This window comes from Trachurus trachurus (genome assembly GCF_905171665.1).
Source record: "Trachurus trachurus genome assembly, chromosome: 15".
Classification (NCBI taxonomy): domain Eukaryota; kingdom Metazoa; phylum Chordata; class Actinopteri; order Carangiformes; family Carangidae; genus Trachurus; species Trachurus trachurus.
This window is the reverse complement of record NC_139906.1, coordinates 9,785,882-9,928,961: the sequence shown is the minus strand read 5'-3', so window position 1 is coordinate 9,928,961 and position 143,080 is coordinate 9,785,882. Positions and strand designations below refer to the sequence as shown.

The window sequence follows — 143,080 nt, the reverse complement described above, 5'->3', positions numbered from 1 at the left end:
CTTTATTCAGCTATGTCATTTCCTTTATTCAACTGTTCCAGTTCCATATATGGCAATAGTATAGCAAGCAAAGTTCACTCTATTCAAATAAGTCAAGCAGTCATTTTCCACATAGTGCATCATAGCGCATTGTATAGTAACACAAATATGTGCTTGCCTCGGTTTTTCACTACGTTCTCAATTCAGTGTAGTGAATAGTGCGTTGAATAACACAGCCTACAGATTAAATCATTTATTTTGATAGACAAACCACTTTGCAAAACCTTACTGATAACACTCACTAAAACGATGAATCAAACAATTCAAATGTGCGTAGTTTCCTTTATTTAGATGAAATCAAGCGCAGTATCATAGTTCCACCTTCGCTGGATGCATGCGTGCTCCCGCGGCCAGGGGGAACACTTCCTACCGGGGATGAGCACCTTGGCACGACACCGACCCCTATACATTTATTACGCATGTGGAGCTTGGAGCATGTGAATCACCTGTTGCAATGAACCCGTAATTAGGACTCTTGGTTTTTCTTTTAGAACAGCTTTCTTCTTGCTGGCAGTCGTCGGGTCTTCTGTCGTCTCATTATTGAGTTTTTCCCGGCAATTTTCACTCTTTTGTGGACCTGCCTGTCTTGCGCAGCGCTGGGAAGATCCACAAACGGAAGTGGCAAAATTTCCAAAGTAGAACGACTGGAAGTGTAAATTAGACAAAACAAACAATTTTTATATTTATATCATTCTCTTTCTGCGGGCCGGTACCAAATGATGCACGGCCCTGTACTGGTCCGCGGACCGGGGGTTGGGAACCACTGCCATAGAAGAACATGACAGCGGCAGCCTAGTTTGGAAATATTGGGAGCTAAATGAACCACGTGACAAGGCTGACGTAACTTGTATATCTCTATGGCTCTGACAAAAACTAAAGATGCAATCTAACAACGTTATGTAACCTCCCCGTGACCCCATGTCTCTTGGCCCGGCCTCCCACTTCAGTGTATTAAAGGTCTCCTGTTGCTGTTCCAGCCCACTTCCTCATATCATTCGCAGTCGGTTTGTGTCCAACTCTCTCCCTCGGAAATCTCGACATGTTCTTTACTTTGTTGTCACCCACTACATGGACTTTGCTGGCTCTGTTTGTCACCCTGTTGTTACTGTGAGTAGACTCTACATATTTTGCTTTGTACTACGCATAGACTGTAAAAGGTAGGCTACGTAGCAGGATTTTGTTGTTAATCGCAGTAACTTCCGGTGTTGTGGCCCAACTGGTTTCAAGTTAACTGGTTGCAGATGCAGATGTTTTGCGCTCCCTGAGCAGATTCGTCACAAATTCACAAACATAAACAACATATTACCAGCGAGTTTCAAGCCACAATTCACATCTACCGCGGCGAATATGCTGCTGTGAGTGAGCACTAACAGTTACGTACCAGCCACATGGGAAAAAAAATAAAGTGGAGAAAAAATAATCTTCACATATTTGCGTGGGTCGGGACTCGATCTCGCTTCAGCAAAACCAATTACACCACTAACCACCTGTCTACCTCTGTGAGCCACTCAAGCTCACAGGTGCCAGCCGCTTCACTGCATATCAGTCAATTACGTCACTACAGGTAACGTTTTGACTCGAGCTGATCTGAGACAACTGGTTACCATCGGTTTGCCTTTGAAATACACGGCCAATGCCTCGGTGTTTATTGTTCTTTTTCCTCCAGTCTAATCAACATATTCAGCGCTACACTTCTCTCCGCACAACGCTACACACCACAACAAAGCCTGTCGTGTTGAGAAAGTGATGAACTAGCTCGGAGATACTGTCAAAATACGCTCAACAATATGTAAACAAAAGCGAAACACTTGAGCCACTGCATGTGTACATGGGTGAAAAACGTACGACTTGCATTTAATCACATTACTGTATTGCAAATGTTTTGTGTAGGCTACTTACATTTCTTTACACTTCTCTACAGATCGCATTAAACGCAAAACGTATTTATTGGCGTGCATTAAAAGAAATGTTCATTTAAAGTCGCGGTGGTTCGAGGAAGAGGTGAGGTTACCTCTACCTGTTTCTGGCTCGTGAATAAGATGCGTTCAAGGGAACAGGGCAGCGTCGGACGTGAGTCGATTGTTTGAAATGTGTTTATAGAATGGTCCGATGCTTTAGATTTCGTGTGTCAACATATTTTATCATTGCCCTTTGTAAAAACTGACTAACTAAACAGTTTTGGGTCCATGGCGATCTAAATGGCAAGAAAATTATCAATCTCTATTTGAACATTAGTCCAGAATGCTTTTCTGTCATAGATGTCAGTTTTTTCTGTGAATGTCAAACTAGTTTTAATTAAAATGTATACCTTTACAAAGGGCAATGATAAAATATGTCGGCACACGAAATCTAAAGCATCAGACCATTCTATAAATCATTTCCAAACAAGCGACTCACGTCCGACGCTGCCCTGGTCCCTTGAACGCATCATATTCACCGCAGCCAGAAACAGCTAGACTAGCTAACTTCACCCCTCTTCCTCGAACCACGGCGACTTTAAATGGACATTTCTTTTAATGCACGCCAATAAATACGCTTTGCGTTTAATAAGATCTGTAGAGAAGTGTAAAGAAATGTAAGTACACAAAACATTCGCAATACAGTAATGTGATTAAATGCAAGTCGTACGTTTTTCACCCATGTACACATGCAGTGGCTCAAGTGTTTCGCTTTTGTTTACATATTGTTGAGCGTATTTTGACAGTATCTCCGAGCTAGTTCATCACTTTCTCAACACGACAGGCTTTGTTGTGGTGTGTAGCGTTGTGCGGAGAGAAGTGTAGCGCTGAATATGTTGATTAGACTGGAGGAAAAAGAACAATAAACACCGAGGCATTGTCTGTGTATTTTCAATGGTAACCAGTTGTCTCAGATCAGCTCGAGTCAAAACGTTACATGTAGTGACGTAATTGACTGATATGCAGTGAAGCGGCTGTCACCTGTGAGCTTGAGTGGCTCACAGAGGTAGACAGGTGGTTAGTGGTGTAATTGGTTTTGCTGAAGCGAGATCGAGTCCCGACCCACGCAAATATGTGAAGATTATTTTTTCTCCACTTTATTTTTTTCCCCATGTGGCTGGTACGTAACTGTTAGTGCTCACTCACAGCAGCATATTCGCCGCGGTAGATGTGAATTGTGGCTTGAAACTCGCTGGTAATATGTTGTTTATGTTTGTGAATTTGTGACGAATCTGCTCAGGGAGCGCAAAACATCTGCATCTGCAACCAGTTAACTTGAAACCAGTTGGGCCACAACACCGGTTAACTCTCTGGGGGGTCGTCGCTATGTCAAATTCACCATCGTCCAACTGACCAAAGTGCGTTCACACCAAAAACTTCCAAAGAGGCAAAGTCGCCCGAGGATGCGCTTCAGACAAGAGTCGAGACAGCTTCGTTTTGCCCCTTTGGTCGCTCTTCACGTCAAAACTTGGATCGCGCTCGTCATTTAGGAACAACAGGAGGACGGAAGGCAGCTAGGACAGCTCCCATGGGACAGCTCTATTCTGACTGGTTGCCGCCGAACCGCGTCATAGCTAATTACCATAAAGTAAACTGCAGCAGAAACAGTCTGACGTGAACTTTTCACAGCCGTCCTTTGTGAAACCAAACAAACAAACAAACAAACAAAAAGAAAAACGCACTGAAAAGTCATGCTGTTAATAATTTACAATATGTCACAAGTCTGAAAAGAAAATAAATCCATCCAGATGATTTATCCTGGTTATGTTGAACCTGCTCTGGCCCTTTCTGCCTTCATTAAGTATGACAACTTCTTATTAAGATGTTGTAGCCTACTATTGATCCCTGTCCCTTCTCTTTTATCATCTAGCTATGGCATTTGGCCCTATCGTGTTTTAAGTAAGCTGGGAATACCTGGACCAAGACCACTGCCATTTATTGGAACACTGCATTACATGAGCAAGGTATGAACACAAATCTGAAGGATTGTTTTGTAAGGAGTTGAGATACATACATTTTAAGTTTATTGTCATTGCAGTCATATATAACAAAATTTTGTTTGGCAGTCTCTCTCCTGTAGCAGAAGTTTCAACGACCTGCCTGGCGCTGACTTATCTCTTCATATTTTTTTTATGAGTGTACCTGTTGGAGGCTGTGCCCCTTTGACCTTTTAACACTTGACACATTTATCTGAAATCCCTTGTAGGAGGTTTTTGCTTTTGAACGAGAGTGCCAAGCCAAGTATGGAGATGTGTGGGGGTGAGTTGCTTTTTGGTCTTTCAAGGTTTACTCCTACAGGTATTTATGGTGGAGGAAGTGTGTCCTCTCCAAAGGACCAATATCAACCTTAGTTTGATTGATGGGACAGGAGAGCAGATAAAACAAAGTTATGCAACAAGATTTTGAAAATGTTTTCTATTTGCTTGAATGAATTTTGCATATCAAATAAATGTTGTGCAGTAAAAAGCTTATTATTATTATTATTGGGATATTGTACAAGAACTAGAGCAAGCTTGTGCATCTCAGTATATGAATGAAAGAATAAAAATTATAACCAGTGTTTATTTTCCACAGCATGCTACAGATGTTTCCACTCTAATTTCTTCTCTCCTAGCTTTATTAGATATTCATTTAATTGACGAAATATTCATCATTTGGACATCTCAGCACATCTTTTTGCTATACTGTTGTTGTTTATGCACAGGCTGTATGAAGGAAGACGTCCAGCTGTAATGGTGTTAGACCCTGAGATCCTCAAACATGTGTTGGTGAAGGACTGCTACACTGCGTTCACTAACCGCAGGGTAAGAGACTCATTTCATTTAGTGTAATTATGCAGTTCTGAGAGTTGTAAACATGTTAACTAGGACTAGGTAAAAAAAAAAATCAGTTTTCGATTCATATCGATCTTCGTTTGAAAGGTTCGATATCAGTTCATAAAATCCTTATTGATCTTTTATCGTATGCCATTTCCTGTTTCCTTTGTTAGTCTTGTGCGATCGACTGTTAAAGCAGTTGCACTATTAAACTTATGGAGTGGGTCATGTTAAATAATAACTGCTTTGTGGTCAATTTTTAATGTAAACATTATTATTTTTAATAATGCACCAGGTTAGAGAGTTCCATCTTTTTACAATTTTCAGCATTAGTTCTGTGAAAATCTTTTAAAACCAAGCAAAACTGGTATTAAAACTGAAATATCTCCGAATGAATCAATATCGAATCGAATCGGGACATTGTGAATCAGATTAAAATTGATTCAGTAAATCAGTAGCAGTACCCAGCCCTAATGTTGAAACATCTGCAGGTGTTTACCCACTCTATTAGAGCAGGTAGTATTTTATACATTTAAAGATATTTTAAACGTATTTTGAAGATGCATGAGTAAAGAAAAGGTGGTTAAGCATGTTCATTCCAGTCAGGCGGCCTGGATATGAAATGTCCTTTTTTATCACAGGATGGTTTTAGTGCTGGACCTATGGCAGATGCCATCACAACAGTTAAAGATGAAAGGTGGAAAAGAATTCGGAGCACTTTGTCTCCGTGTTTCACCAGTGGACGGCTGAAGCAGGTTGGTGTCACATCTGAGCTCACAAAGCTCATCTGCTTTCTGCTCCCAGTGTCCTAGTGCAGTCATACAGATGCATTAACCTCTGTCTGCCCACATATACTGTATGTAGTGTGTGTGTGTGTGTGTACAGGTTATCTATGTGTCAGTATTTAGATGCGGTGAGAGAAACTGCTCTGATTGGAATAAAAATTCATAACATTAATAGTAGGGGAAAGTAACCTTTAATACAGTACTCAGATCCAGTGCTGACTGCTACCTAAAACCTCTACATTTATGACAGCTGGTTATAAAGCAGGTGGAGATTTTACCTACACCTAACCTGTTTTACAATTTAAAATAAAAACAGTGTCATATAACCCCAGTCTGTCTATAAGAGACATTTCATTTCTAAACCTCACAAATAGTTTTTTTTTTTTCAAATAATAATTTGATGCCCAAAATGTGGCATAAGTGTCATCAACTAACTCTTGTTTTGTGAAGGTGTTTCCCCTTGTTGCTCGCTACGCAGACCGACTTGTTGAGAAACTCGGACAACAGAATTTGGATGAGCCCATCGATGTCAAACAGTATGTTGTTAATTTGTTATATGTTAGCACATCATCACATTGTTGGTCATAAATAAATAAATGTACAAAGAAAAAAACTCTCTCTTTTTTTTGCCATAGATTTATGAGTCCTTACAGTTTAGATGTTGTGACCAGCGCATCGTTCAGTGTTGAGGCCGACTCCATTAACAATCCAGATGACCCCTTTGTTGTTCACCTCAAGAAGATTATTAACTTCAGATTCTGGCCGTTATTTCTACAGTGTATGTTTTTCTTTCAAGGATTATTTGATCATATAAGCACTTTCATTTGACTTATATGTCAATTCTGGCTAACAAACTTTTGGTCTCCTTGCAGTCATATTTCCCTTTAGTGCCCGTCTGCTAGACTTCCTGAACATTGGCGTCTTCGATAGTGCCAGTTTGGATTACTTCTACAAACTGATCAAGAAATTTAAAGACCAGCATCGTGCAGAGACCTCTGTAAGCATCTCATCTGAAGTGAAAAAGACAGAGTGAGAGGAAAAGTCAGAGATTGTTTGGGGAAATAACTTGTTATTATTATTGCAAATTAGATGAGAAGACTGACACCTTGTCAAGTCAGGAGGCTTAACACTGAGGATAGCAAGCCTATCCTTTATGTATTGCCCCTGTGTAGGCTACATGGAGACATAAAATACTGAATATCAGTGTAACGGATGTGCACTCACTCCACCCATAAAACACGTGCTAACCAACCCACCAAGTGTTTGTCAACCTCTTGGCGAAGCAGTTAGCATCGTCGCCTCCGGTGTGGGAGGTTGTGGGATCGCACCCCACCTAGGGCAGGCCGTGAGAAACTCAACGCAGGGGCCAGATATGACATTGGCTACATCAGCACGGTTATTTCTGCAGACGCTGAGTCTTGTTTGTGTTGTTGCAGAGTCAGGCGGACTTCCTGAGCGTGTTTGTTGAGAACGAGATACCAGAAAGTGCCATAAAGAGTGAACATGAACAGCCGTCTAAAGGTGTGTCTTCTTCAGCACAGCCATAAATCAAAGTTACTCTTCCTATTGATTAACTGATGTTTGGTTCATTAAGTTATTACAATTCCTCTATATTGTCATGCACATGACCTTTTGCTTTATTCTGTTGTAGGTTTGACTGATCATGAGATCCTCTCCCAAGCCATCGCCTTCGTATTAGGGGGCTATGAGACCACCAGTGCCACTCTCAGTTACTTCTTTTACAATATGGCCCTCTACCCTGAGGCAATGCACAAATTACAGAAGGAAATCGATGCCAACCTACCGAAAGATGTACAGTAACATATTCCTCATTCATCATAGCTTTGTAATAAATTATCTGTGCATTGCACCTACATTGTGTGGTCAATATTTCCCTAACCTCCTTTACCATCTTTTCTAGGCTCCAGTTACGTACAAGGATCTCCTCGAGCTTCAGTACCTGGACCAGGTTATTTCCGAGTCAATGCGAATCATCCCCATTGGACCGCGGCTTGAGAGGATTTGCAAAAAAACTGTCCAGGTCCAGGGCATCACCATTCCTGAGGGAACAAAGGTTCAGATCCCCGTGCTCACACTACACAAGGACCCGCGCTTTTGGCGCTCACCGGAGCTTTTCAGACCAGAGAGGTAAATAAATACACTCTGTGTTAAGCTTTTGGAGAGGAGAGAGATCTGCAATATTCATTATCTTCCTTTTTTCCAAATCCCACCTTGAAATACACCTTCAAATGTATCTATTCTGACATACTGTACTTCACCACCAGTGTTTAATCATATTTATGGTTATGCAATTATATTTACTCTAAGTTATGTTTTATTTTACTTGCATTTAGAGATGTTCCGATACCACTTTTTCCCTCCCAAAACTGATTCCAATACTTGTGCTGTGGGTATCAGCTGATACCGCGTATTATGAAAAAAAGAAACCCATTTATATATAGTGTATGTATACAAAAAATGAAACTCTGAGAAGTAACACTACACTAAACTTTAACAACTCTACTTGTATTTCATCAGATTTTTCAGGATGGTTAAAATGGTGAGTTTATCTCTTGTCTGTGTGTGTGTGTGTATGTGTAGGTTCAGTAAAGAGAGCGAGGAGGAGGTGAACCCATACGTGTACATGCCGTTTGGACTCGGCCCTCGTAACTGCGTTGGGATGCGTTACGCTCTCCTCACCATGAAAATGGTTATCGTCCGTATCCTGCAGAATTACACCGTGGAAACATGCAAAGACACTGTGGTAAGAGAACAACGAAACCTATCAACATGCATTCAGACCGTCACACCCGGCCCTCTGCTGTCATGTCCCTGACTTTATATTTGTATTTTTCTTCCCGTAGATTCCTTTTCAGTTTAGCTGGAAGTTCAAGCCACAGCACCCAATAAAACTCAAGTTTGTTCCCAGAGAGCAGTAGCTGTCTGAGAGGGAAGATCTCTGCTTCTGAAATCCTCTCAAACTCAAACGGTTAAAGGGATAGTTCAACATTTTTGGAAAATTGGCCCATTGCCATAATCCCTATACTTTTAGGAGTAGGTTTGTTACCTTTATTTGTCGGTGCAAGCTATTTTTAGAAAGGCGGAGCCGAGCTGCTAAGACCTACGCTACGGAGGCTAATGGGATTTCTAGGTTTTCCCTCATCAAACTCAAAACGCTCTCATGGACAAGTTGTGACCTGCACGTTCACCACGCTATGAGATAATAACAGAACGTTACGAGACAGAGTTGCCAAAATGTTGAACTATCCCTTTAACTAACTTCAGCGTTTGTACTGCTGAAAATTTGTAGCACAATCAACACACAATTAACAATTAATTTAATGAGTTAAATGCACTTTGTTCACTTTTATATGAATCCATGTGTTTTATGAAATGTTTAGTTTGATGTTTTATGATTTTATCTTATCTTTGCACAGTATGTCAATTTCTACGCTGGTGACTCACCTCCACTCTGTTTTGTTGTCTTGCATCCTCCTGACAAACAGCACTGAAGTCCCCTGTCAGTGTCATGCAGACGTTAACTTTGTGTTACTGTATGAAACTTCATGTTGTGAGTCTCGGCTTCAGAAAGATCACAGCTCACAAAATCTGAACAATGTGCCTTTTTAAGACCTGGAAGTTGATTTAAGTCGTATCACTGATGGTGTTTGTCTCCACCCTGTGGCTGACAACCAGACTTGCACTTTTTAAAAGAAGTTTTAGTTCATCTTTTTTACAACTATCTTCCTTTGACTAAGAAAATGGAAGATCACTTTAATTGAGCTATAATATTCTTAATCATTCGTACTCAAATAGATTTTTATATAATCTGGACCCCAGGAAGAGTAGTCATTGCTATTATAATGAAGTAATGGCTAATGGGGATCCTAATAAATAAACAAATAAACAAGAATATTATATTGTGTCTCGGCTCCAGTTAAGCTGCATGTTTTTGTAATAATGGACAGAAACCAGACCAGTAGGATGTGGAAGATATAAAATGTCTGAATAACATCATATTAAATAAAGAAATAAAGTAAAAACAATGAACATTTGCTCTTCTGGTCAGTTTGTGAGGAACACCAACACGCTGTAATGAAAAATGCTCAATAACGTTAATTATCTACAGTAGGTGCACTGGTTACTGTACACAAAGTCAAAAGGGTAACAAAAAACTTATGCAAGTGCGAAAATCATGTGACTACATGTAGGAGGCTGAAGTTGTTAGTAATGATGAACTCAGATATTTACAGATATTATCACTCAACTCTGCAGTTCCCCTTGGTTCCATAGGGCTTTATTGTCCAGCTACACATTGGAACAGAACAAATTACATACAGTCATACAGTACACAGAATAAATGACTTGATGGTCAGAAACCTGTAACTTTGAATGGAAAAGAGGAAACAAATCATGTTGTTCCAATTGAGGCCAGCAAATAATTACAGCGATCTTGATTTTGAAAAGGGGAGTTTATTTTATTCAACAAATAGTTGTTGAAGTCTGACTAGACTTCCCCGCGGTTGGTTGATGCAGAGGAAAGAATCACATTTTACGAGAGAAGTTGAGTTTAAAGTATAAAATATTTATTTTGCAAAGATCTTTGGAGAACACACAATACAGAAAATCTGCTCTCGAGCCAAGCGCCCTGTGTTCTCAGGAAGTCTGCGTTTGCAGCGAGCTATATACTCTTCTGGTCCCCCCCCCCCTAGATAATTGGTGCGCCCTTTCGCCTGATTGGTTCAAATGTACATTCCCTTACATAGAGTTGATTTGTCCTGTCTGCACCGGTCTTAAGATGTGGTCATTGTGCCCTTTAGACACTTCCCTTATCTACCATAGATACCCCTGTGTGCAGACTTCCCAGAAAACAACATTTCCTTTATTCAGCAATGTCATTTCCTTTATTCAACTGTTCCAGTTCCATATATGGCAATAGTATAGCAAGCAAAGTTCACTCTATTCAAATAAGTCAAGCAGTCATTTTCCACATAGTGCATCATAGCGCATTGTATAGTAACACAAATATGTGCTTGCCTCGGTTTTTCACTACGTTCTCAATTCAGTGTAGTGAATAGTGCGTTGAATAACACAGCCTACAGATTAAATCATTTATTTTGATAGACAAACCACTTTGCAAAACCTTACTGATAAAACTCACTAAAACGATGAATCAAACAATTCAAATGTGCGTAGTTTCCTTTATTTAGATGAAATCAAGCGCAGTATCATAGTTCCACCTTCGCTGGATGCATGCATGCTCCCGCGGCCAGGGGGAACACTTCCTACCGGGGATGAGCACCTTGGCACGACACCGACCCCTATACATTTATTACGCATGTGGAGCTTGGAGCATGTGAATCACCTGTTGCAATGAACCCGTAATTAGGACTCTTGGTTTTTCTTTTAGAACAGCTTTCTTCTTGCTGGCAGTCGTCGGGTCTTCTGTTGTCTCATTATTGAGTTTTTCCCGGCAATTTTCACTCTTTTGTGGACCTGCCTGTCTTGCGCAGCGCTGGGAAGATCCACAAACGAAAGTGGCAAAATTTCCAAAGTAGAACGACTGGAAGTGTAAATTAGACAAAACAAACAATTTTTATATTTATATCATTCTCTTTCTGCGGGCCGGTACCAAATGATGCACGGCCCTGTACTGGTCCGCGGACCGGGGGTTGGGAACCACTGCCATAGAAGAACATGACAGAGGCAGCCTAGTTTGGAAATATTGGGAGCTAAATGAACCACGTGACAAGGCTGTCGTAACTTTCCTATCTCTATGGCTCTGACAAAAACTAAAGATGCAATCTAACAACGTTATGTAACCTCCCCGTGACCCCATGTCTCTTGGCCCGGCCTCCCACTTCAGTGTATTAAAGGTCTCCTGTTGCTGTTCCAGCCCACTTCCTCATATCATTCGCAGTCGGTTTGTGTCCAACTCTCTCCCTCGGAAATCTCGACATGTTCTTTACTTTGTTGTCACCCACTACATGGACTTTGCTGGCTCTGTTTGTCACCCTGTTGTTACTGTGAGTAGACTCTACATATTTTGTTTTGTACTACGCATAGACTGTAAAAGGTAAGCTACGTAGCAGGATTTTGTTGTTGTTAATCGCAGTAACTTCCGGTCAACTCTCTGGGGGGTCGTCGCTATGTCAAATTCACCATCTGACCAACTGACCAAAGTGCGTTCACACCAAAAACTTCCAAAGAGGCAAAGTCGCCCGAGGATGCGCTTCAGACAAGAGTCGAGACAGCTTCATTTTGCCCCTTTGGTCGCTCTTCACGTCTAAACTTGGATCGCGCTGGTCATTTAGGAGCAACAGGAGGACGGAAGGCAGCTAGGACAGCTCCCATGGGACAGCTCTATTCTGACTGGTTGCCGCCGAACCGCGTCATAGCCAATTACCATAAAGTAAACTGCAGCAGAAACAGTCTGACGTGAACTTTTCACAGCAGTCCTTTGTGAAACCAAACAAACAAACAAATAAAAAGAAAAACGCACTGAAAAGTCATGCTGTTATTAATTACTGCAGTGAAGTTAGTTTGAAGTTGGATATTTGACAGACATTCGCTCACTCACTCGCTTCTCAATATATTAAAAATCCATATAAAATATAAGATGTGTTCAAATGCAATAAAAACAGGTGTGTCTCATAGAGGAGGCTTAGCTCTACCATCCTGTGTTGATTTTGAGCCAACAGGTCACATGACCTGAGAGTTATTGAGCTATAATGCTCATATCTACTGTATAAAATACATAAAGAATTCATATAAAATATTACATTCGTTTAAATGCAATAAAAAACAGGTGTGTCTCATAGAGGAGGCTTAGCTCTACCATCCTGTGTTGATTTTGAGCCAACAGGTCACGTGACCTAGGAGTTATTGAGCTATAATGCTCATATTTACAGTATAAAATACATTAAAAATTCATATAAAATATTAAATGTGTTTAAATACAATAAAAATAGGTATGTCTCATAGAGGAGGCTTAGCTCTACCATCCTGTGTTGATTCTGAGTCAACAGGTCACATGACCTGGGAGTTATTGAGCTATAATGCTCATATTTACTGTATAAAATAAATCAAAAATCCATATAAAATATTACATTTGTTTAAATGCAATAAAAACAGGTGTGTGTCATAGAGGAGGCTTAGCCCTACCATCCTGTGTTGATTTTGAGCCAACAGGTCACATGACCTGAGAGTTATTGAGCTATAATGCTCATATTTACTGTATAAAATACATAAAGAATTCATATAAAATATTACATTCGTTTAAATGCAATAAAAACAGGTGTGTCTCATAGAGGAGGCTTAGCTCTACCATCCTGTGTTGATTTTGAGCCAACAGGTCACATGACCTGGGAGTTATTGAGCTATAATGCTCATATTTACTGTATAAAATAGGCCTGTATTAAAAATTGATATAAAATAGTAAATGTGTTTAAATGCAATAAAAACAGGTGTGTGTCATAGAGGAGGCTTAGCTCTACCATCCTGTGTTGATTTTAAGCCAACAGGTCACATTCATTTTTTATATATTTTATACAGTAGCCTAAATATGGGTGTTAGAGCTCAATAACTCCCAGGTCATGTGACCTTTTGGCTCAAAATCAACAAAGGACAGAAGATCTAAGTCTCCTCTATGACACGCACCTGTTTTAATAGCATTTAAACATAAATAATATTTTATATGAATTTTGTATGTATTTTATACAGTAAATATGAGCATTAGAGCTCAATAACTCTCAGGTCATGTGACCTGTTGGCTCAAAATCAACACAGGATGGTAGGGCTAAGCCTCCTCTATGAGACACACCTGTTTTTATTGTATTTGAACACATCTTATATTTTCTATGAATTTTTAATGTATTTTATACTGTAAATATGAGCATTATAGCTCAATAACTCTCAGGTCATGTGACCTGTTGACTCAGAATCAACACAGGATGGTAGAGCTAAGCCTCCTCTATGACACACACCTGTTTTTATTGCATTTAAACAAATGTAATATTTTATATGGATTTTTAATGTATTGAGAAGGAGCGAATGTCTGTCAAATATCCAACTTAAAACTAACTTCACTGCAGTTTATTAATTTACAATATGTCACAAGTCTGAAAAGAAAAGAAATCCATCCAGATGATTTATCCTGGTTATGTTGAACCTGCTCTGGCCCTTTCTGCCTTCATTGAGTATGACAACTTCTTATTAAGATGTTGTACTATTGATCCCTGTCCCTTCTCTTTTATCATCTAGCTATGGCATTTGGCCCTATCGTGTTTTAAGTAAGCTGGGAATACCTGGACCAAGACCACTGCCATTTATTGGAACACTGCATTACATGAGCAAGGTATGAACACAAATCTGAAGGATTGTTTTGTAAGGAGTTGAGATACATAACTTTTAAGTTTATTGTCATTGCAGTCATATATAACAAAATTTTGTTTGGCAGTCTCTCTCCTGTAGCAGAAGTTTCAACGACCTGCCTGGCGCTGACTTATCTCTTCATATTTTTTTTATGAGTGTACCTGTTGGAGGCTGTGCCCCTTTGACCTTTTAACACTTGACACATTTATCTGAAATCCCTTGTAGGAGGTTTTTGCTTTTGAACGAGAGTGCCAAGCCAAGTATGGAGATGTGTGGGGGTGAGTTGCTTTTTGGTCTTTCAAGGTTTACTCCTACAGGTATTTATGGTGGAGGAAGTGTGTCCTCTCCAAAGGACCAATATCAACCTTAGTTTGATTGATGGGACAGGAGAGCAGATAAAACAAAGTTATGCAACAAGATTTTGAAAATGTTTTCTATTTGCTTGAATGAATTTTGCATATCAAATAAATGTTGTGCAGTAAAAAGCTTATTATTATTATTATTATTATTATTATTATTATTATTATTATTGGGATATTGTACAAGAACTAGAGCAAGCTTGTGCATCTCAGTATATGAATGAAAGAATAAAAATTATAACCAGTGTTTATTTTCCACAGCATGCTACAGATGTTTCCACTCTAATTTCTTCTCTCCTAGCTTTATTAGATATTCATTTAATTGACGAAATATTCATCATTTGGACATCTCAGCACATCTTTTTGCTTTTTGCTATACTGTTGTTGTTTATGCACAGGCTGTATGAAGGAAGACGTCCAGCTGTAATGGTGTTAGACCCTGAGATCCTCAAACATGTGTTGGTGAAGGACTGCTACACTGCGTTCACTAACCGCAGGGTAAGAGACTCATTTCATTTAGTGTAATTATGCAGTTCTGAGAGTTGTAAACATGTTAACTAGGACTAGGTTAAAAAAAAAAATCAGTTTTCGATTCATATCGATCTTCGTTTGAAAGGTTCGATATCAGTTCATAAAATCCTTATCGATCTTTTATCGTATGCCATTTCCTGTTTCCTTTGTTAGTCTTGTGCGATCGACTGTTAAAGCAGTTGCACTATTAAACTTATGGAGTGGGTCATGTTAAATAATAACTGCTTTGTGGTCAATTTTTAATGTAAACATTATTATTTTTAATAACTCACCAGGTTAGAGAGTTCCATCTTTTTACAATTTGCAGCATTAGTTCTGTGAAAATCTTTTAAAACCAAGCAAAACTGGTATTAAAACCGAAATATCTCTGAATGAATCAATATCGAATCGAATCGGGACATCGTGAATCAGATTCAAATTGATTCAGTAAATCAGTAGCAGTACCCAGCCCTAATGGTGAAACATCTGCAGGTGTTTGCCCACTCTATTAGATCAGGTAGTATTTTATACGTTTAAAGATATTTTAAACGTATTTTGAAGATGCATGAGTAAAGAAAAGGTGGTTATGTTCATTCCAGTCAGGCAGCCTGGATATGAAATGTCCTTTTTTTTTATCACAGGATGGTTTTAGTGCTGGACCTATGGCAGATGCCATCACAACAGTTAAAGATGAAAGGTGGAAAAGAATTCGGAGCACTTTGTCTCCGTGTTTCACCAGTGGACGGCTGAAGCAGGTTGGTGTCACATCTGAGCTCACAAAGCTCATCTGCTTTCTGCTCCCAGTGTCCTAGTGCAGTCATACAGATGCATTTACCTCTGTCTGCCCACATATACTGTATGTAGTGTGTGTGTGTGTGTGTGTACAGGTTATCTATGTGTCAGTATTTAGATGCGGTGAGAGAAACTGCTCTGATTGGAATAAAAATTCATAACATTAATAGTAGGGGAAAGTAACCTTTAATACAGTACTCAGATCCAGTGCTGACTGCTACCTAAAACCTCTACATTTATGACAGCTGGTTATAAAGCAGGTGGAGATTTTACCTACACCTAACCTGTTTACAATTTCTTTTAAAAAACAGTGTCTATAAGAGACATTTCATTTCTAAACCTCACAAATAGTTTTATTCAAATAATAATTTGATGCCCAAAATGTGGCATAAGTGTCATCAACTAACTCTTGTTTTGTGAAGGTGTTTCCCCTTGTTGCTCGCTACGCAGACCGACTTGTTGAGAAACTCGGACAACAGAATTTGGATGAGCCCATCGATGTCAAACAGTATGTTGTTAATTTGTTATATGTTAGCACATCATCATGTTGTTGGTCATAAATAAATAAATGTACAAAGAAAGAAACTCTCTCTTTTTTTTGCCATAGATTTATGAGTCCTTACAGTTTAGATGTTGTGACCAGCGCATCGTTCAGTGTTGAGGCCGACTCCATTAACAATCCAGATGACCCCTTTGTTGTTCACCTCAAGAAGATTATTAACTTCAGATTCTGGCCGTTATTTCTACAGTGTATGTTTTTCTTTCAAGGATTATTTGATCATATAAGCACTTTCATTTGACTTATATGTCAATTCTGGCTAACAAACTTTTGATCTCCTTGCAGTCATATTTCCCTTTAGTGCCCGTCTGCTAGACTTCCTGAACATTGGCGTCTTCGATAGTGCCAGTTTGGATTACTTCTACAAACTGATCAAGAAATTTAAAGACCAGCATCGTGCAGAGACCTCTGTAAGCATCTCATCTGAAGTGAAAAAGACAGAGTGAGAGGAAAAGTCAGAGATTGTTTTCAATTTGGGAAATACCTTGTTAAATTAGATGAGAAGACTGACACCTTGTCAAGTCAGGAGGCAGTTAGCTTAACACTGAAGATAGCAAGCCTATCCTTTATGTATAGCCCCTGTGTAGGCTACATGGAGACATAAAATACTGAGTATCAGCACGGTTAGTCTGAGTCTTGTTTGTGTTGTTGCAGAGTCAGACGGACTTCCTGAGCGTGTTTGTTGAGAACGAGATACCAGAAAGTGCCATAAAGAGTGAACATGAACAGCCGACTAAAGGTGTGTCTTCTTCACCACAGCCATAAATCAAAGTTACTCTTCCTATTGATTGACTGATGTTTGGTTCATTAAAGCGTTGTGTTCATATAGCCTATATCTGGCTCCTCTAATGTGCCATTTTACAATTCCTCTATATTAGGGTTTCTCAACGGGGGCGGTACCGCCCCCTGGGGGGCGTTCTGAACTTTGTGGGGGGCGCTGGGAGCGTTAGGGCTGAGAGGGGGGCGCTCAGGCAAAAATGGGGGGCGCCATAACTTGGCTCCTACAAAGTTCATTTGAGCTCTACTTTTTCAACTTTAATGGTTTCCCAACCTTTTAAGTGCAAATAACCGACATAAATAATCTACTTTTCAACTGATTTAACCTGCAAATATAACACTCATAATGCGGGAAATTCCTGCACACGTTTCAAACCAACCATAGTGCGCACTACAGGAGCGCTGTGTCAGACGGTCTGACTTAAATGACACACACACACGTCTTTGTATAGTTTACCCATAGGCTAGCCTACTGAATGAAGTTGGATGGATTTTTATACCAAGTACAGCCAAACAGGCTGAAGAAAGAGGAATAGCAGAGCTCCTCTGACTGCTCGTCCCTGCGAGGAGCAGGTGACCCGAGCCGTCTTTTTTTTTTTTTTTTTTTGCGGCGCCGTCTTTACAGGTGAAGCACACGCACATGTCCACCCTACTTTACCCGACAGGGTTTTCCTGCCGATCTAAGGTGATTTTTGACCGCCACCTTAATAGTTACAGCGTGCATGTTGGGTCTTTAGATATAGCGTCTTGCACAAACACCCCGTTTGAAGAGGGAAGCCCGTAAATTACCAGCGGCGTCATGTCAATACAAACCGAGGGGGCACGCGCCCCCTCAGATTTGAGGGATGATTTTTTTTTTTTTTTTTTTTAAGTTACTTTACCTTACTTGTTATTTTACCATCTAGCTATGATCAGTGGTCATACTGAGTGAAATGTATTACAAATAATGTCATAGCCCATCTCAAAAATACATAATTGCCTTTTTCCAAAAATCACAACCCCCCTCCTTTCTGATGGATGTGGTCTCTTCCGCCCTGACGCACACACACGCACCTTGCCTGCATCAGTCCGTGCTTGGGGTAAAAAAAAAAAAAAAGTCTGTGCTTGGGGAGGGGAGCTACCTTAAATGGAAATGTGAGAGCAGTGTAACATTAAATTAGGGATTTCAAATGTTTAATCAAAAAGGAACTATGGAAGTCAGCTGCTTTTCCGCTGTTTTGCTAGCAGTCCCTGGCCATGTGCATCTGTTTACGATGAAGCTGAAAAATCAATACATGGCCATGTGCATTTGTTTACAATGAAGCCACGAAAAATCTATATATGGAGTGGTGAAATACGTTTTTTGAAATACATCCACCTTATTGTTCCACATTGTTAGCCAAGATAATGTTTCTGAAATTCAGTTTACCAACTTTTCGGTCCCCAGTTAGTGCCCAAAATAAGTGATTTGAGGGCATCCTCAAAAATTTTGCCCGCACAATAGGACATCCTAGCACCAAATCAACAATCTTTTTATTTTTTTTATTTTTTTTAACCGCAACATAGGGTTCACGTCATGATATTGTTTGTATTTTGAGTATTAAAACTTCCATAGTCCACAGTTTTCTTTGTTTGATATGTCAAGAGACTTTTGGTTAAGTAACCATGGACAGCTCTGTCATCATTACCATCATTACAGGCCGTTTTGTTCTAGAGAACTGTAAAAAATAAATAATTTAGGTCAAATGCTGGAAATTTGAAGTCCGCTTTTTGAAAATTTTCAAATCCCTTGTGAAAACACACCTTCGTCATGAGGACAAACTGTTTTGGTGCTTGAAATATGTTTACCAGAGTCTTAGCTTCACGAGAGCAGTGAAATATGAATAAAGTAACAGATAAGTGTAGAAAACAAGTTTAAAGCGAAATTTTGTAACATTGTTTCTTTTTTTTGGGGGGGGGGGGGGCGGGGGGGGCGGTCAGAGGATCATGGTGTGGTCAGGGGGGCGTTGGTACAAAAAAGGTTGAGAACCACTGCTCTATATTGTCATGCACATGACCTTTTGCTTTATTCTGTTGTAGGTTTGACTGATCATGAGATCCTCTCCCAGGCCTTCGTCTTTGTCCTTGGGGGCTATGACACCACCAGTCTCACTCTCAGTTACTTCTTTTACAATATGGCCCTCTACCCTGAGGCAATGCACACATTACAGAAGGAAATCGATGCCAACCTACCGAAAGATGTATAGTAATATATTCATCATTCATCATATGGCTTTGTAAGAAATTATCTGAACACCTACATTGTGTGGTCAGTATTTCCCTAACCTCCTTTACCATCTTTTCTAGGCTCCAGTTACGTACAAGGATCTCCTCGAGCTTCAGTACCTGGACCAGGTTATTTCTGAGTCAATGCGAATCTTGCCTACTGCACCGCGGCTTGAGAGGATGTGCAAAAAAACTGTCCAGGTCCAGGGCATCACCATTCCTGAGGGAGCAATGGTTCAGATCCCCGTGCTCGCACTACACATGGACCCGCGCTTCTGGCGCTCACCGGAGCTCTTCAGACCAGAGAGGTAAATAAATACACTCTGTGTTAAGCTTTTGGAGAGGAGAGAGATCTGCAATATTCATTCTCTTCCTTTTTTCCAAATCCCACCTTGAAATACACCTTCACATTTATCTATTCAGACAAACTTCATCACCAGCATAGTCATACTTGTGGTTATGTAATTATATTTACTTACATATATATACATATATTACTTTACTTATTTTTTTATATTAGGCTACTTGCATTTAGAGATGTTCTGATACCAGTGTGTTATAGATGTGTGTTATATACTGTGTGTATTGTACAGTATATGTATACATGTAGTATACTGTATACTACTATGCCTGTATAGATGTGATATGATTATTAATGTTGTAAGGCCAGGTTCAGTTTAAACCCTTTGTAAAACATGAATTAATCTAGTCTAGTTTGACAGTCTGACAAAAAAATCTAATAAAATCTAGGAATAAATAACACTTCCTTTAAAAACTGCGTAAGTGTAGCCACTTTTTTTAGTTTTCACACAGGTACTGGCAGTGATGTGTTGTTTCATTTTTCAGCTCGTATTTATAGTTTATCTGTTGTCTATGTGTGTTTGTGTGTGTGTGTGTGTGTGTGTGTGTAGGTTCAGTAAAGAGAGTGAGGAGGAGGTGAACCCATACGTGTACATGCCGTTTGGACTCGGGCCTCGTAACTGCGTTGGGATGCGTTACGCTCTCCTCACCCTGAAAATGGTTATCGTCCGTATCCTGCAGGATTACACTGTGGAAACATGCAAAGACACTGTGGTAAGAGAACAACGAAACCTATCAACATGCATTTAGACCGTCACACCCCGCCCTCTGCTGTCATGTCCCTGACTTTGTTTCTGCTCATTTCCCCCCCCCCCGTAGATTCCTTTGCAGTTTAGCTGGAAGCTCCAGCCACAGCAGCCAATACAACTCAAGTTTGTTCCCAGAGAGCAGTAGCTGTCTGAGAGGGAAGATCAGTACTGCTGAAAATTCGTAGCACAATCAACACACGATTACCAATTAATTTGATGACTTAAATGCATTTTATTCACTTGTTCACTTTAATATGAATCCATGTGTTTTATTTTTTTTGTTCCTGACAAACGGCACTTAAGTCTTCTGTCAGTGTCACGCAGTCGTTAACTTTGTGCTACTGTGTAAAACTTTATGATGTGAGTCTCGGCTTCAGAGAGATCACCGCTCACAAAATCTTTACAATGTGCCTGGAAGTTGATTTAAGAAGCTGACAGTTCATGCAGGTCTGTCGTTGTATCACTGACGGTGTTTGTCTCCACCCTGTGGCTGACAACCAGAGTTGCACTTTTTAAAATAAGTTTTAGTTGTTCTTTTTACAGCTATCTTCCTTTGACTAAGAAAATTGATGATCGCTTGAATTGAGCTATAATATTCTTAATCACTCATACTCAATTAACTATTATATCGCGTCATGGCTCCAGTTAAGCTGCATGTTTTTGTAATAATGGACAGAAATCAGACCAGAAGGACGTGGAAGATTTAAAAATATCTGACTAACATCATATTAAATAAAGAAATAAAGTGAAAACAATACACATGTGCTCTTTTGGTCAGTTTGTGAGAACACCTACACACTGTAATGCAAAAAGCTGTGAAGATTTTACATAAATTAAATTAAATTAGTCGTTTAAGTAGTAGATCAGGTAGGAAAAAAAAAATGCAGATGTGACAAAATTTCCAGCTTCTCTCAAATATGATTTTCTGTTCTTTTTTTATTTTTTACAAATTTACAATAAAATATTTTAGTTCATCATATCAAATAGTGTTGGATTATGATATTACAGGTAGGTCTATTTATAGTGTATTTATATTATGGCCTTTATATACTTAAATGAAGGATCTACATACCTCATACACTAATATCATATCATTATTGAAAATAAATAGAAATAAAAGACAGACTGTTGATTTAACATCGAACACTCTGGGATCGCAGTTTAAAGTAGACCAAACAAAATAACTTGCAAACTTGTAAACGAACTTAACGAAAAACAGCGATGACACAGAATCAGAGTCACAGATTGTTTTTACGCCTCTTTAATAACTTTCCAACAGGGTACAAATCTGGTCGGCTCAACTAAGAGTCTCTGTGAAAATTTCAACAGCTGAAGTCAGTTTTATTTACTGGGGTTTGAAGGTTGAGGATGAGGTTTCCCCCAGTTCACATTCACAGCTCACAGGTGTGGTGATAATATCCCACAAAGACAGGACATTTATACAGCTACAGTTACTCAGAGAATGAGGATTTCAATCCAAAATGAGACATTCATAGAAATAAAATATACACGGTGTGATAACTAAATGACTGTTAAGGGGGAAAAAAAGTTGTGTTGAAGTGATCTTTGGCCTCAGTGATGATGATTAAATGTTATGATCTGAACTTTTTAACAGTTGGTTAATCCAGTATCATCTGTTGGGTAGCTAGTGTTTGATGGGCAGATGGTGAATAAACTATCGGAGGCTATGAAGGTTTAAGGGGAAACCTCAGCGTCTGTGTGTTGAAGCACAGACTTGTAACAGTACAGACAACAGCCGGCAGAAGGCTGACAGCAGTAAAAGTGTGTGTGTGTGTGTGTCAATCTGTGTCAGTGCATTAAAAATAAAGTTCGACATTTTCTTATTTAACTTTACAAAAAAAAGAACATGTAAATTAAGCAGACACACACTTGACTCGACTCCTTTCGCTCCAAAGTTTGATAAATTTGCTGGTTTTGTGAGAAACGTTGTTGTTGTTGTTTTCACGGTCAGTGGATCCTGCTGCTTTAACACTGCTTCTGTTTGGTTTATTGATCAGAAAACAAAGTCCTGGAAAAAAAAATAAAAAATTCTGCAAAAAAATGTCACTGGAAAAATAGATGCAGCAAACATCTTTGAAAAAATATGTTGAAAACGTTCACTACATTGGTGTAGATGGATCCCTTTTGCAGATTATCTTGTGTGTGACATGTGGCCCAGTTGGCAGCTTGTCGATACTAACTATATATATTTATATATATATATATAATAATAATAATAATACAAGTGTGCACACACACTCACACATTCATGCACAGACAGGAAAACAAAGAGCAGCACAGGCACACGTACAAACACCCAGGTTGTAAACAAAAGCTCTTTTTTTTTCTTTATCAAAGAGAGAAGTATAAAAACTGCACCGCCGCAGTGCCATCTTCAAAAGCTCTCTGGAGTGACTACTGCATTAGAAAAAAGCGACGACAACGCAAACATAAAATGTGGAATAAAAAAAGTCTCAAGGATTATATTACAAAGCCTTTTGGAGTCCTGAGTTTATCAAACATAAACGAAACAGACAAAAAGGCCAAGAGTCCGTATGTCATATAGAAATACAATAGAGAATTTAAAAAAAAAACAAAAAAAAAACACAAACATGTTTTCCTGCTTGTGGTCCAGTCCTCAAGACGGCGTCAGTCCAGGCTAAACACGTCAAATCAAATCAGAGAAAGGTGTTTTCAAACACATCCATGGCTGTTGTTTGGGACAACGCACATTACGCAGCACACGTGGTGTCGCTTACAGCATGTGTAGAGTTTCTTCATCTGGAGAAGCAGCATCTTCTTGTAAAATCTTACGAATATTTTTAAGCTGATTAAAATAATTGTGATTTCAATCGAAACCTTTTGAGATTAAAAACTCCAAATGTGCTCATGACGTTAACACCATTGTATGTGACACCGTGTCATCGTCCCCTGACCGCCGTGTGTCTGATCACAGGTCAGTTAACGTTTCAGACGCAAAAACCTCCCTCGTTTTTTTTCCTTCCGTCACTTGTTCTTCAGACATTTTTTGTTTCGTAAAGACTAAAAACAAAAAGATGCAAACACGCTGAGAACTGGGAGCAGTCCAGTCCAGCCACCACAGTCGTAACTGGTGGCAGAACCGGGACACTTGTAGGTGAAGTACCTTGCTCAAAGGCACCTTGGCAGTTGCTACTAAGAAAGATTTTCGCTATATTTTGAACCTTCCTGGTAACAAAAAAAGTCTCCTCTGACCTGTAAGTCACTGCCTGCCCTGCAACCCAATTCTTTAATATTTAGAAAAACCAGCACGATTACATTATTGATGAGGAAACAGCCGCTGCTATTTCATAATTATTACTTTTACAGGCTGATACACGTTTAAAATCTGCTTGAGTTTTATCAAATCAGGTTCTTCCACAATTGGACAGGAAGGGTTTTCAAGAGCTGCTACAGATACGAAGAAGAAGAGGAGGAAGAAGAAAGAAGAAGGAGAAGAAGAGGAGAGGAGGACTACCTGGAACTGAACTCATCTGAGGTGTGCTGGGGATTTTCTCCCCTTTAGACACTGGTTCTGGATCAGTTCATTTGTGTCTGTGTGGCGTTAGGGTGATTGTAGTCTATCCAGCTTGCTGTGTTACTAAAAAAAAAACGAAACATCAAGAAAAGAAGAAAAAAAAAAAAGGCTGAGGTCCTGATGCACACAGCATTTTGAGGCAAAGTGTTTATAGAGTCCTAAAATCCACCTGCTGCTTTCACAAGTTTACCAGCCAAACGATTCAACGATACTGGAGCTACAGCTGCTGGTGGCAGTGGAGACATTTACCAGCCACAGTCAAAAACTACACCAGGTCCATTTTTAGTCATTTCCACCATTACAGGCCGCTAATTACGTGATAATGTCAAGAAATTGCCTAGAAATAACGGTCAATTTCAGAGTAATGTCATGTTTTTCATAAAGGCAAAAGATTACACATGCTTTTCATGCTTTGAAATTTTGGGGAAAGGCCAGAATTTTTCTCCATCAAGTCTTTGCAATTGACCGATATTTCTCCAAGTTATTTCTCCGCAATCAATCGTTATTTCTTGGCTATATTTCTCAACATTACTATGAAATTGACCGTTATTTCTAGACTATTCCTTTATAATCATCTGGTGAATCCTAAAAGTGCCAGTTAACTCTGTGTGAGGTGCTCAGATAAACACATGATTTCCTCTAATGCGACTACTGACTGCGACTGAGAGTTATTGTTCCATACAGATGATACTCAGCATCCATGGTTAACGGTTGATTTGTTTGACAGGTGTCAGCTGAAGGTGCGGGCCTGTGACTCCCTTAGCTCCATTTTTCTGATGAAAACTAAGACCATTCAGCTCCAAACAGGAAGGTGAGGAAACTAAGGAGTAGAGTCGTCCACATTATAGCGATTTCTAACGGTGATGTCACTGAGCATCGACTCTAAAACCAGGTTTTCGTGGTTGAAAACAAAACAAGGACGTGGCTGGTAAATAACGCCTCCGCTTCCATTCTGCATTGTGATTGGCTGGTAAAGTCATGAAAGAGACTCAAGGGGAGAGTTTAGTTTGGATTTGTTTGTTGTAGTCTGTCAGGCGTGTTGGCCTCTGTCAGTGGCGAGATGCGCTCCCCGCCCGCCCCCCACCTTGCGAGGGAAAACCATCCCATTGTTGCTCTGGATCACCGGGTGACGCTCTCACCCAGAGCAGGTAGCGGTCCGGTCGGTGCCTTTTGCTCGAGGACAGCAAACGTCTTTTTCCTCCTCACGCCTTCTACCGCCGCGGCTGGTGGTGGTGGCGGGAATGCCGAGGCAGGGAGGAGGGGCTGGAGGAGGACGAGGGCGAGCAGGGAGACATGGAGGCCAGCGAGGCGGTGGCGGCGGCGTCCTCGGCCTCCTCCAGCTCTCCTCCTGCGTGCAGCTCCTGGCTGACGCTGGACTGCAAGGCGGCCGGGGTCAGCCACTCTTTGGGCAGGCAGCTCTGGAGGAACGGCACGCAGGAGCTGAAGTAGGCCAGCCGGTTGACCCAGCGAGGGATCTCCCTGCCACACAGGATCTGAAGGGGAGAAAAGAGAGTAAACATCAATGTGTCTATTAAAGGAGAAATCCGGTCATTTTTGACCCCTAAAAACACAAAGTTTATACTGTTTATACTGTACACTATATGAGTTCAGTGGTGTGTCATAAGGATTCGAGTCATGTACCATAGATATTTGATTGTTTTTTGAGTGTTTGTTGTGGTTGAAAAAATTGCCCCCATAGTTTAGCGTTGTTGCTATCGCTAGCGCCGTCTAGCCATGGTGTAACTCCGGTTTGCCTGCATCAATTTTAGTCGCGTTTTTTACTCCCCCCAACACTGGGTGACCATCAGGACAGTGATTTAGGGGTCAAAAATGACCGGAATTCTCCTTTAAATCAATAATATAGATGCAACCATTGTATTTGAACTGTGCTTATCATTTGTTTTGTTTTTGTCTTACTGTAATTTTATTTGTTGACCATGGGACTACAGATGGTAATGAGCTCTGGAGCTAAATCTGGCATCTTTACAACTAATTATTTTTTGTATGTTCATGAATATGCAGAGTCCCGTTACAAATAAACAAATAAATGAAATGAAATGAAATGAGATAATTAACCTGCAATCATTGTGATGGTTTCAGTTATTTTAGTTTTTTATTTCCAGCTCAATATTTCCTGTCTGTAATTCTCAAAATTCAAAAATTCACGCTTTTATACTAGATCAAACAATTAATCAATAAGACTTGAAGGGTTGTACAGATATTTTTCATTTTAAAAGAGAAACAAGTTAGAAAACATGCATTGGAAATTTGACTGGACGTTTAATCCAGTCAAATGTTGTTCTAGTCTTGTAGATTAATTTATATGGGTTGTTTTGTTTTTTGTTGATGTAATCGAGGGTGTAGGTAACTGGAAGTATGATTCTTTGAGGGGGAGACATAAATAAGAATTATATTCTTACCATTTCTCCTTTCCAATCATGAAATGTGCTCGAATCCAAATGTAATTATGGATTTGTGTATCATCATATTGTATTGTACTGTACACTTTCATGAAAGTAACAAATACAGAATGAATGGATGAAAGAAAATAATCAGATTGATTGAAAACACAAAATAAAAACACCAACAATCTAATAGCATTTCATTCTTCTGTTAATCAAGTCCAGAAATGAAGCCACATTGAATGTTAAAGGTGTACAGAAATGGCCGTTTGTCCTGTTTGTCGCGCTGAGTTGTCACGAGCTGCAACACGAGTTTACCCGAGTGAGGAAAACGAATTTGATTGGTCGTTATCGAGCGGGCGGGATATTCAAAGCTTGGGGCGAGCCCGAGCTCCGTGTGTGTGTGCGTGTCTCAGACGTTTGAATGACGGATCCAATATCAGTGGCTGGTGAATCGTGTACAGGCTGACGTATAATCCGTGCGCCTGCATTATCCAATGCGAAAAAAAAAATACACACTTTCATCCCGGATTTACTCAAAAATAGAATTTTGCACAAAGTTTGGCCTACATCGTCTGATAGATGAGTTATCACATTAATTTTATGACCCAAAGTGGGCTCAAATTCAATTTTCTTTTCTGTACACCTTTAAAATCAACTTGAAAGGATCTGTGTTGATTTCTGTTCAATTTCATGTAAATTTCTGTGTAATTTCCTCACGAAACCAAAATGCTTTAATGATCAACAAATACTTTGTACTTCCTCTTGGTTTGTTAATGTTTCCAATCAAAGTCTGGCTATGTTGTGGGAGAAAAAAAAAAAAAAAAAAAAAACCTGAAACAATGGAGGCATAATTTGGAAATACATCCTGTGATTCTCCTCTCTCTGAAAAACATCTGACGCTTCCAGGAAGTTATATTAGATTTCCCGACTTTCTCCGTCTTAAAATACAAAAACAACATCCAGCAGGAAGCCATGACGCATTTTTATTGTTACGATTCATCCACTAACACAGTTAATGTGAGTGTTTTATTATCGAGATTGTGACACTTCCAGATGAGACACCCAGGCGTTTTCCAGTCAAAGAGCTCAACTGTACTTTGATCAAAACACGAGCAGAGGTGCTGATAGGCTGTTGTTCTGAGACGGGTGTGACAGTGAATTTGCTTTAAACCACAAAAATGTCTCGCCAAGCTGTATATTTTGCATGTCGTGTCACGTCGACGGATAACACTAGATTGAGTAAGAGACTTATAAACACTGCAGTGACTGTTTGCCAGATAAAAATAATGAATATCCTTCACCTCCTTCAGAAAAGGAACTGTGTTGTGACAAGAAGAAGCGGGTGTGAATCTGTGGTTTGCTCTGTATCCTGTCTCCACGGATGATCTCTACCATTCATCTATAAAACAATCGCCTCTGTTTGGTGCTTGGCTGAAATAAAAATAAGCTTTGGCTGCAGGACTCACACTGCAGTGATGCGTTTTTGGAAATACCCCCGTTACAGACCCACAAAACAAGCTTTCAGATCACCAGCGCGGAGCTGTCTGTGGCAGATCAGTCGGCTTTTTATAGCACAGACACTCGAGTTTGACTCTGGATAAAAATAACTACAAGGGGAGATAAAGAGAGGAGGCGTGAAGAGGAAACTCAAAGCAGAAAAAGAGGCATAAAGATCCTCTACACTCCTTTTTCCTCTTTCAACCTGCCTTCATTCATTTTATTGGCCACATGGGGGCAGTGCTACGAGCTGTACACACACATTGATGTTGATTTTCTTGAATTTTAATTAAAATCTGAAAAGCCTTTGGGTGGATTTTCTAACTTATTCAATGTTTAATAAAGAAAGAAAAAATCTTCAATATAAACAAACCAGAAAAGTAAAAACTAAATCATACTAAACACTACATGACACTAAATCATTAAACAACGTTTCTTGTCTTTGTGTTCAGCACATGAGCGTCCTTAATTCCTGGGTTTGGCTGTGTCTTTAAACGCCTCTTTGTCTCAACAACAACAAATAATCCACTGAATAACGAGACACAGGACCAGAGGTGTCACCAGCAGGTCACAGGTGTGTTGTTGATTGATGACCGACATGGAAACACTGATGTGTGTCACACTAACACATTCACATTCACATTCACATTCACACGTTCTCTCTGCAGACGTCTTGCTTTAACTCTCAAAGCTGCAGCAACTGTTTCCTACACATCCAGTCACGTTCACTCACTGCTTCTCTTTAAGTTAACCCCCCGTGTTAATGAGGTCACAGTAAACAGGAGAATCACCTCCTGGGGGCAAAGCTGCCTCCCTCTGCTCCGCTCCACTCTGCTCCTCTGTGTGTGTGTGTATGAATATCACAATTTTTAACTGTGCTTTTTCCCTTTGAGAGTATCCGCACATGTGGTATATACTGTACATCTGTGTGTGTGTGTGTGTGTGTGTGTGTGTGTTTTCCAGCTGGCTCTGCATGTCTAGGCTTGTATCAGTGTCCTAATCCCCATCTCAGTGCTAGATGCTAACTGTAAGACTCCCTGCTCATTAGTCACACCAGGATAAGCCGATTGAAGGCACACTCACACACACTCACACACTCACAGAGCTAGTTCAAGCAGTCACACTCACACTCACACTAAATCAAGATGTAGGGAGTGTTACACTTCCATGGTGTTTAACTCAGCGGGTGTTTCTTTTCTTTCTTTCTGTCCGGGCCTCCACCTACCTCTGACAGAGCGGAGGAGAAGTGGTTGCAGTTCTTGTGCATGAGGTGGTAGGCGTTGCCTTTGTACTCCTTCCCCATTTCCTCCACGATCCGCTCCACATCCTCCTCTGTGAAGTCCGTGCTGCCCAGGACTATGGCTTCTCTGCAGAGACGAGTGAGCGACAGATAGGTATTATTTACTCGCAGATAAATATCTTTAAAAAAAAAAGACATTGGGACAGTTTGTTTCAACCTCTTTCGCACAATCACACTGAGCGCAGTGAATGGAAAGAGTAGGAACGCTGGGATGAAAGCTATAAAAGTTGAAAGGGTTGCTGAAAATGTTTATAAATGATTACAAACATTTCCGTTTTTTACTCCGTTCCCTGGCTGGACTGTGGGTCTCCAGTCCTTTATCCCTCCGTGACCGAGCCTCACATAACATCTAACATCTGAAATCAAAATGCCATAACTCGCTCATGTGCACACATCCTGATTCCTGAATGAAAATGTGAACAAACACAAAGTTAAAATGGATTTTTTTTTTTTTTTACCAAATCTCTGTAGTCTCTTTAAAAAGGAAAGATTGTTTTTTTTATCGAGCGTTTTAATACGATGGATTTAAGCCTGAGAGAGAGAAGTGGATTCACACTGCACTGAGTGATATGTCAGCATTTGTCCCAGATGATCCATACTTATGGTCTAGTGGCCTGCATGGAGACAGAAACTGTGCCTTTCTCTCAGTGTGTGTGTGTGTCAGGCAGAGTGTGTCGAAAGCCACAGGGCAGATCAACTAGAGCAGAAGTAATACAGCAGCACAGGAGCTCTGGGTAGACACACACAGACTCACACACACACACACACTCACAGACTCACACACAAACAGAACCTCGGCTGATTCTGGGAATCCAAAAACGCATTGAGCTGACTGGGAACCTCCTGTCTGTCTCTCCACGGCAACAGCCTTGAATTCAGCTGCAGCAGAAAAACCACACAGACACCGAGGCCCCAGCGCCGAGTCTCACATCCACCAGCTCCTTCATTTCTGCAAGTTCAGCTTCACACGCTCCTGCAATACGTGCTTTTCTGCCTCATTTACTTCTTCACATGAGAAATAATATTAGAAAAATCATATAATCTGTTAGAGCTGCAACGATCAGTCATTAATTGACTTGCATAAAATTAATTGGAAACTTGATCAGATCGCTTTTGTCATTTTCTAAGCTAAGATATTTGTCGTTTGCAGCTTCTCAGATGTGAGAATGTGGTGAAGATGATGAATTTTCTTCATACGCAAAACAGATAATCTGTGAAATCGAGAAAATAATCACCAGATAATTCGACAGGGGAAATAATCGTTAGTTGCAGCTGAATAATGTGGCCTTTAAGCTTCTAAAATTACCAGAGTGAATTTAATTTATAATTTGCTTCTTTTTCTGTTTCAAACTAAGTCACAAGATAAATTCCACTTTTTTTTTTCTTCTGTTTTCTCTTGTTTCGCTCTGTCTCGGTCCGACACAAATCAGCGGCCACAAAACCATCAGCAAATCAAGTGTAAAGCCAGAAACGTCTGTCACATGCTGCTCTCTGTTCCCCATGTATTTGTTTCTCTCTCTCCTTCTGACTTACAGCTCATTATGAGAGGAAACCAGCTCACCGACAGAGATTATTTGACTTATTGGTCCCATTTAGTCAAAAGTGTCCGGCAGTGACCTACAGTACTGCAGATAATCAGAGAACCACAAATCTCTTATGTTAAGTAGATTAGAGATAAAGAGATAAGAGATATACTGTTAGATGTTTTGTTTCTGGATGTGTGTGTTTGTAACAGAGACAGATGTTCACTCATGTGGCTCAGGAGTAATTTATTGCAGTGTAATCAATAAACGGTCGACTGCAACACCACAATCACAGGAGCTGCATGTCCCAACATTGTTGTGCATCATTAGCTCCATATGTCTTGTGTAGCCACGGAGACGCCCTGGCCTACAGCCCATATTCTCAGGCTCTAAAGGGACATCCCATTCCCTGGTCAGGAGTTGGACTAATTCAAAGGTCGGCGACTCGGCGGTTCGATCCCCAGCTCCTCCAGCCTGCATGTTGACGTGTTTCTTGACCGAGCTACTGAGCGTTACACAGACTCCGTGTGGTTGTCGTGTATAAATGGGTGAATGTGGCGTTGTGAAGTGCTGTAAGACGAGAGAAGAGTACGTCTGTTCAACATTTACTCTCTCACATGTAGGAACAATCCATTAGAAACAGGCTCATGCATCACGAGCCAAGAAATCAGTGTTCAATGGCAGAAATCATCTGATCGCTGCTGCTGACGACTGGAAAACAGGGTTTGGTGTTTTCCCTCACTGGTGTAAGCAGAACAGTCGTTAATGAAGTGCACGTCAGGACACTGAATGATGAGCTTAGTGGAGGCTCGATGTCCGCTGAGCTCAGTAACTAGTGAACTGTGACTTATACTGCATCTGCTTAAACACCATGAAAAAACACCATCATCACGTTCTTCTCCAGGTAGTTTTTGTCCACACTTCTTCTTTAACATTCGCTCACATCAGAGAACAAACATATGCAGGTGCAACTTAATAAATTAGAATATCATCATCATGGAAAAGTTGTATTTATATCAGTAAATCAATTCAGAAAGTGACACTAATACATTATATAGATCCATTACACACAAAATGAAACATTTCATGTCTTTATTTATTTAATTTCCTTTAATTCTAATGATTTGGGCTTACATTTAACAAAGACATCAAATTCAGTATCTCAAAAGATTTGAATATTACAAAACACCAATTAAAAGAAGCCCTTTTTTATATGGAAATGCTGGCCTTCTGAAAAACTGGAAATGTACTTTTTCCATGATATTCCAATTTATTGAGATGCACCTGTAATAACAAAATATCCTGTACTTACTTAAACTTAAACGTTTCTCCAAGTTCGGTTGCATCGCCCGGTGTGATCTCAAAGATCCCTGAGAATGGGTACGGGTGTCCGCCATAGGCAAATTCTAAACACACACACACAAAATAAAAACACAGTTGTTTTACAAAAAAAGTGACGTATGAGGTGTTTTTAATATTCTGTGTCTCATGTGATGTGAACCCCCATCCTCAGGAGGACGCTGACTTGGTATGTGTGGTGTCATATATCAGGGTAATCTTACCTCTTCCATAGATCTCAATCCCTGAGTGAAACACCCCGATGCCCAGAGTGCTGGTGAACTCATTGATCCAGTACTGAAAACACAAAGAGACAGAAACACAATAAGAAATAGACAAAGAATAAAAAAATACACAAATTCACCATTTTTGCTTGGAAAGAGACCCATTGTTTCTATGCAAATTGATTAAGAGACTAATTGTTTCAGCTTTATTATTGGCTGATATATCAATATATCTACAATAAGCTTTTTGTCCAGCTCATGTGTGTAATTCTTTATAGAATAAACAGAAAAAATACATGATTTCAGATGCAGCTCAAGTGTTTTTTTTTTTGTTTTTTTTAATGCACAACGAAGACAGAGAGAAGCCACGGTACAAATGGCACTGAAATGATTTTGTGTGATGTAACCTTTACTTGGAAACAACCAGATCAGTGCAGTTACACCACAGATGGTCGCTCAAGAGGCAACATCCATGTTTGGATCACACTTGAAATCCCACGATGCCTCGCTGTGCCAAAAACTGGCTGAGAGCGATCCAAGGCAAACTTTTACCGCTGAATGTGCCGCTTGTCTGTTTTGTACATTGATGTGTTCCTTCCTTCCTTGTCATTTATCACACAGACAAACAGCCACGTAATTGAGCAGCGGAGCAGAGACTCAAAATGAAAACTAATCCACTCGTGATACATCAGAGTTGGAGGAAGCGTGCAAAACAGATCTAATATAAAAGGATGTATTCACAAACTGAATTAACCTCAACTCAGTGACGGGCGGCCATTGTCTTCCTGACACTTGACCATCACATGATCTCAGCCGACTGAAATGAGATCTGAGAGGCTCTGATGTTTACACACACACACACACACACACACACACACACACACACACACACACACACACACACACACACACACAAAGACAAGCCGCCAAACAAACACAAGAAAGGGCACACGCACACACACACACACACACTGAATCAATACCCGCAGCAGCACTGATCTCTGACATGTCCGTCCATCTCTTAAGCAGAGCATCCTGTGGCTACGAGGTGATTGGACGGGCTGTTGCTAGGCAGAGTTCGTTTGCGTGAAAAAGATTTGATTTTATCCCAGGGGATGGATGGAGGAGAGGAATACATACATTATACAAGCAGGAACGACAAACATTACGAAGTTTCAACTTCTCGTTGTTGCTGTTTTTCTCTTATTTATGTGTCGGTTAAGTTTCAGACTGTTCATTGATAAAACAAGACGTTTGATAAAAAAAAATTTTAATCAGGGGCACAAATTCTACTATGGCTTGAAATGTTGATAAAAAAAAAAGTTGATTAAAAAGCCAAAAATATTTGCATTTAATCTTCTACCTATGGACTCATCAGTTAATTGACTAATCGTTTCAGCACCAGTGAAGTATTTGTAGTGACAGGTCAATCACATTTTTATGCCACTCAGCCAGAACATAATCTTGATAAAGTCATTTAAATACAAAACTGATCATGTGGAGTGAGTGGTGGTTATCATGGTGCTGTGCACATTCAGCATCTCCTGTTGTTTTATGTTCAAACCCCATTTACATTTACAATGCAAAACATATTTAGCAGCTTGAAAGCCACAGAAAAGTATTCAAAAAACTATTCTCATACTTCCTCCCTACTGTTATGTAAATACAGTTTGTACTGTAGCACAGAGCAGGCTGTCTTCATGTATCTATCTACACTGGAAAACAGTAACAACCAGCAGCGGTGATACTGTTCAGGCCTCTGGCTGTTTGCATAATGCTTCTCACACACACACACACACACACACACACACACACACACACACACACACACACACACACACACACACACACACACACACACACACACACACACACACACACACACACACACACACACACACACACACACACACACACACACACACACACACAGCAGGAATGATGATGATGAGTCAAGGAAGGAAACGTTTTTTTATAACTTCTAAAACTCTTGTCTGCTTGTTGGTGATAATACAAACATGTTTATAATACGTATATCTAGGGTTGGGTATTGTTGCCTACAACCTCATGATATGATACCATCACAATACTCATTGATTTTGAATAATGACCATGTCCTGCACAGTATTAACAACAACTGTTTTATTATTATTCTGCATAACAGTAAAGGCAACAACTCCAAACAACTGCACAACTTAAAACACTGAAAAACACAAAATTCAGGCCCACAGATAATATGTAAATCAAATAAATCTGTTTCTCATCCCAGAGTTAGGCTATACAGTATATCAATAATAAACTGACAGCTTTTCAAGTTAGTGTCACCTTTCTGACCTCTGCAGAAAGAAACACGAGATGTGGTGAAGTGTGATGCAAACCAGAACCAGTGAATGAATTAACTAGTTTGACCTACAATTTACAACAAAATGGATATTGATTATCAATTTAAATCAATCAATCATTGAAAATATAAAGCAGAAGATTGCACATTCAGCAGTGGCTTAATGCTGCACTTGTGGATGCAACTAAAAAGTCCAACACACCAATAAAGTAATCACTTTTTTAATCCAACTTTCTTGTCACCATTGTTGTCTCATTAAATTGAAAGATTGTTATTTACACTCTTTGATTTACACATGGGACATAACTCTACTCTGAATATTTCTCAGGTTTGCAGACCTAAATTTAAATGAGTTTACAAAGCTGAATCCTGTTAATTGTCAGTTGTCTGGCGGCTGCATGTGACCTTAATAAGAAAATAAATTAGATATAGTTTGGAATTAAAGTAGGTAAATGTTAAGTCTGCTGAAGTGACAGCTCGTCCCTCTGATCCTCTACAGCGGAGAGGAACAAGGACCTTATTTCTTCTGAAAGTGCAATTTCTGCTTGTGTTCATTTGAAATACACAGAGAGTAAATTATAGCTACAGGCCGATGATTAATTCAGATTCGGGTGTAATTTGGATAAATAAATGCGGCGGATTCTGAGACAAAATAAGACTATACTGCTGAGCTGAACGTGTTTTTTTTTTTTTTTTTTTTCCTGTCTAGTGTCTCGTTCTGCAGAGCGTCTGTTTCCTGACCTACATTGGGTTGATACGTTGCTCATAAAATGTTCCTGCAAGAGTCAGCGAGTAGCTTTTTCTAAAAAACAAAACAAAAACAGGAAAACACACCCCTCAGATCCACTTAATTGGACTTTAAAAAATCTCCTCCACAGTATTAAAATGATTGTGTTGCAAAATGATTCTAATTCTGTGTGCAAGAATATCAGCTGCACATGTTTTATAATATATGCATTTTTAGTTTATAATCGTTAAATGACTGCAGGAAAAATCTGATCACCTCCCAGTTTATTCCAGCGATGCCCCCCCTACCTCCACCCCCCACCTCCATCCTCCCCGTGGTGAAATAAGACTCTTATCTTAGCCGTCATTACTACAAAGCTCGTTAAAACCTGCCTCCTCCACAGCACAGAGAATGAGCTGAGTGTGTGTGTGTTTATGAATGAATTAAAGACAAACAGATAGAGAAAGGGGAGGCGCTTGCAGATTAACTGGGTGCTGCTGCAGTTAAATGTCTTCATATTTAATCATCTCTCTCTCCGTGTTGTGTTTCTGTGCCGTCATTTTTTCTCCGTGAAGGATTACCACCACCGCCGACCGTGTTAAGCAGAATGATTATCGGGGAGATGATATGAAATGTCTTTAGCGAAGTGTGTGCATCACTGCTGTAGCGGAAATGTGTGTAGACTGAAAGCAAACAACACACAAACTGAAAGAAAAACTCAAATCGAGGGAAGGAAACTGTTGCCAGCCACAAGCCCAGAAAACATAGTCAATGCTGAGCAGCCTGCAGTCGATAGTCTGTTGACCTCGCGCTCACAGCTTGTAAACCAAAGAGTTAATTTTAGACACTGCACAACACAAGTTTGATTCATGTTCTCATGAAGTTAAAATGTCCTCACAGCTGATTTACCCCGGTCTAAACCTGAAAAAAGAAGAAAAAAACATGGAAACAACGCTGAAGTTGTTGAACTGATGGAAGTAGTGAAGTGTGGTGTGTCGTCTGCACACCGGCTCTACTGGGCAGCCATCGGTCCGGAAACTAAAATTCCTGTTTGTTTTTTGGCAAAGACAGTGTTAAGGTGGTTGTATGAGATGCACTGGTAAATATCATACATACCTATTAGGAGATATTGATATGCTACCAAATGGTTGCATCTAACAACAGTTTAGTCAATAAAATGTCAAAAAGTACCTGTTGCAGTCATTTGGTATAAAAAAAAATGTCCTGGAATCAGCATTTTCTATCATTAACCTATTGATTAGTCGGCCATTGGAGCTCTCGTGGCATGTAAACATCTCATGTTGGTACAGTCCAGTGTGGATGAGATGGTGAGAAATCACAACGCAACTGCACATGTATGATCTGAGCCTTGGACAGTGTTGTGTGTACACAGGGATATAAATAACCAAACCAAGTGTCTCATGTTCCATGTAAACATGACACCTCGAACAGAATCAAAACAAGTGTACAACTACTACGACTTGTCCATCGACAGAAGTATATCAAATCATTGACATTTATCTCATATTTGTTGATATTTCTCAGCTGTACAAAACCAATTCTAAGCAACGTTAATGTCACCCTCACCCCCAAAACAACTGGCAGTGAATCTGTGTCTAGATCCGCCAATTTAATAGAATTATTATTAGTTTATTAGACAGACAGAAGAGTCATAATATTCTTGAAATATCACATATTTTTCTCAGCAAATTTCAGGTCTTTCATAATGTTTTGTAAAAGGATGGTTCACTAATGTTAAACATCTTAGTACTAAAATGAACTAAAAAGAGTTTGAGACTCCTCCTGATCTTCATTAATGAAGAAATGATCATCTTCGACCTCTTTCGCTGACATTTCAAACTGTCTTCTTATAACTCTTTTATAGGAACTGAAATCTGCTTTAACCGACGTTTTAAGACCTGCAGATGCCCTGTTAGTATTGTGGTAAACCCAAACCTACAGTATAAGAAGTAAGTACTGTCTGTTTCAGTTTCTTGTGTTGTGCAAGATTTTTAACACAGGCATTGGCTTCGACCACCACTTTACACTACGCTGCCAACACTGCTGTACTGTTCAACAGGCTTTTGTCTTTGGCTTGAATTACCTTCCAAAAAAAAAGAACTAGACTCATGATGACCGATGTTACGTCCGTGACTGACCCAAGCCTCCACATCCAAACTATCTATTATTTACTTATTATTACGGATCCCCATTAGTTGATTCTAGCATTTAACTAATCTTCCTTGAGTCCCCACGAAATGCACAAAAGCATACATTATTAGCATATCAGCATTCAAACCTACTTGTCATAATTTACAGGTCCATCTCAATAAATTATAACATCATGGAAAAGTTAATTTCCAGTAGTTCAAATCACACAGCCCCAACCAAGTATTGAGTGCATAGATGGACATACTTTTCAGAAGGTCAACATTTCCATATTAAAAAATGCTTTTTTTAATTGGTCTTTTCTGTCTTTTTAGGTCTTCATTAAATGTAAGCAATCAATGAGATGCACCTGTAATCCATCAACCACAATACAACAAAACAAACAGACAAAAAGCTACAAAAACATTCCCCTTCCAATGCCGTATCTATCGATCGACCACCTCAGAGTAACACAACCTGCTCTGCTGCTGCTGATATCCGGCTACATGACGCTGTCAAACCTAAAGCTTTAACACGGATACAGTGGCGCGTGGCGCTGGTCTGCTGACCGGCCGGCCGGCTGGCAGACGGACAGGTGGTGTGTAGATAATGCTGTCTCATTAGAGCAGCGTACTAAAGCACTCAGAGCTGGCCAGGAAATCCACTTAACAGGGATGGGAGCGGGATGGTGGGGAGGACCTGACTGAATGGGCATGGTATAGAAGAAGGAGAGAGTGAGGGGTGAGGGGTTGATGGGGTTGGATGGAGGGTGTCTGTGTTTGTGCTCACGTCTGCACAGATATTCCTGAAAGTCATGTGATGTGAGGTTATCGATTCTCAAATGGAAAGAGGAAACAAGTCGTTTCATCAGTGTTTCTGAGTAAAATGGCCGAGGTCTTGCTCAAAGACAGATTTTAACACCCTGACAAAAAAATAAAAAAAACTGTCACGGTCCTGCTATTTACTCTATTTTTCCAGTGCACTACCATACTTACAGTAGAGGTGCGTTTTATCAATCCACTGCCATTCAGTGTTTTTAATTTTCCAATACTTCAATGTTATCATTTCATTCATTCATTTTATTCATCCTTATTTGTCTTGTGTATGTGGAGCCAGTGGCAACGAAATTTGGTTCCACTTTATACCTGTGTTATTGTGAAATGACAACAAAGTAATATTGAGTCTTGGATCTTGAACTGACACCGTGCCGCTCCACCGCTGTGCGTTGAGCTGGTGAGAACATCCGAGTCGGCGGCGGTGGGCATCCTGCTGTGTGTCGCCACTGTTCTGACCTCAGCAATTATTATCTGATCTTCAGTTTCCTGACTTCCTGTTTTGTACAGACAGACAGTCACCAAACCAGTCACCCAACTGGCCAACACACCATTAAACAGGGTCCTGATCAGACCCTTAAAGCAGGATTTAAACCTGTTCCTACCGGGTTTTGCAGGCCACTTGGGGCAACTGTGCAAAACCACAACAATGACATAAATGGTCAATATTGACAAAAGGCAATAAGACAAACTTGTGAGCAAACTGTGGCTTATTTACGCACCCAGACAGTTACAGAGGAACACAAACTTTCATTTGGTGACAAATTTCTGGCCACCTTAATGAGTCACTGCTCACCTGTAGAGCTATTTTGGTGTCTACCAACTCTCCAGACTGAAAAATTACTTACTGCTTCACTAATAATGCTTCACTATGTTGTGTATTGAGATACAGAGCTTTTTCTCCACATGGAAAACAGCAGGACACTATGTTTTAAGTTACTTTCATTCTGCATTTACCTGATAAGCTGCGAAAGTTTTCACTTTGATTTTATTATACCTGCTTTAACACATTCACACACTATGGATTTAACTGATGCAGCAAGAAATTATTACCTTGAATGGGAGTAGAAATGTGTGTAAGATACTGTAATAACACTACAGAGTTGTAGACAGCAGAGCAGCCTCCTCAGTTAATAAGTTAACAGTTAATACTGTAATGTGAAGACAAATAAGGCCACAGTTCAAAAAGCTAGAAAAGTGAATGGTTAGTCTATTGCTGAAAATAAAAAAATATAAAAGATTGTCAATTAATCTTTACAATCAATTGATCTCTAGCTTTAAGTTTAACATTTTGGAAAATTTTAGCTTAGCTTTTTCCATGGGAAGCTCAATACCAAGAAGCATAATGAGCAGAAGTAGTAGGAGACCTGGCTTTAAAACTTAGGCTAATATCTTGTTATTTCAATCTGTATAAAAACAGAGATATTCAGTCACATATTGTTTAGGGTTAGGGCTAATCAAACTGCTCTCTGTCCTTGATTGATTCTTGCCAATCAGGAGTTAGAAAGGACCAATCAGCCTGTTAACAGTGAGTCGGTCTATAAACTGTCAGTCACTCAGCCACAAAGTGACTCATCTACGGTACTCACTGAGAGGATTAGTCATCCATCACTCACTGGAAATGATCTGTATGTGAAATAACTGATCAAATAAAAAAATAAAAAACATTCTGCTTCATCACCCAGTTATATTTCCTTTTCTCTGAGTCAGGAAACCACCTGGCAAACAGAAAGTAAGTCCACTAGTCAGTCAGTATGAAGCATGACGTCTGACTGTGGGTCACACTTCCTACAGTATTTATGACTGAACAGCCTAATCAATACGCAACGGAAGCATTTAAAGCAGAGGAATGAATGAACGAATGAATGAACGAATGAATGGAGGGCAGCAATCATCTGTTTGTTTTCAATGAGTGCAGGAACAGTTTACAGGACAACATCTAACACAAACACACACACACCAGATGCACAGGTGTGAGTCGACCTGCATGCACAAGCACTAAACCACTGAACTCCCCTATATAAGTAAAAATGTGGCACGCTAAACATGTTGATCTCAGTAGAGATAACAATGGCATGCATCAGTAAGATAAAAAAAAACCAATGAACTGAAAGCACAAGAGTGCAAAAGCAACATTACACATGTGCATGTGGGTGTGAGCCTGTGTTAGACATGTATGAGTGACAAAGCTCTGCGTGTTGAAGTGTTCAGAGAGGAACCCTGCAGCCGTTCACATGAATAGCAGTGAGATAGAAAGATAAAAAAGAAAAGCTTTCTAGTGGTCTCTTAACCGAGAAGAAGCTTAATGTGGATGGCAAGTCGAGTGAGAAACAGGAGGAAGTAGGGGAGGAAAAGGGAGGGGGGATGACAGGAGATAGAAGAAAGGAGGATAAGATGGACAAATGCAGTAATTGTACTTGTCACACAGCCAGGTCCTGATTTCACACTGTGTGTTTTTTTTTTGCGACTACAGACTCTCAAAGGTCTGTTAAAAAGGACCCTGAGGCTCTCCAGGCTCTCACCTCAGGCCTCTGATGATGTATTGACCATCGGGCTAAAAGGGAGCAGAGTGGCGATAAATCAGATTAAAAATAGAGAGAAAAAGAAGGAAGAGAAGGATAACGAATCACATCTAGAAGAGTGAAGAGAGGGGAATCTTCATATTGATCCAGGATTAAAAATATATCTACTATAGTATCATAATAACAACATCTGATGTGAACAAAAAGCCATCTGTGCACGACATGATCCCAAAACGACTGTGTCTCCTTGTTTTATGACTCCCAACAAGACAATTCCCATTTTAGGTGAAATCTGTCAGTCTGCCACAGGAAATCCATATCAATCAATGATTCATCAGCCGATCAGTCAATGCGCACACACACGCACACACACACACACACACACACACACACACACACACACACACACTGACTCACCCCCCTGCATGGTGACAACATAAGTGACTGAAATTCAACCTCTGCTGGAACAAAGACACATACATTTATGCATTTACTCTCTCCTGACTGGGTGAGATTGTCATTTTTATTAATGTCACCTCATCATCATCATCATCATCATCATCCACCTGTGGTTGGGTTCAGATCAGCAGCAGCAGCAGCCCATGTTTTCCTGTTTTTGACCTGATAAGTGAACTGAGATCCTGACTCAGGCTGACTCACACACATGAAAGTGTGCAACAGGAAACAGCTAAAGAAATAATAAACTCTATGGTTGGTCACCATGTTCAACTGTGGATGTTTCACTTGTCAAACTTTTACTGTTTTGGCAACAGCAGCTTATAAAACCCATTTGGGTTTTTTGCTCCACTCCTGATATGGAGACACAATGTTTACAGAATAGGACTAAATTAAGCTTTGTTGTTATTCCGTGGAGCTCTGGATAACATCAGCCAAATAGCCAATGGGAAAAAAACAACTATCTACAATCATTTCTTATGAAAACTTTTTTCCCCCATCAACATATCGCTGACTTGTTCCTTTGTGTATTTTTTGCAGGGAAATAAGCCAGTGTTTAAAGGGCAAATTGAATTAAAACGACCTGGTTTTGATGTTATCAATGAATGCCGAATTAAAGAACAGTCCTTGGTTATTACAAAATGTGTTTCAGGCTTTTAGTTTCATCAATGTAACACTACAAATGTTGAACCTAGTGTTAAATCTGCGATTTTTATTATGATGTTTGGCTTTGTGTCCGGGAGTTGTTGATATGGTTACGTGAAAAAAAGAAAGAAAAGAACCGTACACCGTGGGTAAAGCGGACAAAATAAGTGATAATGTATCGATCTTTGCTTCTCTACTTACCATATCATAGACATTCAGGATGATCGGCTCGTTTGCCATCACTGGCATCAGGGGAGTCTCGGCCTGTAGGTCCCTGCTTCTCCGTCTTCTCTCTGCGGGTCTTGCTCCTCCGCTCACCCCGCGAAGCCTCCTCCTCCTCCTCCGTCGGCTCCAAAACTATCGCCCTCTTAATAATAAAAATAATAAAAAAAAAATAGACCTTTTACTCCTCTTGTATCCTCTTGTTTCCACGACGAACGATGATCAATTTAGTTTCACAACAACCCAGGTGTTAAAAAAAAAAAACCTTTGAGCCTCCACCACCGTCCAACATCTGACTGGCTTTGTCCAGACCACCCCCTCCCCGCCTCGGAGAGCACCAGCGGCGGCGGCGGACAGCGGAGCCTCTCGCTCGGTCAAGACGAACCAACCAACCGACAGACTTGGCTAAAGCCGTCGAGCAGCTACTACCACCGATAAGGTCGAAGTGAAAAAGCTGACTTTACACAGCGAGTTTTCTCTTATAGGAGCCGTGTTGGCGCGGGGAAAGTGTAATTTCATTTTCTCCGGGAAGAACCAGTCAGCAAAACGGCATATTGTCGGTAAGTTAAATAAAAAAAGATGACTCGCTCGCTAACGTTACTCCCTTATTTGCTCGCTAACGGTTGCTGCTCTCGCTCAGGAGCTGCCAGCCAGGCAGGATGCGACTGTTGGGGGAAAACTGGTCGCTGAGTGAGTGAGAGTGGGCGAGCGTGAGCGGAGCGATGAGTCCACGTTCGATTATTCAGCCATGGAACGCGCCGCTGAGCATTATGGGTGATGGAGTTCTTGAGTTGAATGCGCTCATTTCATGGATCATGGTTCAATTCAATCTGAGAAGAGGCTGTTGCTGAATAAATTTAGCCCCCACAGGGATGAAATAAGTAGTACAGTAGTGTGCTTGACTTTTATGTTGTGTCATAGGCCCCTTAAATTAAGTAAAAGTAACACAATAGAAAGTGTACAAAGCTATTATTATTTGTGCCTATATTTTTAAGATTTGTTCAAAATAATTCATAATGCAGGAGTAGACTGATTCGTGCCAATTTTACTGTATATTATTGGATTATTAATTATATTTTTTTTTACCATATCTATCTATATTTATATCATTCTGGACGGCTTGGATCATCCACTTCATGGCACCTTGTCTTGATGAACCAGGAAAGCAGTGGCGGTGGACGACAACTCTCTCTTTGCTGCAGGATGGAGAAATATAGAGGATCCTTTGTACCTTTAGCCATCAGGCTTTTTGATTCTTCTGCAAATGGTAGCTGACAAATTAATTTCCCTTTGGAGATCAATAAAGTAATTCATATTCATATCTATCTATCTATCTATCTATCTATCTATCTATGCAAAATTTTCATGTTGCAGTGAAGGTGAGCCAATTTTAAGTGTCATCACTAGAGCAACACCAATACAATTTGCATAGCTTATATACTGATATTAGCTTCTCCACCTAGACTAGACTAAATAAAACATTGCATCAGAAAAAACACAGTGATGACTCCATTACGTAGTATGAATTTGTTTTTTACACTTTAAATGACCTTACACATGTACATAAATACAGTACATTCACAGTTATTTCTCTCAATGCTGCTCATGTTGAAATTTAAAAAAAAGACTGCACAGTCACTACTCCATCATTCGTTTTATTGGCCATTTTGTTCATGATTATGCTGACATTACTACTTCAATCCTGGATGTGCGAATGTGTTTTTGTTAATGAATATCCATATATTTGTAACTCTTGGTGGACAGAAGCTTGTCCGCCATCATGGTCCTTTTCCTTACAGTATGCAGAACAGCAGTGAGCGATACTCCAGTGTTCAGTGCTCTGCTGAAATACTGTAAAGGGTTAGATAGATTCCTCCCACAAAAGGCTTCTTCCTCTGAGACAAACTCATGAACCCTCAAGGTCATTTTCTTCCAGCAGTTCCAAGAGCGTCTCCTGGTTGGAGAACTCCTGCAGCGAGGCGTTCATCTCGTCCAGCAGATCCTCTCCCAGCAGGAAGCTCTTGACGTCGTGCACGGTCATGCCGATCCGGTGGTCCGTTATCCGGTCCTGGGAGAAGTTGTACGTCCGGATCTTCTCCGATCTGCCTCTGGTGCCAATCTGGAAGAGGAGAGAGAACAGCAAACAACGCCTAAAATGACTTGAACATTCAAACAAGTTCTTTTTTAAGTATTATCTACTGTAGTGTCTCACCTGTACTTTACGCTGGTTGTAGCGTTTGCTGGTTTCCTCCTCCAGCTTCATGCTGTACAGTTTTGCTCTCAGAGACGTCATGGCTGTCTCCTTGTTTTTCAGCTGGGACCGTTCCTGCTGACACTCTGCAACCACACCTAACAAACACAGAAAAGTACAATTCAGATTTTTTTGATTGCGTTGAATTGCACCTTTTCACACTCAGCTCAAGGTGTTTGCAGATTTTTACCTGTAGGCAGGTGAACTATTCTGACTGCGCTGTCTGTGGTGTTGACATGTTGGCCTCCAGCTCCACTTGCTCTCTTTGTTTCTATCCTCAGATCCTTAGAGTTTATTGTGAAAGAGATCTGACAGGAAGACACAAACACGTAGTATATGTGAAAAAAACAGCGTGAAGCAACAAATGGAAACTGAAGAAACATCTAAAGGTGGGACTAAATTAGAACAGATGGGGTTACACTTGATTTACTTCTGAGACTACTCCTTCATAGTTTTTTTTTTTTCTGTGATTTCTATAATAAAACAGATTAAGCAATAACAGTAATCACATTAGTCAGTAATTCAATTTCCATCCCACATCCAATTCCAAAATTAAATGCATTAGCTTTCCTAAATGTTATTTATTCGGTCTACAATGATTACGTTAGAGAAACTGAGTTGTTCTCTATGTGTTTGTGTCATCTATCCATCCATCCACCCATCATGTGAAACTGTACCTCAGTGGGTTGGGGCAGTACAGCCACGGTCATGGTGCTGGTGTGCATGCGGCCCTGTTTTTCAGTCTTAGGGACCCGCTGCACTCGATGGACTCCTGACTCAAACTTCATCCTCTTGTAGCTCTGAGGGCCGCTGATACTGGCCGAGGCGTGACGCAATCCACCTGGTGGTAGGTGATCAACACGCACCAATGCTATAATGTTAGTCACTAGTTCATATTACAGGTGATTCTTTACAGTCTCACTGCAAATAAGATGTAGTTTCAAATTCTTATGTCAAGAGGGGAGCATGTTCACATTCATTTATAGAATGTTTTTTTTTGTTTGTTTTAAAACATTTTTTTTTTTTAGGAAAAACATTGAAATCTTCCACTTCAGCGATCACTCTTCACATCTGTTGCATAGCAATTACGCCCCCTTGTGTTTACGGTCAGTTATTGCAATTAGTAAAAAAAAAAAAAAGAAAGAAAGAAAGAAAAAGAAAAGTCTACCAGCAGCGTTTTACATTTTTTGTTCCTACTTTCAGTCCTGAGCTGCTAAACCTAACACTAACCCCAAATGAAATTAACATTATTGTAAACTGAATATCTTTCACTTATGGACTATCGGTTGGATAAAATAAACCATGTGATGACAGTGGACACTATTTCCTGTTTAATACCAAATTTGGCAGATTAACCAGCGCTACTTCAGTCACTAGCAGACATAACTAGAGTACGTGTCCACTGACCTATCTCACTGGTCATGTGCTCCAGGACACCGAAGGTCCAACCGTGATGTTGAGCAAAGCCATGGTACATGTCGAACACCTTCAGAGGAGAAGAGACATTACATAAACACAGAGAAAATGTTGTGGGTTTTCAATCTTAATTATGAGCCCTGACTCCTTCTTTGTTCATTCTAAGGTTTCTATTGTTGTCCTGATGTAAAATTAAATAAATAAATTATACAATAAAAAAATTGTGTAAATCTTATGACAAAATGTATTTGTTCTTTCCAAATAAATAAATCTACTGCTACTTCCTCAGTTGTTACCTTAAAAATATCTTATCATTGCAACAAGAACAGTTTAGGATAGTAAATAATGGATAAAGTAATTCTAGACCTCAGCAGTGAACAGCATGGCCTCCTGACCCCCAACTCCGGCTGTGACCTCCAGAACGAGGTCGCTCATATCAGCTTCCTCCTCGGGGATCAGCAGATCCAGGATCTGATCGGTGAAGCAGATCGATTGCACAGAAACAAACAAAAACAAAACATGAAATGGAAAGGAAACATCTTCTTCAGTTAGGTTGTGTTTTAACTTTAGCTCTCATGTTTATTTATAAGTATTTATAAGTCCTGCCTTTAGTCTGAGATCTTGAACATCCTGTAAACAGCCCTCTCTCTCCAGCTCGGCCAGCTCTCGCAGGGCTGGGTCTTCATCTTGGGAGGGAAGCAAAAATATACAGTGAGCAAGGATTGTGTAATGTTTAGAGCTAAAATTATGAGTTATTTTTTAAGCAGAAATGCTGTGACAATGCCAGGCATTTGCAGATCGAACAAGTCGATTTTCTGCATCTGTAAGTTTTATTTAAGTCATATATCACTCAGAATAATTACTAGTGATGAGTGACAATTTACACCTCAAAACAACATATTTCTGTCTGCTGTCATAAGTTGTTACAAAATATTTATATCATGGCAATGAAATACTTGTTTTGCTTCATACCTAAAGTGATTACATTGAAATGGTTTCTACCCTACAATTATTTATGCACAGTTTATCAACATATTTATTCCAAAATATCCACTGTAAGTCACTATAAATGACTGTATATGTTGCATATAGGATTGCACATACACTGATAGAGGATTTACCGATACTTTACCAGGCTTTTATTTCACCACATGGGTGTTAATCTGTTTCAAAACTGAACTGCGGCTTAAGTAATTAGATATTCCACCAAAGATCTAAATTCAATCCACTAATTGTTCCTGTGTTGTAGCAGCAGAGCAGTCTCTCTCACCTTTCAGGAGCACCTCAGTCTCAGCGATCTCTTTGTGCTTGGTGTCCAGCTCTCTGATGCTCTGGATGAGAGGAGACAGCAGAGACACCCGGCTCCTCTTGGCCTTCAGCTCCTCCTCGCTGTACTGCTGCTCCTCCGTCGCACCGCTGTTGACTAACCTCAAAGCCTCACTGTACTCTGTCTCCATCTTCTTCAGGTAGTCCTGCAGAGAGCGCCTGGCGAAAAGCTCATCCACCGACAACAACTTGGTCACCAGCAACTGTGCACTGGTGTGAAAGGTCCTTGTATTTCTGCCATAATGATTGTGAAATCTAACAATTTGGCTGATGGGATGTGGTGATTTTTGTATAAGAGGTAAGAACTTACTGAAGATACCTTCCCTTCCTGTAGGAAGAAGGTTTATAGCTCTTCTATAAGCCATTGTAAGAGCAGATAGGACTATTGACTCTCCTCATGTAACTTGGTTCGGCACATGCTGGTCCCCTTTAGAGAAACTTCACCAAACTTAATATACAAATGCGATAATTTCAATGATCAATTATTATCTTTTACAAAGGTATATGGAACCCTAATCTGCAGCTAATGCATACAGACATAATTCAGCAGATTTAAAATACACCAAACACTAATCTAGCACAAGTAGAGGTGCACAGGAAACCACATTTAACCTGCAAATGTGAAGAGTAAAAAGCGAGTGAAATAAGTTGGTTTCAACTAAAAGCTTGTCTCCAACCTATTTTACATTTCTAAGGATTTTCTGCGAAAAGTAAACAACTAATTGACAGTTAGTTTCTAGCCACCTAATCTCTGATCTTCCAGTTAAATAACAAAACGCATGAGCGCCTTTCTTTGCTCTATTGTCTCCTCGCAAATATCGATTAACTACACAGAACCAGTTTCCACTCATGAGTTGTCTAAAGACCGTCTAATAAATGATCGTAAATGTTTGTTGCAAGGAATATTGTTGCTTTACCACCTTGCTAAAGGGCGCTGACATGTTGGCTGCTTCACGCATGCGCAGTGGATGAGACGCATTCTTCTTCTTCTGTGGACACATTTGGTGCAGACTTTGAGTGACTTCACCGTGATTACTCCACCCTGCGACAAAAAGTAAAAGTCCTCCAAGACTCAAATTGTGAAATTACACAATATACACACTGTATTTATGTTGAATGAAAGTATCAATATATATGTTGACTTTGTATTATTACTTTTATGATATGAGAGGATTGACTGAGAGAATACTTGACATAGTTTCACAATTTTTGTGTGGAAAAATAACCAGTGAAATGAGTAGAGTTGTGCCTATTATCTGTAATTCCAGTTTGTTGTGAGTTTCTTCTAAGTAACAATGGGTTTAATTTAAATATCTGCACCATGTACCAACAAAAATAAAGTTCTTACAATGAGACATTTATTTATATTTAGAAGACAGGAGCCCATTACTAAATGACCTTTGACCTGATATTTTTTATTTCCCCTCTCTTCCCTCCTGTGATGGTAATTAAAAATGACTGTGTTTAATTCAATTGGATATTGAATTAAAGAAAAGGTCAACATTGGGATCATCGTTAGATTAGTATTATGCACTTTACTACATACAGCTTCATCCTTTCTCTGACTGCCAAATTGAGTTTCCTCATTTCCTCTTTAACTCCTGCTTAACTGTCTCCCTATTTCAGTGCGTGAACATGGGGTATCAACATAGTAAAAGCACCCTAATAAATACTGATTCTGATAGGTGAGTATTTCTGTCCCCCAAGTAATTGGCCTTCATGCTAAATAAGTAAAGCGAGGCACAAATGTAAACTACCACAACCCCCAATGTCTCCTGTCTGGTTTCAATGAAAGAGCCTCTTCACACATTCCAGGCAGGGGTGTGAACTGAACTGCTCTGTGAAATGCCAGTCTTTTAACATTTTCTCTCTTTTTTCTCCCCAAACAGTGGGAATCCTGGTAGTAAAAGGAGAACTAAGCTCTCTTCTTCTGTTTGTATTTGCCTTGCAAAATAACTCCTGTTGCTGATCACCCAATAGGGCAAATTACCTAGCCCAGTTTCTGCATCACACTGTGATGTAACGTGAAACAAAAACTATGTCTAAAACTATGTGTAAAGCCTATTGTGCTGTTTAAGTTGCTGTACCATTATCACCAAGATAACAATGTTACATGTAGTCTTTTCAAAGACCACAAAGACAGTGGAGTATAAACTCTGAAATGTATAAACTCCCTTTGTAACAATGTAAACCAACATAAAGCTGTGTAACCATGAATAATGTGTTTTATTGAAACTATATCATAAACATACAGTATAGCTGCTAGCAGATGAAGGGTCGTGGACTATTTTTCTCATGTGTATATTCATCATGAACTCCCTTACGAATAATAAATATTATTACATTTTTGGAGTATTTCCTGTGCATCACCTTTATAATATTACGGATTTTTCAATAGTATTGTCCAATGTCTAATTCGGCTAATGTTTGGTAGCTTCAGATATTCCAATACTGTAGATATAACATAGTTTACATACGGTAGGTTACCACTGCTGTCATCCTCATCTTTTTTGGTGGGAAACATACAAACTCACCAAGAGGCGGAAAGAAATAGAACGGAACGTCATTTGCGCGTTGACGTCATTTCACGTTTCTAAAAAAGAAGCTCGTCTCCCATTGGTCAATCGTTTAAATGGACACGCACCCGCTTCGCTGTGATAGGTTTGCGCCTTTTGCGCACGGATTTCAAATGCAGCAACCACTGGCGCCGGGAAACTCCTTCAGTCCGCGGAGGAGCATTTAATTCAGGAGAAACGAGCTGCCAGTCGGAGGGAAACGCGAGTCTGCTTCGGATTAATGTTATCTACAAGCGCAAGGTAAGAAAGCTGCTTCACCTCAACAAGGAAGCTTTAGTATTAAAGATGCTCGATGTGTAGCGGTAGTCAGCGGTGTTAGCTAAGCCGTAGCAACGTAACTTGCTAAAATGTTTAGTCACGTCCGAGGAAAAGCAAGATAAGTTAAATGTTTGCCAGCAATACGAGCAGATACGGTGCTTAATCACTCATTAAGTGCAGTCGGTGCTCATAGTTTGAGTTATATTACTGCACACTAGCTGGTAAAATAAGTTTGATACTATTTTCCACACACCCACTGCAAGTAAGCGCGAAAATGGAAGTAACTACGTGATGATACTGTATATTACACTGAGCATCATGTATCCATTAATATGCATTTAGTTGTATCGTAAGAGGTTGATTTTTGTTTCGAAAGCATTAACATGCATTAATTTGCTTTAGTTTCCTGTCACAGTACACACACATACACACACACGTCACAGTTGCTGCCTTTCCGCCAAATTTGTGCCGCGCAAAAATCAACCATTTGTTTCGTAAAATGTTTTAGCGGTAGATGTTTTAACTGTACACAATGGTTATCGTAACTGTCTGTGAGCAATATACAGGTTTTTTATTGCTGTATTAGTGTTTCGTAACGAAATAAATAACTTTGATGTCGGGGTAGGTTAGGTAGCTAATGTAGCTTGCATGGGAGAAGCCATCTTGACAGTCACATTCAGCATGAGACTCTTTTTTTTTTAACAGTTTCTTCATCTGTCTCCTGTTTTATCCAGGAATCTACATATTATACAGTTTGTATGTTTCACTGCAAGAAAGCCACGATGAAATACCCAAGCTACGAGGCTGCCAGGGTCAACAAGATGGAGAGGAGCTCTGCTAACATGGCTGCTGCTACTGCTGCACAGTCCAAGGTGGTTCACCTCAACAAAGCTTCACCCGTGAAAGATCCCACTCCCATCAAACCCCCGTGTCCACCTGCCAGTGTGATCACAACGTTGTTTTCTCTGAACAACAACACCAGAGAGGTCCACAACAAGGAAAACAGCAGCACCAACAGAGAACATGATAGGACTCATCTGGACGAAGGGTTTGAGGACAGCGGGTACCTGTCTCTGCACAACAGTCAGATTTTTGATCATCATGAGAGTGAAGAGGATGAACACATCCAGGGAAAACCTGCAGCATCCTTGCCACCTGCTGCTGACAAGACGATATCGCCAAATAACTCTCCCTCCAAATGTCAGACGAGGACGAACTCTAGCTGTCCGATATCTGCTGTGGTGGCAGCTTCCACCCCTCGTCCTAAAAGGAGAACAGTGACGTCCACCCCGTCCACCCCCTCCACCCATCACAATGACCACTACCTGCCTATACTGAAGTTTCAGCGAGCTGTGTGTGAAGAGCTTACCAAGAGCTATCAGAAGAATAAAAGGTAGGCTTACACTCTCATATTATAAAGCTTGCTTTCTCTTAATATGAAAACTTTAGGTGTTAGACTAAACTAATTTGTTAAGTAAATGAGTAAATTACAGCTGTTTTTTTCCCCCACATCTTGCCTCAGGTACGACTGGAGCATCATTTCAAAGGTGGCCGAGGACCATTGTTTGCACCAGGTGATCGGAGGCCAGATGGGTCTGGAGTACGTCGACGTGTTTGCATCTCTGCTGTCCAGGAACATGAGAAGCATCCTGACGAGCATCCTGGCTCTGCTCGGAGACATGGACCTCATTAGGTAAACTATACAGCGAGGAGAGAGGATTCGTATTCACATCAGATCAGGACTGACTTGTAATTTTGATTGTGCTTTGAGTGTATGGCACGTGTGAGCTTGGATAAACTGTCAAGAATTCAGTTCTCTATATTCATCACATGTTCAACTTTTCTCACCTCAACAGCTGTAAGAAAGTGAGCAAGACGTGGCGGAGGATCATCTGTGAGGATACTGCGGCTCTGCACAGGTGTCGGGCAGCTGAGGAAGCACTCAGGGTGAGGAAACGCGCACGAACCCACAACTTTAACCCGCATTTAAGGAAGGAAGACAAGTTGAAAAGAACTTGCATTTTGGTGCCGCTGTTCATTGTTAGATTATTACACACAAAGAAGAAGAATATGTCCTTATCAGTACAGGATACTGGGAACAACACCACATAATCGGCTTCAAAAACTGTTAAACCCAATTCAACCACATGTGTATAAGACTGGTTACCCTTTTTTTGATTGTGGACAATGCCAGACGTCATGGTTTTGAATCACTTGACACTTAAACTTCCCCCATTTTTGCTTAATATTGCCAAAGGGTGATAGTGACAGTGGCTAAAACTTATTGCAGGTTTTTCAATGCTCTAATCCATTTTCTTTCTTTCTTTTTTTTATTTAGGAGTCAAGTAGCTCTGTGAGACAAAGAGGTTGTGGACTGACAAGAGATGTGACGGTGTCCAGAGTGGTGCTGTCCTGTATGCAGACCCTGGCCTCATCAACCACGCCATCTTCATCTTCCTCCTCATCATCCTCCTCTCGGAGCTGCAGGGTCGTTAAACAGAGTACTCCCTCTCAATACGGCAGCACACCCACTTCTCAATGTACACGCTTCAATGAATTTGTGCAGGTGAGTGTTTGGACTACTACATGTTGACTATAGTTTTCATTATCAGCAGTGTGTGTGTGAATTTGTCATTTGGTCCATCAGCATTTCCTAAAACAACCTTGTTTTTCCAAAAAATGTATGGGGTCTTACATCAGTCAACCTGGAGCCAATAAACCTTTGATTTTTGGTTGGGAATATATGCTTATTAGTTTTTATATTGATTCATTGACAGATTAAATTTGTGCTCAGGCTCTCCCACTGAAAACGGTGCTCTTGCATCCATTCCGGCACGGTGGCACAGTGGTTAGCACTGTTGCCTCACAGCAAGAAGGTCCTGGGTTCGAATCCCGGGCCGCCTAGGTCCTTTCTGTGTGGAGTTTGCATGTTCTCCCCGTGTCTGCGTGGGTTTCCTCCGGGTGCTCCGGTTTCCCCCACCACAAAAACATGCCAGCTAGGTTGATCCTCCAGTCAGTGCCCCTGACCAAGGAACTGGCTCATAATCTGGAGTTGGTCCCCGGGCGCTGCACCGTGGCTGCCCACTGCTCCTCAGGGATGGGTTAAATGCAGAGAAAGAATTTCACTGTACTAGCTGTATATGTGACAAATAAAGTACCTTTACCTTTACCTTTCCATTTAAAGCGATGGAAAATACAATAAAGGGGACCTATTATGCTTTTCAGGCTTATAAATATGTTTTAAATGTTGTCACCGAGTCCGAGCATTTCAGAGGGAAGCAGGAAAGAGCCAAAAAGAGATTTTTATTGATCGAAACTTTCAATAGTGCCCCACTGCGCTCCAATATGATATTAAAAGCCCCTGAAATGAGCTTAATCTTTCATCTTTAACAAACATTTTTATGTTTTTGTTCTTCCGTCCAGGCTGCCAACAGTCTGAAGCAGCACGAGTCTCTCCGTTCCTGCAAGCGCTGCGGTTCGCCAGCGACGCACTCGCCTGAGACGCAGAGGGCCACATGCACACGCATCAACTGTCTCTTCGACTTCTGCACCCACTGCCAAGAGTCCTACCACGGCTCGACCCCCTGCCGAACGGTGACGCCCAGACCTCGCTCCGCCTCCAAGACGACGCAGATCATCCCCGGGAGCGCTCGCAGCAAGAGGAACGTCAGGCGGCTGTGAAGGTTTTTAATCACCCGCTGTTTTAACAGAGTACGTCATATTTCACTCACTGTGCGCTGCCAGTGTTTCCAGCAGCTCGGACAATACGGGAAAGTTTCTACACATGCACAGTCTCCAAGTGGCTTTCCCATCCAAATCAACTGACTGAAGCACTTGTTTGAAAAAAACACGACTGGGACAATCAACCTGAGCGTGTCACGTGGCCTAATCTGTTGTCTGTCAGCAACAATTTGATGCCAAAGAAGAAGTTGGACTGCTAAGCTATCGAATTGTACATTTTTTATTATGTTTTAAAATGAAATTAATGTAAATATATATTGTCACTTTTAAGTGGTTTTGTATACGTTTTTTTTTTTTTTAATAAATGTTGATCTTCAAGAGGTCTTTAAATGTGAACATTCACTGTATTTGTGTTGACTGTAAATAGATGTTTCATAAAATTTAACCTGACTTTTGTGGTTCTTCATTTATCCCAGAGCTGTGCACTGACACAACTTTAGTTTAGACAGTGAAGTGGTCACTATAAGATCGTGGGCTCCATTTTACCATAAATGATTATCTGTACTAATGTTAATAAGTAATTGGCTGATTAATTGACAGAACACCGATCTAATGATCAGCTATTTTCACCTAAAATAATCTTATAAGCTTTATTTCTCCTTTTTTATATAAAATGTTACCATTAGGCTGTTGGTTTGAACAAAACATTATCGCGGCCTTACTGTTTTCATGTCGTGAAATTAAGCAAATCTTGAAGATATTGTGATATACAACAAATTTTAAAATGCTAATCACTGACTCACTGCAGTTCAAAATGCAAATTTAATGAGGAATTATGATGCTGGATTCACACACTTGGCAAAATAAGGTGTGATTAGGAAATCCACCTGGTTTATTTGAGGTGCTCGTATTTAATTTTATGACAGTTGCACTGTATTGTACATTTTACTGAATTACATTCACCTAGCAGCTATGTTTACGTCTAACTTTACAACATAGAGATGTAAAATATGTTTGTGTTGTCTAAGCATTTCAACCTAACTTGAGTTATAGTAAATGTTTATTATTTCGATAATACAGTTAGTGGTAAAGACAGTTTTTTCTGTCTTTTCAGCTGCGGCCACTTCCTAATTTATTTCACTAGAGGGCAGCATAGTTTCCTCCACGTGGAGCTCCTCAATTCAATTAAAACATTTATGAAATTAAATAAGGAGTAGAGGTGAATAATTGGAGTATATAGGTTTTGATGTATTTTACCTCTTTTTTGCATTTGATGTTGAGTGTCATTTCAGAAGAATAATCCTAGAAGTACGTCAGAAGGAAGGAGAAAAGTGAAGATCTGGTCCAGACAGAAGCAAAATGCAGGAGAGAGAGACGTCCACCACAGGACGGACATGTAGCACAGATCTGCCGTGCTACTGTCATGAAAAGGTACAGTAAAGGTTAGTCTGAGGTACAGAAAAAAGCTGCAGCAGTTTCACAAGATTATTAGGGACGAAGAGAAACTTTTCTTACGGTATTTGATAAATCTGAAGTTATATATTTTTTATTAAAGTATCTGTTGTGCTTTTCTGTTACTTGTAATGCTTTTCACACTCCGTGAGTTGTTAACAAAACTGAGCAGTTGAGTTTCTCATCAACTTGGTTTGAGAGAAGAAAGACACCATCTTTGATGAGAATCTGACTTTATAAACAAACACACCTCAGTGTTTTTCTTCTTTTTTTTCCTTTTCTTTCTTTCTTTTAAAAAAATAATTCCTCCAAAGCTAAAAATGGCCTGTGTCAGTTTTCCCTGTAAAAAGAAGTTTGCCTGAGTCAGTCATCACTTACGGAGCTGAGAATAGCATCACTGACATTAGATGGTTACCTCTGACATTTTGCAGGATGACCCATTTGTCTCCCTCTCTTTTAGAGCTCAGTCTCTCCTACTCTCTCTGAGTTTTGTTGTGATGACACATGTAAACATCAGTCAGCTTTCATTCTTGTGTCAGCTCCCTGCATGGCAATTATTTCTGTTCAGCCGGACGTCCTGTGACGTGGAAAAATCCCTCATAATTTCCCATATATGTAGCTGCAGCACAGTGTCACATGATGCTTGTCAGATATCTCCATGTTGCCAAATATTTCAATTCTTAAGAGACTTTTAGTGGCTGTAGTGCAGTGACCAGATTGTTTTTGGTAACCTTAAATATTAATAGGTGTCAGCCTCAGTCGCTGGTCTCTTCCCTCGGCAGCAGCAGCCTGTGTGTGCACCTATCAAGTAAGAAAATTTCATGATGATGGAGCTAAATGGACTATTTTGTGACGCGTCAGTGCTGCTGATGTCTCTGTAGTGGTGGTGGCGGCGGCCTATTAATCTGTGCTGTGGCCTTTCGCTCCCTCGGCGACTCAGGGTCATTTATCTGGCAGATTTATTGATCGGCTGCTGCATCGAGACACAGCCCCAACACCGCCGGACCTGCAGCTAATTGTAAAAGTCATTAGAGCCTGTGTAAGTGTGTCAGTTTGTGTGTGTGTGTGTGTGTATGTGTGTGTGTTGATAATCTGGTGCTCCATGTAACATTGTAGCTGAAGCTTCCTATATATGTTATTAGAGCAACTTGCTGCAGGTCAACATTTTGCAGATAATCTTTGAATTCAGTGTCTTTACTGAGCTTCTTAAGATGAAACAACAGGCCAGGCAGCCCATAAAATAAATGTTAAACCAAACATGGGAGACTTATTATAGATCATATGTCACATTGATACAGTGACAGTCACAGCTCTGTTTATTCCCATATTCAGCACAGTATCACAAAAAACTTCAATACAAAAGCACATGAACCAACACAAACAAGCACAAACAACCAATCAACGAAGCCTTTCTCAAATATAGTGATACCATATGAACTGAATGAAGAACAGATGTGAAGATAAATAATCTCTGTGTTCTGTTCATTTCTATAGGTTTGCTTCACACAGCACTGTAGGACTGAGAGGGGCTTTTGCCTGTTTTGTAGTTATATCTATCTATTTATTTACATTTTTCATATGTTTACTGCAGCGTTGCACTGAGGCAATTTTGAATAATAAAAGTTATTTATCCTTAAAAATTAAATTGTTGAGTCTCCAATATATAGTTATCACAACTTGTCTTTGACCCATATCTGAGGGATCATTACAAAAAAAGTGTGTTTTTGTCACTATACATGAGGAATATTGGATCATTTATACATTTTCCATTAGTTAATACCAGTGTCAGGCCTAAAAATCAAATTATTTAACCAATACTGTATAGCTTGTGTGACTTCTTATCAGATTGATTATACATTACAGTAATACACGCTGTGATTTCTCATTATTGTATTGGTTATTGTCAGAGGTTTGCAGTCGGTCAATTTATCCATAAAATGTGTTTTAATTTCATTATCTGTTTTTTTCAAAAGCAAGGGAAATCTCTGTGTGTGTGTACTTTTTCTCCTCTCTGTCACTATTCTTAGCATTTTAATCTGTTCATCCTTTGAAGTTCACTCTTTTTCTGCTTTTTTCGCATAAATAGCTCCTTTCAGCCCAAGGACAGACGAGGAGGAGGAAGCGTTATGTGTGACAGCAGGGAAACATCCAGACCATGTGAGTTATGTGTGTGTGTGTGTGTTTAGTTCAGGTTGATGATCTTGATGCACACTGACTTCTACATGTCAATCGAGCTGAACTGTAAAAGCCCTAAAATGAAGCTGTCACTCAATCGCCCCCAGGGAAACTATAGGAACAAACAGGAAGTGAAGAATGAGGAGAGAAAAATAAATCTGGCTGGTAACTTAATTCTTTTAATAAAATAAAATAAAACACAAACAGCATATGTCAAGAGATGTCAGAACACATCACAGCTTTGTTTACTATTTTGTCCTGTGAGTGATTGGTGATGCATAGAAGATAAAGTTGCAAGTTGTGAGCGCTGTCTGAGTCATATCTGTAGATGTATGCGTGTCTTCAACATGGTCAGCCTTCACACACACACACACACACACACACACACACACACACACACACACACACACACACACACACACACACACACACACACACACACAGACGGACACAGTGCTTGGTGTTAAAAGGCTGCAGCCCTCTGACTCTCTCTCTCTCTCTCTCTGTCTATTTTTACTCCGTTTGGTCCATTAAGATCAGCAGTGATGAGAGTTAATGAACGAAGCCTCTCCACAAAACAGGCAGTAATCACAAATGGAGACACGCACACACATACACAACCACAATGCTTCGACAAAAAAAAACACACATATTGACCAGAGGGTTTTTTTTTTATATGACGACAAATCTGCCTCACTCTGAGACAATCAATTAAATGTGCACACATGAAAACACAAACATGAAACATGAATAAAAACACAAGTACAACAAGGGCAAACACTTACTGTGTAGTTACAAAATATACACACTGCAAGGCTGACAGAAAAAACCCATGGTGTTATATTGATGAAGCAATGTGTTTAGTTCAGGATCTTTGGGCTGCTTTTACATTGTGATATTAGGGCACTTACTCAGGTAAAGGATCTGAATACATTTTAGCATTTAGCATCTGGTGTGTCTGTCTTACATGAAATTGATACGAGCTGATGCTGAATCAGCAGAGTCCCTTCAGTCCATCGTCCACACAGAGTGACACCGTTGCCTCTGATTATGAGATTAGCTGATCTGGGGGTGCAGCCCTGCAGAACATTGCTTATGACATTTATGAATCAAATATCTGCTGCTATTTTGACGCTTGTAAACAAACTGAGTCACAACAGAGAGAGAGAGAGAGAGAGAGAGAGAGAGAGAGAGAGTGAGCAGCTATGTGTTGACTCAACAACACCAGGGTCTATTAGACAGTATGGGAATGCTATTTTCTGTTTGTTTACCTTTGAGACAAAAGTGTCAAAATGCAAAAAATTATCGTTACTCAACCAGGAATCATTACAAGGAATTAAATCGATATATATCTATAGTATCAAATGTGAAAAATGAAATATTTTCAATATTGGCTTCAAGGTCTTTGATACTGCACATTTGGACTGCAACTAGAGAGTTAAGTCCTTTATCCAATTTTCCTATTTACCAAAAATCAATAAATCTTCACACTCGCCGCTGTGAGAAATTAAAGGACAATTCCAGGCAAATTCAACCTTTCCTAATATTTTAGGTCTAAAAGGGTGGCGATGCGGAGACAGACAGAACCACTGCATAACAGGAGCAATTAAAAAGAAAATCTTCAGATGCATTATTTCAGACCTCAACTATTAGGAAATAATAGCCCCAGGTTAAATTTCCTGGATTTGTCCTTTAAATGCTGCCGCAGTAACACTCATTGCCTGTAGGTGGTGCTAATGTTGAAATGTTAAATGCCATTACTTTCTTTGCCAGCAGGTGGAGATCAACGCGTCTACAGATGGAGGTGACTGTGGCAATGGAGGTTTTTATGTAACACTGCGAAATGTGTGTGTGTTTGTATGACTGTGTGACTGAATATAACTGAAAGGTCTTTGAGTGGTCAACAAGAAGAAGCACTGTATACAGTATGTGTTGTCTATTTACATCTATAAGATGAATCACTACTGTGTCACTGCGGTGAGTCTCCTGGGACAGGAAGCAGCAAAAAAGGACATTTACAGAAACGTCACCTAAACTTTGCATTATTGTGGTGAAGTTAAGTTATCCTGTGACGATTCCCATGATGCTCTCTGGGTTTACAGAGCAGCCACAAAGCTGGTAAAGAGAGAAAATGGGTTACTCTCCTTTTTTTTAATGCTTCAAAACTGTGATGAACGGAGCAGAGACAAACAGTCCATTTTCACCTGAACTTCTCTCTTTCTATATCACCTGTCACCTCTTAGGGTGGGAACCATTACAGAGTTTGCCTGAGTGGTCCGCTAATGGTGTGAAGCACGACAGCATGAATGAAAACCCCGGGCATGGCATGGGCTCAGGGTGTTAACACTGAAGCCCAATGGATTTCTTTCTATGAGCAATTTGCCATTATGTAACCGAAGGTCAGTAAAAGTGCTGTAATATTGTATCTTCAAAAAACAGAGGTAAGACCAAGAGGAAACACCAGACTCACCCTTCACCTCAGATAGCTCAGACTAGTGTCCAACTCGAAGGAATTTATTCATATTTCGGCTCAAACATTTATTTGGATTTGAAGATGGACTGATTTTGGTGTCAATCTTGCAGTGACCTAACGAAACAACGTTTTAGCTTTGTGAACAGTATCGCACAAGCTTTTCAAATTAGTCCCTTCAAATGTCTCATGTGGACTCAAGGAGGAACTGACCAGATTTTGGTGGCCAAAGGTCAGGGTCCGTGTGACCCTGCAGAGTTCATTACATGATAATCGTGGCATAATTCAACACAAATATTGAAGAGAAGAAACTGATGAAGTGACTGATGAATTTTATATCCATATGATTAAAGGTCAGCTTCATCATGACATTATAATGTTCTGCAAAAACACTCCTGGCCAATAATTCAACATTGTCACTCATTAAGCGTTGATTGAGACCAGATTTCCTTCAACTTGTCGGATGGATACAACCACAAAGCTGTAATTACAATTTCGAGTTTCCTTCAATCCTTTCTCCAGCATCTGAAAAAAATAACAACAACAACACGCTTTTTCTAGACTTCATCAGTGGAAATAACAACCTTAAAAAATATGAGACGCCTCATGTTAATCTTCACGCTTTGTTGTTTGTTTGTTTGAGCTGCAAATGGAAATGTGTTCATGCACGACAGATTGGATGAATCATACTGTGTCACTGCACTGACACTCTCAGGACAAGGAGCAGTAAAAAAAACAAAAAAAAAACACAGAAATTTACAGAAATATCACAGATTATGACCCAAACTTTGAGGCAAGCGGGGTTAAGTCACACAGCTCTGGGTTTGCAGGACACAAACAAACAAGCAAGCTGCTCTATTTGTCACAACACTGTACAGGACGGAGCAGAAACAAGCTTGAACCTTCTTCATCACCTGTCACCTCTCAGGGTGGAAGAAGCCATTATAGGGCAGAGCTGTGGAAACACAGCTGGTCGACTGAGACGTCTGCTAATGGTGTGAATAACGAACTGAGTGAGAGGCTTCTTACTCTCAGGCCTTTAACAACCTCACAACCAACTAAAACTGTGAAAGCTGAATGAATGGGAATCAAAGGTGTAATAAGTACATTGATTCTGGTGGCCTTGATGTTGTTACATACAAACTCTAGCCCAACGATTGGTTTTGCGGTGCCACTGCCATTTAAAACTTATAATTTTATATGTAGTTGTATATGTATCTTTTTTAAAACATAAAACTTACTTACTACATCCGTTCATCTTTTCTTGGGAAGCCTAGATGATTTTAAAAGATTTTATAAAGACTTACATTTTTGTAACTTACCTTCATAATAAATAAAAACACTATGAAACACCAGGTTCTCTCCTGACCTTGGATAATAACCTATTTCATCTCTAACTTCCTACAACTTGATCATCCTAATCTTTACTGAACCAGATTTCCACAATAGCAAATGTATTTCTTGTATGGAGAGGAAAAAAATTGATCCTTTCTCTAGAATTCGTCATCCATATACTTCCTACAGAAGTATGAGACACAGGCACCTTTCCCTCTGTCCACCAGCTGATTACACAGTTTCCTTTAAAAGGCCAGTAATCTCCACACTGCCTGAGGTGAGTGAGAAGACAGATGAATGAAACACTGTCATCCATGTCTTTTTCACTATGAACATCTATTATTACTTAGAGAGAGACTTATAAACACATTTAAAGCAGAACATGATCATAGAACAAAGACGAACCTAATACCCAACTAATGAAACTTGTGTCGCTGTCCGTGGTGCTGAAGTTTCTGTTCCTGTTCACCCAGTGTCACACATCACATTTTTCGAACTTAGCCTCTACACATGGGGCGCCTGCTTAACCTCCTGTGCCACTTGGCGCCCCACATTTACTTTTTTTTTTGTCTCCAAAAGGATATTATGCTAAAGAATGTTAAAAAATGCATGTTTGACTCTCCATGGATGTGGTATTATGACGCTCCTGGATACAATATTCAGGAAAAGCTTCCCAGGCAGCTAAAAACTCCGCACACCAAATCAAATTCTGGCTCAACAAGGAAATAAGGAGGTAATATAGGGCGAAAGAAGAATTGTTCAGCGTGCATCCAGTGTGTTTATTCAGTGTCACTGAACTTCATGTTAATCAGCTGGCCCCCATGGGGAAGAGGAGACAGTTGCTTGTTGCTTTGTACTCAAATGTGACAGCACTGATTTTGGATTGGGAGGCCTGGGGTTCAAATCCAGTGATCTACCATTGGAAGAACAAGGAGCTAGTTCTCTGATAATTTATATAGTATGTGAATAGTAATCACAATTAATTGTGTCATTATTAGTAAGCGTTATCGGGAAGTATAAGGTCATTATTTCTCAGGTAATCTCTGTATTGGAGTCAAAGGGCAGCTGGAGGGGATCTGGCTCCACTCAGAGGCTCATTGTTTAAACTATGTAAGTCTCTCAGCTTTGTTGAGCACATTGTGAGAGAGATGTTATGTTTGGCTACAACTGTGGAAAATTACAGTGTAACTTGGGACCAAAAACAGCATAAAGGGAAAGATTTCAGACAATTTCAGACAACATCTCCCACTCTGGCCGATGATGTCACCCATTGAAGATTCCGTGCAATACACCATCCCAAAAAATTATCATGCTTATCTAACAGTGATTGACAAGAAACTCTAAAACCTTTTGAAATGTGGAATACCACACCAATAGACAATACTTTTAAAGTTTTAAATGGAGTCTCTTGGTGAAAGTATGCAAGAGCAGTTGGCGTTTGAAAAAGTCAAATTTGGTTGTTTCACCTCTTCCCATTCATTCTCTATGGGGAAACATTTTTGCAGAGTCTGCAAAAAACAACACACAAAAAAAACTGAATAACAAAATGAGTAAAACCTAAACTGTCAAACAATCAGCCAGACAAAACAACTCAGTTTTGAAAAATAAACCAACATCTTTTATTTGTGAGTGGTATACATCACTATATGCGCTAAAGGCAGGTCTATGCACAGTTATAACTGCTTTGCTCTACATATTGAATAGTATAAAGTGAGTATATGCATCTGTGTCCGTTCAAAATGTGTTCCCCTCTCATTTTTCTCATTTAACTCTGTTTTATCATCAAATGACCATATTCTTTAATACAACTCTTGCAATGTGCACCATTGAGAATTTATAGGATAATTATTCACTTATCACTTATATTCAATGCAACAGATTATTTCTTGCCTGTGTAATAGTACAATAAATCAATAATTTGATTGTTATTACACGTATTGTTGATCTTCTGAAAGTGAGTTCTGCAATGGAAGTTAATTCACTCAGTGTGAAAATTAATACAAATCCAATCACAAATGTTCAATTTAAAATGACACATGATTCAATAGATTTGATGAAAAGAAACGTTGCTGTTCCATTGACGTTCAACGGGTCAAATGTGAAACTGAAAGTTAATGGGATAAACTTCAGGGGAAATATTTCCATTAAAACCACAGAACTACAGTTACATAAGTGGAAATAGTTGACAAGCACTGAATGCTGTAGAGAGTGGTGACTCAATTGAAAGGTACTGGAGATTAACATCAATTGCTCAAGTAAGTGAGAGGGAACTAAATTTATTTGTTGGTGTAAATAATTCAGAACTTAATCACCATTGACAATAGATCCATGAATCTATTGAAATCTTGTTCTACTACTGTTCAATCTGTAAAATGTTTGGATGTAGATTAACGGGACTATATTTTTCCCTTTGATGTTATTCCTGCTTACATTCATGTAGAATTAACTGGAAAACTTTTCCATGAGTAGAAATACATTACTTTAAAGTGACACTCTAGCTACAGAAAATGAATGGGACATCTTTTCTACTTTGAGTAAACGCAATGGCTCTTCCTCTGAAGTTCAATGGATCACATTTTCAACACAAAATACAATTTTGAAAGATTCAATTTGCTCCTGTGGGAAATATTTGAATTGCTCATTAAAAGCAAAAGAAGTCAATCATGGATTTTGTTTCTACAATGCTAATGGTGCTTCTGATCCACTGATAAGTTCAATTTGACCCATTTTCCATGTTTTACAATAAAAGTTAATGGAACTTTTGTTAGTGAGAATGAATCTGGCGACTTGTCAGTGAATAATGTGCTAAAGAAGCACTGAAAATCAATGAGAAATGATTGATAATTGAAAATAAATGCTGCTATTGACATCAAATTTTGGGACAGATTTAATTGATTCCTTAGAAAAGTTTTCACGGGAGAAACATTTTCATTGAAAGTTAATGGAACAACATTTTAGATTTTAGAAGAAAGTAAAATTGCTATTTCTGTTGCCAGGTGCGATCTCCAAAAGCACATTGACCAAACCACATGTGGACACGCATGTTGCTCAGTGTGGCCCGAAAAGAGTCTTTGGGGCCAGAATTTTTAGCGATTAGTATTGTGTGTATATATATATTATATACAGTGTAAACATGTACGGGTGTGGATGGATAGATAGGTAACCACATTGGAGAACACATCGTCGTTGGTTCATCTGACTTTGATCGTCCTTTTTGGATTAATATTGTCGTATAAGTTGAGTTGTTTTTGAAATGGGTGTTTCATGAGGATGAGTTGAGGTATTTGCTCGAGCACAGGTCCCTCCTCAAAGTGGCTGCAGAAAAAAAATGGACAGAGGAGAAAAGGTGTTATTGATCAAGTACAACCCTATTGGACTAATTTATCCATTTAAGATCATTAAATTCACAAGTTCATGTACATTATGTGGACATTCTGTGTTTACTGTGAGTTTTAGATCTTGACAATGAGGGCATTTATTGAAAGTAGGCCTAAGGGTATTTCTGCAGGTCTGCTCTAAAGCTGATTTAAGGTTACATTAGGTTGAGGTTAAGAGGTGGAAGTGTTGTCAACATGTGCACCTACCAGCTGAAAGTTGTTTAGGAGGTGATCTACGTTGATGTCATCGTAGCTCTCCTGGAAAGTGTTGGGTTCGTCCCTGGACTCCTCTGGGTCGCTGGTTCCAGGATCTTCTAGGCTGTGGACACAGATGAATAGGATTTTATTTAGTATAACACATAACGAATATCAGGAAAACATGTTACGTGAGTGACACTTGACAGAGAGCAATATACTTTTTTTTTAGGCTAAATCATTCCTTCCTGTATTATTTATACTTATTGTGGTCCAAATGTATCATTTACAATGATCATTTATTGTTCTGTGGCGGTTTGTGACACATCACGAGTTGAAACATCTCCAGTGATGTACAGTATGTTGTTTCAGATCTGAGATTCTTTTTTTTTTTTTGCACGTATGATTGTGCTCAGTTCATGTACTGTTGAGAAATCCATGTTGATTCTAGTATTGTTATTTTCATGCTGTTCCAAACTGTTTTAGAAGCTGCTTGATTACTGGAGAATTAATACTAGTGTTAATTGATGTTGCGCTCTGGATCATTGGGTTCTCAGCAACAACAGTCACATTATACAAAGTAAAGGCATCTACTGCTCAAATTAATCAGCAATCATCATCCTAAAGGAGAGTGCTGAACTCTGGACATTCAGATTATACAAAGCAAAAAAGCAGCAATGGGGAATAATCAGTTAAGTGCAGTAAATGATGCCTGGGCTACTTTTTCTTGCAAATTTAAACTGATCTGAGGTGGATTTGAATCAAAAAGTTATTCACATATGGTAGCTACACAGTAGATAATAAAAAACCTGTCCAGGACTGGTTCCTGGTTCTCCTTACCTTCTCTTTCCTGTTAAGACTGAGTTCAGGTATTTTTTGACGGCCATCTGTTTGCGGAAGCGGCTGTAATTATCTGTAAAGATGGCGTCTGAGTGACGCTTCACTGGCTCGTCCATCAGCTCATCACTGTACACAGGAGAGATCACGAGAGGAAACAAAGAGAAGAGGTCAGAGGGGACAGCAGCAGGCAGGGCTCAATACTAAGTCAGTGCAGCTCAGGATCTGTGATTCTGTGATTCATGGTGTCTTCTCCTTTGTGTGTTTGTGTGGGTCCCTCCTGGCTGTATAACAAAACATGTAACGATGGCATAAATTAACCTTTAAAAATGTTTAGTCAATTACAAAATGCATCATCAAGCAGGACGGGTCCTTTCATGGTAAATGTCAGGGGGTCCTCTCCGTCCAACAGCAAACATTAAAGAATAAAGTTCAGCCCTCTCGACATACAATAGTGAAACGTGTGACACACTTTCAGCCTCATCTCTGAAATCACTAAATGTGGTTTTCACAAGGAACATCTTTCACTTGATTCACATGACTTCAGGAATTTACAGCTGAAATCCGGTTAATAATACTTTATGATATTGAATGCAGTTATTTTTCCCTTCATACTGAAGCACACATTTAAAATTTGTTTTGTGTTTTATTTGCCTTTGTGTGAGTGAACCTGCACGAACATAGAAACCTCAGACTGTCAGAAAAGCAGTCTGTGTTTGTCCTTCAGTCTGTGTTTGTCCAAAGCAATATTCAGAGAAACAGACTGTTTTAGTCCGGGGTGACATTTAGGATGTCATGTCTCTGGACCATCTACATCCATTTACATTAAAGTTACACATATTTTCTACCTTTTCCTCTACAACTTTATAATATATTATATGCACAAGAAGAAGGCACCACTTTCAGGAGCAAAGGGACATTTTAGCCTTAAACTTATCATCCTGTCTATTCTTTAAAGGAGGAGGAATTTGGCTTCAGATTGCAGCTCTCTCCATCTGAGTTTCTCTCCATGTTTATTTTCTTGAAAACCGAATTTAAAGTTTCATACACCTGGAACCGGTTTTTCTAGAACACATGACACATAATAGTGTTTTTTTCTGTTTTCCAAACCTGAAAGCCTTCACTAAAGGCTATTACGTAACGCTTTAAATCCAATTTAATGATTTAAACTGGAAAATCAATAACTCCAACTCTATAGTTTTTTTTTTCGCCCTTCAGCCTCGACCAGTGTCTGCAGCAGCTCCACCTACCTGACCCGCTTCCCGATCAGAGACTCCAGGTACCTCCGCGCTGATAGCTGACCCAGGAGTTTGCTGTATCCGCTGGTGAACAGACCGTCTGCGTGTCTCGTCGGTCTGCAGCATCACAGGACACTTTCATTAAAATCTGAACACAATTTCTAGGATAAAAACACCAACAAATGTACAAAAATGGATGCACACCGACTCAAGTTTGGAGGCTGTAGAGCTGTGAGCTGTTATTAATTCAACATCCCAGCATAAAACGCTGTGAGAAGACTGGTGATGATACAAGATAAGGATGTATCACTTTGTTTACAGGCTCAATATGAAGTCATTTAAATATTAAAGCAATAATCTCTCATAATTTATGTTATCTACGACTTCTGGCGTCAACAAACACACTGTGTCTTTATCTGAAATGATATCTGATGCTATAGTGATGACAGCATAATCCATTCAACATTCATCCACAGGTTTCCTCTCACCTCATGGACGTGTATGGCAGACTCAGAGTCCGGGAGTACAACACACTGCACAGGGCTATTAAGAAAAGCAGCTGGGGGCCGGACCGCTGTAACATCGCTTTACACCTGAGGATGGAAACGAGAAGATGAGCGCGGCACGTCCCCTGGTTCCCTCCAGCCCAGTGGTGGTAAGAAAAGAAAAGAACTCCTCTCCTCTCCCATCATTGCGCTGTCAGTTTGGCTCATTTTCTTAAATTTTGCAAAACATCCACTGCAATAACACATGAACACATGCTGAATCGCTCAATAGGAGTAGTTTTACCATTGATCTTTATAAAACTTTACCACCTGATGTTGATTTTTGACCAGAGACAATTTACAATCCAATGCGTAATTACGCACATTCCGTCACTGTCCAGGACTAAACGTTTTTCTTTTCAATTAATCCATTTGAAAAACCGCAGCTTTGTTGGCACCACATACATTTTACGAGTCCAGATATAAATGCCATACATGAGAAAAAAAACATGACAAATCTCGTTTGCATTTTCAAGAACTCAGCTCCCTGATTCCTCAGCATATAAAAACACAACAGAAGGTTTTAGGCATGAACTGCTGCTTAATTTGCTAAACTCCTCCATTAAATGTGAAATTTGACAGAGAAAGGAAAAAAGAACAATACCGTAATCCCGTGCGTAATTACGCGGAGCGCGGAGAGCAGCGCTGATTGAGCATTTTACAATCTCAGAGACGCTTCAGACCACACAAATACTAAATTCATCTCGTGGTGCTGTTACTTAAATTACCCATACGCTAAAACGCCCACAATAGATTTATCCAAAACCTTGGCAGGAGCGCGTAAAAAGACCAGTAAGAGCACAAGTTTAGAAATGACCAAAAACGGAGATTACCGAGGACGAATCATCTCCAAAAACGAAAACCACTAGAATAGTTTCTATGTAAATATGAAATCTTACATGTGCTCTAGAGAAAGTTGTCTGCGTTTGGTTCTTTCTCCGCTGCGCGCTCCAAAGTCCTGATCTTCAGCCGGCGCTGCAGTATGTCCACTCTTGTTGTTGTTGTTGATCCGCTGCTGCTGCCTTGGCTCTGTCTTTCTGCTCGCCTTCAGCTCTGCTCTCGTTTTATACACCTGGATGTTTCTCATGGAGCAGGACGGGACCTCAGATTCAATCAGGGGCCTGAGACGTCAGTAGGTCGCTGCTTCCGTCATTGGTCTTGCTCACAGTCGGAACCAAACAGACCTATGGTGAAATTAGCGTGGAGGTTTTTTTTTTTTTTTCTTTTTAGTTTTCTTCCAATTAATCGTAGGAATAACTAACTTATATGTCAGTGTTGATGCTGTTGACTCATCTGATGATTTCTCCCTGGGCTCCTTTCCCATCAGCTGCTGCAGGGAGGCAGGAAGGGAAATAAATAACAAATAAGAATGTAAATCCAAAGATGTGGCATCAAAGTTTTCTGTCTAAAAAGATGGAGGAAGAAGAACAGAAAAAGGATAAGAAAATGAAGAAGCAGAATATGTTATTATGACCAAATAAAATGACATGAAAAACTGCTTCATCCCTTCAAATATACAGTATATGAAATAAATATTCATGTCACAGTTTTCCTTCACATGTACCAAGGTTTTGGGCACCCATTAACCTTGTGCAGTTTTTCATCCCTTTTTAAATTTATTTTTTATCAATGTATATACTATTAACAAGGCCAGTGATGGAGATTTTCGAACAAGCTTTTCTTTTTATCTCCATAGTTCCACTCATGCTCTGCTAAAATGATTTTTTTTCTTTTAAAAAGGGCAAAATCTAATGGCTAAAAGCCTCAACGTAGTGATTATGTTGATGTTAATACTTTGGTTGGACTGTGGAGAAATCTATAAATTATTAACACAGAAGCTTCTGTCTGACTTTCTCTCTCAGAATCCCATTGTCAGCCTCCTTTTGTTTGTGTTTATTCAGTCCCAGAGATATAAATTATTCAATTTACAATGTCTGACAACTGCGTTCTGCCCAAATGATATCTTACACTGACATGTTAACAAAACAAATTCAGAACAAACTTTGAAAATATCAGTGTTTGAAATGTACTTATTGTGAAACATCAATATTGTTCAAATGTGTCTTCTTCTTTTAATTTAAATCTTCCATTTCCTCATCGAGATTAATTTCACAGTAAAAATATTTTGTTTTGGGTTTTTTTTCCCAACCCACAGCTCTTGGAAATCATTGAGCCCTATTCAATTTTACCCTTAATCCAAAACAACCTGTTAATCAAAAGTGGAAAATGTTCAGTTTTCAGTTGTAATTACATCTAAAAAAAAAAAAAAAAACAGTCAGAGATGACACACAATATAAAACCTAAAGAGTCGCCGGTCAAACAGTCTATTCTGTAAAATAAGAATAATCAACTTAAGAGCCAAGTTTGTCACTGACTCACAGACGTTTTTCTAAATGCAGATTTGTTAAACTTTTGATGTGTGATTTGCACTTTTCATATTTTCAGCTTTGACATCACACAAAGCTTTTTGACTGCAGACCAGTGACCAGGTAGCATTGTCCTGATACTTGTCATACAAAAATATCTATATATACTGTAGCCTATTTGTGCAAGGTATCCGCCTGGTGCCTTAAACATTTCCTATTTTTTATCTCGTGCATTGTCCCGTGATGACACAAATACTTAATTCCACAACAATGTCATCAAAATCCTGTGCCTGCTGTTTGTATCCATTTGTTCACCTCCTCAGCGGTGAGTGTTGAGCACCATAGGCTGAATAAAAACATAAGGATCTTGCAGATTACCACTTTAAATACATACAATGACATTTTTGCATGGGTGTTTTCTTTTTTTTTTCTATTTCAGGTTGTTCTGGGCTTTTAACACCACACAGCTCTGAAGTGTTTCTGAATCCACCCACAGTTTCCCTCATGAGTCTGATTTTCTCTGCACATGAATTAGCTGTGACGTCGGCCGCGCCGATGCTCCATCCATCCATCCATCCATCCATCCAGTATAGTTTAGCCATGCAGTATCACTTTATTGCCTCAGACTTGCAGAGAGACAGAGAGCACATGAGAGACTGCAGAGCTTCTATAGGTGACAGAGCATTATGATAAAACAAAGGTTATTTAAGCAATATATCACGACAGGCCGTGGTATATGCTCATTATACCACGGCTAAGGGGCGTTGTTCGGCCCGACGCGAAGCGGAGGGACGACAACCCCCTTAGAGTGGTATAATGAGCATATACCACGGACTGGAGTGATATATTGCTTTTATAAAACGGTTACGAATAAAGGCAATATAAAAGAGGGATACGCAATCAATTTCATGTAGTTTTATTCAACCAGAAATACATATTATCCAATAAAATAGCCTCACTGTGAAAAAATAGTCCCACCTCTCCAGACGTTAGCTCCAAGTTAGCTCTGCAGCTCGTCTTTTCCTCCGCTTTTTTTCAGGTGAAAGTCACTGCTCAGTCCCCTCTACCATTGTTAACCCTCCCCAGAGGTGAAAGTTCACCTTAAACATGTGAATTCAACTACTTTAGTCCATTTTTTAACATCGTAAAAACATCAGCTGTCTCTTGCTACGGACTGCAACAGTCCGTTGTCATGGATACATGACAACAACTTCCATTCATACCAGTCATACGTGCCTGAGGCGGAGTGATAGCCTATGCTGTGATAAGGTTTTAGAATAGTAGCCGTGGTATATGCTCAATATACCACGGTTAACAGCCAATCAGATCGCCGGATTTCACCTTTCCGTTTTATAAAATGGTGTTAGATGAAAAAGAGAAACAGTAACTGACTAATTAAATATTGTTACATTTGTTGGATATACAGTATGAGCAATAGCTGTCACAGATTAAATACTGAACAGTTTAAGGGTTTCAACTCATTTGACTTTTATTCATATCTTATATTTTATTGAATATTGTGAGTCTAATAACATTTATTACTGACACCTGTGATGCATCAAACCACATCCTTTGTGTGCTTTATCCTTGCATGTGTTTGTTTGTGCATACAGTATGTGTGTAGGTTTGGTTTTGTTTTCCAGGTGGGAACTTTAACCCACATACACACTACAGTAGCCCACGAAGATTTGTGTCTTTGTAGAGATTAAAAATTGCATGATGGTACAAAAGGTGTGTGGATGTGTATGTGTGTGCCATGTGGTAATGGTGCAGAGGATTATTTGTAATACCATTTTTTTTGTGGCACCTGACATCTTCATTCATTTACTTTTGTCAGTAATCTTTTATATGATACTCATGTTAATGTTATACATACAGTATGATCACTTAACTCTCCATGTTGCTGTCCTGCAAATGTTACGATATCACAACATGTGCACCTCCTGTATTTCTCCTTTGAGCTTTATCCAACAACTCATAATTTCCTGCTGCTAAAGGGGCCGTTCAATCAAAACGGTGCGAGAGACGCAGTCAGGTGACATCTGGAAGTTTGACGTAGACCTGGGAGTTGTTGTTGCTGTCACTGCCGTCAGTTATTCCCATGGACCCGAGACACGTCACTGAGCTGCTGATCAGCTTTTTTTTTCTCTGTTAATTCATTTTTTACACATTTTGATGTAGAAAAGTTACATGAGATACATATAGTAATAATTTGTGAACTTTTTCCATGTCTGAGGACAGAGCCTGCAGGTTGTACAGATCATACAAGGAAATTGTGACTTTGGGCTGAAGAAATAAAACTGCCTTTTTGTTCTGGTGTCAACACAGTGGTGTTTGCACCACTCGGAAACACATTAGGCCTTTAAATCATGAATTTATGAAGTCAAATTTGTAAACGTCATCATCGACTTCACATCTGCACAGAAAGATGACGCACCTCTGAAGTATATCTAAAATTTAAAGCAAATTGTTTAACATTTGATTTTGCTGGGCAAGTTTATTCTGCTCACAATTTTTATGATATGTGTTAAAGTTGGTAAAGCTCTAATCAATACAGTATTTGTATTCGGATTTGAAATTATGAATTTATGAAGTCAAATGTATAAACATAATCATCCATTATATCTGCACAGAAAGATGATGACGCACCTCTGTCATTTATCTGAACTTTTAAGCAAAATGTTTGTAAAATTCATCTTTAAGTTCCTGGTTTTGTTTATTCTGCTTAGAGTATTTATCATAAGTTTCTCAGATCAATATTTGTATATTGTAAATTAATTGTAAATGACTGTGTAAAAAGGTGTTTGCAGTGATGCAGTCACAGAAAATTATCATCAGGCTCTCGTTCTCATCAGCCTTGTTTTTGGCAGCAGCAGAAAAATGTTCACTACCTGCTCCGCAGCTGAAGAGCCAAATATATCAATCAAGAGGGGGCGGAGACCAAAACGTAGCTAAAAGCAATACCACTCATTAAGTGGAGAGAGAGCAGCTTACATGACTAAAAATTAAAGCAGAAGTGAGTGATATATTTGTGTTAATATAAGTCTTAAATAGTTATATCTTCCGACAGCAATCACTTACATAGAGTGTTTGGACTGAAACACGGGTCTCTCAGTCCCTCTGCTCTGCTCTGAGCCGAAGAGAAAACATTTATCGTATCCTACAGTTTTTATCCAATGAGGAGAGAGAACGGCATGCAGGGCTGTGTGTGCAGCCAAGGAACGCCGTGAATGTGGTGACGTAGCGACGAGGACTGTTATGGTGCGTTCAAGGAAACTCGTATTTTTCCGACCGTGAAGTGGTACCAGTTCGATCTGGTACGAGTTCACCGGTCGGAAGTTACGAGTGGCCGTTATAGTGACTTTCACCGGTAAAACAGGTCGGAAAAACACGAGTGGGTTGCCTGGAACGCTACAAAGTCGTAAATTGTGACTTGAAGCTGTAATTTACGATTTCAAAAGCCTGCCTGGAACGCAGCATTAGCGAAAACGACCGGACCACTTACTTCTGCTTTAACCTTGGAAATCGGATCAGCTCATAATGATGAATGATCTAATATGAGTAGTTATTGTAAGCAGCGTCCAAAAGTCTGAGGCAACATGTTAACACTTCATGAGAAATGAGTAAGAAAAACAAAGATAACGTCTTTATGTATGTTGCTTTAATAAATGTAGATATATTATTGACATACAAACAGAAACTTGTGTTTAATAAACATTTTTCATATACTGTACATTTTACCATGGTTATTTCATGTTTTAAACTTCAGTATGCATGTGTGCATTTAGATCTCATTACAGGTGATATTATGACAACATCACTTTTGATATATTTCATATTTTACATTTCTGTATGCACATCCAATCTACTGGAAAACACAAAATCACAAAAAATTTAAGAATTTAAGAATTAAAAAGAAAATTGATAAATGAATGTGTGTGGTTTATTTTATTTATCTATTTTTCATCTGGTGTCATCTACTTTTCTTGTTTATTTTAAGGTGTTTTTTAAATGTCTTCAAAATGTGATATGAGATTCATGATAAGTTAAGGCAAAACATGAGTCAGCATTTTCTGGAAGATGTGATTCATTTCTGCCTGCCGTTGTGTGGTTACGTATACCTGATGATGATGATGATGATGATGATCACAAATTTTATCTCTCTGGCCTCTGCTGGTCGTTGATGTCTCCTCCCAGTCAGCAGATGATCCCCCACCACCTCCTCTTCCTCCTCCTCCTCCTCCTCCTCCTCCTCCTCCTCCTCCTCCTCCTCCTCCCTGTTCTCAACCATGATGGCACCATTGGAACCTTAATGTGATCAGTCCAGAGAGAAAGTAGATTACAGAAGTCCATGGGAGAAGGAGCTGGTCTAATTGACAGCGGTGATTGGAGACAGATCCCTGCAGGAAGAGGAAGCTGATGGAGGAAACATCAGCATTATTATTATGTTGATGTCGATGGAATGTACAGGAAAGAAAAAAACGTTCCTATGGACGAATAACAGGCGGCTTCACCTCTGTATGACACAGGACAACCAGAGGATCGGCTGTATATGGAGTAGATCCAGTTGCCCATACACATATCTGTTTTTATGTATGATAATATTGTTACATACTTTAATATATTTCCATCCAAAACCCTTAATTGTTAACTCCCTTGCTAACTCTCAGTCCAAAACTCAATGCTATACCCACTGAGGTTTCCAGCTGAATGTGTTGATCTCTCCACTCTCACTCACAAATGCACAGACAAGTTGACAGCTCCTTCATGTCAGTGGTCAGAGAAAGCAAGATGGTCATGTGACTGTTTAGCTCTGTCTGTACAATGTCTGACTTCTACATTTTAAGGTCATGCCCCACAGGTTCAATTCCCATGTCGACAGAGATCTCAAAATGTCAATGAGGACATTTTCTATTTCTATTTGCAGGATGAATGCACCAGTGGTATACATTAAATCTGCAGTCTTTTTCTTTAAGAATCTATCAACATTTTTTTGACAACTACTCCCTAGTAATGATCCTTCACCTCCAACTGCTCAGACAGTCAGCATACGGAAAATCCAGCTAGAACCAGTTCCAATGATGAATGAAATGTATTTCATAAAGTTCACATGTTTTGTGGATTTGTTTTGATGCTGATGCAGCATAAATACGAGTATTAGTCATAGAATAGTTTAGTCATAGAAAGATTAGGCTACAGGGGGGTTTTGTGGGCCTGTGCTGCGCCTACCTTCACCTTTCTCCTCTCTGGTTGTAATCTTCTTTACCAGGACTGAGTGGAAACTGCATTTCTTGAGGATTGCAAAAAAACAACAACAACAACAACAACATCTTTCCCCCTTGTAGAATAATGTCACAGGTGAGACAGATGTGTCAGGAGAGTCCTTCACCTGACCCAGTGGCCTAATGGATAAGGCATCAGCCTCCGGAGCTGGGGATTGTGGGTTCGAGTCCCACCTGGGTCGAGTTAATTTAGGACACTGATGATGAAAACTATACCAAACTGGAGTATTATAATGCAACATTTAATGTCCAACCATGTCACACACCCCTCATCGTGCTTACTTAGCTGCAGCAGACTATGTGTTTGAAGTGTGGTTATCCTGCCATATACTGTGACAGCTGATCACATTTCCTTACTGCAGTTCTCCTAAAGCTCCATGAGCAACATCTGTCTGTGGTGGCACACATGGTGACAGGTGCAGTAGTCGAACAGAATCTGTGCAGAGAAGATGCTGCTCCCATGATGGCTTTAATTGTTTGCAGTGTTTTGACCAATGACAGACCCTTATCAGGCACTTAAAGAAAAATGATGCACTGATGATGTATCAGTTACTGTAACCCTGTAATGTGATTTAATACTTAAGACCTGCTGCAACACCAACGAAGATCATCATTTACTGCATTGGAGATAAATTGGTTCTTTCCTGCGCACTTGGAAAGTTCAAGGGTAAATAATTTAACACAGTTGTAGCCCCTCTGCTAGGTCATTTGAAAAGAAAAGGTAATATAATCAAGTAAACAGGAAAAGTAACTGTTTTAAAAGGGAAATGTTTGGTACATTACTCTAATATCCACACATTATATGCATCTGGAAAGGTAGACTTATGGATTGCTCTGTAGTTGAGTGGTTAGAGAGTATTTTTCATGTTGGCATATTCCTGAAGCACTGACCGCTGGTTCAACTCCCGACTAAGTTGATGTTTGCCGCATGTCATTCCTCCAGTATTTCTCCTTACTTTCCTGTCTCTCTGCAGTGTATAGTAGAGTTGCAGCAAGCAATCAATGTATTGATTGCAACAGAAAAATTATCGAAATGGATTTTGCTGTGATTACACGCTATTAAATAGGATGGATGGATGGATGGATGGATGGATGGATGGATGATTTCCCAAACATGGAAAGTAATGTAATCTGATTGTGTGCATGTATGAGTGTGTGTTGCGCTAATTAAAGTCTCTAGATGGCATTGCCGTACGTACGTAATGTCTGCCACGGGGCTCAATCCAGGCCAAATGTATTTATGCGTTTAGTTAATTTAGGATGCAATGAAGAGCTCTGGTGGTCTAATTGATCTGTACAGGAGGCCACACACCAAAAACAAGGCCTCCATTAAGGCAACCTCCGGAGAGCCAGGCTCCATGCAGCTCTGATGACTGTGTGAGAGAGTGAGAGTGCGTGTGTACGTACAGTACAGTATGTGTGTGTGAGATACAAAGAAAAAAAAAAGAGAAATAGTAGGGGAAAAATGTCATGATAAACTTTAAAAGGAAAATTTGGTATTTCCTTTTTCTCAGACTTATTTAAGAAGAGTTTTTAAAAAATGACACACCTCTAACGTCTAGAAATACACTTCATTGTTTTGCCTATGTGCTTCTTTGTACAGTGTATTTAGCTTGAGGAAGTTAAACAAACACAGTCACAGTGAACACATGTTTTGGCCACAGTACAGGTGTGATAAAATCAAACCTGGCAACCGAACCATGACGACATTGTGCAGAGAAACAGCTCAACACCGACCACGGCTAGTTTGTGAACTGCTGGAGCTGGTGAACTGACAATTTTCATTCAAATTAAATGGTTTATACCTACGTACATTCGCACAGCTATTTGTCAAACAGTTTTCTTTGTGAGGCATAATCTGACACTACTGATTAAATAAAAGTGAGAAGCTTACCTGATTCTTAAAGATCAATAAAGTTGGAGTCAGTATAGGATTAGCACTCAACTCAGTACCCTCAATTCCCTTCTCCTGGCCCAGGCTCATAATGCTAACAAAGACATAAAGATCGATCATTTATAGACAAATGAAAACGCAGCTATAAATATTGCATCCACTTTCTGCAAACAGATCCATGTGAATCCTACACACCGATTCTTAAAATCCTTTAGAGCCTTAAATTCCTGTGTTTTTCTCTTTTTTCCTCTGTAAAAAACTTCAAGAAACAGGATGCACACTGCTAAAAATTTAATTCTTGACCTTTTAAACAGCAGATGTTGAAGTTTAACCACCTTGAAATGAATCAGATCAACAGGAGTTTTTCCATCTTCCCTTCATACTGTTGAATGCAGCTCTGGTCACTCAGCAGCATCAGTCCTCATGGCTGTCACTTTTAGTTACACAACTTTAAACCTAACCACAGTTATTTGTAAACTGCAGATATTTCCAGGAAATGCTATTATCCAGTTAATCAGTCAGGAATTACGTACACGTGTTTCGCGTCGAAAGCCTGTCATTTGCATTACAGCATTAATAACCGCTCATTTCCCAAATTTCATCCGTCAGCGCTGACCTATTGTCTCCATTTTCAGCTCTGAATGGACGCAGCCCCGGTCTCCTGCTGCAGTAAACCAGGTTTGGCCATCAGGGGAGTTTAAGCTGTAATTTATCAGACTAATCTCCTCTGGATGCAGAAGGTAATCCATCACCAAAACCAGCTGGGTCCACGCAGAGCCAGGAAAAGTAGAGTCAATCCCACATGGGAGACGAAAACCTGTTTGACACCCGCACCTATGACGACATCTCAGATAAGTGTGAAGGCCTGTCATTTTTTTCTGTGGAGGGATGTCTTGATCGTGTCAACTCTGCACAAATATAATCAGTCTGGTGGTCCATAGTTACACACTGTGACGCACTGTGATGCATATTTGTCTGCATGTATTTGTCTCTTGCGTGATTACTTCCATCACTTGCATGCAAACCCCTTAAGATCTCCAGATGTGTTAGTGGCCAGCATTTCTTCACAGTACATGCATCAGCACATACTGTATGTTTAACAAACTTAATGTTGAATATTCAAATACAGTCAGAAAAATTCACACTTTTTTGGACAAGTGAGGTGAGGATATATCACACTTGATGCAATTTATTGCTGTTTTGAGTTTTTCTGTCTCCAATGAACAGTAATAATATTTCAGTCTTTCATTTTCCATTTCTACATCTGTTTACATTAATCCTATGTTTATCTGTCATCATGTAGTGTCATGTCCCGACATTAAATACCAAAATGTTTTTTGCTCTCTGGATGGCATCTAATTAAATACATAGATAGACTATTTCTTTGCAATACTATTGCTTTATATGTTTACTGAAGACATTTAAAATTGTTATCTCAGCATTTGTCAGCTCAATTTCTGTTCATATATTGAAGATACACTATGTGGATGTTTGTTTTAGTTCCAAAATGTGTTATTATTTCAATTTTATACTGACTTGTGCAAGAGTATAAAATTAATACAAATAAATAGAATAAATTAAATTAAATAGCCAGGTATTTCCTTATTTCCCTACATACCAGACAGTCTGAGTCTGCTCTTGAAACAAATAGGCATGCAGCAGTTACGATGCAATGGTTTTATTTTTAGATATGTATAGTAACAGTAAACTGAGAAAATTAAATTTTTATGGTCTGGCATTAAAGATGAAATAGAAATCTTGCAAAATCTGACTATTTATTCAGTGATGGTGACAGGTGATTTGCTGCTCCTGTGGCCATTCATATTTTTTTTAGTTATTTAGTCATTCTGTTCAATTGAAAAACAAGTGACTGAATGTGAAAATGTTTTATTGTATGTTGTGCTCTTTGTGTAAATTGGCACTAGGCTACTGTATGTCTGGTGCTCGACTTGAAAAAAAAAAGCTTCATCTTTCATCTCTCAATTTTTTTCTTTCAGTCTTATCTCTGCTCTGGTTTCTGTTCTTCGTATAGTCTCTCTTTCACACTCTCTCCATCACCATCTATATCTCTCTTATCTCAGAATCTCTATTCCATCTCTCCACCTGCCACACATTAGAGTGACGGAGCGACAGAAAGAGCGACACAGAGAGACAGAGAGAGAAAGAACAGTGAGTGTGGTCCGGCTGCCTGCCAGCAGTAATCTGCCATCACAGTCGTCACTCTGTGCTTTGTTAATGGGATAATGTGGTGCAGAGGAGGCACTCAGCAAGCCGGGGGATTCCCTCATCACACAGGCTGGTGGGAGAGTCGTGATGCACAACCTCTCACCACGAAGACCACCACTCGCCATTTGGACCTGAAAGTACATTCCCCTGGTGATCTCTCAAGTGTCAAATGGCAGCAGTAGTAATGGGTAAAACAGCATTTCTTGTTGTGGTGGCTGTTGTTGAGGAAAATGACTGCAGAAGTAGAACAAGTGGGGAAGTGGTTTGTAAAACGAAAAAAAAAAAATCTTAAAAGGAGTAGACTGACTTTTGATATGATGACTGGTATCAATAGGAAATATTAGTAGAATAGGCAGCAGTTGATGGTTGTACTGCATGGAGTAATGTTGACAGTAACAGTAGCTGTAGTTGTGGTAGTGATATAGTTGTAATAGAAAATCTGGCATTCAAAGAACGCTGCACACTGCAAACGGATCAGTGTGAGACCTCTGTTCACCTGATGAAGGTCTATTGATCATCGCTACAGATGCACTCAACCTGTTTCTATGCACCTGCCTTATCAAATGTGAAAAGTTTTGAAATTGCATTTGCAGTAAAAACTGAGGTTCTTTCTGTCCTTCATCTTCTTTGGAGAGTTGCATGAAGTCTGATAATGTGTTGATCTTGTTTCTTTTAAAACATAATTTCATTAGCTGACTGAAGTCCCCACATTAAGGTACATTAATGCAATTCATTCAAAGTCACAAGAGCTTTAAAATTATCAATTTAAGCCGTGATCAACTTCAATCAAGGAATTCATTTTGAAATACAGACATGCAAAACAAAAGGTAAACGAAAGGGATCAAGTGTGAGTCACAGAGATTAATGGTGACAGCAATATTTGCTGATAGCATTATTTGTTTGACTCATACCTGTGAGCACACACTTTCCCTTTTTGTTTGTTTTCTTGTTTTCTCTCTCTCTCTCTCTGACTGACACACACACACCATCCAGGGAGCTCAGCTGAAATTGTGAGGGAGCGTTAACTCAGTCAGATCAGACTGTGTTGTTGTGAAACATCCATCAAACCCTTCCGCACCCGTACACCACGCAGACTCCAGATTTACCCTTCAGACGTAATTTTTCATAAGCACCGTTTCCTGAATTAGATTTCTTCGATGCAGAAGGAGTTACATGATTCAGTACAATATGCAGTTCATCAACAATATCAAACTTTATTATACATCAGATGTAGGCTACCTGTTACATAGTAAATTACATGATTTATTTTAGACAACCTTGCAGCAATGAATGAATATCCATTGTTATTAATTATAAAATTGTATTGTATTTTACCTGCTAACTGTGTTTGAGATTCAAACTATTATTGTCCACTAAACTTGCATAAAATGGAAAATTGTCTTCAATCAACAAGAACGACGCATGACATAAAAATTCAGTGCATTATCAGGTTCTTCAAACAACATATAAGATTAAATAATAATCCAACATATCTAAATGTAAAATACTTACACAATTATGGTCTGAGTCTAAATCTGGGTGTGACTGTAGGGAGAGGCTGGTAATTACTCAACACTTCCCCATATAAATATCAACTCATTTATTCTTAATTGGTGTGACACTGATTCTCTCTGCAACATTTATTAATACCCTCCACATTTAACCATGTTATTATGTGTGTGAAAGTCAAGTAAACATCACTGTTGAAAATATATGTGGTCTTTGTTTTTTAGACCTCTCATCATAATCAATTTATCATTATTCATTTTAATGACCTCAATATGCTTGGGTACGATAGATTTCATCTTTATTTATCATACATTCATTTGATTTAAATGCACATGAAATTACATAATTTAGAGTCAGAAGCTAGAGATTACAGTATTGCAAGGCTAAGATAACATTACTTAGAGTTAGGCTCTTTTTCCTCTCAAGATGAAATTTTGCAACTAGCTATTTATCCCTTTTGGTTCATGTCAACGTGCATTAAAGAAATATCTGATCTACAATCCATGCCATAAACCTGAGTCTGCTCTGAAGTCAAAGGGAGGCCTTATCCTGTTCCTAATAAAATGATTGTTCAGTTGATATGATGCAATATACTATATAGCCTTTAGGTGTGGTGGCCTCAGTGTTACAGCAGCCATATAATAATATTGTTAGTAAAATTTAAACATTAAAATACACGAATATAACAATGAGGGTGTGTATTCTTCTGAAAACGAACACAAGCAGATGTTATACTGTAATAAACTGATTCATTGCCCCAGCCCTGGGAGGAGAGGATGAGGCAGGAGGAGGAGGAGAGCAGATGTGGTGGGGAGCAGCTCTGACTGTGGAGCATCTGGATGTGAAGCAGCCAATCAGCGCTGTCCTCCCCCTCCTGGCTCCTCGTCGCTGATTGGCTGACGCGTGGAGGAAGAGGATGTCGGGACAGCAAAGATGTCCGCGCTCTTTTGAAAACCTGCCGTAGCCAAAATTTTTTACAGTTTTTGGCTGCGTGGTCCGAGTTGTTTTTATGTTGCCGCCGGTGGAGGCTCCTACAAGGAAAAAGACGAGGACTCCGCGACAAGAGCCAGACTTTTCCTTATTATCAGGTCAGCTGTCAAACTGTCTAAAAACCCACAGCCAAACTGACGCTAACGTTAGCTCGCATGCTAACGCAAGCCGGTGAAACCAATGATTTTCTATGGGTGTTTAGCCTTAGCATGCTAATGCTAACCTGCCAAACAACACACAGGGGCTGTCAACATGTTTATGTATTTTACTTCACCCACAGCGGCACATTCACCGTCCAGTTACTGGGGTTTTTATTGTCGCTAATTTGTTAGATTGATAGTCTTTTAACATGCGTCATGCAGCAGCTAGCAGTGGCTACAGCAGCAGGTAAAGTAGAAACAATATTAGTAATGTAAAATCAGGGGTATTCATCGTTTTTCAGGCCAAGGACCCCCAAACTAATGGACCTCCTGTTATATTTATTGTAGAAAATTGTGTATTATATTAACCGGGGCCCTTATTGCCATGTATAACGTAAACATACCCTGAATGCAATACTAAGCTATGCAATTGATACACAGGTTCGTGTATTTATGTTTTTATTTTAAAGGTACAGTGAGTAGGTTGGCCATGCCACTGTCATTTATAAACATACATTGTTATATCAACAATGTCTGTCAATTGCATGATAATCATATATACAAACTATTCAATTTGACGTTTTTATTTTAAGCATAAATGCAAAACAACTACAACAGCAAAAAAAATGTCATGACCTCTGCTGTAAATGGTTGTTTACTGATTTGTTTGTGATGTTGCACTGTGGCATGTAAAAGAGTCCAACAATTTCATGAAATGCTTTGAGGATTACAGGTAATTGAAAGACTGTTTTGTCATGAATAATGTAGTGTAGTGAAAGAGGAGAAATACCTCATCAGACAAGTCTAATGTAGTTGTTATGGTCAAGTCATCTTAAGAAATTGTTTAGTTTGCAGTTAAAAACTCTGTGTTATCACTACTAGTGCATCTGCCACTTCACTAGCATGTCCATCGTGATTGAGATATTTACTAAAACTAAGCACAGCATTAAATAAACGGCAGCAAAGACCTGTAATTAATTTCTTATTGACTAATTGCAGCAGCTCTGTATTTGTTTCACTTTACTCAGCTTTTAATTAAAAGTTACTCAACTTTTAATTAAAAGTTTGTTACAGCTATGACTGTAGTTAAATTAGTTTTATTTAATAAGGTTTGGCTTGCGATAGATATTGCCTCTAGATTACTTTTATGGCATTCAGTCTTCTTTTCTTTTCTCCTTTTTGCTCTTTTGTTACACATATGATCTCATTTAGATGCACATCAATAAATGTCTGGTACAGTTGCATTAAACTCATCAGATAGGGCTGTTGCTTCTGTATGTGAATTCAAAACGTTTCATCTTTGTCAACATTTCTTTTTTCATTTTCTTTGCCAGAAATAATGCTGATATCTGTAACTCATGTCGGAAGTTGTGTATGAAGAGACAGCCACGATGATCGCCGCAGGGGAATTGCAGTCGTTTGTCCCGTTTGGCCGCGAGCACTGCAGGAACCATCCAAATGCCTTCAACCTGCAGCTCAGAGAGCTCCAGCCCGCCTCCGAGCTCTGGTCGTCAGACGGCGCCGCCGGCCTGGTGGGGTCCCTGCAGGAAGTCAGTCTGCAGGAGAGAGAGAGGGTGGGATTACCTCGGCTTTTATAGATTTTAATTGGCTGTATTAAAACCTCTGTCTCTAGAAATAGCACAACAGTGTTCACCTTCGACTCACTCCTTCTGTTGACACTTGACCTCACAGATGTGTTGTGATTGGCAGGAATGCTGGCAGCTTAGGAAAGGCTGCATTGGAGTCAAAGAGGAAGATGTAGAGTTCGAAGAGGAGCTCTACGCAGCAGGAAACGTGGTCGTGTGGAGCCAGGGCAGTCGGACCCAAGCCTCCAACGTATACAAGGCCTTCACCGTCGACAGCCCAGTGCAACAGGTTCGTTACCAACCCTGTTTGCAGATGTATTTTGATTAAACATTGATGCTGATCAATTTCAGTCAACACAAAAGCCATCTATGAGATTAAAATAATAAGAATTCTTTTACTTTGTCTCACTTTAAAAAAAATCTTTTGTCCTCTGCAGGCCTTGTGGTGTAACTTCGCTGTTCCTCAGAACAAGAAAGATGGTACACTATCATAAAAAAGTTTAAAAGCCAATTATTTCTTTAATTTATGTTGCAGCTCACAAAATACACTGTCTTAAATGCTGTTTGCAGGTGAGGAAGTGGAGCAGACAGTGTGTATTGTTCAGAGTAGCTGTGTCAACGTTCACACTGTGACTGGGAAGGATTTCATCTCACCACTACCTTTCCAGGTGAGAGGCACCGATGGAAAAATCTCTCATTTCGACATATCAAATATATTTTAACATGCAAGTTGAGGATGAAGATGCCAACAAGTGAAGTTGCAGCATAAACAACTAGATCTCTTCACACTTATTATGTTCCCTGTTTATGAAGGACTGGTTTCTAGACTCACTCTTTTTCATTTTAGAGAGCGGCTCATTTTAGAGAGGCTTTTACATATAGGCTGTCTGCTTCTAGTGTATGTATGTGTGTGTTTGTATATATCCAAATGTTAATTACATTCCCCTGGGCTAAGCTACAGTATTTAGCGAACCAGTAGTAATGGAAAATTTGGATCACTGACAAACGGGAATGAATCAAATGAAAACATTGAAGATGGCTGCTGTTGTAATTATATATTATTAATTATTTATTATATTATATTTATTATAATAAACACATCTCTCCTGTCCAACCTGTCGTCTCCTCCAGGTCTCAGATGTCTGGGCGACCAAGTTTGGACTGTTGTTGGAGCGAAAAAACACAGTGACTGAAGCGCAGCTCAGCTCCCCCGGGTACACAACTGATACAACCCCATCCACTGATACATTTGCATGCACATGCTCAGGGAAAAGACGCAGTCACACAGAGCATCAAAATGTGAACAAATGAGTCTAGGTTAAAAACTGTATGCGCACACCGTTGTTATTTGGCTCGATACTGAAACACTGAGCTCTGTCTTTGCTGCAGGGAACCTCTGCCCACACTGTTCAGCATGCTGCATCCTCTAGACGAGATCGCACCAGTGGTGTGTAAACCTGCAGGTATGACGCACACAATTGTACATGCTCTGTGTGTCTCTCCTCCTGAATGAGTAACCAATTTATTTTAACCCACATAATAATAATAATAATAATAATAATAATACATTTATTTATAGAGCACTTTCCATCAAAGTGCTTTACAGAGGTTAAAAACGGCAAAAAAGCACAAGCAAATACAGAAAAGATAAACAATTACAATGTAAAAGATAAAATATGTGTGTGTGTGTGTGTGTGTTTTCAGGTATGTTTGAAGGCTCCTGTGTCCAGTATGCATCCGACTGCACCATGAAGATCGTGTTCAGCTGCTGTCAGCCCTCCGTAGTCGTTTCTTATGACACTGTACAGGGAATTCACTCTGTCTGGGCCCTGCGCAAGGTCACAAATGATGTGAGTGATAACAAACACACACACACGCAGAAAAACACAGAGTTTACCTGTACCTAATCTGTTACCCCCTCTCACCTCTCTCAGGAGCGCTCAGCAGTCCTGCGGTGTCCGGCAGAGCCAGTCGGCACGCCGTTAGGCCTGATGGCTTCAGGCTTACTGACGTCACACCTCCGTAACATCTCCCGCCTGGACTCCCCCGGTGGGAGTGGGCCAGCTGGGCTCAGCGCTGCGACTGGAACAAGGTAATGAAAGTGAAGTGAAAGTGGATAAGCGTAAAGCTACAATGGTTTTTGATTATATTGATGGGGGATGTTAATTGGCAGGCACTAGGATGGGCTCAAGACTACATTTTTTTTACCAGGAGCACAGTGGCCCGCTAACTTATACATTTAGGAGTGCAAGTAGAAAATGTAGGGGCACACACAATAAATTCACTTGCAAAGCAAATATTCACATTTCCTTTTCATTCATCATCCTCACACACATTGGCCTGACACCTGTAATGACAGATACCACATTCTTTTAGTCGCCCCTTCCACATTTCACCAGTGTTAAAAACCCGAGCAAATGTACTGGTTGCACATGCACAAGTACAGTAGATGAAAAATGTATTTGCACTGTCTCATATTTTAGGGGCAAAATGCCCCCATTTAGAGGCAGCCTGGAGCCCTGCACTTGGTTATAGGTCAATAAAATGCATATATGACGATAGCTATTACAGTAAAGTTGAAAAATAAAATAAATTTTGTACATGTACGTGTCAAATGTTTCTTATGACCACGTGACTTTCATTGACCCTCACTGGTCCCAGGTTGTTGTCTCACCCTGTCCTTGGTTTTCCAGCTGTCCTGCAGGCACGGGCTCTCCTCTCCACTACTCGGCTCTGCACGGCCACCAGAGCAGGATCATGACGTCCTCACCAGGAATTCACTCCCGTGTTCATTCACCCAGTATATCCAACATGGCTGCTCTCAGGTGAGTTTGGCTTCAAAGTGAAGAGACACATGTTGAACTTTCCAGCCCGATTAAGAATAATAATGATAATATCATGTGTTTTAAATTTCTATCAGGTTTGTATGAGTATGTATTCTGCTCCACAACATCATCAGTGGTAGAAACTGTGCTCTATTTTCTCTCCTGCCATCTCTTCTGTCCCAGCCGTGCCCACTCCCCGGGCATGGCGGCGCCGTCCTTTTCAGGTGCGTCTCGTTTCAACACGTCGTTCCACAGCCCGTCCTCCAGGGGGCACCACGGCCTGTTACCCTCCCCCAACAGCACGGTGAATGAGACGATGCTGGTGCCGGAGATGGAGCCCATCGTACCTGATCTGTGCATGGAGCAGCTGTGGAGTGAGACGGTCACCGCCGGCTGTCACAGGTAATTACCTGGACTGGAACCTACTGAAAACAGATGCAGAGTCTGTACTGGCCCCGTGATTCATTTATATCAGTGACAGGCACTTATTGAGAATGAATTCTTTGTGTCTCTAGGAATCGACGCCGTTTATTCTGGCCAGTTCAGTATTATAAGGTTACATTAGTTTTCATACATCCAGGAATGAATTCCCCTGGTGTATGTCAGGGAATTTCTATATTTGTTACAATCTGGCATGTCTCAGCTTCCAACGAGCACCCCCTTTTCTCATTAGCCGGAAGCTGGGAGTCAGATATTGGTGATATGACAATGCCAGAGCAGCCCACTCTTTCTTAAAAACTGTTCTTCAGAAACCTGTGGGCCACTGAGGCTGCGTCCGTCTGTGATTTGGCAGCATAGTTACTGACTTTGTTTTGATTTCCACATCCTATGTATTTTTTTTGAAAGAGATGCTTCTGTTGTTGTTTTTTTCTCTTGCCTTTGTTGCTATTCTTGTTTAGCAATTGTTGTTGTTTTACATGAAATTGTTCACATTTTTGCATTTGCAGAGAGATGAGCAGTCAGGCGTCTAAAGTGTTCCTAACCTCTGACGTCTGTGAGAACCGCTACCTCTGTTTCCTGGTGGAGTCTCATCAGCAGCTCAGGTGTTGTATTCTTACACAATGCATGTATAAAATAGCATACACATAGTGTTTATTAAGAAATATATCTTAAAGGTGTACAGAAATGGCCGTTTGTCCTGTTTGTCGCGCCGAGTTGTCACGAGCTGCAACACGAGTTTACCCGAGTGAGGAAAACGAATTTGATTGGTCGTTATCGAGCGGGCGGGATATTCAAAGCTTGGGGCGAGCCCGAGCTCCGTGTGTGTGTGCGTGTCTCGGACGTTTGAATGACGGATGACGGATCCAATATCCGTGGCTGGTGAATCGTGTACAGGCTGACGTATAATCCGTGCGCCTGCATTATCCAATGCGAAAAAAAAAATACACACTTTCATCCTGGATTTACTCAAAAATAGAATTTTGCACAAAGTTTGGCCTACAACGTCTGAAAGATGAGTTATCACATTAATTTTATGACCCAAAGTGGGCTCAAATTCAATTTTCTTTTCTGTACACCTTTAAAGCAGTGACCATCAGATTTTCATCCGATCTTTCTTCATGTCTCGACAGATGTGTGAAGTTCATTGAGAGCAACGATACGTCTCAGCTCATCTTCGCCTCTGTCACTTGCATCAATGCCAAAGATGCAGAACCTCTGCAGGTACATTGAACTGTCAAGTCTGTGCTGAATAAGAAAGATGCAAAAATTAAAATGTGAATGTTTTGATTTATGTCTAAATTTGCGCTAAAATCCCTGCAAGCAACTACAGTAGTTATGTGGTATTTCTGTTTCTGCAGCTGCTGCCGCTGCAAAATGTGATAAAAGATACTAGAAATATTCAGTATGTGGGGCCTGAGTGAGAAATCAATGCAGCTCTCTGAACATTTACAAACGCACTCCTCTGCTTTCATTCTGTTTGTGTGTTTGTGATATCTTTATGTCAGACTGAATCGCTGGTCTGGGCTGTAGCATCAGCTACTGTGCGCTCTTGTGTGGGAAGTTGTGAACACTGTGTAGGATGCTGTACTGTACTGTATTTAATGCAAGCACATGCTTATGACTTCCATAAGATATAATTAGGTCTCTCTTTGTTCTGATTACCTACAGAAACTGGCTGAGCTGAGCTAAGTCTCCGCCTCAGAGGACTTTATTTAACATAATCATTAAATTTATGAATGAAGTTGTTATCTGTCAGCATTACTGTGAAACAGTGACGATGTGGGTTACAATTGTGTTTCCATTTTCAGTTTTTAAAAATACTTTTGCAGTTTTCTCCTGTAAGAGATGTGTCTTAAGTTTTAAGTTTTTGACTAATCACACCTGCAACTTAAGCTTTTTTTTTATTTTAGTCAGCTTTAAAAATGAGTAAATAAAGCAGGTCCATTCATTATATGTATTGTCATGTACACGCAGAGATCACAGAACCAAATGTGATGAAAAACTGATTTACGTTATTGAACCCTGCTGAAAATATTTGGGTTTTGGGCCGATGGACAGAAAAACCAAGTGATTTAAATATGTCCATTTTAACTTTGGGAACATATAATAGTTATGTTTCACAATTTTTGATATTTAACAAACAAAATGATTCATTAGTTACTTGAGAAAACGATGGGCAGATTAATCAATATGAAAACAATTGTTTTTTGGAGCCATCAACATTTTTCTCACCATTAAAACTTTGGTCCACAGAACATAGATGCCATGCTGGTTCTGGAGGCCTGTGGCAGCCTGGTTCTCTACACAGGAATCACCAGGGTGAGGAAAAGGCTCAAACCTGTTGATACACACTCCTCAACATCGCCAAATGATAATAACTGATAAATATTTCTAGTCGTTAAAGTGTTTTTTTTTTTACTGGGTGGTGAAATCATGGTATTGATTTGTTGGTGTTCCTCCAGGTCAGTAAGGTGTTTGTCCCTGGACTCCTGTCGCTCACCTTCAACCTCACCAACCACCTCCCTCAACTCAGCACGCCGGGCGAGAACATCAGCACGCCGGCCAACGCTGGCAGTAGGCACCTCCCGAGACTGGATGAGGTATCACCATGTGTTGTAAACATATTATTCTTTACAGATGGATAGATTTCAAAATTTGATTCACTGTATTCTTGCACTTTTTTTATTGTTGAAAATGTCAGTTCCCCTTCTTGTTGTTGTTGTCTGATAAACAATTTCCTCAGAGCGAGATAATCTGTCACAGTAAACACGAAGGCCTGATTTGGTTTCCTGTTTTATAATTATTTCATTCTTGCTGCTTGAAATAATCAGGAAATAATCTCTCTCAGACGTGTTATACCCGTTTGCTTCATCTCTCCTCCTCCTCCTCCTCCTCCTCCTCCTCCTCTGCCTCTTCTCCCCTCCAGGCCGCGATGCCCTCACCGGTGTCAGAGCTGAGGGGTCCAAACATCAAACACCACGAGGCTTCGTTTTTGGAAGATTACAGCTTCCAACAGGCCATGCCCTACATCCACGCCTTGCGGGACCCCGTGTGCAACCGGGTCACTCTGGTAGGCTGGCTCACGTGTGTGTGTGTTTGACAAATCAAATGACCTTTGCCTCACTACATGTGCTCTGACATGTACAACTACACATATTAAAAAACATAACATACCTTGTGAGGTAACACTTTATAATAAGTACACACTATTAAGCATTAGTTAAGCTTTGAATACTGACTGTATCATTTATAACATATGAATACTCATTAGTATGTAGTTTATAAACAGAATTAAAAACGTTTTACTCATCATTGATAAGCACTGACTGTATTTATAAACTACATACTAATGAGTATTCATGCATTATAAAGAATTCAGTATTTATTAATGCTTAACTATTGCTTAATAGTGTGTACTTATTATAAAGTGTTACCCCTTGTGATGCATCTAATACTGATGGAGGGCAGATCAGATCAAGTTTGGGTTTTATTTTTCAAGAATTGTATGTTACCAGATGTGGTCTGATCTGAACTTAGATGGATTAAAGCAGCCATGACGAGATGAAACTAGATCATGAAAGGCTCATGATCGGTCCAAAGATTAGTTAAAAACACAGGTTGTCGGTCTGTTGCAGAGTTATGCTTTTGTTTTGCATCTGCAGTTGTTTAAATTCCTGGTTCAGCAATTCATCACAGTTTGCTGATTGATCCCACACTTCTCCTTTCGGGACCAGAGGGAGCGTGAGCAGAGCAAGGGTACCGGTACATGCTGCAGGAATCAAACCAAAAGAAAAGTCGTGCTTGGAAATGGATGAGCCTGGATGTTAATTTGTGTTTTCAACTTCCTGTTGTTTTACAGTATAGCACACAGAGGGATAATTGTCTGCTGTCTGTGCAGTAAAAGGTTGAAGTGCATTAGTGGGAGCTCCAGACTGACCGCTGCTGCTGCTGCTGTTATGATTCTTGTCTGAGATGCGTGTGTTTAATTCAGGCCTATTAATATCTGTGATTGAAATATGTCTGTGTGGGTTGGGTTCCTATATTAGAGTTGGTATAGGAAGTCTCCCTCTCTCAAACACACGCACGTCAACAGACTCCTTTGACTCACTGATATGTCAAAGTGGACAGACACTAGTTGTTTGCAGATGCTGCTTGCTGGATGGGAACACTGTGTATTGTCTGGTTGAAGATTTTTCTTCTAATCAGTTCAGTGGCGCTGTGAAATGATGAGGAGCAGGACCCAACTCTGCAGGGGAAAATATAACATTAAAAATTATGTGATTAGTTCTTCACTAATAAATCAACAGCTCATATAATAAAAAACGATGAATAATTACTTGGATGAATCATCTTAAAAAACGAGAGCTGCTCTTTGACTAATAAAAATTTTATTCAGCTACTCATCTGGGGGCATGATGTTTACTTTAATGTGTGAGGTTTGCAGGTGTAGATCAGGCCTTTCTTGTGGTATGAGGCTGTGAACTGAGATAATTTAGGTTTTAGATGTGGATTTTTGTTCAGTCAGGTCTGTAGTGTTAAACTACAGTTCTTGCTTTGCAGATTTAATGTCACAAACGCTTTGAGTAAACACACATGCTCCTGTCAGCTGCTCTCTCTCCCTCGTATAGATTTCTAGGATTTGCTGTAAATGATTTATCGTCAATTTATTATTGTTGATCCAATTTTGATACACTCTAAGTTTCTCCACAATCTCTCCCTCTCTCTCTCTCTGTATAGGAACTAAACAGTGGCACGATGCTGAGGATCTCTATCCCAGAGATCGCTACCTCAGAGCTTGGTGAGACACACATACATACAGTACACACATTTTTACATTAAAATAAACCTAAATCTTACTACAACCCTAAAACAAAGTCTTAACAAATGAGGTTGTGCCGTCAAAATCTTCCATCAGTGACAAGGTCTAAAACTCTAAAACTAAAAAGTCCACAAACATAAGATAACACACACACAGACAGACACAGACAAACGGATACATACAGACATATACAGTGCAAATAATGATTTGAAAACCATCCGTATTGCGCCATTGCATCACTGCAGTTGCTCAGTAATGGTTTCTATTGTTAAAATGTGTACTTTTTTAAATGAGACCACACACACACGCACAGATGGCTGAGTCAGAGCAGTTAAGTCCTGGAAATTAGGTTTGAGAGCTGCCCTATGTTGTTACACTGTGACGTATAATCTTGATGTATCGAAGATGCCATTACAAGGCAGACGGGCACACAGAGACACATACACAAACACAAACACACACTCATGCAGTATCCCACTGATAATGATTAACCCACTGGATCAGTGAAGTTTCAAGTGAGAAAAAAATCTGAAAAATCAGATGCACATGTTTTCACATCTTTTCTTAATATTAAGTATTTTTTCCTCTCTCTTCTTTTCTGTGGCAAACACGTAAATTGACCTAAAATAAATAAGACTTTACATTCACTCAAATCTTTATCACCTTCCTTTGGAGTTTTATCTTTTATTAAATTAAATTAACCCTTTAGGATACCTACAGGGAGAATAAGAGTGGAATAGGATGGAACGACAGTACAGTATGGTTAATCCATGGGAATGCTGGGTAATTAGCAATTCAACACACAACCTCTTTGTTCTCCAGGTCAATAAGATCCATACTTCATCTTTAAATAGACACATAAACAGGTATACATGTGCTATAGATACATGGAGATGAGAATAAATGAAATAATCCTTTATTAATCCCACAAAGAGGATTAAGCACAAGTAATATTAGCATGTTGTAGGCCACTCGCTTCTCTGCTTGTGTTCACGTATGCAGAGTTCCCACCAAAGCTGATCTAGTTTTTTTTGTTTCTACTACTGTCAGACAACAGATCAAGCTTGAATTCATTTGAAATAAAAAAACTTTTAGCAGAAGTCCTATTTGTCCATCCCAGTTATACAAACTCTGAATCTGTTTTGTGTTTTGTTGGGTGATAATTCGATTAGAGGTTTCTCTTCACATCATTCTCCTCTGCATGTTGCACACCACACTGTCATTCTTGTTATTGTTAGAGGGTAATTTCACAGTCAAGACTTTTTCTTTTTGACCCAGATTATAATTCTGTGAAGTTTTGTTTTTTCTTTTGAAACATTTTGTTGTGGAACAGATGGTACAAAGCATCCAAACTTTAAAATTACTTGCTGCAGCTGCTTAGTCTTAAATGCACAGACTAGTTTATAACCAAGAACCTAATATTTAATGTGCTTTACATTGACAGTATATTTCATTTTCTATCTAACCCGGTCACTTGGTAGATGTTTTATTTTGCATTGTTTATTTTCTGTTTGGTCCTTGAACCTGTTTACATCTCGCCATCTACTCTGACCATGAACTTTGGACGAAAGAATGAATGGAGTTTGTTAATCTCCTCCAGCTTTTTGTCAAACCTCACCTTTAAAAACAAGAATCATATTTATCATTTTAAAGCCTTCTGCGTCACTAACTGTCTGTCTGCTTAATGTGTGACTGCCTTTGTGTCTTTGCCACGTGTTGCTCCCCATTATTTAGTAATCGATCCTACAGCCGACACTTTCTCCCACTAATGAAATGGCATTTGTCCACCTCCTCTCTGACCTTTCCCACTCTGGATGTCCAATTAAGATAGCCTGGTGACGTTGATTAGGAATCTCATTGGTCAGAGTAGTTAGGAGTCACAGTAACACTAATTACTGTCATGGTGGTGGGTCCTTTTTTAATTTCCTCTTTTGTTTTCTGATCTTAAGGAGAACTATACTGGATGATGAAAAGTTCCCATAGTCTTATAGTAGTCCTTTTTAAAATAAGAATCAGTAACTTGAGACCATTTAGACTTTAATATGTTTTAAAAAAATATTTTACAGATATGACATGATGTGTTTCCTTCTCTGTTTTCCTCTGATCTGTTTCAGTGAGGAAATGCCTTCAGGCGATTCGATTAATTCTGCCCAAGGAAGCTGCGATGAAGGTTCGTGGAACTGATGATTAGTTCTGTATAAAACAACAACAATTTATCAGTCTTATCTCTTATCTATTGGCCAATATTAATTTACTATGCTAATATAGTTATTTTCTAAGTGCCCTGCGTGTATTGAGCATGTGCAGAGAGACAGTCTGCTATTTAAAGGGATAGTAGACATTTTGGCAGATTGACCCATTGCCATAATCCCTAAAGTTTTAGCAGTAGGTTTGTTTCCTTCAATTGTCAATGCAAGCTATTTTTAGGACAGCGGAGCAGGCAAATACAGAGACTGCTTGCCGAAAAACTGCCCCTGAAGGCAACGTGCATCAGTGGTTTTGCATGAATTTACCTCGAAAACAACTCTTGGCGCATTTCCACTAGCATGGCTCGGCTCGGCTCGGTTGTGTTTCCATTACAACTGAGTATCACTTGGTGCCTCCTCGACGTGGGCGGGGTCGTCATAACACGGCTGCACGAAATCAAAACCCTTTCGTTCCGTGTGGTGCCGTCGAGCTCCCTCTGAATCCTTTCTTCGGCAACCAGAGTCAGGAACGTCTGGACCTCCTCGACCGACCAAGGAGTGGATTTCTTCTGAGAAGCCATCTCGTGTTCGAAGTCAAACAGCAGTACAAACTGAAGCAGTAAAAAGTGGTGTCTTGTCTTGAGTCTTGTTTATTTACATTCTAGTCGGTCGTCGCGCGGTTATGACGCTTCCAGTGACGACACTCATCGGCCAATCAGTGGAAGGCAGTCGGCTGACGTCACGTTTTAGTAATGCTTCAGCTCGCTTGGAACCAGGGCTGAGGTGATACCAAAAGTGTACCTGGTTGCAGGTACTGCGTGCTAGTGGAAACACGCAAATAGCGCGCCGAGCTGAGATGAGCCGAGCCGAGCCGAGCCGAAGCGCGCTAGTGGAAACGCGCCATCTGTCTCGTAACGTTCTGTTATTATTTCATAGCGTGGTGAATGTGCAGGTCACAACTTGTCCACCAGAGCGTTTTGGAGTTGTTGGATTGTGTATTTGATGAGTTTGATGAGGGAAACCAAGAAATCCCATCAGCCTCCGTAGCGTAGCTCTGAGCAGCTCACGGCTCTGCTCCACCGCTCTAAAAATAGCTTGCACCGACAAATAAAGGTAACAAACTTACTGCTATGACTATGGGGATTATGGCAATGGGCCAATTTGCCAAAATGTTGAACTATCCCTTTAAGATAACCATTGTACCAGGATTGCTTTTTTATGTCTCAGCAAATGCATTCTCATCTTATTCAAAATGACATACATCAGATAAGATTCATTAGCTGGAATAAAAAAAAAAGGTGTTTCATACAGTGATTGAGAAACTCATTTTACATTTAATGTTAAGTCAAATAAAAACTCCAAAGTGTTTTCCTCCAGGTGTTGGTGAAGTGGTACAACATCTACAACGCGCCCGGCGGTCCCAGTGCTCATGCAGAGTGGAACCTGTTTGTCACCTGTTTCATGACCCTGATGGGCTACAACACGGAGCGCCTCACCTGGACAAGAAACGTGAGTCAGCTGCAGCTTCTGTTCTGAACCTGTCAAACCTCGTTGCATCACAGTGTCACATGTCTTGACCTTGCTGTCTACTCTGACCCTTCCCCCCACTCTCTCTCTCTCTCTCTTTCTCTCCACAGCTGCATTTTGAAGTGCCTCTCTCTCCAGTGATTGCAGCGAAGAAGGCTCGTCCCTCTGATGGAGGCTCTGATGAGGTGTGTGACTGCAGTGGGATCTGTTGAGATGTTTGTGGCACGTTAATCACCACAATACGAGAGGATGTTTTGTCCCTAGAGTAGGTGTCAACGCAGGATAAATACTCAATATTTAACGGACACGTCTGCCTTTAAAAGTAAAGCCTCTCTTCACCCCTGTAGTCTTCCTTATAATAATATAATATAATAGCATTTATTTGAATAGGGACAGTGCATATTAATGAACATTAGTATAACTAAAAGAAATACTGCTGTAAATATGCCGGATTATAGCCAGGCGGCTAATTTGCGTCCGACGTCCCTAATAAATAAATAAATAAATAAATAAATAAAATACAGCAGTACACCACATGGAATAAAAACAAAACAATAAATACAATACATATAGCGAAATACATAAAAGTGCACTACACAGACAAGAAAGACAAAACAATAAAAACAATGTTAGACACGGTACTAGGACAGGACAAACATTAATGTGCAAGACATAACAGTAATACAACATCCAGACAGCACAGTAAGTAAACAATTAATCAGTCATATCGCCCCAGGTCCAGTTAATGGTCGCACTCTTGTGTGTCCTTAAGCCACTGCTTAAGATTCCCTTTGAAAGAGGAGTAAGTGGGACATTCCCTTATAGTGGAGGGAAGACTGTTCCAAATGCCTCCCCCCACCACAGACAGCACGTTCCTCCCAAATGAGGTGCGCCTGTGGGGAATCTCGCAGTCACCTCTCTCGCAAGCCCTGGTGCTCATGCCTCTCACTGTTCTTTTTTTGATGAACTCTTTCAGTGGTGGTGCAGCCAAACCATGAAAGCATTTATACACAGAGCAGGCCATTCTATACATTTTAAAACTGTGAAAACTTAGAAAATTGTACTTTTTTGTAAAGAGAGTCTATTGGTTTAAGTGCGGTGGTACATGCCAGTGACCAACTCAACTACAGTAACACATGGCTATATAATAATGGAAATATTGCTTTTGAATGGCTTAAATATATTTTTTTAGACAATTGGTAGTGATGATGGCCAGATGTGTGTTTTACCTTTGAAATGTTTTGGAAACATCTTGGAAATCTTTTTAAATTTGCAAGGTGTCTGTCCATTGTTCCCATTTGCATCGACACAACATCTAAACAATTCCCTGATGGAGACATAATCACTTGGAGCCAAGGATGAACTGATATAATCATAGGTCAAAAGTTTGGGTCACTGTGATCTGTTTTTAGCCACAGCTCAAGAGTTTGTGAGCTAATTATGACACAAATGGGGTAAAAGAGGACGTGATGACATTTTATATCCAAATGGTCAAAGGTAAACTTTGCTGTGACGTCATACAGTAAATAGGAGATTATGACCATCTTTCCAGCAACTTGGCTTGTGTGTGGTCTCACCAGAGCAAAATCACGACCGTCAAATGTCAATCAGCTGGAGGCTCAGACTCGGGCTCTTTGAGTGTGTGTGTGTGTGTGTGTGTCTGCATGAGTCAGTAAAAGCAAACAAACCGTTGACCCTGCCAGCCCGTGACCTCTGAGCTCTGTGTGCTTCACCAGTGAACTTTCACTACAATTATCCACATTTTCACTGACTTTTATCTCCTCTCCCTGCAGGACTGGGACTACTTGTTGGGGTCTCATTACCACCGTCAGATGAATTTCCAGCCTGCCTGTGGCCCAGTGGACTCCAGCGGCTCCGGCAACATCCTGACCTTAGAAACTGAGGGCATGTCCTCGGTATGTAACTCACTCTGTTGAGCCGTTTGCTGCATATTTTGATTAGCTCATGATGGATATGATGCACTCTTCCTCGTCCTCTACATCCTTTTTCTTCTTTTCTTTTCGCCATCCTCTTCCTTGTTCTCTCCAAATCCTTAATTTGGCCCCTCTTTCCCCTCTTATATTCTCACTTTGTCGTAGATGTCCTCCCCCTCCAGTCCGTCTCTGAAGTTGGACAGTTCAGCTCCGCTCTTCCCCCACATCCCTGCACTTTTCTACGTTCTCCACCTGCTCTATCAGGAGCTGCAGCTGGACGAGCTGCAGAGAGCGAGAGCCTCGTCACTGGTGTGTCTGCTGCAGCAGCTGGCCAGGTAACCGCTGCTGAATGTGTGTGTGATTGTGTGTTTTTGTGTCTCTGTTAATTCACAGTATGGACAGTAAGCAATGCTCACATGAAGTTGCAGAAAAAGCAAAAGCTGTTGCTTTAATACATCAGGGTTACAAACAGAGACAAAGACAACCACATCTACCTTCCCTCCAACAATGTTTAACACTCACATGAGAAGTAAACGTGAATGCATGGCTCATTGTTTTCGTTGAAAGCTTGTTTGTAATCAAGGCTCTTTAGTGGTGTGTATTTAGAAATAAACTTCAACAGGTTGTCAAGTGACGGCTGTGATTGGTGGCAATGACATTAACAGAATAGGTGGAGTGGGAGAGTGAAGCGCTCTACAGAGTAATTGCCCTGTGTTGGTTCGTATGTGGGCTGCTGTCAAGTGTGGTGCACGATTTTTTTTTTACACTCTCTCTGCTTTATCAGGCTAAAATGGTGATTTTATTAGACATTGTGATTAAATGAGTTTGTTAAAAAAAAACAAAAAAACATTTTAATCACAAATATTTTGGGATGAAATTGGTTTTGTTCCTCATCATTCAGCACATTATATTATATAAAAAAACACTACATTTCAAAGCATAAAAAATTGCAAAACATAAAATACTTAGAGAATATCAGGTTCTGTGTATCAATACAGTGATTTCACCAGGTAACCATTTATCAATATCTATAATTAAATACCGTAGACATAATTTTTGTTGTCTGTTTTTACATTCAGTAACAATGAAACTTTATTTATCTCTATAATTGCAACAGTTCGCCTACTACGTCAACAGATGCATTGTAGAAGTTAATGTGAATAGTAATGTATGAATAACCACAAATATAAAAGAGCACACAAAGTAATTAATACAAAAGCACAAAAGGGAATTGATTGGGCTGAAATAATAAGGGATTCGAGATTTAGTTTAACAAATAGATTTACAGGAAATGTGACGTGTTGATTCTTGCATCATTTGTGCAAAGTTGGATCAATGTGCGCACACTGATCATTTCTCACACACTCATGTAGCTGGAGATTGTGTGGGCGTCAAGATTAAAAAGTATTGATTATCTGATGTTAAGCAGAACAATGGTAATGACTCACAGCTGTTAATTACTCTGCGTTATGTGTTTAATTCCAGTTCAAAAACAAGTTAAATGCCATAAAGGCTCTGTGAGCATGTGGAGCCATTTTTAGATTTGATTTAAGGTCCTGCAGCAATTTAATGTCCAGATGGACAGACATCAGGGAAAGACCTGGTATAAGATAGACTCAATCTTTTTTGTCATTGTAATGCACTCTGATAATAAAGATTTTATGCTGTTGATATATTGATTACCTATACAGGGATGATACTATCGTTTTTGTTTTGTTTTTATCCGCAGAGATCTCCAGCTGGATGAGTACGTGGATCTGTACTGGAGAGACTACCCTTCATTATTAAGTGGCTTCACTGAGAGCTGCCTCATAGACCAGGGTAAGAACTATTTAATAGTCTGATAATGGCATCAAGTCAGGAAACAGACAAGACATGCTGCAGTGGCACAGATAAGGCTGGATGGTCTGCTGCTGATAAAGGCCGACTCTGCAGCTCCGGCGTACGTCCCAGGTCTCAACTCTTAAACAGTAAATCTTCACAAGTTGAGTGAGTTCAAGTGGATGCAACAGGAACGGCACTTAACATGTAATATATTGTCAAGTGCCTTTGAGACAGTGATGGTGAAGTTTCACTTATAGCTAGTGTCTAAATCTGTTCTGTGCTTCTGGCAGGGCTATTTGGGTGCAAGGCCTTTCTGCCATTTTGCCCCTGGTCACTGATGGTGATTGGTATTCACTCTGTGCAACATTTACCATGATTAAAAGAGGAAATCATGTTAAAATAAATGCACAATTTAGACATGTCTGACTGCCTCAGTATTATTCATAGTACTGGAAACGAAAGCCTCAAGAATAGCCAATAAAGGGCACATTTGGACAAAATAGTTTTTTTGTTTTTTGAAAACATCTGTCATACAAACGAATAATGCATTTATTGGAAACTGTTTTCAGCAGTGGAGTAATAAACAAATGATGATAATGAAAAAGGTAAATTGTGCTCCGTACAATGGTCATGCTCTTTGGACAGTGACGCTCTACATATGGCACTAAACACGATGTATCAGGCTTGGTTTGGTCTTTGCATAAGATTTTTGACATAAGAATAACGTAGAATAACACCAACTTTTAACTTTAAGCATTAAGCTGAATCATTCATTTATAAAATGTACTGTCTCCCTCTCCTCTCATTTTGTTTCCCTGCTCATCTTTTCCTTTCCTTGTCCTCACCTGTCTGTCTGCTCAGCTCTGATTGGACAGATGCAGCGTCCCTCCTTCCTGAGGCCAGAGCCTCCCTGTGTGTTCAGCTGGCTCAGTAGCTGTCTGAGAGCAGAAGAGGTCTCACCTTTCCCCTACCTGCCCGGCATCTGTCAGAGGACCAGGCTGCTGGTTCTGGTACGAATTACGTTCCTCTAAAAGACGAAGTTGTGAAATTAAATTGTTAACACTACAGCCAAACTGGTCATCTTGACCAAGGACATGTTTCAAATCCACAGTTGCACGAACTGGAACAAGATGATAAAACTTGGGTCCTCATCCTCTATTTGTTGCTGGTATTTTGGCTTCATCTAATAGTAAATAGTAGAGACACACTCAAATAATGGGTAGAAATAACATGTGACAAATGTTCCTAAAAAGGGGGCGCCTGCGTGATACACTCTTTAATGACAAGACAGCCTCTGTTGGCTAATATATAATCATTTTATTATAATACTACTGTGAAAAGTAACTGTGTTATATTACTGCATCTTTGTCCTAAATGTGAAGATGCCATCAAATCTAACAAAGGACTACAACAAACAACAGCAACAAAAAAGATGATAGATAGCAGCTCAGACTTAAATCTTAATCACCACAGTCCTATCCTTAAAATCTACATTGTCTATAATGGATCGTAAATCACTGACAAAGACAGATGCAGCTCCAAATCCAGTCCATCTTTTACAATCAGAAATTTTAAATCCAAGCTGCACGATCACCTTGAACCACCTTGACTTCAAACAATCAATGTATTTTTTTTTTTTACATATTGTTTCATGCCACAGAGGGATGGGGACTTTCAGCTGTGATTGAAATAAAGATTTCACAGTAGCACAATGTGATTTTCATAAGAGCAGATTTGATTTGTCAGAGATTATGCAGCGTTTAGAGCGTGGTGCTGGTGTCTGATTACATATTTTGTGCTTAATGTCAAAGAGTTGGTGTTGGTCTTTGTAAACTTGATTTTCCGCCTGCTCCAAGGCTTTGTGCTGTGTGTGCTGTGTGTGTTTGTGTGTGTTGTGTGTGAGATGCAGAGGGTAAAGAGTTCAGCTTTGATTGAGACAGTCAGATAATCTGTTTGTGCAGCATGTCTGTGATTCTTTTTTTGAACATAAAGAGCAAGTACGTCATGGTATGGATGGAGATGTGCACATGTGTGTGTGTGTGTGACTGATAGATTCAACCTTTGCTTATCAATGAAGGAAGGACACTTGAAAACGAGTCTTATTTCCAGCTCCTATTGTTTCAATAGTCAATGACGGAGGTGATGACGACTTGGCCCCAGTTTGTGTTTGTGTAGCGGCGAACACACAGGTCACAGAGGTGTCTGACTTTGATGTCAAAGTCGCAACTTTATTTCCTAGTTAAGTGTTTTGGAAGATTAGATAATAACAATAATATTTGAGAAAAACTGGATTGTGACTTGTGTGCGCCATTAAAGAGGAGGCACAAACTACGACTAATGATGACTATGTGAGAGACTTTAGAGAAACATACAGTATATAGACCCATAGATATGAGTTATATGGATATATAACATATACAATAGAAATGCATTGTCAAAAAGTCCTTAAAAAACTTGTGTTTTTCTAAGTTCCTGAAAATGGTTAAATATACCATTTCCTCTTAAATTCTCTTTTTGTGATTTTCTAGTTATTTGCTGCATGGAAACCCACTAGCCTGAGGGTGGCAAACATGTCAGGCTTTTTAGGTTTAAAATGAGTTTGTTTTTGTGAAACTGGCTGTTGTGTTAAACCAGTCTTAGAGTAAATATCGTAAAGAAACTGTTTTGCCTCTGCTATGATAAACAACACATTTGCAAATGAGCCTTAAATGACACCTAAAACATGACAGTACCAGAGACAGATTTAAGTCTGTGTGGATGGGCAACAGTGGTATCTACACTGCTCCTGTTGTTCCTCATCTGCCTATAGGTGGCGTAGTTTTTTTTGACCCAGCAGGTCTGACCCTGCAGCTGGAAAACACAGGCTTCATATCAGCAGCTTTGCTCTTGAAGGTGGAGTACAGGACAGACTGAGACAAACACACAAGGTGTTACGGTGTGAGGACATGAGCTGTTTGTACAAGCTTTGGTTTTACAGCTTGGCATAGGTAGACACAGCCAGGACAGGCTCCTCCTCCTCCTCCTCCTCCATTTTCTTGGTTACCAGGGTGACAGGTCCCACACCCAAGCTGATTGGCTGGCTGGAAAGGAGCTGCAGTGACCATGATCACTAGTGCACCTTTTTTTACAAAGTTGTCAGATTTTCATTGAGAAGCATCTTCTGGAGCACATCTGCACAAAAACATGGGCTCTGGTGAGAAAGACACATATTATCTGTCCTCAGTTGGACCAATTGAAAAACAAAATCAATATCTTCAGTCCCATATTGGCCATCTTCTGATATCTCCTCCGAAGTATATAGACAAAAAAAAAACAGAGACTGAGTATATTTGGTGTTCAACCTACATCTTGTATGAGTATTGATTGAGAAAGACACATATTATCTGTCCTCAGTTGGACCAATTGAAAAACAAAATCAATATCTTCAGTCCCATATTGGCCATCTTCTGATATCTCCTCCGAAGTATATAGACAAAAAAAAAACAGAGACTGAGTATATTTGGTGTTCAACCTACATCTTGTATGAGTATTGATTGAGTTTACGCTTGCCGTATGAAATGTGCTGTATAAATACATTTGACTTGACTTGACTGTTTCACAAATCATCTATAACTGGTGAAATTCTTTTTAAATAGTTTGACCAGATATTTGAATGCTATTCAAAAAAACATGTTAATGTCACTCAACTGTGTACAAAATGATTCCTGCGTCTTTTCTTTTCTTCTGTGACTTTGTTTCTGTGTTTCTCTCTCTCTTTTTTCCCCAGAGTTACGCTCTGTACATCGCCGGAGATGAAAATGCTACTTCGACAAATGTGTCAAAGTACCTGGTCAAGATCTCTGCAGGTTTGTTTGTGTGCATGTGTGACCACCAGCCTCCAACATCACTTTACACCTCTTTGATTGTATCCTGGGCCTGAACCCTTTCTCTCACTGTGCTTGTGTGTGTGTGTGTGTGTAATCATTTATTGACAACCAGCCCTTATTACCTGCCCGTAGTTCCCTGCAGGGCCCAGTAACACAGAAATAAAGACGTGTGACGCAGGTTTGTGTGTCACCTGATTTCTGCTGTTTGTTTTTGCTCGGACGGTGCAGAGGTGACAGGAGTCGCTTCAGGTCTTTGATCGGCCCACTGACACAAAATTGGATTTTGACTTTTGTAGTTGGTCTTGGGAGTGTTTTTTTTTCTCTCTCTCTCTCTGCTGCACTACGTCGGTATTTTTCAGTGGCAAAACAAAACCCAACAACAACAGCTGTCATCCCACATAAACGCAGTCCTCCACTCACCAGGAACAAAATGTCACCTTCATTCAGCCTCTTTGTTTTCCCACCCATTGTTTTCAGTGACGGGGTTTAAGAGCCAGTCAGTGGGTCAGTTTTAAAATGCTTGAATACAGTTCACATGTGATGAGCATGAATTGATCTCTCACAAAATTAGAGAGCATTTTAATGAACCTGTTGATCTCTGTCCTCTGCTGTTGGCCTCTGCCACCTCTTCTCTCTCTTATCTTCCTCTCTCCTGCAGGCCAGAAGTCATGTGACAGTGAACCACAGTACAGAAGGTAAACAGAGGAAAGGCATTATGATAATGTTTTTGTATTGCAGTAGCTAAATGCTGATAGTATGATGATTAAAATGTTTAAAGTTCATGGTGGCTCACGGTTAAAATGGCACATTACACTCACTTTTAAAAACTAAGATCTAATTTCAGAAAAAGTTAAGTATTGCATTATACCTTTCATTACATTAGATCGATAACCATTCATCTTTCTAATATTCTTGTGCATTTATTCTAGACAGAGCAGTGTGAAGGTCAGTGTTTCCTGTGAGAGTCTGGCGGAGCAGCTGGTGGTCTGGCTCACCTCAGAAGGTAAAGACGAGCAGAGTCTTCTCACACCGAGGACGGTTTACCTGAGCACAGCACAGAACCTGTTTGCATTAATGTACATCTTTGTATTCACATGGGTTGAGTGAGTGGACGATCTGGGAATAGTCTCACTCACAGGCACAGAATGTGTGGCCTGCCCAAGTTTCTGTTTATCCCCCGGGACTTTATCATAAACATTATACAGAAAGACACAAATGGAAGTTTACAGCATTTAAAGTATAAATCTATGTACCATACATGCAACATAAGAACACAGCTTCCTTACCTTTTGTCCTGCAGCTTTGTTTGTGAGCGCAGATGAGGCAGGTGTATAACTTGAATCAGTCACATCCTTCTTATTTCACCCGTCCAGGTTTCACCCTGAAGGACCTGGAGTCGGTCCCGTTCGGCGTGGCGTTGCCCATCAGAGAGGCCATCTACCGTTGCCGGGAGCAGCCGTGCTCCGATTGGTCCGAGGAGGTCTGCATGCTGATTGGGCGACAGGATCTGACGAAACAGGCCCACAAGATGACGCTGGCTAAGACCAAAGCTGTGAGTGAAAGCTTTCCAATCGGAGCTTTGTTTTTATTGTTAACTACTGTTATTGTGGCTCTGTCTAAACATGTTTTTCATTATTTGTTTGTCTGTGTCTCCAGTCCGTAGGCACTGGTTTGTCCTTGGAGCCTCCGGCAACGACAGAGGCAGATGAAGAGGAAGACGGGATGTCGGACATAATCCAAGAGGTAACACACTATCTACAGTAACTTATCTATCTAACTTTGTTAGTTATCTAGAGATGTGACTCCTAAGCTCTTGTCTTGTCACATCCCAGCTGTCATGCTGCAGATGTTCCTTTAAATTAATTTTAAAACTATTAATTATCTGAAAAAATTGACTTTTTTCTTCTTTTTTTTAACACTTTATTTGTAATTTTCTGTTAACATATAGAACAATCATATTCTCTGTATTACAAATAACTATAACAAACAGTCCCGACAATAGACAGAGACATTTCAAACCCAAAATCAACGTGACAAACTAGTCATAGACAATAGACAGACAAAGACAAGAAGAAGAAAAAAAAAAAGAACAAACAAACAAAAAAAAACAACAAGTGCACTTAATACTTCTTATTACAGAATTTGTTCAAGGGCAGATGTAATGATTCAGAGTTCCAGTTCCAGACCAGGTAAATTGTTCACATAAGTTATTAGAGAGTCCCAGGTTTTGTGGAATCTGTTGATGGAACCGTTGAGGGTACATCTGATCTTTTCCAGTTTAAGGTTCTGCATAACGTCCCGAATCCAGTGGTGATGAGATGGAGGAGTAGCAGCCTTCCATTTGAATAAAATCAAGCGTCTAGCTAATAAGGAGGAAAAGGCAATGACACTCTGTAAATGAGCAGGGGGAACAGATCCCGTTGGATCAGAAAACAACCCAAAATATAATCCTTTCAAGACTCATACTTGCTGTGTTTATGCATTATTTATCACCCATTTATCCATTAATTTTAGTTAACAATTGTGAGGTTGAAAAAACAGGAAAACTGACATGTGTGTTTGTTTCTTCCAAGAGAGGACAAACAACGTCGTTCCGGTTAACTATTTATTAAATTGGATCATCAAACGAATCAGATACAAAAAACTCTCCTGTTCAAGAAAGCGCAGTCTGCAAGCAGAGCGAGAATTCTCTGTCATCTGCTCAAGACAAAAGCGTTACATTCATTTTTAATACTTCGCACTATGTGTGTGTAATTAATTCTAATTGGTCAAAAACAGGTGGGTAGTGGCTGTGGTTTAGACTTAGCCCCCCCCCTTTGTTGGTGCGCTCAGGCTGGCACAGGTTGGTCCCATTTTCCCAGCACACGAACCTCTGGACCTGAAACACAACAAAACCCTCCCTACACTGACATAACTTTTCTGTCCGGTAGATAATACAGATCATAAAACTCTTCCACACAATGCTTCATTCAGCAGACTTCACAGGCCTCTCATCCTCTCCTCCCTTTGGCCTTGGCTGGCTGTTTTACTTTCACTCTCTGTGTGCTCTCAATTTGCCTTTGAATGAGCAAACAGGTCACTGGTATTCATTGCATTATGAATTAAGCTGAACACAAATCTATATGGTTTGCTTACAAGTTTCAGTTGTCTTTAAACTCAATGGGTTAGTCAAAAATATAAGACACAAAAGGTCAGTTAAAACATGAGACTAAACTTTACTACTACTGTACCTAAAGTGAAAGCATAAACATGTACATAAATCTTTCTATATGTCCTGGCTCCTATCTCAACATGTGTTAACCCTTCGTACCACGGGGTTAATGCTTGACTCCCTCACATTCTTCAACAGGACACAACAGCAATACAATTTAGACAGTTTTCACTAGGGCTGGGACGATATGCTTTTCTCCCGATTCGATTCTTCTACGATTTTTTGGATGGCGATTCGATTTAAATTGCGATTCTACGATATTGCCGATTCTCTCGATTTTTAGTCTGCACTTTTAACATTTATCTGCACACAAATACTGTAGGAGCCTATAAATTAACATACTCCATTATAAAGTGAACTTAAACCCTTTTCAAAGCCTGTACTCTCTGTATGTAAAAGAGGCTAACAAATACACATTGCACAATATTAAAAAAAAAAAAAAAATCGATTTTTGAAAAAAAAAATCGATTTAAAAATTGTCAAAAAAGATATCGCGATATCTATGTGAATCGATTTTTTTCTCCCACCCCTAGTTTTCACCCTAACACAATCTAAATCATACATGGGCATTTTACGGCCCACGGGCCAGACCCGGCCCGCATGCCGTCTCAATCCGGCCCACGAGCCGAAGTGCGAGCCGAACTGTTATTTTGACCCGATTGCTTTTTATTACGTTGATGGGCACTAATCAGCTGTTTGAAACAGGGACAGCCCTGTTAGAACAGGAGCCTGCACATCGCAAACAGAAAGTAACCTCCTCCAGGTAGAAGACAGTGATGAACGGCTGCTCAGTCTCTTTCTCTGTCGGACACCGGAGCTCCGACGGAGGAGGGAGGGCAGCCGCTCTGGTGCAGGTTTTCTCTACAGCGGAGTTTCTGACCACCGGGACCGGGCCGGTGTTTCACAACCCTCCGTCAGCCGAATCATAACTGCTGACGGTTACAAAGCCCCATCACGGCACCTAATTATTAGCAAACTGTGATTAAAAGAGCATTTTATGAGATCGCTGGGTTTTCTGATGTGATCGACCATATGACTGATTGTAGCCACGTGCGTCTAAGCCTCCATCCACCAATGGCTACGCTTGTAATCAAATCAGTCTTTTTTTTTTCATGTTGGTGCTGTATAGGCAGCAGCAAACGAGTATTGTGTTTCTTCATAAATAAAAGGTTATCTACATACAAATAGAACAGTCTCACTGAATCAGAACTGAAAAGGATCTGAGTGCTTAATTATAATATTCAGGTGCCTGTGAACATTATTAATTGGTGCAGTCATTTATGGTCAGTAAGTTTTGATAAAACAATCTGCCTTGAGTCCATATTTATATCATAATACAGCATGTTTCTTCAGTGATCTGTGATGGATATAAGTTGAAAATGTGATTACATGGATTGTGGGCTGTCAGCCTATTGTAATGCAATCATTTCCACCAAATATATGTAGTTATATAGGCTAATATATAATTATATATAATTCAGCAATACATATTTGATGTTTCAATTTGATTTCGAATCGTGTGGCCCTTCACTCACTTTATCGGAGTCAGTGTGGCCCTCTGGAAAAAATAATTGCCCACCCCTGATCTAAATGAATCTATTTTTACCTGTAACTTTGCGTAATGCAAATGTCCCCTGTTAGGAAATCACTGATATACAGTAGAGCTATAGCCTGTTGTCTCAATGTAACCTTTTATATAAATACAGTTGTTTTTTGTTTTTTTAAGCCCGTTCAGGTAAAACATGCCTCTGAATATTATTTGAGTGTCAAATCTTATTTGAATCTGCTTTTCTTTTTTTGTAACATGACAGTTTACAGTGTGTATGTCCTCTGCCCTCTGCAGGTCACTGGGCTGATCTGGAGTCAGGATCTGAGGGTCCAGGAGGTCCGGAGGCTCCTGCAGAGTTCCCGACCGGTCCGAGTCAGTGTTGTCCAGCTCCCGGAGGTTTCTGACCATGAGTACATAGAGGAAAAAGAAAACAAGTGAGTTTGATTCATGTTGGTCCTGACTCCATCTGGTCTCAGAACATAGATACACTTTGTTTGAGATGTTTTTTGTTGCTCTTTTGTGGTCTTTTGCTGACTTCTCTGTCTTCAGTTTTTCCTTTGTTATAAGAAAATAACTTGTTTATTCTGCCTCTCAGTCTGTAATAATGTCTCTTCCGTGTTTTTGTGTCTTCCTCAGACTCCTGCAGTTGTGTCAAAGGACCATGGCTCTCCCAGTCGGCCGAGGCCTCTTCACTCTCTTCTCCTATCACCCTGTGCCGACTGAACCTTTACCTGTCCCCAAACTCAACCTGACAGGTATGTGATCATAATGAAATGTCAATATTTTTACTACATCATTAAATGTATGGAATATTTACAATTTTTTGAAAGTATTTCTCCAGACAGGAAGACTTAGGAGGATTTGATTAATACTCAGAGTGCCCTGAAGTTTTATCATACTATGTACATTTTTGTGATTTTACTGTTACTTTCCTCTCTCCCCCTCCAGGCCGCGCCCCTCCCAGGAATACGATGGTTGATCTAAACAGTGGGAACATTGACGTGCCTCCTAATATGACGAGTTGGCCCAGCTTCCATAACGGAGTAGCTGCTGGACTCAAAATAGCTCCAGCTTCACAGGTCAGTCTGAAAACCAGAGCTGCATCACCTCCTCATCACGTCTTATGCTCAGTTTTACACACCTGCAGCTGAACACTTGTCAGAACAAAACAGGATTTAAAAAAATAAAACTTGTGCATATTATCTTCCTGCTATAAACACAGTAACAAACCCTCCTTATTCTCAAATCTTCTTTTTGTCTGCTCAGGTGGACTCAGCCTGGATTGCCTACAACAAGCCAAAGAGCCCTGAGCTTGCTAATGAGTATGCAGGTTTCCTTATGGCCCTGGGCCTCAATGGACACCTCACCAAGCTGGCCACACTCAACATACATGACTACCTCACCAAGGTACACACACACATGCGCACAGAAGTATTTCAAGATTTCACACCTTGAGTTTCACAGCACAAACAAGCAAATACACACATGTATACATATAAAACCCCGCAAGCACTCACAGGTAGATCTACACATAAGATTTAATTAGTACCTTCTACTATAATGCTCAGTTTACTGTACACTGAGCTCTGAATGACTGTATAAACACAGAAACTCTTAGGTAAAACAAAAATGAACTTAAATACAGTTTACCCAAAGGTACCTCCCATCTATTCTCATTGTCATCTACACACACTGAAGCATGCACACCCCTACACACACATTTTTCTCAAGATGACTGTAAATGAGAGATGTAAACTCGCATCAGAGCCTGGCAGCCACTCAAAACGAAACTCTGCCCTCTGAGAACTTTGAAACGAGACGAGTCCTTCCCACTTTCAGGTGAGAAAAACAACAGGATGCTGCAGGCCAAACCTTATTTTTTGCTCAATTAAAGATCGAAGATGCGGTCGGCGATAAAGAGGAACCCTTGCACCAAATCCACACATTGTCCACAACCAGTTTGAGATTGATTCATTTTTTCAGTTCCCATTTTGATTCAAGATACGAGCAGCAGTTCATAAAGACGAGTGAACTTTCTATATCAGTCATTTCTCTATAAATGAAATGTGAGAATGTTCTCATACAGGTTACGAAGTACTTGAAATTTGATGAAAATACACTTTACAAAGCGGCTGAATGAAAACTCAGAGATGCAGCAGAAAAGGCTCAAACTTTGGGTCCAAAACACTCATGTGATCTGCAAAATGTTCTCTTAGACATATTGAATTTGTTTTATTTTCTTCATTGCAGTGTTCCTTCTTAAAAAAAAAAGAAGTTATTTTGTAATGTTCAAGCTGACTTTATTTACTAATTGCCATAAAGTTCAAAATGCCATTTTACACAAAGAACTAAATATCCTTGTGTTTTTGTGATACATCATGGCCTTAACTAACTCATCTCACCTTGTACAGCATAAATACAAGCAATAATGTACAGTATATTACACCTTTAGTTACAGTTATATTGTAATTAAAGACTAATGTTACTGTATGTAAAATTACCATACCATGCAGTTATAACACAGAAACAATTCAGCATAGCATACGCTGATTCATAGTCCTAATTCAAACTACAGCAAACGTTGCAGACTATAAGATGACAGACAGGTGTGTGTCTGTCTGAATGAATGTGAAGAACGTGGTTGACAGTGAAGCCTGTTTGTAGCCGGTGGTTTTCTGTCGGTTTCTATTCTCGCTGAAAAAGAGAAATTACACTGACATACTTTGGATCAGTTCGTCAGAATTCTCTATCGTTGTGGTTTTACAGAGGATGTGTGTCTGCATGTGTGTGTATATATATGTACGTATATGTGTGTGTGTGTGTGTGTGTGTGTGTTCCTCATCTTTCAGGCATCCCAGTGTGTTCGTCTCGTTTCTGCAGCTTTTAACAATGACAAACTGAGCCAGCAATTTTTTTTTAAAACTGTGGCTTTAAAATCTCTGCACTTGTTTGAATCTGTTGTTCATTTAAAAGAAATGTGATTTTTTTTCAGTGTCAGCAGAAAAATATAGGTCAGAGTTAATCTGAATCTGTTAAAATCTATTGTCAGTGAACTCACCAGAGAAATGAAACTAGCCCACAATCATACTGGGATGTGCTTAAATTAGATTTCCTGGGTATTTTTCAGCATTTTGTAATGAATCGTCAGGTTTACGTTGCTTAAACTGTGGCATTTGAAGTTTACTTGTGGAATCGCTAACTCATTGGCTGAATGTTTGATGACGCAGTTTGGTCACTGGTGTTTTAATTGATTAACTTGACAATTAGTTAGGTTCTTTAACAGAGTGATTGATCTCTGGCTATCCTGTACAAAATCTGGACTTTATGCTCAAAATGTCAATTTTTTGACTTGTTTCAAAGGATTTGAGGTATAACATGTATACAGACATGTATGATCTGCCTTTTTGATTACTAAACACAAACACACACATACACGCAGGTGATCCACAGGGGTCTAATGAAAACTGTCGGTCATGGTGAGTCGGTGTGGAAGCTGATTGGACTCCACAGACACCAGAGTCACAGTTAAGAGCTGATTACATTGGAAGTCATTTATTGTGCTGCAGCAGGGGACACGCACACTGAGCTGCACGATCTGATGTAAAGTGACGTCTACGTTTTTATTAAAACTGACTTTTCTTTGAGGAAAACTCTGTTGTGGACAGAAAAATCCTTTATATTGTCTGTTGATACTATGATAGAAGTTATCATTGTTAAGAAGTTTTTATTATCGAGGACCAGAGGGCGGGAGCATATTACACCAGTTTTAGAGTCGCTGCATTGGCTCCCCGTACGCTTCAGGATGGATTTTAAGGTTCTTTTACTAGTTTTTAAATGTCTTAACGGCCTTGCGCCCTCTTATTTATCTGACCTGCTTTTACCATATCAACCCTCGCGGACCCTGAGGTCCTCCGGCACCGGCCTTTTATCCATACCAAAACCCAGAACCAAAACCCATGGTGAGGCAGCATTTTGCTATTATGGCCCCCACCTGTGGAACAGCCTGCCGGAGAGCCTCAGGACCGCAGAGGCAGTTGATATTTTTAAGGGAAGGTTAAAAACACACCTTTTTAGTCAGGCTTTTAACTAGATTTTAAATTCTTCTTATGGTTCTATCTTATTTTATGTTTCTGCTTCTATCTTGCTTTTAAAGTTGTTATTAACCTTACATCATTTTACTTGTTTTACTTATTTTATTTATTATCTTACATATTTTTTTTTTTATCCTTTTAAGCTGTTTACTCTGTTAACTTATTTTTTCAGGGTTTTTATCCCATCTTATGTTTTTAGCTTTAACTCCAGTGTTTCCTCAGGGGGGTCTTCCACGCTGGGAGCTGTGTCTGGGCTGCTGCTGGGGGCGCTGTCCCTGGGTCCCTTCGGCTCGGCTGGCTGTGGTCTGTCGGGGTCGGGGGGCCTGGGCGCTGGTGCCCCCTGTGGCACGGCCTGGGACTCCTCCCAGTGTGGACGGCCCCAAAGATAGCGCTTCCTCAATCCTCAGTGTCATGCCATGTCTCCCTAGTGTCAGTAGTGAGAGAGTGTGTGTGTGTGTGTGTGTGTGCGCAGTATGGAGTGTGGGAGGGAGGGGTTTTTACTTGTAATTGTTTTTTCAGTTTCTAATTTTCTATGTGTGTAAAGCACTTTGTGTTGCATTTTCATGTATGAAAGGTGCTCTATAAATAAAGATTGATTGATTGATCTGTGTTTATCGTTGACGACTCTGTCATTTCCTTGTCCCCTTCCCTCTGTCAGGGCCATGAGATGACCAGTATTGGGCTCCTACTGGGGGTGTCTTCAGCCAAACTGGGCACCATGGACATGTCGATTACCCGCCTGCTTAGTATACACATCCCTGCCCTGCTCCCACCCACCTCCACTGAGCTGGACGTACCACACAACGTTCAGGTAAGAGGAAGTGAAGCACATCTACTGTAACTCAAATAGTCCTTCACCACCTGACACACACATCAGTCTGTCTCTAGTGGACAGACAAAGACTGGGAAAAAACGTACTGGAAGACAGGGAATAATAGTTTTAGTAGTAGTTGGCCTATGCATTATTTTAAATATTTGATACATTTTGTAAAAAACTAAATGAAACAATTATTTTAATCATTATATTTAACTTTAAGCTTGTTGTTGTAATCTGTGACCTATAGCCTACTGTATACTCAAATATCTCTCAGTAAAGCACTTTGAACTTCAGGATTTGTTTTAGCTTTCTCAATATTTAATGTTTTGTAGTTGAGCAGACGTTTACAGCAAAAAAAAAAAAAAGAAAGAAAATGTAACATTTGATTCTCCGTCTGTTCTGCAGGTTGCTGCTGTAATTGGCATCGGGCTGGTGTACCAGGGAACAGGACACAGACACAATGCTGAAGTCCTGCTGTCTGAGATAGGTAGGTGTGTGTGTGTGTGTGTGTGTGTCTGCGACAGATAAATGACATGTTTTTAGACAAGGTCTGCAATAACTATTGTTTTTTTTTTTCACTTGGCACAGTGCTGTCAAAATTGCCATAAATAGGCTTCATCAATGGTTAACTGGAAATGTGCCACACAACTGTTATCATAATCAGTTGTTTCAGTCGTTATTCAAATGATAATACCAAACTGCCTCCAGCTTCTCAAATATGACGATTTTATGTTTTTGTTTCTCGGGTACAGTATGTGTAAGACGAATGTCTGTCGTTTCTGAGTCATTAGTTGAATACGATTTGAATGCATCACACTGGGCTTAAATTAACATTTTACAAATAATACATAATATAAGATTAAGAATGTTCACTTTTTATAATGGTCCAATTAAACAATGATGAAAATGATTGTTGGCTGCACTCTTAAACGTAAATTAAAATTAAAGAAAAGCTTGACTCTATTTTTTATCTTGTCTTTGTACAGGCAAGAAAAAATACTTAGGTGACTGACATTCACTTTGACTTGGAAAGCCTCTGGTTCAAAGTCAAACTGAAGCTCATCATAAACATTAAAGGCCCTGACTTTACTTTAGGTAGAAGAGGTCGACCCTCTAAGCCATGCTGCTGTTTCTTGACCTTTTGATCTTTTCTTTGAGTGTGTTTCATGTCATGGAGAGTTGGCGTAATTGTGTTTGTCTGTATGCGTCTCTTAGGTCGACCCCCTGGTCCGGAGATGGAGTACTGCACAGACAGAGAGTCCTACTCGCTGGCTGCTGGTCTGGCCCTGGGCATGGTCTGCCTGGGGGTGAGTCACCACCACACATAAAAGCACTCGAGAAACACATGTAGATCCGTTTGTTGTTGTTGTTGTTTTAACCTGCAGCTAGTTACAGGAAGGTGGGGCTCATATCAGAATGAATCAGATTTTTGGGTGTTACGTGAACTTGAACTTTACGTACTTTGTTTTTTACCGGGGCAGTGCTATTTTCCCCCTGTATATACCATTGCATTCTCACACAACCTAATGTGTGTCATTGTTATCTGCCATTTAACATCATAAACACCAAACAAATACGTTGTTGATTAACTCACCTTTCTGTTTCTTCATATTTCTCTCATCCTGCCTCATATCGCTACTCCTCCTCCCATCACCATCTTCTGCATCTTTTTCCCCCCTCTGTTCCTGCTCTGTCCTTGCAGCATGGCAGCAACCTGATTGGGATGACAGACCTGAACGTCCCTGAGCAGTTGTATCAGTACATGGTTGGGGGCCACCGCAGAGCTCAGGCCGGGGCCAACCGGGAGCGACACAAGTCCCCCAGCTACCAAATCAAGGTAGACGGAGGAGTCCTTTCTCTATCCTGTTATTTAATTGTCCTCATATGGTTGTGAAAACCCTATAGCTAGATAATTGCACCTGTACTATCGATGATCTATCAATGCTCGTTCCAGGAGGGAGATACAATCAATGTGGATGTGACGTGTCCAGGGGCCACGCTGGCCCTCGCTATGATTTACCTCAAGACCAACAACAGGTGAGACAGGACAAGAACTAAACAAGGAACTTGTTTTATAAACATAAAATATCAATGACTAATACTACTTGTTACTGGTATCTTTACTCTTTTACTTACCAGGTATATATTTTATTACATAATGTCCACATAAACTGAAGTTTTTCAGTAAAAATAGCAGCGCTGAGGCTGGATGTGGATCTGGCTCCACAATGAAAGATGAAGTTTTGCCTTTATAAATCTACCAAAAGTGAAAAAAATGAATAAAAAAAGACGAGGCTCTTGTAAATCCCAATAAATGGCACCTCATAACATATAATGATAATCATCAGTGATTTGTAACTCAAGATACAAATTGGTCACAGTCGAGCAGACATGGTGCTTTTTCTTCTTAAGGCAACGTCAGCAACAGGAACTGCAGTACTTTTCATAGCACCACAAATCAAACAGGCAACTGTTCATTTCATGTGGAATAACAAGCTTCTAAAAAAATACAGTTTGCCAAATGACCTGCAGAAAGACAGTCGAGTGTAATTGCCGATTAGATAAGCAATGTTGAGGAAACATTGTTGATCTGACAGTGTGCAAAACGAGATGCCCTATTTTATACACTGCCCGTCCAAAAAAAAAGTCACCACTTGGATTTAATGAAGCTAATAGGTCAGAGCCTCCCATTGGATAATTACTGCATGGATGATTATGTTTCAGCTGGCAAGTTATCTAACCCTAACTGATGCAGTCTCATTTCTTAAACAACCATGTCAGAATACACATCCTGTAGTCGTGGAGAAGATGTTAATCTGTTTCAGAAGGGTAAAATTATTGGCATGTATCAAGCAAATAAAACATCCAAGGAGATAACTGAGACTAAAATTGGGTTAAGAACTGTCCAACACATTATTAAAAACTGGAAGGATAGTGGGGAACCATCATCTTCAAGGAAGAAATGTGGTCCAATGAGAATCTTTGAAAAACTAATGCAACTCTGGATGGAAATAAATGTTGTGACATTGCAGAAGCTTATCGAAATGATGCCACATGTGTGCCATAATCAAAGCTAAAGGCGATCCAACGAAGTGTTAGAGTGTGTGACTTTTTTTCTTTGGACAGGCAGTGTATTTTATTTTAAGAAAAAATTATAGCTTTGATACTAGAATGAACACAAATGAATATAAATACAAAACACAGCATTTATGAATCACACAGAATCGCCCACCATTACTGCGTTAACCCTCTTCTTCCGGTTAACATATATAAAGAATTGAGGAACTTTCTGTATCATGGAGCAGAGCATCATAACCTAAAATCTAACATCTCATCCCTCAGTGGCTCCAGTTGTTGTATTATGCTACAGGAGAACAAAACCTCATCTCCTTCTGCTATTGGTCAAGAGGTTCCTGTCTTCTTCGAGGCTCATCTGATGCCAGCTGTCGATTGGTTCAGCGGGTGCTCGGAGAGGGTATTAACACCTCCTTGTCTCTTTGCGGCTCTCTTCCCCCAGGTCGATTGCTGATTGGCTGAAACCTCCAGACACTTGGTTCCTCCTGGATTTCATCAAGCCAGAGTTTTTGCTGCTGAGGGTTAGTGTGGTGCTTAATGTGTATGTGCGTGAATGTACATGTGCGTGTGTGTGTGACAGATCATTTTCCCACCTTCCTCTTAATGTGATACACCCCTCTCTCTCCTTTCTTCCTTCCTGCCTCTCTGCCCTCACAGACTCTGGCTCGGTGTATTATCATGTGGGATGAAATCCTCCCTAATACCGAGTGGGTCAAGAGTAACATACCACAGGTGAGTAATTGCACACGTGTTATGCACAAGTACACAGCATTACCGAGCGCACATATCTGGAGCTGTGATGCAGCAGCGGACCTGGCAATGAGTCAATAATTAAATGAGAAAGAATTCCCAGCTGTGAGATTTGGAGCGCAGATTTTAACTGTTGCTTCAGTCATTTACTCAAATTCCTGCGACTGATCCGTGTCGGACAATGCACTGATTTTGTTCTTTTGTCTCTGATTGTTATTGTAACAAACTGGTTACTTTAGGCATATTCAGGCCATGAAAGCTTTGTTTGATTGGCCACAAGATGTTTAACAAGACAAGAGGGACTTCATTAGCAGAAAAGTGTGGTGTGAAAAACGCCTCTGCAACGTTTTCTTAGGAACTGACACACAACAGATGATTAAAAAAAAATCATATCATATCAAATCATATCTTGTGGAGCAACAACGTTCATAGAGAAGAGAGTCAGTGGCTGCTCACGCTGCTCCAGTTAGTCTCCTGTAAAGTTTGTTGTGTTTCACTGGGTTGTTGCCTGGTTTCGTGTGTTGATGAAGTAACACCATACCAAACATATTTGTCTCACAGGAGTCTCTTGTAGAGTCACTTGATACTATTGGAGCAGTGAAGTGGCAGTTTTTTCCTTGAACGAATGTATCAACATATTTCTCAATAAATAATAATCTTTCTGTTTGTTATAGTGTATTGATAGGAATACATTTTAATTAACCACAGTGTTAAAGGAATAGTTCAACATTTTAGCAAATTGGCCCATTGCCATAATCCCTATAGCCTTAGGAGTAGGTTCGTTACCTTTAGTTGTCGGTGCAAGCTGTTTTTAGAACGGCGGAGCAGAGCCGTGAGCTGCTCAGAGCTACACTACGGAGGCTAATGGGATTTCTTGGTTTCCCTCATCAAACTCATCAAATTCACAATCCAACAACTCCAAAACGCTCTGGAGGACAAGTTGTGACCTGCACATTCACCACGCTATGAGATAATAACAGAACGTTACGAGACAGAGTTGTTTTAGAGGTAAATGCAGAGACTGCTTGCTGAAAAACTGCTCCCAACGGGAACGCGCATCAATGGTTTTGCATGAATTTACCTCGAAAACAACTCCGTCTCATATCGTTCCGTTATTATCTCATAGTGTGGTGAATGTGCAGGTCACAACTTGTCCACGAGAGCGTTTTGGAGTTGTTGGATTGTGAATTTGATGAGGGAAACCAAGAAATCCCATTAGCCTCCGTAGCGTAGCTCTGAGCAGCTCACGGCTCTGCTCCGCCGTTCTAAAAATAGCTTGCACCGACAATTAAAGGTAATGAGCCTACTGCTAAGACTATGGGGATTATGGCAATGGGCCAATGGGCCAATTTTAACACTTTTAGAAAACATTATTATTGCCATCAGCAACACAAAACTGATTCAGAATAAAAATGTTCATGTTTATTTACTATCTTTAATCATTTTATTCAAGGTGGAGCATGGTCACATATCCGTGTGTTTTGTTTTCAGATCATGAGGGGGACGTTTGACCCTTCAGAGGACATCAACATGGAGACAATGGCGTGAGTATTTAAGACAAAAAACTGGCATTTTCTACTTTAAACCTTGAATATTGTATCTTCTCAAGAGAGTTAAATGTTTATCACCACCTGATGATGTCATCTTATTTATCTTTCAGCCAAGCCCAAGACTACATCACAGCCGGGGCCTGCATGGCGCTGGGCTTACGCTTCGCTGGCTCGGCAAACTCGGACGCCTTCGACTGCCTCTATGAGTTTGCCAGGACCTTCATGAAGATCATGTCCTTCGCTGGTACAGCTGCTGTTGTAAGTGTTTTTATATGTATGTTTTATACTCTACACAAGTTTGTCACAGTTCCCTAAACCCGTGTTCGTTTGTTTGTTCCTGCAGCAGACGGGTTATTACAATCTTCAGACCGGTCTGTCGATGATCCTGCTCGCCATGTCCATGGTGATGGCCGGCACTGGGAACCTGAAGGTCCTGCAGCTCTGTCGCTTCTTCCACAAGCGAACCGGCGGTGAGATGAACTACGGCTTCCACATGGCTCATCACATGGCGCTGGGCCTGCTCTTTTTGGGAGGAGGGAGGTAAGATACACACACACACACACACACTGACATTTGACATATCTTTGATTGTGACCTGGGTGGGCTGGTTGTGTAAAGCTCCACCAGAAGGCTGCAGGGAGGTTTGACCTGGTTTAAGTTTTTTTTTCTTTGGAGGAGGAAAAGCCTCTGATGAGCTTTGTTGTGTGGATTCTCAGGAATTTGATGTCGTTGACGTTTTCCACCCCCTCGCCATTTATGTTCAGAGGGGGAGACGTGGTCTTCCTGGAAGTCCACAGTGATTCATGTCCTGTACTCCCACGTCCAATGGACAGATGTTTGATTCAAAGACACACCTCCATCATTACAAGCCTCCCTCGCTCCTTCACCAGGCTGAACCAGCACTTTTCTAAATTGCGCTGTAGGCGGACACGGGTGGGAGGTGGGGAGGAGGAAATACTGAGTGTTACTACTCGTTTCAGCAATGCAAACTGTTTTGTCAACTTTTCCCAACGGCTGGAGGGTTGTTGACTGTTGCCGGACAGTTTTCCACCCTCATAATTTCGTCTGTAACTAAGAGCAAAATGCAAAACAAGACCAAGAAGAGGGTTGAGAATGACCTCATGAACATAAAACTGTCTCTCTGAACCTTCAGTTTTACTGTAAGTGTTGCAACAAAGAATTGCAATTAACAAAAGGTTTATAATTTGTCACACACACACACATTCTTGAGACTTGTTAATGACTTCATAAAGACAAATTATAGGGTAAATGATATTCTAGGTGTCGCCTGTCATTTGGCACCTGGATTGCTGTGTGACGAATCAAACGCGCACATACCAGAACACACCCACCAGATTTTGGTGTACTGCTCATTCTGGGAAGGGTTAGCTACACAAATAACACACACAAGTCTGTTTTGAGTGCTGTGTTGTGCATAAATGAATGGCATTTGCACACACATACACACGCACACACACACGGTCTTCTCTTCCTCCCAAACCAGGTTTCTCCAGCCACTGACCTCTGCCAGTCTATTTGCAAGGGAAACAACTGCTCCTGCTCTCTCATTACATGTTGCAAATGTTTCTCCACCTCCAGCCACAATCAGATGAACCTTCTGATTTTATTTGGTTTGAGTTTTATTTCAGGCGTACCAGCTGAAAGCCCACGCAACTGCACAACTGGGGCCTCGGTTTTTGAATGTCATGCCATTGTAGTGTTTGTTGACTGCAGAGGTTAGATGTGAAGCTGGGGAGCAGGGTTACTATGACATGTCATTGTTTCATTTCCCCCCATTGGCTCATTCAAATTGTTTGTCATTCAGTCTCTCCACATTCACTTTGCTATGTGTATCACACAATGCTTTTCCACTCATTTAATCATCGCTCCATTAATGTTTTCTCACCTTTTCCTCTTTATTGCTAATCTCGGTCGCATGCCCTTCATTCCCTCTTTCCTTCATGTAACCCCTCCATCCTCCCTCTTTCTTTCTGTTTACTCAGTTAGTTTCTCTTCCCATTTATTCAATTTGTTAACAGGAAACTGAAGTGAAAGTTGAGGTTTTCCACACAAAGTGACACATTGCGTTCAGACTTACTGTGCTCTCTGCTACAGCTGACACTGACAGACATTTTTTTTTGTTCTTTGAGTTTACATCTTCTTCTTGTGTTTGCTTGGGTTTCCTGTGAGTGCTCTGGTTTCCTCCCAAACCAAGTTAGAAGCACATGGTGCAGGTAAAAAAAAAGAACATTTCTGCCATTGCCCTCGACCAAGAAACTGGTTTCAAGGCTGGATAGTGCTCACTGCTCTTAAAATAGTTAGCATGGGTCAAATGTAGAAGGGCAGATCTCCCCACAAGGGCTGATAAATTATAACTTTACACATCTCTCTGGCTTTAGAAAACAATAGCAACAGCAGCAGATGTTTTTTCACACTGGAAGTTGATTCATCAGAAGTCGAAAATGTCAAGTTCAGTATAAAAGGAAGGTGAGTCACGGCTCCATCGTCCTGTTTTTTTTGGAGCAGCAGTGGACTAAACCCTGAGAGCAGGAAGTTTCTGTCACTGGTGTCGCCGTTTGTCAGTTTGCGCTTCAGTTGTGAAGTTGCACATTTCATGCGTTACATTGGTGGTCTGAATGTCTGATTCAGAGTCAGTTTGATATGACGCAAGGCGACGATAAGCAATACATTTTCAGCAATAAGACACTGGGACTAAGCAAGATTCAACGTGCTTCCCTGAAGATCACAATCACATGCCAGCTTCAGATAAGCTGGCAATTCAAAAATTGTTTAGTCTCACGTTTTAAAGGGATAGTTCAACATTTTGGCAAAATGGCCCATTGCCATAATCGCTATAGTCATAGCAGTAGGTTCGTTACCTTTAATTGTCGGTGTAAGCTATTCTTAGAACGGAGGAGCGGAGCAGAAGGCTGCTCAGAGCTACGCTATGGAGGCTAAGGGAATTTCTTGGTTTCCCTCATCAAACTCATCAAATACACAACCCAACAACTCAAAAACGCTGTCGTGGACAAGTTGTGACCTGCACATTAACCACGCTATGAGATAATAACGGAACGTTACGAGACGGAGTTGTTTTAGAGGTAAATTCATGCAAAACCGCTGATGTGCGTTGCGTTCAGGGACAGTTTTTCAGCAAGCAGACTCTGTATTTACCTCGAAAACAGCTCCGTTTCGTAACGTTCCATTATTATCTCATAGCGTGGTGAATGTGCAGGTCACACCTTGTCTACGAAAGCGTTTTGGAGTTTTGGGATTTTGTATTTGATGAGTCTGATGAGAGAAACCAAGAAATTCCATTAGCCTCCATAGCATAGCTCTGAGCAGCCTGCCGCTCCACTCCACCGTTCTAAAAATAGCTTACACCGACAAATAAAGTTAACGAACCTACTGCTATGACTATAGCGATTATGGCAATGGGCCAATTTGCCAAAATGTTGAACTATCCCTTTAAGGCTTTCTTCTCCACTGGCATGGAGAAATACTAAATATTTTGTAAAACATACTACATTACCAGACTTACAGTTAATTTTAGGGAAAGTATCAGTGCTTGGACACTGTATTCATTCATTTGCTTTATATCCAAATGAAATGATTGTATTAACCACTTTTTTTCAAAAGTGGTGAATACAATCTCAAATTTTTGTTAACTTTATTATAGCAATCATTGTCTTTAATTAATTTTTAACTGTTTCCAATATCAGTACTTGCAGTTTACCATGTTCAGTGTTTGTCGGTCGTTGTAATCTGTTGTGCGATTCCTGTGAATTCAGCCCAGATTTCCGCGGAGCTGTGTTCGGCCTGTTTTTCATCATCTTTACTGAGTGTGAGTCTCTATTTGAGGTCTTTTTTAATTGTAAACTCGTGGCACAAGAATGTGATGTTGAGTGAAGTTGAGGTTTTTTAAACATGCTAAACATGACCCAAGCAGCCATCTCAGCGAAGATCAACATAATTCACCTCGGTTGGCCGTCAATAAGTGCTCTCAGGCACCCGTCCATGTGCAAGCCGCCTTTATGATGTCTGACCCAACTATATTATAATGACTCCATTAGTCAAAGTAGGTACTTAACTGCCAACTATTATGTTTAATAGGCTCTGTTGTGGCCTGTGATGACGTTTACTGGATTACGGCATACACCTGGTTTCCTTAACACAGAACAGAGGGTTTATTAAGAAAAGAAGTGTTTGATTTAGACCAGCGTGTCTTTCAGGGTTTGCTGCGGCATCAACTCTGCTTTGTGTTGGGTTGTAGGTTTCAGGATGAGAAAGAGCTTTCTGTTGATTTTTTTTTTTACTTTATTGTTGCGTGGAAGTGTGGTTAAATGACGCAAGTGTGTATGTGTGAGTCAGTAGAGAGAGAGAGAGACAGAGTATAACGTTATTTATAAGATTCATGATGTTGTTTGATGTTGTCTCTTGTCAGGTACACCCTGAGCACCTCCAATTCAGCCATCGCTGCTCTGCTGTGTGCCCTGTACCCACACTTCCCTGCTCACAGCACTGACAACCGGTGAGACTCGCACACATTCACATACTGTAGGGCTGGGCGTTAGAAGAAAAAATCCTATCATGACAATGTTTTTCACATCAGTCGATATCGATATATATCACAATATAAGTCAGATCACAATTTTTGTCGAGTTTAAATGTTCCCTTATACTCACAAGTGAGATTTGAAGATATCAGAAGGATTTTTGTGATTTAAATATTTATTTTCTGTCAAAAATTGGTAACACTTTACTTGAATAAGTATTCATAAGATTGACATAACACTGTCATAACCATGACATAACAGCTGTCATAAACATCAATGAATACTTATGACAACTGTCGTTAAGTGTCATTCGGTAAGTTATGTCACTTTTGATGCAAAGTTGACATTATTTGAGATGTCCTTGTTATGAGAACTTGACATAATTTTTTAAAGTTTGGCAATTACTGTAGGTCTGCTTTGACAGTTGAAATTGTCTTTATGTCAAGTTGTCAGAATCTCAAACAATGTCAACTTTGCATTAAAAGTGACATAACTTACCAAATGACACTTAACGACAGCTGTCATATGTATTCATTGAAGTTTATGACAGCTGTTATGTCATGGTTATGACAGTGTTATGTCAATCTTATGAATACCTATTCAAGTAAAGTGTTAAGTTTCTGATAAATAAAACAGGTATTATAATATCATATAATGTAATATATATATATATATTGTTTATATTCAAGCAGCTTTCAAAGACAACATATGCAAAATAGATTGACTCAACTGTTATCAGTTATGCATTGTGGTGAAGAAATACTGTAGAGCATGCACTGACCTTTTCAGTGGTAAAGGAAGTTGTGGACTCACACTTAAAACCAAAATTAGAAGTTAAATCGACGAATGAAATAAACTGTATAAATAACCTTTTAAAAGTGAATCAAAAGCTGTTTGTTGCTCCAGTTACCACCTGCAGGCCCTGCGGCACCTGGCCGTGCTGGCTGCGGAGCCGCGCCTGCTGGTCCCTGTGGACGTGGACTCCCTGAAGCCCTGCTACGCCCTGTTAGAGGTCACCTACAAGGTAAGTTCATCCAGGTTGGTTCGGCTGAGTCACACCACAAACCTGTTGATGAAAGAGAGAGAGAGACACACCCAATGAAGTAAAATAAGTCAGATGTGAAGCAGCTATTAATATAATCAATGAGAATTGATTAGTGTCTTTTCCTACCTACAGAACCATGACTAAACATGAGATAACATCCAAAATCACAAACTCAGTCTGATTATAGCCTGAAACTTAGCCTCAGTGAATGTAATTCATAAAGAACAGTCTGTTCTATGACAGTGTCGTTCCTTCCTCTCTCTCTTTCTCCGTCACACTTGTAAAATTGTCCATCGCTACACTTCCTCTTGAAACGCGCACACAAGCATGAAGTGTTAATGTACGATATGTACTGGCGTCAGTATTTCAGAAAAAAAAAGAGCACGTCGGCTGCCCACCAAACCACCACGTCCTTCTTTTCAGCGGCGGTTCCTCTGTCAGCTGGGTCGGCTTCCTCCACTTCACACCTCAGGCAGTTGAGATGTAATTTCTGCAACTTGCTCACATCGTTCAGCCACCAAACCAAGCTCCTATCACTAACTCATCAAATTTATGCACTCTATTTTATTATTATTATTATTATTTTTTACATTTTACTGCTGTTTCCTAAACAGTGAAAATATTGTTAATCAATAGGATCTCCGTTTGCCCCTGCTGGTCCTCCTGGGGTCTGTAAAGACAAAACAGTTCTAAAACAGAAAAAATAATGCAATTATTAAGCAGACTAGACAATTTCTAACCATTATAAATCCAATTATAGATACAAGTACAGATATTTTGTGACATAGACAGATGCAGTTTGTAGCTTCTCGTTACACCACTAGCAACAAGTGGATCCTCCCGTCCTGTAGGACAGGAAACTGCCTACCTTCACACAAAAAAAGTGGTTTTCACCAACATAATTGTAGGTCAGATTGAGGTTTTGACAGGTCTAGATTACATCAGATTTGCACCTCTCACCAAAGGTACATCATGTGAGGCACGTGCCAAGGAAATGTTGCCTTTGCAGAATTCACTGCCGGAAACGGCAACTGCCATCCAACGGGCCGGGGCTTAGTGAAAAATATTCAAAGCTGCTGTTGATCTGTGCCAAATATTTTTTGGAATTACTGGCCAGAACTGTAATTTTCCGAATTCCCAAAAAACAAAATGTGAAACCAGCGACTGGGTTCTTGTTTCTCTCCGTTCAACCAGACCCAGAGAGACGCGACTGTGGTGCAGACATCCGGTGTCGCATGACCGTGCACAAGACTACAGTGTGTCCATTCATTTTAGCCACAGTTATGTCATTTGGATCATGTGCTCTGTCACGTCCATTTCCATGTGAAGCAGGAAACAGGCATAAACTAACAGGTTTATCATCTTTACAAAGAAAAATAACAACCGTCTCCTATAATGTTTAACCAGAAAATGAGATGTGTAGATGAGAATAACTGTTTTTTCTCCTGTTCCATATTTACTCAGCTATTTTTTCCTCTCAGTCTATTTGGAGTGACCCAGTTATTTTTTTTCTTGACATGTACATTCAACAGCCTTTGTTGCAATACCATAGCTGTGTCTTTACAGATGCAGTAAATAGCTCTTGAATTATAGGAGCAGTAATTTCTCAATCTCTCTCTTGTGAGTTTGTTTTGCTGCTCTGTTTAGATGTGGCTCTTTCAGAAGTCCCACTTTGTTCTCAACTTCTTCTGTAGCTCTGTGTCTCAGCTATATTTGGTTCTGGTGGTTGTAGCTTTGTTGTTGTTGTTATTTTTGATTTCAAGCATTAATGGTAAAGAAAGGACAGAGAGTCTTCAATGAAAAAAGGAGGACATCATGTGCAAATGTGTGACTTGTGGGAATGGGAAACACTGAGCAAAGTGAAAACTGTGCAGATCAGGTGGGAGGGTATGTGGTCGAGTTTTATTGAAGCTGGAGGACTTGTGACTTAAAATCTGAAAATTTAAATCCCAGATCATCTGGAAAAAATTTTAGAGAAGTGAATGAGCCACATCTTAGTTTCCTGCAAAAAAAAAAAGAAGGTGCATGAGCTTCGCCAGCCAATGACAGGGTCCTGTTTTGAATATGAGGAAGTCAGTGTGAATATGAAGTTGATTAACATCTGTTTGACACTTGGCTGATATCTCTTATGTACGTGTTTCTGTCATGGAAGAGGGATACCTCCCCTAGGTTTAATCTGTTTTCCCTCCATTAAAGTTTTTTTTTCATACTGCATTTGCAACACAGTCTCACCCCTTTGCGTCAAACGGTTGACGCTTGGTCAAGGCCCCTTACGTCAATATACTGACGTGGAGGGGGTACCCTCGAGGTCGTTTCTCGACGAATAGGGCCACTCATAGACTTGAATGCAAATCCCTCATCCTCGGATTTTGACGCAGGGGGGCGGGACCGTTTCTCCCTCGACGTTGCTCCAGAACGCAAAGGGCCACTCATAGACTTGAATGCGAATCCCTCATCCTCGGATTTTGACGAAGGGGGGCGGGACCGTTCGCGTTGTTTCCAGACACTCAAGGTACCCCTCAGCGTGGGACCTGAACGCACAGGGATTTCAATTGATTTTAATGCAATCCCCTCCGCGGCGATATGTGACGCTCAGAGCAAGTGCTCCAGCCATCCATTCACTCCTATTCCGATCCGGCCGCGGTGCTGAAAGACGCCGTGAGCTCCCCTCCCATTGGATAACTGATCCTCGTACCATTTGCAGCTGAATTCGTATATTTATACAGCAATTTGGCCGCAAAAATAACATTTCAACATATTTTTATGACATTTCTAACGAGAAATGTGTGTTTTACTTTCAAAATCTATGTTGAACGAATTCAAATTATATTTTGTTTGGCAAATTGAATCTGTTAAAATGTGTACAATATGTTCATTCAGCTTTCTGGCCATAAAAACAACATTTCGGGATATATCTGGCATTGTTTGAGGACATTTCTAGCGAGAAATGTATGTTTTACTCTCTAAATATATGTTGAATGAAAGCAGATTGTGTTTTATTTGTCCTGTAACGATATCACAGCTTGTGCTTGTGACTGTCGAGCCGCTTTGGGCGTCATGTTGCCATAACAACGGCCCGCAGACCTATTTCTCCAGCCGACAGGCGGACATGCAGCTTCCGCGTTGTTGCCGAGGATGTGACGTCATTGCAACGGCGCCACCGGTCGCGACCATAGCCTGCGACACTGCCATCTACGGCGTCTGGACGGAACTACAACACCTTAACAGTGTGGAAATTAAGCCATGTTGATTTAATTCAACAACATGTGAATAAACAGTGAGGAATCAGAACAGTTAGACAGCTCTTTTTCAACAAAGTCCAAATAATTCAAGTTACTCAAGTCATATAGGCCTTTTTTATTTTTTTAATTCCAGAAAACAACATTTCTCCCCCCTTCTCCCTCCTCCCGCCCAGGAACCTTAGTTTATAATATAGTGTAGAATGAACCCGTCCACTGTAGTAATGTTTATGCACAACTGCACCACTTTAGCCAGCTCCTTTATTTCTGGTTTTACATTGGACAAACTGATTAAGGCTCCATTTTCAGGAGACACAGCTATTCTTTAATAACTTCCACATTCGTTGGGTTACGTTCAGAGGTTTATCAGGGCAGGGCCTAGGGTCATCCAGTGTTAGCAATTACAGACCCATCTGACCTTCACAGGGGTCACAGGTCAACTTTTCATGTGAAATTTGACGATTTTTGCTATCAATTCAGGCATAAAACACCAATCCTTTGAGCCGAGAAGCTGAAATGTTAGCTTCTAGTCCAGACCTTTGAGCAGATTGAGCGTGCCAAATATCAGGGCTGTGTTCCACTCAGAAGTGTCCAAAATGGCCAAAAAGCAGTGTTCATTTCTAATCCTTCATTGTGTACAAGACTAAATTCAACAGATATTCTTTAATAACTTCCACATGCTTTGAGCTGGAAGCCTGAAAGTTTCGGGGTTTTATCAGGGGCCTAGGGCCATTCATCATCTGCAATTTCAGACCAATCCCACATTCAGAAGGGGTCAAAGGTCAAGGTTTAATGTGAAATTTGACGATTTTTGCTATTATTTCAGGCATTACTTTGAGCTGGGAAGCTGAAATCTTTAGATTCTAGTCCAGACCTTGGAGCAGATTGATGGTGCCAAATATCAGAGCTGTGCTCCACTCAGAAGTGTCCAAAATGGCCATGGTAAGTGTCAAAGGTCGCAGGGGTCAAACATCAAAGTGAGTCCTAACAAAACACACACACTTTAAGTAATCATCATGAAATTTAGATGAGTTGTATATCAGAGAGTCCTCTATCAAAATATTGCGTTCCCGCTGCGCTGGGGGCCCCTGGAGGCCCCTGGGGGCCACTTGGCTTTCCCATGCTCCCATAGAGTTGGGTGTCGGGGTGATGAATAAAGGGCCTCACAATGAGTCCACAAGCCAAGTTTCAAGTGATTCGGTTGGTTTCTATGGAAACAGCGGCCTCCTGGAGACAGAGGAATGCGGCTGTTTGAAGCCCCGCCTCTCGAAAAGTAATGGCTCAATCAGGACCGAACGCACATCAACGCGTTCGTCTTGGGCCCCCGGAACCACTGATATCAAATTCAGAACTGTACGACTTTTAGAAATATATTTCATCCATTTCAGCTTTTCAGATTCAGAGCCTCTCAGACTTAATGCCTGAGAGACCTTCTGAATCAGAAAAGCTGAAATGGATGAAATATATTTCTAAAAGTCGTACAGTTCTGAATTTGATATCAGTGGTTCCGGGGGCCCAAGACGAACGCGTTGATGTGCGTTCGGTCCTGATTGAGCCATTACTTTTCGAGAGGCGGGGCTTCAAACAGCCGCATTCCTCTGTCTCCAGGAGGCCGCTGTTTCCATAGAAACCAACCGAATCACTTGAAACTTGGCTTGTGGACTCATTGTGAGGCCCTTTATTCATCACCCCGACACCCAACTCTATGGGAGCATGGGAAAGCCAAGTGGCCCCCAGGGGCCTCCAGGGGCCCCCAGCGCAGCGGGAACGCAATATTTTGATAGAGGACTCTCTGATATACAACTCATCTAAATTTCATGATGATTACTTAAAGTGTGTGTGTTTTGTTAGGACTCACTTTGATGTTTGACCCCTGCGACCTTTGACACTTACCATGGCCATTTTGGACACTTCTGAGTGGAGCACAGCTCTGATATTTGGCACCATCAATCTGCTCCAAGGTCTGGACTAGAATCTAAAGATTTCAGCTTCCCAGCTCAAAGTAATGCCTGAAATAATAGCAAAAATCGTCAAATTTCACATTAAACCTTGACCTTTGACCCCTTCTGAATGTGGGATTGGTCTGAAATTGCAGATGATGAATGGCCCTAGGCCCCTGATAAAACCCCGAAACTTTCAGGCTTCCAGCTCAAAGCATGTGGAAGTTATTAAAGAATATCTGTTGAATTTAGTCTTGTACACAATGAAGGATTAGAAATGAACACTGCTTTTTGGCCATTTTGGACACTTCTGAGTGGAACACAGCCCTGATATTTGGCACGCTCAATCTGCTCAAAGGTCTGGACTAGAAGCTAACATTTCAGCTTCTCGGCTCAAAGGATTGGTGTTTTATGCCTGAATTGATAGCAAAAATCGTCAAATTTCACATGAAAAGTTGACCTGTGACCCCTGTGAAGGTCAGATGGGTCTGTAATTGCTAACACTGGATGACCCTAGGCCCTGCCCTGATAAACCTCTGAACGTAACCCAACGAATGTGGAAGTTATTAAAGAATAGCTGTGTCTCCTGAAAATGGAGCCTTAATCAGTTTGTCCAATGTAAAACCAGAAATAAAGGAGCTGGCTAAAGTGGTGCAGTTGTGCATAAACATTACTACAGTGGACGGGTTCATTCTACACTATATTATAAACTAAGGTTCCTGGGCGGGAGGAGGGAGAAGGGGGGAGAAATGTTGTTTTCTGGAATTAAAAAAATAAAAAAGGCCTATATGACTTGAGTAACTTGAATTATTTGGACTTTGTTGAAAAAGAGCTGTCTAACTGTTCTGATTCCTCACTGTTTATTCACATGTTGTTGAATTAAATCAACATGGCTTAATTTCCACACTGTTAAGGTGTTGTAGTTCCGTCCAGACGCCGTAGATGGCAGTGTCGCAGGCTATGGTCGCGACCGGTGGCGCCGTTGCAATGACGTCACATCCTCGGCAACAACGCGGAAGCTGCATGTCCGCCTGTCGGCTGGAGAAATAGGTCTGCGGGCCGTTGTTATGGCAACATGACGCCCAAAGCGGCTCGACAGTCACAAGCACAAGCTGTGATATCGTTACAGGACAAATAAAACACAATCTGCTTTCATTCAACATATATTTAGAGAGTAAAACATACATTTCTCGCTAGAAATGTCCTCAAACAATGCCAGATATATCCCGAAATGTTGTTTTTATGGCCAGAAAGCTGAATGAACATATTGTACACATTTTAACAGATTCAATTTGCCAAACAAAATATAATTTGAATTCGTTCAACATAGATTTTGAAAGTAAAACACACATTTCTCGTTAGAAATGTCATAAAAATATGTTGAAATGTTATTTTTGCGGCCAAATTGCTGTATAAATATACGAATTCAGCTGCAAATGGTACGAGGATCAGTTATCCAATGGGAGGGGAGCTCACGGCGTCTTTCAGCACCGCGGCCGGATCGGAATAGGAGTGAATGGATGGCTGGAGCACTTGCTCTGAGCGTCACATATCGCCGCGGAGGGGATTGCATTAAAATCAATTGAAATCCCTGTGCGTTCAGGTCCCACGCTGAGGGGTACCTTGAGTGTCTGGAAACAACGCGAACGGTCCCGCCCCCCTTCGTCAAAATCCGAGGATGAGGGATTCGCATTCAAGTCTATGAGTGGCCCTTTGCGTTCTGGAGCAACGTCGAGGGAGAAACGGTCCCGCCCCCCTGCGTCAAAATCCGAGGATGAGGGATTTGCATTCAAGTCTATGAGTGGCCCTATTCGTCGAGAAACGACCTCGAGGGTACCCCCTCCACGTCAGTATATTGACGTAAGGGGCCTTGACCAAGCGTCAACCGTTTGACGCAAAGGGGTGAGACTGTGTTGGCATTTGAATGTCTTAGGGCAGATGGTAAAACCCCCTGATAGTGCACTACTATATAAATAAAATCATCTTGCCTTGTTAGTGCTGGAAATGCCAAAGCTTTATAGACATTTATAAACCTCAGGATTTGGCTGGAAAAGAAGGGGGTGGGGGTTCAGGTGCGTCTCGTTCTGTACGTCAGTATTTCCCCAGGTGAAGGATCCTTGAAGGTTAAAGATGGAGGTTGTTGTCCACAGTGAAGACCACCTTTTGACAGCATTCCTCTTTTCAATTTAATTCACAGCGGTAAACACAGGTTGGCGCAAGTTGGTAATTATGTGACTCTGTGAGAGGAGGAGATGTAAACAGGCTACAGACGTACTGTATACATTCTAGTATTTACCCTAAAAATAGGACAAGGAAAGTGCTCTGCCTCAAGGTTTAGTTCTCAGCTGCTGTGTATTGCAACAAAAATGTAATTGCTGTACACTTGAATATTTCTTTTGCTGCCACACATTACACAGCCTTGTACTCTGTCAAATATTACTCCCATAATGCCCTTTAACTTCTCCAGTCTCTCCTTAGTTTAACTTGTTAAATTGATTCAGGAGCTCTTACTGGAAGGGTTTTGTGTTTTAACAGCTCATATCTGAACGCTTTTTATTATTTGCGCATTGATGAAGTCTGAGACTGAAGAACTCATTACTCCAGACATGAATTAACACCATGAAGCCAGATTATTTCAGTCCCTGTGCATCAACTGCATCTTAAATTCTTGCTGATCAAGTGAAGGCCTTTAGCTGTAAGTTGTTGTTGCAATCTGTGTGTGAGAGTGTAAAACTGTACAGTAAATAAACATGAGCCATTATTCTCGTCTAGGTTGTGATGAATGAATTATCTCGTCTTGTTTCAGGAGACCAAGTGGTACGAGGAGACGACGGTAGAACTGATGGCTCCCACCATGCTTCCTGAGCTGCACCAGCTCAAACGGGTAAAGTCTGGGGACACTAGATTGTCCACTCTGTAATTAAGTATATTGATTAATGCACACAGTATTGACACCATTGATTGTTCATGCCACAGATAAGATGAGTCAAGAACATGAATGCTTTTATTTTCTGATGTGTGTTTCTGTATTTGTTGGCAGGTGAAGGTGAAGGGGCCACGCTACTGGGAGCTGTCCATAGACCTCAGTAAAGAAACCCAGCATCTAAAGTGAGTATGAGGAGCGTCTCTGTATTTATTTGAAGCCGAAGCAGAAGGCACAAAGATAATTGATCAGGAGCCACCTTCGTCCTTTCCTGCCACAGATAGATTAGCGGAAACGTATCTCATGCATTGATTTCAGGCGACCGATTTTAAAGGCAATCTCTCTCTCTCTCTCTCTGTCTGCTTCTCCCTCAGGTCCATCCTGTCCAGAGACGGAGTGTTGTATGTGAAACTACGAGCCGGCCAGCTGCCCTACAAAGATGACCCCCAGGGCTGGAAGAGCCTGTTGGCTTCCTCCGTCAACCACCGCAACTCTGGAGTGCGAGCCTTCAAGGTAATCACACAGAGAAATGTTGCACGAACTTAGAGAGCGTAGAGATCCATATAATGAACTTGATCATTTGCAGGCTTTGTTTGTTTACTCCAAATAAAAAAAGGAATTACCCACATTCCTGAAATTGTCTGTGGTCTAGTAATAGTAGTTAGAGAGCATACTGAGATTTGAAAGAGAAGAAGCTCTCTCTGCAGCTTCTTCTCTAATACTTATGTATAATAGACGGATCTAGAGCAGTCTGCTGACTACTGTCCAGCTGGACTTTGCCTTACAGGTTGTGGTGGAGGTCTGTTCTTGTTTTAACTCCTGTCTCTGTATATCCACAAGGTCATGCTTGAGTTATGCAGACTCACAGCTTCTCACATCAGTTTCGGCATCGTCTCTAACAAACTCTGCACTTTGCATCCGTTCACATTTTTCCATTGGGTTAGTATGTAAACAAACTGGCTCAAACACATGCTTAGTGTTTAGTCTGCACGTGTCTTTAAGGAAGTCTGAAGAGAGAAACTTTGCCCTGGTCCTCATTAGCTCATCAGGTTTCTGTCACTCGCAGACGCAAGATGGGTTTTTTAGATTTATAATGTTCGTTCATTCAGTTACTCAGGGATGAAGTCTTTGCGGTAAACCCGGCTTCTCAAAAACCTGCTTCGAGTACCTCTGTTACTGATTTCCCACATCTGCCACAGTGCCTTGTGTTGACCGCAGAAAAGAGGCAGTAAGTTCGTCGAGGGGTGGTATAATTTATGACCCTCTATACCAGTGTTTTTCAACCTTGGGGTCGGGACCCCACGTGGGGTCGCCTGGAATTCAAATGGGGTCGGCTGAAATGTCTCGTAACTGATATGAATTTTTTTTTTTAAATCGAATTATTATTCTTTTTTAAATTATGATTGAAAACACTGCACACTATCTTAAACAACTGTATTCTATACTTTCACTTTCTGGAATATAAATCGAGTTCAAATAAAATGGCAAAGGCAATTTTCCACCATGGTGGACAATAAAGATTTATTGTATTGTATTGTATTGTATTGTAAAATGCAGCATATAAAAATATCTGAGCTGGCGCTTCTTGTGATGTCACAATGGGGTCACGAGCCAAAAAAGGTTGGGAACCACCGCTCTATACAGTATGTGTATAAGTGAGCCTCTTTTGTGTGTCTGTACTTTTTCTACTATAGATTTCACACTGTATCATTGTTTAACACCAAAACTTGACATTTACTGTGAATAACAGGGACCAGTGAGATGTCGCCTCCATTGCAGCTGCTGAAAACATCTTGATATGTTAACACAATAGACTCAGAAATTCAATGACTTTTCCTTTTTAATAAGTGAGTTTGAAAACAGACCCACACATTATAAAGAAATCACTCTGCACCAACAACGAGCTATAAATAGAGGTTGGTGGGATTGGATTGACCCACTCCCCTGTGGCTGTGGCTGTGTCCAGTGGTGGCAGGTTGTCACTACAGGTTCAGCAAGCAGCTGTGTGCTTGACAGACTATTACTGGTTTCCTGAAGGCCTTTAGTGTACGCTGTCAATACACCTGCAGGTCCACAAAACACGTTATTAATTCCACTCGTCCTCACTGTCCACCCTTCCCCCTTCATCTTTTTCTTCTTGTGCATTCATCTTTCCTTCCCTTGATCACTGCTCTTTCTAAGACACTTTCTCCCATTCATACCTCTTCTCTTCTTACTTTCCTCTCACACTGCGTTGACTGTTCATTGTGTCCTTTTCTTGTTTCTCTTTACTTCCTTCACATTTTGGTTGAATTAAAATGATTTCACGGTTTCCTCATGTGGTTTTTTTTTTTTTTTTGCAGCCTGAGGCCATCTCTACGTTCACCTCCGAGCCCGTCTTGGTCTCCTTTGCCGAGTTCTTCTGCAAAACATCTGATGGAATGAAATTCGTAAGTTTTTCTAACACATAGAAATAAATGCAGGCTTTTTAAATTCCACCTCCTTGTAGCCATTTTAATGTCCTGACAGACAAAAACTATATATTATACTGTTTTACCAGTGCATCTTAAATAAAATATTCACTACAAGTGTTAATTTTTAACATAATGTACAACATTCAACATGCCTCTTTCAAACATTAGTCCTCCCTCTCTGATTGCTCTGCAAAACTTTGTAGGATCTCAGTAGCTGTTAGTTTCAAGCTAATGAGTTACAAAGTCAATTTGCTTGAGGAATGTCTCAGTCAGTGAACGCTATGTACTGTGTGAGAACATGTTTTTGGGATATCGCCTTGTTTTCAATCTGAAATGCCTACTTGTCAGAGTTAATAGTAGCATTCCTGTAGTTGGATGAGGAATGTTGGAAATGTCAAACTACCCTATCTGAACCAGCATTGTTTTTTTGTTTTGTTTTTTACTTTAAATAAACAGGACACACGATGTTATTCTGCAGAAACGTGGCAGATTTTCTCAGCTCAGCTTTAAATACAGTACAAGCAACTTTATATGTAAAGCACGCGTCATACAGAGGGCAATTTTAACGACTTAGATTGTGTAGATTGCTGTGACCAGTGCTGCTTCTGCGTGTCAATCTACTTGACTCCTATTTTGCGAGTGAAGAGGCTGCTTCATCACAGCTTCAGGTTAATTGGTTGTGTCACTGGTTTCAGCTCGCACAGTGAAATGGAAGAAAATTAAGTCGTTGTGCAGCGTAACCTTCTGTAATTGAATTTAACGGCAACAGGACGAGATTTCTTTGCTGTTTATCTGTTGTTATCGCACCAGCTCTGCCTCTTCCGTCTCCCCCCCACCTCTCCTTGTTTATTAAGTGTAAACACATTCTTTGTATTCACAATTAGGACATTGTGTTTCCTGGCAGGTAATTGCAAGATTTGTTGCTGTCTGGTTTTGTTAATGTGGCGTGAAATAACTTCATGTGTCGACCTGAATCTACACACTGCCTCCTATCTGACTCCATATTTCTCCCACTCCTTAAAAGGCTCGTCAAAATGAAGAGGTGGCATTCAAAATATTTGATTTAGTTTGCACAACTTCTAAATATATCACCACACCTTAGCTCTCTGTTAGTGATGAGAGGAAAGAGGAAAATACAGTAAGTCAGATTTGCAAAAAAAGAAGCACAAACTGTTTCCAGACTTCACCAACACGAGTCTTACATATTTATACAAAATATAACCAGACATGAATGTGAACAACTCATCGTAATTGGGAGCTCATAAAAACTGTCACCCACAAAAACACAACAGTAACTTACAGTTGTTACGACAGTGACTGTGCTCATGCTCTTCCTGTTGTGTTTTTATTTTTTTTTTAGAGGGAAGACACTCTGGTCTTGTTCTCGTCCATGCTCTATGAATGTGTGACACAGGAATGTCCAGAGATGCTGCCCACATACATCGCCATCGAGCAGGTAAAGAGCGCACACACGCACACAGAAACATTTTGTTGTTGTTTTTTAAGCGAACAGATAATATTTGGTGATTCCAGCTTCTCCAATGTGCAGATTTAATTCTTCCTTTATTGCCCACGATGGTGAAATGACAATGTTAAATTGTGCTTTGGGAAATTATTAGGCACCTTTTTTCAATATCTTCTGACATTTTATTGACAGAATTAATAACAGTGTGAGAGAATAATCTCCGGTTAATCAATACAATTATAGTTAACGATAACACCAGTTTTAATATTATTTGCCGCTATGCCAGATCTGTGAACACGATGTTTCCCTGTTCAGACACGATGCAATGAACAACATAATAAACCACAAAAATGAAGGCAATAGATCATAACTAAAGAAAGAAAACAAACAATATTGCTTTGGGCAGAAATCACCACAAAAAACCTCCATGTTTTTCACATAAATCTGTGGAAATCGGTTTGTTTGGTTTTGAATTATATGGAGACTGATGCACTAAAAGATTCAAACCTACCGTCAGCTCTGCTCTGCACATATAAAGGTTTTTTTTAACCCTTCATCTTCCCTGGCGTCTCTCAGGCAGTCGGTGCTCTGCGTCGGGGCGACCTGCTGCAGACCTTCCCCCTGTGGCAGCTGCGCCTGGTGGTGGAGCTGTGGGACAACAGGGTGCTGCGAGGCGCCGCTAACCGGCATGACGCGCTGCTCACCTCTGAGTTTCTACCCGTCATGAAGAACATGGTGGATGTGGCGCTGGACAGGTGGCTCAAAGGTGAGTGAAAAATATAAAATGCTCTCTGTACGTCTCTTCATCAGAGGGGGGGGAGGTGAAGTCCTCTGTAAACAACCACACGGTGAAGCAGGAAGGAGGTGCTGTTTGTTTTTTACTCTTTACAATAGAGACCTGTATTATTTGACTATGAAAACATAAAAACAACATAAACTGAGTCCCAACACAGAGTTTGTGTCCTTCTGAGGGCAAAGTCTATGAAACTTTGTCCTCTCATTTGCATCGTACAGTAGACTATGATAGCTGAATGGAAATGCAATGGTTTGGACTATGGAGCATTAGCCCAGCTGTGTGGACCATTACTGTGATGTGGCAAAGCACAGATGTTATCACCTAGCAACCTTTACACTTTTAACTTCCACAAAAATCTTAGTGTTAAGTGTTAAGGCCTTGGGTTTCATCGGTCAGACCGCCTGAAACCTAATACTTTCATTTAAAACTGGCTCTCTGTCAGTGTCGTTTGCTTTAATCCACTTACTAACTTTAATTTCCGGCATGCATTGAATCCTGGGATCGGTTCGGTCCCTGGATCCGTCTGCCTGCCCAGGAAACTAATACGCATTTCTCGGCAGCATTTGAAGGAAATGCCTCAGAAATGGGACGGTGTCGCCGTTACGCCGCTGTGACGCACGATGTGGCCCCCGAGTTGGGGCCCAGATTAAATGTCACACAGAAAATGTCTTGACGTTCCCTGACACCGTGCCCGGATTCTGGTGTTGGCTTCTCGCAGAGCAGCAGCAATGTCACCGCTCGACTATTTCACAGGCTGGATGTGTTTCAGCATGTTTTCCAGCACTGGGTGTAACACACTAATGTCATAGTTTAGAAGTTAAACAGGCTGTGTATACAGTCAAACAAACACACATTCCTTCATTTGTACACACACACACACACACACACACACACACTCTTACAGTATTAACTGAGAGGCGTGGGAAACAGGTGAAGTAGTTGGACGAGACTGTGATCATGTAAACACTTCAAATGATCCTTTACTTTCATGTTCAGTGAAGCCACTGGCAGACGTTTCAAAGGAAAACCAAACCAACTTGACCTCAATCATCGGGAATGTTTCTCTTCTGTGGAATGAAATATGTATCCAGATCAAGACCCTGTTTTTTTAATATATGATTCTTGTTTCTACTGCTCTGCTCTCTGTAACTCTTGTCTTTGTCTGAAGTCACCGCAAGTCGGATTAAATCCTCACTAATTCTCCCAACAGGACAAACTTGTTTGAAATTACTCGTCTGAATGTCACCTGTTCATGAGATTTCACCATTAGCTGCATATTCAACAACTCCTCAAACTGCCATATAAGGCTGCTTTGTTCTGCTTCCTTTCATTCACAAAAACACAGCTTTGAAGCATTGCTCTGACCAGGTCTACTGTACTGTAGCTTTACAGGACTGCTGCTATAGCATCCTCACCACTGCAACCAGACTGTGTGTTTAAAAAAAGAAAGAAAAAGAAAAATCCCCTGGTAATGTGGCCTGAGTTTCAGTCATTTGTGGTTTTTTGAAAGTCTATATTTGGTTGTAAGGGGATTTATAACACTTGTTGGAACGCTTTTATCACACTAAATGTAACAGCTGTGTGTGTGTGTGTGTGTGTGTGTGCGCGGCGAGGGACTAACACACACATGGTGAGACAGAAAGTGAAGGAGAGCAGAGAAAGGTAACTGTATGTGTGTGTGTGTTTTTTTCTTCATCTCTAGACAACAGCTCAGTGTTGAGGTCCTACATGAGGGGCGAGGTCCGCTCCAAGGACAGCCAGTCCATCACGTTGGCCTGCTTCCTGGTGTACCGCTCCATCCCCTGCCTCAGGAACACACACACTCAGCTGGAGGGTAAGACAAACACATGTTCACACACTGAACTGGACCTGTGAGCGCAATACTTCTTCTTCACTACATCACAGAGAGCACTATTGTACTTTTACAGCACAGAGTTTCCCTATCTGATTCAAATCCAGGGGTTATATTAAGAAACACACCCACACATCATAATGTTATAAAAATCTAAACGATTAAAGATTAAACCAGTGGTGGATCTCGACCTGTTTTGGCTTGTTACCAGTTTAAAAACAGGTTTGAGATGTTTATGAGGCGTCAGCAGTTTAAATGAGCTGATATTTCCTCTATAAACTTCTCAGGTGGTTTCATTCAGACAATTCCTCAAGGCCTCAAAAGGTCACATTTTTTAATGCTCCAAAATTAAGCCTATGAAAGAAAGCTGTTTTCATGTAGTTGAATTTTTATTAACAATGTAAAAATGTCAAATATAACACTATATATATCACTTTCTGCTGGCAAATAACTCTGTACGCTTGCCTTAGTGGTTTTTCCAATACTTGCCATATTGATATTTTCTTTAATGAAAGGATTTAAGTGTTTTTCCCACCAGTTGCCTTTTATAATTAAGTCTCTTTTAGCCAAGTCCCAACATCTTGTTCATATAGAACGACTGTAAACCACAGAAGAAAATGAGTCATGCTACATTGACATTGACCTCAGGCTCTCTTTCTCTCTCTCCTCTCTCCCCGCAGGCTGCAGCTCACTCGGGGATTTGCTGTCCCGTAGCAGCCAGTTGGGCATCCCGCTCAGAGACCTGCTGAGGCTGGTTCCCGTCCTGCTGGGCTCCGCATCCGCACCACGGACGCTGCCGGGCTTCCCCATGCAGACATCTTCTTGATCCCGATGCTCAGAGCTCAACTCGGCTGGCAACCGGTAACCGTCTCCTCGGAGATGCAGTTCACAGCCTTACGTTCCCACTGCGAGCACAGGTAGGACAGTCAGCGCAGCTCTGACCTGTAACTCCTGCAGTGTGTGTTCAGCAAATGGGACAAAATGTGACCATAAGACGCCTTGCATCTCACTGCATCCCGCTGCCTCCTGAGAAGAACAGACTCTGGCTCTAGAAAATGGAATAACTAATATTATAGTTTTGTAATATAATATTTCTATTTGTTTTTTTTTTGTTTGTTTTTTTAACAATATAAAGAACATTTAGGCTCCACTAATGATGCAGTGCACGTGCCATTTTTGTGGTGCAGCAAATCCAGAATGGGGACTTTTGGGTTTTTTTAGACCGGTACCACGTCCTCAAAAGTCCGGTGTCAGGAAAACTTCCCCTGCCAATGCCAAACAAGGGCAGGAACAACTGGTCAATACAAAAAGAGTAGTCGTACCAGTGGCCGCGCTGCCTTCGAGGACTCTCCCGAGTTCAGGCTGCTGTTCTGTGAGGACGGGAAAACCAAGGCAAGAGAATAAAATGGAAAAATACCTGCACAATTCACGAATACTGTGGTTTATTCCGTCTCTTAGTTTTTTCCCCATGAGGCAGGAAATCTGAAGAAAATCTTGTGGGAAAACACTCGTGCTTTTTTTTACAAAGACCAGCTGAGGTCTCGCTGCTCATTAAACCACTAAGAGAACTCAACTCCATTTTTTTGTTTTGTTTTGCTGCATTCTCTCATCGGTGGAAACCGAATCGGCCTCCACACAACATTGTCCATCGTGTCTTTAATTGTTTAACACAGACTTGATTGTGGTGGTGCCAGCGCTGCATCCCTGTGGTCAAGATGTAGGTCCTTTGAAGTGAGTCGAAGATCAAAACGGGCTGTGGGTTTTGCTTTGGGTCGTCCACCCACATGAAAGAAATCCCTTAATCTTCCAGCGATGTTTTTGTAATGAATAATATCCTATCCACAGCACGGATTAGACTGAATTAACTCAACCTTTGCACTTAGTAAGAAAACGTCGGCTGTTTTAGTCTCTTACACATGATGAAGTTAAATAAAGTAAATGATGCCTTAAAATTGGTCTGCGATTCTGTGTTACAACTCTGGAGCAGTGATCCTCTCCTGTGGCCTCTGATCAGATTGTTTTTCAGAACATACTCTATATAAAACAAGAATAGAGTTCATTGGAGAATATGAAAGTAACAAAATATTTTAAGATTCAAAACAAATTGATGCTCATGTTTTAATTTTGTGTATCAATTTCTTTCAGGCTATTCCAGTATTTCGTGCTCATCTCAGACCAATTTGCCTCATGTGATGCTAACAAGACAAATCCTGACCGTTGCGCCGACCGACCGACCTCTCAGGCCCCTGCACCTGTGCCTGGTAGAACCCGGGGCCTGATGTCAGAGCCAGAGTGTCTGTACTGTATGTGACGTCATGAGAGTCACTGAGTTCAGTCAAAAAAGCACAAAATGTCCATGATGATGAGACTCAGAACAATCACGAACACGACCGCAAAGTGACAGGAAATGACAAAAAACTACAAACCACACAACATTTTGTTTCTCTCTCACTCTCTCACTCTCGATCTGCCCACAGGTCACACATGTTAATAATAATAAAGGTACTCAAACCTACGAACTACAGGCTGTGTAGGTGCGGACCATTGATAAACTGAGTGGTCAAACTAAAATTAAAGAAGCCCACAAAGTAACGGAGAGCACCAACACGACGCTTGTGATCATATAAATACTCATGATTGCGATCAAATTCAGATATTGTCTGGTGTCAGGGGGGGGTTTTCTCGAAAACATTCACAGTTTTGTGACACTGGTGGATTTCCTCTACAGTTGAGTGTGCATGTCGTGTTTAACCAACAACTTTGAAAAGCGGGACTGTGGGACTTTCCTACCAGTGCATGAATGCTGAATAAATTCTCAAACTATCTGATCCTGGAAACCAAAATCTAATCGACCATTTCTTGGGTTGATGCCTATCTGACTCCCACGTGACTTCTGGACTCTGGCTCATATTATGTTTTCACACTGAGGGGGAGGTTGTGGTGGAGTTGGGAAACATAAAAACACATTCAACAGTAAAGCTACAGCAGCTGTAGGCTACATGGTAATAGTGTCCACTTAAAATAAATCTAATTACCAAAGTGTATCATCATGTTATGTCATTAATCACTGACACATTTAGACCATAATCAACAAAAGAGATGAATGATCAATGAGGTGGCAAGAATAACTTCATATATATACGCACAAAATCTTGGTCACAACACAACAAACTCTGATATATACTGTATGACACAGGCCTAGTTCTTATATTGGCTGGTGTGGATCACCAGGTATCTGTAAGAGTAAAGTAAGTCAAATACTGCAGTTTTACATGTTGAGTCTGAACCAAAATGTACTAGTTAATGTTGTTTGGCCACTTTTCAGCATCCATTCTTCACATAGGAACAATTAAAGAAACTTCAATAAACCTTTATGACCTGAACATATGCGAATAAATGAAAGGCACAAACTTGGGCTATAGTTGTAGTCTACAGCTAATTAACTGACTTGACTCCATTGCTACATGATACTTCATGTTTATTCCCCTCCCAAAAATTAAAAAGCTTTTTAAGCCAAATATTAGCCAAAGTATGAGAAAACCCCAGTAATCTCAGCTTCATCTCATGTTGCAATATTTCTGTGTTTTCATGTGATTGAGTCTCAGACTTTCCCACTGTCTGTATCCCATTGTCAGACTTTAAAAACCTCTGCCTCAGCCTTCTAAGCCACGGAAAAATCTTGTATTTTGATGCCCGACTAATTATAAAAACCCTCATGTTGCAAAGCGAAGAGTGTGGGAGGGATGTGCATGTGTGTTCCTCATTTCATTTTTAACCAACAGCTCTGAGAACATTCCAGAGAAAATGGAAAACATCCGAACAAACAAGCGGCCCACACCCACTGCACAGAGCTGCAACGCACAGAGCAGCTCCCCACACCCAGCTCCAGCTCTTGTTTGTATTTATTTAGTTTTTTTTTGTTTGCAAAGAGATCAAATCTTTATTTTCTCCAAGGCTTCAGTCGCCTGACTCACCAACAAAACATTTGAACTGCCTCCCAATCATTTGCTGCCTACAAAATTTCACACGTTTGTCCCAATGGTGGTCACTCAAAAAAAAAAGAAAAAAATCAAAGAAAGTTAGAATAAAGCAAACAAAGGTCTTTTCTATCAGTTTTAGTCTATAATCTTCTTCATACCAAGGCTAATTCCCCTGGTTTGGGCGGACAAAACGAAGCATTTGAAGCATCTGTTAAGCTCTGAATTGGCTGGTCCGCCCACATTTCACCACATCTTAATACATCTGCTGAACAAAGTATGAAACAGCAGCTTTCTCGCCATTATAACCTTGAAAAAGCCCAAATAATACAAGCTAGACATGACTCACAAGGTCCTTATAGTTGATCAGACACTTTGTTGATATTTCTGCTCTGCCTTTCTAATCTACTTCCTGAGTCGTTTGGGTGGATACCTGTCCACCTACGCACTGACGATGATTCGCTCTCTTATCACCGTACAACTTTCTGTTCTGTAAAGACTCTCGGTTGTATCAAAAGAGATACATAGTGTGTTTGTGCGTCTACCTGGAATGAAGTGGGTGGCACTCGGGTGGAAAAAGGTGATGCCACATACCGAACATGATTTAGCCACAGCTGAATCTAAATCTGGTGATGACTAAGGAGTTCTTTATTTATTTATGGTTTAAGAGAAATATTTCAAACGTGCATTTGTTTTCAATATAATGTACAGTGGCATGCAAAAGTTTGGCCACCCCTACTCACAATTTTTTGTAATGCAAATGGAAGATTTGGATCTCCAAAGCGCATAAATTCAAACACTCTTTTGCAATATTTTAAGCAATGTATTGGTTTTGCTTTCTACAATTGAAAGGGGAAACAAAGCAGCAGCCTGCAAAAGAATGCGAAACCCAGGAGGCTTAAGCTCTCAGATAACTTTGACCAAGGTATCAGACAAGATATTAACTATTTACACACCATGATAGCCTAACCTTTGCTGCAGGCCCATTTACTTCTTTGCCATTTTGAAAATGTAAAAGATAAAAATTTAAGAAGAACTTACAGTATATTGTTTCAAATGTAAAGGGAATGTTCCATCTGCCTTTTGGAGAGCATTTCATCTTCCACTTGCTTAACTGTTCACTTTAACAAAGATTTTGACCAGGGCTGCCCAAACTTTTGCATGCCACTGTATGTTCCTTAGTGGTA

At 40.3% G+C, this 143,080-nt stretch overlaps 6 protein-coding genes across 6 annotated transcripts; 3 read left to right on the top strand and 3 right to left on the bottom strand.

Annotated features, from left to right (window-relative positions):
• Window positions 1–1,011: 1,011 nt before the first annotated feature.
• LOC310997718 (uncharacterized protein) lies at window positions 1,012–20,529 on the top strand. Its single transcript, XM_083987508.1, has 26 exons — window positions 1,012–1,146; window positions 3,868–3,961; window positions 4,204–4,256; window positions 4,702–4,801; window positions 5,455–5,568; window positions 6,049–6,134; window positions 6,234–6,376; window positions 6,471–6,595; window positions 7,035–7,119; window positions 7,250–7,410; window positions 7,520–7,746; window positions 8,200–8,362; window positions 8,463–8,533; window positions 11,475–11,624; window positions 13,861–13,954; window positions 14,197–14,249; window positions 14,729–14,828; window positions 15,482–15,595; window positions 16,055–16,140; window positions 16,240–16,382; window positions 16,477–16,601; window positions 16,846–16,930; window positions 19,027–19,187; window positions 19,294–19,520; window positions 20,124–20,286; window positions 20,392–20,529. The coding sequence occupies exons 1-26, from the start codon at window positions 1,079–1,081 to the stop codon at window positions 20,464–20,466; spliced, it is 3,066 nt and encodes a 1,021-aa protein (XP_083843634.1). The 5' UTR covers window positions 1,012–1,078; the 3' UTR covers window positions 20,467–20,529.
• Window positions 20,530–25,000: 4,471 nt separating this feature from the next.
• On the bottom strand, window positions 25,001–42,732 carry desi2 (desumoylating isopeptidase 2). The gene is made up of 5 exons (XM_083988105.1): window positions 42,038–42,732; window positions 32,165–32,237; window positions 31,915–32,008; window positions 29,005–29,146; window positions 25,001–25,370 (listed from the first exon to the last, which is right to left on the bottom strand). Exons 1-5 carry the CDS (start codon window positions 42,083–42,085, stop codon window positions 25,089–25,091), a joined length of 639 nt encoding a protein of 212 aa, XP_083844231.1. The 5' UTR covers window positions 42,086–42,732; the 3' UTR covers window positions 25,001–25,088.
• Window positions 42,733–43,745: 1,013 nt separating this feature from the next.
• Window positions 43,746–47,526, bottom strand: mtrf1l (mitochondrial translational release factor 1-like). The gene is made up of 8 exons (XM_083988630.1): window positions 46,996–47,526; window positions 46,332–46,411; window positions 46,092–46,196; window positions 45,717–45,795; window positions 44,987–45,150; window positions 44,500–44,617; window positions 44,271–44,407; window positions 43,746–44,177 (listed from the first exon to the last, which is right to left on the bottom strand). Exons 1-8 carry the CDS (start codon window positions 47,414–47,416, stop codon window positions 43,965–43,967), a joined length of 1,317 nt encoding a protein of 438 aa, XP_083844756.1. The 5' UTR covers window positions 47,417–47,526; the 3' UTR covers window positions 43,746–43,964.
• Window positions 47,527–50,667: 3,141 nt separating this feature from the next.
• fbxo5 (F-box protein 5) lies at window positions 50,668–53,566 on the top strand (the record flags this gene model as incomplete). The annotated part of the gene is made up of 5 exons (XM_083987506.1): window positions 50,668–51,278; window positions 51,408–51,578; window positions 51,742–51,832; window positions 52,224–52,451; window positions 53,309–53,566. The coding sequence occupies 5 exons, from the start codon at window positions 50,668–50,670 to the stop codon at window positions 53,564–53,566; spliced, it is 1,359 nt and encodes a 452-aa protein (XP_083843632.1).
• Window positions 53,567–64,304: 10,738 nt separating this feature from the next.
• On the bottom strand, window positions 64,305–68,106 carry vip (vasoactive intestinal peptide; the record flags this gene model as incomplete). Its single annotated transcript, XM_083987505.1, has 6 exons — window positions 68,090–68,106; window positions 67,134–67,238; window positions 66,658–66,762; window positions 65,411–65,536; window positions 64,583–64,694; window positions 64,305–64,313 (listed from the first exon to the last, which is right to left on the bottom strand). Coding segments are annotated over exons 1-6 (459 nt in total). The 5' UTR covers window positions 68,092–68,106.
• Window positions 68,107–81,434: 13,328 nt separating this feature from the next.
• On the top strand, window positions 81,435–139,353 carry anapc1 (anaphase promoting complex subunit 1). Its single transcript, XM_083987674.1, has 53 exons — window positions 81,435–81,555; window positions 82,932–83,171; window positions 83,308–83,472; window positions 83,621–83,663; window positions 83,754–83,851; window positions 84,315–84,397; window positions 84,573–84,646; window positions 84,888–85,033; window positions 85,118–85,275; window positions 85,877–86,008; window positions 86,192–86,410; window positions 86,956–87,051; window positions 87,580–87,670; window positions 88,703–88,768; window positions 88,912–89,049; window positions 89,376–89,519; window positions 91,187–91,247; window positions 93,383–93,438; window positions 94,832–94,963; window positions 95,092–95,166; window positions 96,775–96,897; window positions 97,081–97,250; window positions 98,645–98,736; window positions 99,601–99,749; window positions 102,506–102,584; window positions 103,264–103,300; window positions 103,535–103,608; window positions 103,979–104,157; window positions 104,262–104,348; window positions 107,660–107,799; window positions 108,002–108,120; window positions 108,314–108,444; window positions 108,632–108,772; window positions 112,115–112,267; window positions 112,679–112,760; window positions 113,489–113,580; window positions 113,976–114,110; window positions 114,228–114,310; window positions 115,791–115,869; window positions 116,006–116,080; window positions 117,590–117,642; window positions 117,759–117,906; window positions 117,992–118,188; window positions 122,093–122,179; window positions 123,110–123,227; window positions 131,234–131,311; window positions 131,468–131,535; window positions 131,725–131,863; window positions 133,693–133,779; window positions 135,164–135,259; window positions 135,845–136,034; window positions 137,767–137,898; window positions 138,597–139,353. Exons 2-53 carry the CDS (start codon window positions 82,956–82,958, stop codon window positions 138,740–138,742), a joined length of 5,952 nt encoding a protein of 1,983 aa, XP_083843800.1. The 5' UTR covers window positions 81,435–81,555; window positions 82,932–82,955; the 3' UTR covers window positions 138,743–139,353.
• The last annotated feature ends 3,727 nt before the right edge of the window (window positions 139,354–143,080 follow it).

Bases quoted from the DNA above. Each gene is read 5' to 3' on its own strand.
- LOC310997718 (XM_083987508.1), top strand. From the start codon at position 1,079: ATGTTCTTTACTTTGTTGTCACCCACTACATGGACTTTGCTGGCTCTG. The intron at 7,120-7,249 runs GTGTGTCTTCTT...ATTCTGTTGTAG, and splicing joins ACATGAACAGCCGTCTAAAG to GTTTGACTGATCATGAGATC. The intron at 20,287-20,391 runs GTAAGAGAACAA...CCCCCCCCGTAG, and splicing joins AAACATGCAAAGACACTGTG to ATTCCTTTGCAGTTTAGCTG.
- desi2 (XM_083988105.1), bottom strand. From the start codon at position 42,085: ATGCCAGTGATGGCAAACGAGCCGATCATCCTGAATGTCTATGATATG. The intron at 32,238-42,037 runs GTAAGTAGAGAA...TTGTGTTTTCAG, and splicing joins TCCTGAATGTCTATGATATG to TACTGGATCAATGAGTTCAC. The intron at 29,147-31,914 runs GTAAGTACAGGA...TCGTCTCTGCAG, and splicing joins GGAGAAACGTTTAAGTTTAA to AGAAGCCATAGTCCTGGGCA.
- mtrf1l (XM_083988630.1), bottom strand. From the start codon at position 47,416: ATGGCTTATAGAAGAGCTATAAACCTTCTTCCTACAGGAAGGGAAGGT. The intron at 45,796-46,091 runs GTCTAGAATTAC...TCTCCTCTGAAG, and splicing joins CCATGCTGTTCACTGCTGAG to GTGTTCGACATGTACCATGG. The intron at 44,408-44,499 runs GTAAAAATCTGC...TGTGTTTGTTAG, and splicing joins AATAGTTCACCTGCCTACAG to GTGTGGTTGCAGAGTGTCAG.
- anapc1 (XM_083987674.1), top strand. From the start codon at position 82,956: ATGTCGGAAGTTGTGTATGAAGAGACAGCCACGATGATCGCCGCAGGG. The intron at 84,647-84,887 runs GTATGACGCACA...GTGTGTTTTCAG, and splicing joins AGTGGTGTGTAAACCTGCAG to GTATGTTTGAAGGCTCCTGT. The intron at 107,800-108,001 runs GTGAGTTTGATT...TGTCTTCCTCAG, and splicing joins ATAGAGGAAAAAGAAAACAA to ACTCCTGCAGTTGTGTCAAA.